At 48.2% G+C, this 124,773-nt stretch overlaps 1 protein-coding gene across 2 annotated transcripts; it reads right to left on the bottom strand.

The window, feature by feature from the left end:
• Nucleotides 1-11,655: 11,655 nt before the first annotated feature.
• CACNA1G (calcium voltage-gated channel subunit alpha1 G) lies at nt 11,656-109,453 on the bottom strand (the record flags this gene model as incomplete). 2 transcript variants are annotated; one of them, XM_082293824.1, is made up of 37 exons in its annotated part: nt 109,346-109,453; nt 108,718-108,851; nt 99,023-99,120; nt 96,884-97,043; nt 94,813-95,104; nt 94,218-94,310; nt 91,802-92,612; nt 89,964-90,328; nt 75,613-75,764; nt 74,898-75,083; nt 73,664-73,778; nt 72,815-72,970; nt 68,588-68,656; nt 65,730-65,823; nt 64,976-65,163; nt 64,400-64,846; nt 58,767-58,867; nt 57,496-57,619; nt 54,554-54,622; nt 53,493-53,677; nt 47,062-47,188; nt 44,272-44,397; nt 43,571-43,660; nt 42,801-42,993; nt 40,282-40,332; nt 34,303-34,454; nt 31,889-31,998; nt 30,698-30,831; nt 29,466-29,536; nt 29,114-29,192; nt 28,915-29,036; nt 28,329-28,673; nt 25,930-26,070; nt 22,678-22,812; nt 19,410-19,599; nt 16,170-16,339; nt 11,656-12,510 (listed from the first exon to the last, which is right to left on the bottom strand). In XM_082293824.1, exons 1-37 carry the CDS (start codon nt 109,436-109,438, stop codon nt 11,656-11,658), a joined length of 7,023 nt encoding a protein of 2,340 aa, XP_082149950.1. In that variant the 5' UTR covers nt 109,439-109,453. The 2 variants fall into 2 exon arrangements, with proteins under 2 accessions (XP_082149950.1, XP_082149951.1); XM_082293825.1 differs by lacking the exon at nt 40,282-40,332.
• Between the last annotated feature and the right edge of the window lie 15,320 nt (nt 109,454-124,773).

Genomic DNA, 124,773 nt, shown 5'->3' with positions numbered 1-124,773 from the left:
AACGGGGCCCTGAGCAGCTTGATCTATTGAGTGAAATCTCTGCCCATGGCAGAGGGTTGGAGTGACATGATTTTAAGGTCCTTTCCAAGCAAAATCATTCTATGATTCAAGTGAAGGTTGTGCTGAGGAGTGCGCAGAGCTGGGCTGCCTGCTGGCTTTGGGCTTAACGTGTCCATCCATCCAGACCACTCAGGATAATGTTAACATCATGGAGAGGCTCCTTGTCTCCCCTTCAAAGTGCTGTGGAGTGTGATTTCCCCAGCAGGACTTAAGTGGGCATCATATCGCTTCTCCATCCACCTACAGCCTCTTTCTTGATTGCTTCTGCTGTAGACGTGATTAAACCCATGGCATGGATCCATTTTCAAAAGCCTTCAGTCAATATTTTTTTGTGATTATATGTAACTAATAGGTTTCATAGTGTAGCATGTTGGACACAATCTGGATTTCACCTCCCCGTGATGCAGAAGCACTGTTTGCTTTCCTCTTTATTAGGACTTCCATAGTATTACTGACCTTCCTACACCTGCTGTTTGTTCACCCACTTGCTGCAGCATCTGGTTCAATTAACATTATCTCACGCAAAGTAACCCTGCTGCCACAAATCAGTACTTTAGGGATCTGAGTTTCTTTCCTTCCTGTAACATGAGGAGTCCTCAGTTAGAAGGGTGTGGTCAAAAACGTTCACCAGAACAAAAAGGAGTAGAGTAGAATCATAAATCAGAGAATCACAGAAACATAAATCAGAGTATCAGAGAATCACAGAATGGTTTGAGTTGGAAGGGAACTTAAAGCTCATCTAGTTCCAACCCTCTGCCATGGGCAGGGATGCCACCCACTTGATCAGGTTGCTTAGGTCTCCTGGTCTTGAACGCTTCCAGGAATGGGGCATACACAGCTTCTCTGGGCAACCTGTTCCAGTGCCTCAGGGAAGAGCAGTGCTGCTGTGTCCCAAAAATATGTCATCCCTAACAAAAGTACTCTGCTAATCTTTTACGGGGACTGTTTCCCACCCAAAGTACTATCAGAGAAAGCCACGAGTACTGCTGAGAATTTACCTCAGACATTTACTATAACCTGGCTAAAGGTGTGCTGTTCTTATTAGTGCGGGAAGATAAGCTCTTGCCCAAGATAAGGTTCTCGGGTGATTGCCTACAAAATCTGAAATGTCAGACTGAGCCAGGCTAATCAACACAATCACGTTGCAACCCTCTGGAGGAAACACCAGAGAAGCCCTTGCCAACTGGTGAAGGAGATCTTCTAAGGACACAGTGGGTTGGCATTGCAAGCCTTACAATAAAACTTTTGTTCAGTGGAAATTGCACTGCAATAAAAGTTCTAAGAAAACTCAGGAATAGCTGGGAGTTAGTCCTTTATGGCTCTTTAAATCTCCGGCAACAACTTGTAAGAGCAGCTGCTTCAAGAGAAGTGCTGAGAATTTGATGTCTCCTGACACATGGACGTGCTCCACTGGGTTTCTTGCACCAAGGAGCAAGATTTGGTGCAGTTTGAGAATGTGCTCAAAATTAAGACCAGCTCTGACATTATGAGATGTCACAGATACAGAGGCATGTCACAAACAGCTACTGTAGGCTGTGTGTACAGGAGGGGAGAGGTTTATTTTATCAGTGTGCTGCACAGTCCAACTGACATGTGAATTAATTCCTGATTAAATTATTGACTTTGGTGATTCTATTGAACCTCATGTTTTTTCCACCATATCCATAGAGGAAGGTCCTGAATTAGGGTATTTGCCTTGGTCTCACAAGATTCTAAAGTAAGGAGCCCAAAATAATTCTGCCACTTCTTTCATGTTCCTAATTAATGGTGGACAGCTTCTGCTGTCATTCATGCCATTAAGGAGGGATGGTAGTGATGAGTGGGTGCCAGCTGGGGTGCTGGCTCCCCTTGCATCCCTCCTGAGCTTGAGGGTAGCCACTGGGCAGCCTGGACCTCACAGCAGACACTGTGACTTGCACTGGCTTTGCGCTGACTTCCATGTACTGTCTGGCAAAGCAGACAAGCAGAGAGGGAAAAATCAAAGGCAGGAATGAAGGAAGTAACTTCTCAGACAGACAAGATGGAGGAGGAAGCTTAAAAGCTCCTGGGAAGGGCCATGGTAAAGGATTCTACTGAAACTGGTGCAAAGCAGAGCCTGAAGCACTATCATGGGCAGCTCACTTTTGTCCTGCTTCCTTTTAATGATGGGAACAGAGATGGAGGTACCCAGAATGTGTCATTACTCCTGTGATGCTCCCCCAAATGCAGGCTGGCTCTGCAGGAAAATGAAATGGCACCTTTTGGTGCAAATGTCAGGGAGTCATGAACTCCCCTTCTCTCTCCAGGGAGTGGCAACATCTGATCTGGATCCGTTCAGCAATAAGGGACTTTTCACCTGCTAACACTTCGAGCGGGTCAAGCCACAGCAATCAGGAAGCACCTCCAGGCACAACCGGGCCGTGCAGCAGAGCCTGGATATCAACTGGAACGACTGACTGGGGCAGGACAGGAGGTAACGTGAGGGAGAAGCTGTTTGTGTAAGCACGGTGCCAGGTATGAGGCAGGCTGCTTTCCATGTCACACCTCATGCTAATTCTCAAAGCATTAACAGCAGGATGAAGTGTGGCTGACTCCTGAAGAGATCTGTATAAAGAAGCACATTCAGAGCTGAGGGCTGGGGATGGCTTGAGCATGTGCAGCTCTGGAAGTTGCAGTTTTAGGGTTAGTTTACTATAAATATCACCTTCTTTCTCTGCTTGGAACAGCAGAGGCTCAGCTTCCTTTCCAAGACTCACAGAGGTGTCATATTTTACGGATGGTAAGAAGAGGAGCCTGCCAAAGAGGGAGCATTTACAGCAAGGCCCCATACATTTACTTCATAAAAAAAGGGGGACAGCTTGTTTTAACATGCATAAGATGGGAACTTGTAACAAACTCTGCTTAAAGTTAACACTGAATGAGGAGCAGCAGACTTGGTCTTTCTTCTCAATGCTGTTGCAAATACGTCCATCTCCCTTCTTGCAGGAAAGAATTTAATTTCCTCATTTCTGGAACATGCAATGAGCAGTTCAGAAGTCCCATGATAAAACAGATGAGGGAGGGGGCTGGGAATTTGCAGCCCCAGGTTTTACTCACTGCACTGCTTTTAGGCACATACCAGCTACATGGCTTTGTAGGAGTGGAAGGCAAGATTCCCTGACTGGAAGTAAAGAGGTGGGGGCAGTTCCCTGGAAAGCCAGCACAGGGAACTTGGGTCCACACTGCATTTGGCCTGGAGCTGCACTGTAAGGCCAGTCATGCTGCAGGCTGAGGTGGGGGTCACATAGTTCATCAAGTCTCTATGAAAGGAGAAAATGGTGTTTGTATGACTCCTCCAGGACACCATGTGTAATACCAACCTCCCCTGCTCCATGAGTGCTCCTGCACTTCATACTGAGAGCAATGAGCAGGAGAAGAATCTAGACATGCTAAGAGCTGCCAAGATCACCCCAAAGTGATCCTGAAGCTGCTACAGCTGTGAGCAGCTGAACTTTAAATGCACTGGGTGTCTCTCTTACCTGTTAGATAATTCCACAGACATGCTCTCAGGTGCCTACAGAGGTTAGCAGAAGCCATGGCAGGTGTAACACAGCCTGGCTTGTGGGTGGCTTTGCTGCAGGTGGAGCTCAGAGTGATGGACAAACAGCCACGGACAAACAGCACATGGCACTTGAGCCTTCTGGAGCAAAGATCCAAACTATCCTACTTCAGCCCCTGACACAATTGTCACAGCTTATCCTCTCCCACCCCCCAACTCCTCGGCCACCGTGCAAACCCCTCCTACTTTTAATGGGCTCAAGCTGTTTGGGATATCCCCACAAAACAGGCACAAAGTGGTTGCATAAATACAAACACCTGGTCCTGCTTTGTTTGAACAAACGTGGAGTTGTCACCAGTCCTTGGCCACACTGAGCTGGTGGCACGTGGCAGAGCAGTTCTGTGCTGCCTTTGCAGGTGTCAGCATGGTACATGCTGTCCACTTCAGTGTATATTCTTTGTAGAATGACTCCTATGCTCACTTCTTCCTGGTTTCCCCCGAAACAGCTGGATTCTGCTTTATTTTTTCACAAAATAACTGTTAGCACAGTAAGTAATTAAGTGGTTTAGTCATTCTTTCCCAGCTGGAGCTGCCGGGGTCTTTGGCTGCCTTATTTATAGTATTAAATAGATATGGAAAGATAATCTATTCAGGACCTCTGAAAGCTTGCCAATTATGGCATCCAGGGACTCAAGCAATAATAGAAAACACTAGAGGATGCTGCAGGATTATAGTAGTGCGTTGTACACGTAACTAAGGCATTGAATACAACATGTAAAAACCAACTTAAGGTCCAATCACCCTCAATCGTGAAAATGCCAGCGAGGCTCTCGCTGGTGACCACACCAAAGCAAACAGGAACAGCAGGTTTCGGGGACCTCAGGTGCAGCCTAAGCTCGTGCTCACGGATCTCCCAGCGGAACTTCCCACTTCGTGGCATTGCCATCTAGTGACAGGCACCCAGCCTGCGCCCGGCGAACCCGCAGCCGCTGTGCGATGGCACAGGACCCGGCTGATCCTCCTCCTCCTCCTCCCTGCCCGCTGGGCCGAGCAGAGGCGAAACAACGCTCTGGAGCTCACAGGCTGTGCATGGACCGGAGCTGCTGTGAGCGCACAGCCCCGCAGGGGACCTGCGCCGTGCTGTACATGTGCTTAAAAGGATGTGCAGGGACAAGCACTCCTCTCGGGTGCTGCCACAGCCTCTGAGATGCCAGAGAGCCCCAGGATTGTCCCTGCATGGGTCGTTGTCTCCCTGGGTTTTGCACAAGCATGCAATGCCAGTGGGTGTGAGGGGCATGGTGGCTTTGAGCCGCTCCCACAGCACCAAGCACACAGCTCTGCTGCAGGGGGAGAAATCCTTCCTTCTCCTCCTCCCATAATTGGGATTTTTATAAATTCAGTGATTGAAAATCCCCTCAGAATTAGAAACTATTTGGCCGAGAAGGTTAAATCTGGCTTGTGTGAGCAATAGTGTGGCCAGCAGGACCACGGCTGTGACCCTGTACTGAGTGCTGGCTACACCTCGAATTCTGGGGTCCGTTTTGGGCCCCTCGCTATGTGAAAGATATTGAGGGGCGGGAGGGTGTCCAGAGTAGGGAACGGAGCTGGGGAAAGCTCTGGAGCACAGGTCTGATGAGGAGCAGCTGAGAGAGCTGTGGGAGCTCAGCCTGGAGAAAAGGAGGTTCAGGAGGAACATTTTCACTCTCTACAGCTCCCTGACAAGAGGGTGCAGCCAGGTGGGGGTTAGTCCCCTCTCCTGGTAACAAGCAAAAGAACGAGAGAAAATGGCCTCAACTTGTGCCAGGGAGGTTTAGACTGGATCTTAGCTAAGGCATCGTCGCTGAAAGGGTGCTAAGGCATGGAACAGGAAAAGTGGTGGAGTCACCATCCCTGGAGGCATCTGAAAGACACGTAGATGTGGCACCTGGGGACATGGTTTAGTGGTGGGGTTGGCAGTGCCAGGTTAAGTTGGTGATGTTAGAGGGCTTTTCCAACCGGAAGGGTTCTGTGATGCCAAACACAGACACGCCGATCCTGCGCTGTGTCTGCAGCGTCGAGCCGGGAATACAGCACCTGACGGGCGGCAGAAGGTCCTGCTGAGCCTTCTCCCGGGTAACAGGGGGCCCCAGCCCCGGGAATGGGGGATCCCAGCCCCGGGAAGGGGGGCAGCTCACCCGACCCCTCGCCCCACGCCCACTAGGTGGGAGCAGAACTCCGCACTCGGAGCGCGCCCGGCGCTGCCGCCGTGCCCGTGGGACACCGCCGGCATCGGACCCTCGCCCACCTCCGGGCAGTGGGGCTTGGTCCCCCCAAAACTTCCCTGGCCTTAACCCTTTAATCTGCAGGATCCTCACTGCTGTCAGCTGGTCACAGCGGGTCTTACACGGTGCTGGTGGTGATAAAGGGAGCCATCTCTTTAAATTGCCTTTTCCTACCTTATTTTTGGGGGATTCTAGTGCAGGTCGCATCTAAGATGTGTTTCTGTGTCTCAGTTTGTATCTCTGGAACACCTGAAATACAGAAGGTACAAACAGGCCTTTTCCTATTTATCATCTTGAAGGGCTTAGCAGAGCTCTGGCTGAGGGATGTGGTGTGGCCACAGTAGGACACTGCTCTGCTGAAGCAGGACATGGTCACCTGTCTGAACTAAGAAATAAATCAAATTCAAAGTGCTGCTTCCCTAGGCATGGCTACCGCTACATAGACAGCAAGCCGGTTCCATGTGGCATCCCAATTACTGAACAAATGGAACAACAACATGCCATACCCACGCTCAGGAAACTGAGAGCACATCCACAAACAGCCAGCCTGGGTTGGAGCCTTTGGAAAACCACAGCAAAACTCAGCAGGAGAGCTTAATACAGGAACACTCACAAAACAGAGAAGAGAAACAAGGCCTCTCCCAAGCTGCTCTGAAATCCACTGCTGGAAAGGGATTTGCTGTTGCCCGTAAGGAACTGAACTCACCTGAAAGCAGAGAGGTGTGAAGTGCTTGAGCCTGTGGGAAGCTCTGCTGCCTTGGCCCAGCCCAGCTTACATTAATGCCCTGTGGATCCTCCAGCCTTGGAGGGCTGGGAAGGCATTTCAGTGGTTCCAGCTGGTGGGGTTGGCCCCACAGCCTGGACAACACAGACATGTCACAGAGCTCACCTGAGGTCCCATGGATTTGCACGGGATTTTGAACAGATCCACATTTCCCCTCTGTTTAAAGACTAGTATCCTTCCTGCTGTTTTCTACTGAGAGATGACTTTATCAAAACATCCTCTAGACAACAAAACTGGTATGAGTGTCAATTTAGAGTCCCTCCTGCTGCAGAGCAATCAGATCATTCCAGGCAGTGAGGAGCAGGGCTGCAGAGTGCCAGTGCCTGGTTCCTCCCTGCAGTGGCTGCTCCCCAGGGGAGAGGAGATTTCATGTTAGGAGCTACACAGGTCATTCACTAAAACCCCCTGAAGAGCCTTTTAACAAGGCCCTGCAGTGACAGGACAAAAGGGGGAATGGCTTCAAACAGAAGGAGGGCAGGTTTAGTTTAGACAGCAGGGAGAAATTCTTCCCTGTGAGGGTGGGGAGGCCCTGGCACAGGGTGCCCAGAGAAGCTGTGGCTGCCCCATCCCTGCAAGTGTCCAAGGCCAGGTTGGACAGGGCTTGGAGCAACCTGGGACAGTGGAAGGTGTCCCTGCCCATGGCAGGGGGGTGGAACTGGATGAACTTTAAGGTCTCTCCCAATCCAAACCATTCTATGATTCTATGAAATGTTTCTCATGGTACTTAAGCAGTACCTGAGCTCCAAGCCCCTGCTGCCTTTCAGCCCCTAGGCAGTGCCATCCCCACCAGCTCCTGCTTTGCAAGGAGTTAAATGACAGCAGGAGTTGCTGCTGGATTTCACATCCCAAAGATGTGAATGAGTGGAAAAGTCCAGCATCTTCCTCTTCACAGACAGATCAGATCTGCCCCTTCTCCTCAGTCCTTTCTCCCTGTTGGCTGCAGCTCTCTCCGCTGCAGTCCTGACATCCTCAAGCCTTGCACAGAGCTGTTCTTGCCAGGGCAGAGGGATCCACAAGGGCACAGCCAATGGTCTCGCTGGTCACTCTGCACACCCTGGGTAGTGTCCAGTGTCCAGCTTTGCTTGTGGTCACATCAAATTGCTCCACAAAGGGCTGGCATTTCCCAATCTTCCTTCCAGCCTCCTGGCTGCCCCTGCTATCTGATACCTTCTCCAACTGTTCGCAATTAAAACATGACCAAAGACTTGACTGCCTGGAGTGATATAGATTATCATCAGCAACAACAACAAAAAAAGGGAAATGCACAGTTGTTTTTCTTTTCAAAAGCTTTTAATAGGACACATTTGGTTTTGTCATTTGTAAAGATTTACACTCATTTTTTGTCTTCTTTTTTTTTTTTTTTTTTTAAAAAGGAACATTTTAATTCAATTTTCCCCATGAGTACCACCTTTTGTTGCCCTGACCAAAAGACCTCGTTTTGGCCTATATACCTGATACAGTATAACAATATATTAACTATTAAATACAAAGTTCTATCATATATACTAGGTTGTTACGGACATTGCAATGGTACTGTGCCTACTCTAGTCACCTCGTGTAATAGTGTACATGGGTTATTATAGCCAAAGGGGCAGAAAAGGAGAGACTGGGGCATAGCCTCATTTACAGTGGTAATGCTTTTGTTTTCTTGGTTTTTTTCTTGTTTTTTTTATTTTCTCCTTGAACACACCTAGTGCTGAGTGCGATCCACAGAAGTCAAAACCAGTATTTTCTTTGCCCTCCTCCAAAATATCTACAGTACAAACCTGTAACCAAGTAATGAAAAATCACTTCTATGTGCGAGGGGCTGCAAGAATGGAATTTACATTTTTCCAGACACGTCTGCAATCTCTTTTCCCCCATTGTGTCAGACTGACAATAACAAAATATCCTCCTCCCACCTGCATACAGTAAATCCACAGTAGTAAAGTGCTGGTGTGCTTGAATGAGCTGGAGAGCCATGTGACTACTTCACCAAGGACAGGGGCTGAGCTCTGGGGGGAGGTGTTTGATGTGGGTACAGTTCTTGGACAGTAATAGCACTGCAATATCGTGGAACTTGAGCTTAGCTGCTGACTCCTGAACACAACCTGGATGCAGGCTATGAAACTACGCTCTACGTGTTGTAATACAGCAGGCCTGGTTCCAGGTTTATGAAAAGAAACTTGTAGATAAGAGCTGCTTCTGTTGCCAAGATGCTACGCAGACTTTTAACAATTTCTCTATAGATTTCTACAAAAATATAAAAAATTCTATCAACATAACCATTCTACAGAATTCCTGTGGATTTTGTACATTTTGTTTAAAAAAGTCAAATTCTATAAAACCCCCCCGAAGGTATTTAAAATGATTTGAGTATTATTGCACACACTGCAGTACATTTGTATTTGTCTTTCAAAAGGGCATCTAGAAAAATCCTATCTGGTTTAGAAAACAATCTATTTTACATGGATTTCTTTTCCTGAATGCATCATCATAGAGTATCTTTTATTGGCTACTCTTTACTGAATATTCATGTATGATGTAAACTTTTTGTGACTTCCACAAACCTTGTCAGTAGGCAAAACCCCAAGCATTAAAATAGAACAGCCTTTAGGCTTTCTGTTACATTTGGAGTTGAGCATTTGGATTAACATCACATCACTGTTTTGTGCCATGATTTCAAGCTAAAATGTTCAGTGGGTTTTTTGTAAGGAAGGATCTATAGAGTAGTATCATCATGTGAACACGATCCTAATCATTAAGGAACCAGGGATGGCAATTTTAGTGGCCTAGCTAGTTTCCCAAACCATTTAGCACATGTGAAAGGAAAAGCTAGGGATCATTACGAGTGTAAAACCAAAAAGGGATTAAGAATATTTCTCAGGCTTAATGCACTGTAATTTTATTATTTCCTTAAATATGATCTGGGGGAAGAACTGATGAAAGGTTTGTTTGAAATCATTGCTTTAGACAGGCTTAACTCTGGATTTGGGCTGGCATATCAAAGAGAGTGGGTTCTGTATGGGCCTGTGGTGAAGAGGGGAAAAATGTCCCAGCCAAGAATTAATCTAACTGCAGTAAATAGTACAGAATGTTAATCCTCCTACTTCAAATCCACTGATTGCCTGACTTCCTGCTGAAAGCCCTACATTTCTCCTGGACATGTAAATCAGTAGGGATTGATTATGGAGTAAATGTCCTCAAGTGAAAATAAAGGGGCTTAGGACCTCACATAGGCTGTGGGGTGCAAACAGCATCTTCTCCTTGTGTGTACACTCCAAGCTAATGCAGATACACGTGGTGGAAGTAGCCTAATCTGTGAATGGATAAAAGGCTGTACATCAGCATGTTGTAGTGATTTGAAAAGATCAGTAGTTCTCAAAAAGTTACAAACTCACGACTGACAGAATTAGCACAAATCCTCCTCCTCCCTGTGCTGGTTCAGAGGCACCATTCGTGGACTTGGTTTTAAACCTGTGACTGTTGGCACACTTCAAAGCATGCCTGCAGTCTAATTTAGCCTACATCTTAATGTGATTTCATGGAAGTGGAGTGGAGTTAATGTCTGGCTTCCATCAGTCATGTGAGGAGGGGAGGTGTCGAATGGGGCCATCCTCTCATGGTTTTCAGGCTGTGCTGTCCAGTTTTACAGATTGCTTTTGGCAGTGGGCATTAGCACAGGAGTAAACAGGTAATTTCTGAGATGACTAATGTTACAAAGTAAGACATGAATTCTGGGTTTATCTACTTTATATCATCATGTTGCTGCTTAAGGCTATTGATAGATTGGAAATAAAATTGCGGTTGGGGTCATGTAAATTAACTCTAGCAGTGATAGCAAAATACCTGGCTGTTTTACTGAAAATCAGCAGTCATTTCAGTACCTGCAGACTTTCTTCCATGTAATCTGTAAAATAACTTGCAGAAGTGCCTTGATTCTGTAGAACATAAGCATATGATTTTAATTTTCAAGAATTATTTAAATATGATCAACCTCCAGGCATTTTAGGCAAGAGTTTAACTTTAGGCATGTGCTTAAGCCCACTGCTGTGCCATGTCTGCCCCGAATTCACCCACTGCAAGTCCTAAACTTGACCTCACTGTCCTTTCCACAGAGTGCAGAGAGGAGGAGCTCCACTGCAAACAGAGGGACGAGGGAGGTGTAAAACTCAGCAAAATAAATAGTCCATCCTGGAGACACTGGAAAAACATCTTGGAAGTGACCACAGGCCTTTGTTGCCTGTTTCCTAGGCACATATGAAAATTAACCATGGACGTGACTTTGTGAGTTGCCAGTGGATGATCTACAACATCCTTTCATAATCCAGTATCTTGTACTGTTAAATGGCTCTGCCTTCACCGTCCTCAGACATCTATCAGCATGTTGGACCTTCCTGGGTCTGAGCACTTGCTTTCACACTCTGAATGTCAATTTTATGCAAGATTGGAATATTCTGTTAAAAAATTGCCACTGCGCTTCTGTACTACGCAAACAATCATTTTCCCAGAATATCATTGAAGTCCAAGGGGAAAAATAAATTACATTAAATAATCCTTATTTACTGCTGACTGTGGGATACATTTCTTCTGTAATGCACTAATCGGCTACATTTTGTGCTTTGCAAAACAAAATGAAACCCAAACAAAACAAAACAAAAAAAAGAGAAGGGATTAAATATATATATTTTTTAGGTTAAAATATTCATAAAAACCAACTTTATCTCAGAAATATTCTGAGATACATAAAATAGAAGAAAATTAAATGAGTCTTTAGTCACAAAATGTACTACATCCCGCAATGCTAGATTCAATTAATTTAATAAAATATAATATACATATAGATTCTGCACATTGTATTGCTTTTACCTAAGCAGAACATATGCTTAAGTAAGCGTGATATAGGTTAACCACTCTTTTAACCAGCTGGTTCTTAAATCTTTCTTTGGAAATTTTTTACCCAGTGCCATTTTGGAGTACAGAGTTTTTTTTAATTTTTTTTTTTCTCTATTACATGAAGGGAAGAAAACATTTGGCACCAACAGAAAAGTAACTCAGGGGTCCATTTCCGTTTGATCAAAGGAAAAGCTAGGAAGTGTCAACAAGTCTTTCTTTGGGGTAGGAGATGTTGACATACTGTCTGGAAGCAGAGAATCCCCTATATCCATTGAATCCTTGGACTCACAGGATGGAGCACGCCTCCTCAAGCAAACATCTCCACTGGCAGGTGAGATGCTGTGAGGTCCCCTAGGTACCAAACTCTGCCCGTCAGGTGGATCTATAGATATACAGGGAGGGCTCAGTTTCTTCTTCTGCCGCGTTCCTTGCAAGCCTTCCATTTCACTGACCACCTGACTTATAAAGCCAGAGGAGCTGGACGTGGAATGGTGCTGAGGGCTGTTTTCCATGGAACAAATCTCTATTGAATGTCTCCTTTGATCATCTAACCAAGAGGGCGGTTTTTTTAGCAGACCCTGGGTGTCTACACTGTGGTATTTCTTCAGGTCCTTCAGTGTCACGTTGCCGGTATTGCCCACGTTCCTCTTAGGAGTGAGAGGCTGACCCTCTGAACAGGCACTCGAGGCTGTGCAAGTTTCTGAAGTGAAAGGCTCCGAGGAGCTGTTTATTTCAGATACTTCTTGGTCCATTGAGTCTTCAGGGGTCTCCTGATATGAGTCTGCACAAGCACAGGATGCTGGTGCCTGCTTTGAAATATTATACTGATTGTGGGAATGCTGCTGCGTATGGACACTCGCCCGACTCCAGGCAGCCAACTCATTCGCTTCTGAGGGCGTCAGAGCCACTGGTGACTCCTCCTTGGGCACAGTGGGGACATTTGGGTCAGAGAGCTCACTCACCTCGGTGTGGAGATTCTCCTTGCTATCCAGAGAGTCATTCCTTATAGCCATCTGTATTGGAGCGCAGAGGGGTTGGGGAGGAGAGGAGTTGCCAGGTGAGAGAGACAGACCAAACAAAGGTTAGTACAGGCAAGGCACAGCATTTACAGGACACTCAGCTCTGCTGAGATCCCTCAGCACAGACCCACTGACTCCTGTAACAACCTGTGTTGTGGGTTCTACCACTTCCCATCGTCAAGGACCTGTGCGCCTGTCCCTGTGTGGCATCCCTTCACTCTTCCTAAATGGTTGACCTTTAGCTTTCTCCTCGAAGTATGGAGAGCTGCAAAACCAGAATGCCCCCACCCAAACTTAGTCATGTTCTTGTTATGCAAAGGATGAAGGTCTACAGCAAAGCCTTCAATAATTTCGGCAACCCAGGTGTGAGCAGGAAAGAAAGATGTGCAAGTGAGCCTGTGCATTCCCTTCTCCAGCTCAGGTGATGCTGAGGGCCTGGAACAGGATCCCCAGAGGCAGCAACACCAGAGCAACCCTGCTGTGTGCCAGTATCAAGGCAACAGCCTGTCCCTGGCTTTGGTCCCCTGGCTGGAGCCGCGACTCTGCACCATCTTACGGCAGGAGCTGGAAATGCTGGAGTCCAAAGCTGGACTAATAATAAACTGTAATTATTTCAATTCATTCTGATGCTTAAGTTCAGGCTTCCTAAGGCACATTTTGCCTTGGCTGTCTGGAGCCTTATGCAGTATCAGTGCCTGCTGGCAGAGGGAACGTTGGGCATGTTTTGAAGGCTTTGCCTTTTCACTGCACTGCGTTCCTTGTCAAAAGGCTTTATAAATCAGCCATGTTAACTGGCCCTTAAAGGCTGAGTCTCTGTTTGAGAAGACTCTTAAATGATCTTAAAGATAAAAATCTTCACAGGAAAATTTGGAGGAAATGCATACAGCTGGTCCCAGTCCTTTAGAAAAGTGTAAGGAGATGAAATGATGAAATTCCTCATGCTAAGGAATACTTTTGTGACAAATCACCCCAAAATGATCATACACTTTATATAAATATTGTCCCGCAAGGATCATTTGAGCCAAATGATCTCTATTCAGCACAGCTCTCGTCAGCTGCAGTGAGTCCATGTGTGCACAGAAACACCAGAGTCTATTGCAGCATCTGCACATTGCTCTCCCGTTGTCAACGGGGACAGCTCAGAGAATATTTAATATGGCAAACAATTTAATCCAGTGCTGGTGAATCCTTTCTAGTTAAAATTTCACAGCATAACACTGGCAACTAATCAGTCAGGAGTGAAGTTATGCTGGTCTCCTCAGCACCAGTAGTTTTAGTGAGTGTTTGGGAGAAGAAATCATGTTCATATCCTGAAAAGAGACACAGACCACACGGAAGTCGAATACAGAAGCAAAAAGTAATTGTTGTCATTACTTTTGCTTGCACACCAACCTGTGTTGCACACCACGACAGTATTAGTCACCACCAGCTCTTTCTTTGCCTATGATACAGGCATCTGTGGTTGTTGTTAGTAGTAACTGTACAAATGTTTTACTGGTTTGTTTGAAAATAAAAGCACCCTCTGCCATCCCAGAGGGGTGTACACCTGTAGCAGCCACAGCTTGGTGTGGGCTACACCTTGGATACACAGTCCTGGAACTACAGAATCAATATAGGTTTAATTTCAGGTAGAATTCCTCTGGAGAAAAGCCTTTGTGCCATGCACTGCCGAGGAGCCCAATCCTCAGCAGGAATGTTCTCCCAAAGCATCCGATCCACTCGTCTTCCTCTGCGAGTGCATTGCTAATTGTCAAACATTCCGGAGTCTAAACTGGACGTTACTGTGGGGGCTGTGCTCGCTCTCCAGCAGTCTGGAGGGAAAGGGAGGTTAAACACACATGTTTTAATGCTCAGGGAAAGTGCAAGGACCAGGTATGTGGTGGACAAGGTTTATCTATTATAGATTCAGGAGAGGAGAGGGAAGGGAAAGAACAGAAAAGAAAAAGAAAAGAAAACAAATCAGAATTGCATGCAGTATATGTAATGATAAGGAGAAATGGGTACTGGAAACAAAACTGCTTTGCCAGTTTGGGCTATTTGATGTGCTAGTGAGAAATTAGTGGTAGCAATAAAAAGGAGCAAAGCAGAAAGCACCTGAGCAAGCAGAAGTGCTGGGGCTGTAAAGGGAATTTTGCCTCTTAAAGGACCAAGTTTCCCAGTGTCTGGCCATCTAGACTGCAATTAACAGTAACAGAGACATCACCAGAACAACCTCACTCTCCCATCAGCCAGCCTGGGAGCTCCTTGTTGCTCAGGAGCCTGCCCAAGGCTGGGTTTGCCCACGGACTGTGTCTGCTCACTGCCACAAAGCTCTTTGCTCTCTGTCACTCCAAGAGCATGTTCATGTCACTGCATGAGCAGGGAGAGGGAGGGAGGGCAATAAATTGACTTAAACGTATGAAAGGGTCTAGAAAAAGAAGCCGTCAAAGATATGAACAAAATTAGACTGGAGAAGATGGCTAACATGGTAATTTATTCTGGCTAGATTGCTTCAAAAGGATGGGTCTGTTATTCATTAGAAAGCAAGAGAGAGTGGCTATGAACTGGAATCATGACATCAATTAGTTTCCCCATTAGTGGTGATTGGGGTAGCTGGCCAGCCCTGTGTGAATGAATACATGCAAGGAATTTCTTATGTCAATTTAGTATTACAGACTAATGTAATTGTTAACCTTGGTACTTCACATCCATTTTTAGAGCTTAATGAGTCAACTGTCTAATTTGTCAATGTTGATTAAAAGATGAAAGAAATGGGAATACTTTCATTCAAAAGCAAAGAAATTGCTTCTGAAAAAATAGAACTGATCCCCTTTGTGTATGTAAAATCAGGCATGGAAATACTGAAGAAAGCAGAGTTTTTGAATCAGATGTGCTTCTGGTCCTGGTCCAGCTGCACAATCATTGAAATATGCTTAAAAATGTGAGAGTGAAGCACAAGTTTAAGTATTTTACTAAAAAAAGATAAGTCTAAACTTATGTTTCCAATCAACCAGACTGGAATCTTTGATTAGATCTCTTAGATCTTTGATTGAATCAGGATTTAAATCAATGCCAGTCAAAAACCAGAGATAAAACCAGTTTCAAAATAAAATGTGTTCTGCTTTGCATATACTAAAACTTTTTAGAGCTCACAGCTGATGGAAAAAGATTTTAGTTTTCAATTCTCACTGTAAAACCAGTATGCTTCCCATGACGGTCTTGCATACGAGATAACCAATTTCCATGAAACACTTCTCCTCTTTTGGGAAACCAGAGGAGTCAGAGGAGGGGTGGCCTGGGATGGAGCCTGCAATCCCTGTGTCCTTTCAAGCACCGAAAAAATCACAGCAGTTAAGAATTAGTTCCTCAACCCCAACGAGCCCCTAGGGAGCATTTGGCTGCATTTATGAGGAGGATTAAAAAAAATAAAGTGCTAACAATGTGGAGAACATTTAGGCATGTTGCCAAAGGACATGATACTCATCACGCACATTCTTTGGAGACTCCTGGATGGCTTTCAGATCAAAAACCATCAACCTTTTTGTTATTTCTGTAGGAGAATTACAGTTCTCTGGAGGTTTCTCTGTGAATCCCTCCTTGAATTTAAAGCATGGTTAACCAGGAAATGCATCAATATAAAAGCTCAGCAGATTTATGATCATAACTCTGCTTACCTGTCTGCGGAGCAGCCTTTCAGCAGAAGGCGAGTGCACCTGCTGGGAGACCTGGGGCTTGCTCTCTCCCACCAAATGGTCGTGAGCTCTTACATGGTGGAAATGGTCCTTTGGGATTTGCAGGAGAGAGCTGGTGTCTGCTGGCTGCGACTGCACTGACGCCTTTGAACCTTGCGAGGGGGAGAAGAGGCAGAGATGGGACATGTTCATCCAAGAGTTGTGTCCCAACCTCAGTGACCTCCCAGGGAAAACTGCTGTGCTGCACCTTGGATCATACAGGCACAGAAAAACCACTGAATTCAACAACTGGCTCTCCACAACTGGGAAAAAACTCCCATCTACTAATAAATTACTCCAGCATTGTCTATTATTTCATTTTTCTTGGCATTTTCCCCTGATACAACTGGGACTAGCTCCTGTTGAGAACAGAAGACTAGGAACTACAAGTTCATCTGAACTGGCAATTCCTGCATCCCTGCTTTTGGGCCAATAACTTTGCAGGCAGCCTCACCTCTAAGCACCGCAAGCATCTGACTTTGAAAGGCTCTAGAAGGTGTCTCCATGCCTGAGCCTGCACAGAGACCAACTGGTGGGAGCTCCAAACCAGCAGGCACATGGAAATGGAAATGAAGCGAAAGGGAACAGCACCTGGCAGCTCTCAAGGCTGGTTTTACAAAGCCTCCCAGGAGAAGGAAACACATACTCTCCAGCCTCTTCCTGACCCTTTGTGGTTGCTGGCTACTTCTTCTAAAAGGTTTGAAACTCTGCGTGCTCCCCCCACACACAGGCTCAACGTTTTTCAAAACAATTCATTTAACCTGGACTGCATCCCAGAGAATCTCATTTGTCCTGGAATCTTTCCCAGAACAACAGCCCCATTACTAAGGAGTATTCAAACAAATACCTCCTGCAAGCGCCAGTGTTTCTGACAACAAAACCTTCTCAGCTTGAAATATTATGGCTTGGTTGTGGTGATTTATTAGAGGCGCCTGGCACCTCTTGCTGTCTTCACTGCACTCTATAATATTACAAACTGTAAACAGGTGGGGTGACGTCCTCCACCCTGAAAAGCAGTGACATTGTAGGTGGAAGAGGACAGTGATATGTCAGAATTTGGGCATCTTACCCACCTCCCAGCACTCTGGCCTGCTTAAGATGATTGGAATTTCACCAGCAGGAGAAAAACACAAGAGGTTTAATTGCCTAATGTGGTTATAAGACATCGGCTTTACCTCTCCAAAGTACTTCTGCTACACCTCAGTGGAACTGTTTTTCCTGCGGATTTATGAGGATGCAATGCCTGTCCCCAGAAAGCCAGGGCTGTCAGATAGGACTACTCAGCTTCTCCAAACGGAAACTGGGAAGTGAAGTCTTGAAAAAGAAGGGACTCAGAAATTACCCAGTCCCTTGCTGACATAGTTTTTGTTCAAGACAGTGCAAATACATCCCAATTAAGGGTCAACAATGAAGCACTGGAAATTCTCACTGTAGCAAACATGATTCTTTTTTGTCATCAGGAATTTCTTGACTGTTACAGAGACCCATAAATTCTGGCTCAACTGAAGCTAATGGGAGATTTGCTATTGATTTCAATGGGATTTTAACTGCACCATTAGCATTATGTGCAAACAGGTTCTTCAAATCACCACTCTTGACCTTGAAAATTGTGTATTGTGGCAGAGATTTCTCACAACACCACATTCATCTTCCTCCCTTGTACCCACATCTTTTTTTATTTGCTTCTGTTCAACAGTCACTATTCATCCCAATTCTTATTACTATGCAAATTTCAACATCTTATTTCTAATCTGTTCAAATCTCCTACCATTCTGAACAGTGCTGAAATTATGTTCTGCTTAGAGGCTTTCAAATGGCAATGCTTGTAAAAACTTCCCTGTCTTATTGGTGACAAATGTCTAAAATGATGGCATGTACAGACGAATTAAAGGTGGCTCCATTCACTTCCCAGCCCCAGATAACACCTGGCAGGCAGAGGAACTGGGGACACAGGGACAAGCCCTGGGAGGCAGCTGCAAGGGCAGGGACAGAGGTGCAGGCAGGGAGAGCCCTCCCTGTACCTAAGAATATCTCTGAATTTAGCTCCAAGATATATATCCCAACCATGCACACTGGGAAGAACAATTCCACACTCTCTCATTCTCCTGTTCATCTCACACTGAGACATCTCTCAGTTCAGCACATTTATGTTCATTTTACAGGCATTTAGAGACACCATCTTCCCATCTTTCATAGATGTTCCCAGACAGATCTTCTGAAACCTGCCAGAACAGGTACTGCTGCAAAAAACAGACAGGAGGAAATATTTCTCTACTGGGATTTCTCCCCTGGGGCCTGGTGGGATGGATAGAGCACAGGCTGTAGGGACTGTAACCTTAGGGAACCAGGGAGGGGGACAATCAGAGCTGAGCCAGGCCACTGTGACATTGCCAAAAGATTATGACGAAAGGAGTTATCTTAAACAGGGCTCTGTAAATTGTGGAGGGGCTTTGCAAATTGTGGAGGGGCTTTTCAGAGCCATTCCACAGGTCTAGATACACAGCTGGAAACCAGTGGCAATTTTCCCCCTCCTACTGAAGAGCTTGGTGTCCTGGGTTGCAGTGTATTCCATTACCATCCTCAGGAGCTGTTGAAATCAGGTGGGGCAGTGTTTCCTTGCCTCCTCCCCCCAGACTATCTTTCTGTTCATGGCCCATCATTGTCCTGCCGCATGACTCCCAGATAACTCCCTCCGGACCATCTTCTGTTAATGAGCCTAATCAACACTTGGCCTCATGACTCATTACCCCATTGTGAGATGCTCCACCCAGAGGGAGGAACCAAGCATCCCATCGTGGATATAATCTGAGACTCTGAACACCAGAGACAGACTTTCCACTGGATTTCCAGAGGACAGGAGCTACACAGCCACCACTGGACCTTCTGAGGAAGAGCAGACCCTTTTCTACAGGATCAGCGCTTCAGAGGACTGCAGCCACCATTCTAGCAGACTGCTACCACCACCCTGACTAACAGGGTGCCACGTTGTATCCTGACTCTGTCAGTTTAACGCAGTGTTATCCGCCTTTATTTTTTTTCTCCCCCCTCCTTTTATTTCCTTATTAAATTGTTATTCTTACTTGGTGTCTCCCACTAGTTTGTTTTCAAACTATTACACTTGGAAAACCACAACTCTCGCTCTATTGGAAAATCCTACTCTTGTCCCAGCTGAGAGAGGTGTACCTGACTGGGACTTGTGATGTGCCGGCTTCCTGTCGCCCAGGGAGGCAGGGCAGGGGCTGGAGTAGGGAGGCTGGAACATGTAGCTGTCGTTCGGCAAGGAGTGCGTGCGTCCCACTGAGGGCTTCCTCACGCTCAGCAGGTCCTTGCTGGGGGACAGGGTCAGCGTGTCGTCCTTGGAGTGGAGATCAGCCTGAGGGGAAGAAAAATGTGAGGAAGGCAGGAGTGGAAGGATAGGAAAGAGGAGAAGTGCCCAGAAACGCGAGCGACAGCCATTGCAACCAGGATGGCACGATGGGCATGCACAGGGTGCACGAATGGATCTACCAGGGAGCCATCCCCCTCCGTCGGGGTTGTCAATAAACTCTCACACAATGGACCACAGAAACAGAGGAAGCCACACCATAGGAATAAACCATGACTATTTCAAGGATATGCAAAGAAGGCATCATGCCTCAAGGCCAGCAAAGGTCACATGCTTGGCAGAACTTTGACCCTCTGCTCCCTAGGTGCCCTCATCAGCAAGGCAGGCTTTTGCAAAGGTGAGTAGTTTCCTCCTCTGACAATGAAAGAAAGAAAACCAAACAAAAAACCCCAACCCAAATGCAAAAACTAGTTTATCAAAAATATTTTCTGTTCTGGCTCACAGCACAATTTTATTGGATTTTCTTCTCACAAAATGAATAGCTAAACCCACTTTATTGAAAAGGATATCTAAAGCTCTACTGCTTCGGGGTGAAAGTCATTCTGTAATTAGAAGGGATCTAATGCAAGCGAGGGCTATTGTATATAGGTTCACTGTGGAATTTTTACAGCCAAAGAGACTCTTGGAATGGGCAGCCCCAGAGGCAATATTGAGTGGATTCAGGTCTGATTTCATAAGAAAATATTTCCATCCCAGAAATGTTCTTGGGTGTTATTGTCTTGGAGAGTATTAGCAAAAACTGAAGCAAAGTCATCTTCCCACTGTATTTCTAATGAAACAATTATTTAATCATTAAAATGTCCCACATGAAATACACAGGAATAAGTTTGTGCCACTGTAGTCTAATACAGTATTTGGCTGATCATTTTTGGAAAACTTCAGGTCTTATTTTCTGACAAATTTTCCCTTCACTCAGTGCATTACAGGTTTTCTGGAATCAACCCAGATTTTTTTTTAATCCCAATTTTATCCTTCAATCGTAAAAACGAAATTTCACTGTGGCATTCATTTGCACAAGAAACATGATGAGATTAAAAGGAATTTGCAAAAATGAAAAAAAAATGAGGAAAAAAGAAGAAAAGACAGGGAAGAGGAAAAAAAAAGAAGACCACTGTTGCAAAGTTAATGAACAAAACAGGTCTGCACTGCCACGCAGCATTTGTTTCAGTCCTTGGGGAACTGCTGATTTGGATAGAGCTTAGATACAGCCTAGATAAGGGAGACTGCAGTCTCCTGATACAGCCTGGGGAAGCAGAGCAGAACCGGTGCTGGTAAAGCCGAGAGTTTGGATTTGGGAACCTCTCTGTCCTTCCCTGCCTTCCCCTTCTACCCAGTTCATGCTGTGTAGCCATCACACTACTGAGCTTAAAGCAGAAAAGGTGCCCTGAAACCTGAGATCTCAAACTCAGACCCATTTGGATCTGAACACGAGAATTTGGATTCGAGATCCCATCCAAATCCAACCTTCAGTGAACCTTTCGGTTCATTGACAGGATCCAATACCACAGAGGGCTCGTTTCCACTTTTGGATCATCTTGGCGGAAATCTCATGAGTGAAATTCATGAAAACCATTGAAAATGGCTGCAAAATGATCTTCCCAGGCCAGTCCACAGAGCAGTGGGAGCACATGATTTTTTGGTTCAGTGGTACTTTTGAAAAACATGTTGTTTTGGCTTGACTGAAAATCAAATCCAAGTTTTCCTTGAACAACAACAACAACAACAACAACAACAACAAAAAAAAAAAAAAAAAAAGAAAGAAAGAAAAAATCCCAATCCAAATCTATTTTGAGTAAAACAAAATATTGGGAGATATTTTTCAACTAAAGCCACATCTAAATGAAGTGTAAAAACATTGCATTTAGAAGAGATTTCAATGAAAACTTGCAGTTTTTCAGGAGTTTGGGCAACTGTTGTGACCAAACACTTTTTTGGTAGTGATAAAAATTCACAAAATCCTTTGTTCAACACAGTTTTGCTTTTTTTGGAGAGGGGAGACAAACCATCTTTCCTGGCTATACCCTTGAGACTTTGCAATGCTGTCAAACAAGGTTGTCTAATCTGATTCCAAACTAGGAGGGTTTCTCCTCTGTCCAACTCTCCATACTAATTTTGAAACAAAAGGCCTCGTACAAGAAGTTAAATGGAGTTTACAAAATCTTTTGCACAGGATGCCATGAAGCATGATGGGAAATATTGTCACGGTTTAAGAGATGTTTCTCGAATAAGTGCTAATTAGGATGACAGTCAGCTAATATGGCAGAAAATTTATGAACAACACAAACATCCAAAGGCAGGTACATGAACAACAACAAAGAAAACAAGAATGATCTAAAAATGTTGGGGAAGGAGTTATGTCTGTTGTACAGCAGAAAAAAAGCACTTGACTGCTACACAGCTAAAAATGTCTAATGTTTCAAAGAGGACATGGTTAAGGCAGGGTTCAAAATACTGGTTATGTCGGTCAAAATGACACTGAATAGTCAAAAAAAATTTTTTTCCAGCGTGGTGACTGCTAGAAAGAATTTTGCAAAACAAGTATCATCTCAGAGAGATCCCCATTTGTTATTTGTAAAGTAAACAGTCTGGCACCAATCATGCAAAAAGCCTTGTGGTGCCTGTGTTCGTAATGACAAAAATCCACTCCAAACCGAGGGCTTGGGCCTGACCCCTCAGCAGAGGACACGAGCCATTAGCTCATGGGTGTCTCTTCACACAGCGTCACTGATTTGTTTCAGATGGGGAGGAAATGTCAGCCTTGACACTTTCCAAAGCTTTTTTTTTACTACCTATTTCACTTGTAGAAAATACATTATTTTTATACATAAGACACCACAAGAAAAATTGAAATAACCACTCATTCCTCACAAGGAGCCAAGGTTGTGGACACAAGAGTGACAAAACCCAGGACCTAATGGCATTAAGGACAGTGTCCTGTTCAGGGAAGAGGTTGGTGCTATTTGGGAAGGGGCTGGAACTGGAAATGCCATTAGGCAGGTGCAGAGAGGTGGGAGCAGTATTTAGAACCCTGTAAACATCAGACTACACAGCGACCAGTGTATGTACATTGCTTTCCAGAGCACTAAGTAAGTGTGTGTTAATGTCATCAGGAAAAGAGTCATCCGTCAGAGCTAAGGACCAGGACTTTTCAGAGAGAATATCTGACGTCAGAGACAGAGCCTCCATCTCAGCTAGAGGGATCTAAAGGGAGAGATGATTAAACATAAGAAACCAGGACACAAATCTTTTGGAAAAGAAAATTAACAAAAGGAAAAAAAAAGTATCATAATCTAAATACTTCCAGACACTAAAGCAATATCACTGCAGTGGGAGAAGCTACATCATGCACATCATTACTGGGGACAGAACATTAAAGAAATTAAATATAACAAAGAAATTAAAAAAGGAGTGGGACATTCATACTCCAGTGCTTACCAGGGACCTGGGAGGGGGTTTAAAACCATACACTAATGCTAGCATTGTATTTTGCTGTTCTCCTGTCTACATGAAGAAGCAAAAGTAATACTACTTTCATACTAGAGAGATTTATCCTCTTGGCTGTGATCAAATACAAGAGGCTTCAAGATCTAATTTCTCTGAAGTTGTTCCCCCCCCAGTAACCATGCTGGTTTCTAAGCTAAACTTGTTGAGTCTGCAAAGATTCCCCAAAAACAAAACCATTTTTTCTGATGGGGTATGGAGTGTGCCTTTCCCTGTGCCCCAGGGAGGCTGCAGGGATGCCCTCCCTTAAGAGGCAGGTGGGACCATAATTCACTTCCTCATGTCTAAAAGGGCACAGGGAGAAACTTAAAGCTTGATTTTGGTCAGCAAACACCTTCCTAGTGCTTTCAGCTCATTTTGGCTGGCTAAAGAGCCTCCAGTGACACCAGTATCTGCCCTACTAAAGCAGCCAACTGCATTTTTCAGCCCCCAAATGCCCCTCAGGCCTGGCCTCAGCCGCCTCCTCTGGCACTGAGAAATCCTGAGCTGGGAATCGGCTCTACACAGCCACACTCATTCTGTTTTCATGCATCTTGCACAAATGGATCCCCACTGAAGGCATTCAAACAATCAATAAATGTCTTTATCAAATCATTGATGAAGCTCTCTCCCTAGATACAGAGGTCTTTTTATAAGAAATGTGAAAATGCCACTTCAGATTTTAGAGGAAAAAGAGGGGGGAAAGGGACTGCAGCATCTCCCCCAGAGCAACAGCTCTGCTGCCAGGCACTGTAAGAGGGGGTGTCTGCTCTGCAGCAGGCCCAGTTCTTCCCAAATCCCCTCCCTGGAAACAGTGCTCATGGCACCAGGAATGGCATTTCATCAGGTGACCTCCAGACTTGGCTCACGCTCGCAGGGGCTGCCTGCTCTGGGCAAGTCCCAGGTGCTTCCTTTTAATTTCTCACTGTGCATTTCTTTTGCCGTCCTCTGTGCTTGAAAAGTCTTTCAGCAGCAATAAATCTTCCAAGAGAAAATACAGAGGCCCAGATCTCTTGCATTGAAGTTGTCAAAGGACTGGCTTTTCTCACTCTTAGAAATGGCAGCCGTGGGGTGGAACAAATCCAGCGATGAGTGAGCCTGGAGAGGCTCAAAATTCAGCTGAGATAAGTAAGAGGGTCAGGCTCCTCTCATCTAACCTTGGCTTTGATATCTCCTCTAGCACAGTCATCCGCTGGCAACAGATGAGAGAGATGATTTGGAGCCCCTGATTTCGTATAAGGCTCCCCAAAAAGGCATCACTGCAGAGGCTGCCAGCCTGAGGACAGGAATCCCTAAGAGGGACCCACCAACCGGAGCCAGGAAAAAGCTGTGCAGGGGCGTGGTGGACACCAGCAGCTCCTGCCCGCTGGAGCTGCCCTGCTGGGAGCTGCTATTAATCAGGTTGCTTTCAGGAAGTCCCAGCACTGCTCTAAATTCCTGACTTGCCTGAGAACATGACAAATGGTGTGAACAGAAAAGCCAAAATGTAAACAAAACATCACCCCCCTTCAGCCTTCCCAAACCCGAAATTGAGTTTGAAGCTGTCAAAACATTTTGTTGGAAACATCCAACTGATTTAGACCAGTTTTAATTATGGGGGGGGGGAAGCTTAAATTTTACAAGAAAAAGCCATTGCAAATTGGAATGCTATATTTTTTCATTACAGAAATGTCAAAACAAACCCATTTTTTTGCTGCAGCAGCACTTTCTGGTGAAAAATGTTGTGACAAAAAATTTTCAACCAGCTCTCACTGAGTTTCCTACTGACCCTCTGCCTTCCCTGCCAAAGCTACTGTCTCTATTCCTCTGGCAATTATTAGAGGCAACCACTTCCTATAGGTTAATAGACTCTGGGATGCAATATGGAGCAATCAGAGGGAGACATGTTATCCTGCTATATAAAGACCGGCAGTAGGATTTCATCTTACCTAAGCTTGTTCCTTTCCTCAAATGAACCATTGAAAGTTGGGTAATTTAGAGTGTCAGTGAGCTCATAAATAAGCACACTGATTTAACAAGAAAACTTCTGCTATTTTTAGCCAGAAAGGGGGGAAAAATAGATCAAGAAATACGGAATTTTCTCAATTCCAATTGCAGGAAAAAATAGGTGTGCTTGAATTATTATTATGGTCACTGCTGTGTTTTAGGGAAAATATTTGCTCTAAAGAATAACGCACTTTAAAAAGTAGGTATTTTATTCTAGGAAGTAAATGAGCTAATTTTAAACAAGCACTGCCTGCTTGAGAAAGCACTGGAGCACACAGTTACTTTTGTGCATCATTAAGGGCTGCCTCCCCTCCTAAATTCACTAGATCAGAGATGAGGATCTAGTTTACAGTGACCCATTTGCAAGAAGCCGCTTTAGGAAAACTCTTCAAAACTGGATTTTCATGCAGTACAAGTAGGTACAGAACACAAAGATCATTTGATGATCCCCAGCAGCTCAGGCTCTGCTCTGGGAAAACCTCACACTGTGCTGCAACGCTCTGCAGACATGCCCTGACACAGACTGCTGTGGAGCCCAGCTTAGGAGTAGGAAGCCAAATACAAGAACCCCACTGAAGGATGGAGATGGAATTTTGTGCATTTCTCCTCCAACACCCATGAACTGTAAATCCCAATGAAAAACTCCTTAGTGTGTTCATGAGGGAAACTCCGAGCCTGTTCTCTTCCTCTTGCATTGATACACAACATCATCAGCTCCCACAGAAAAAACCAAACTGACTTATGCTTCAAAATCCCTGGGACTGCATTACATAAAGAACTTTAACTTGCTATTAAAGGTCTCAGTCAAATTGAGTTTGGATGGAGACTTTGCAGGAAATTAGGAATATTAACCTGGTTCTCAGAGTTGTAATATTCGGGAGCTGGGAGGGCATAATGATGGCACACAGAGCCTGACAGGTTGTCCATCAGCTTCAGCTCTCCTTCCAGAGATTCCTGGATCAGCAGTGATATGGTATCAAACAAGTGCCTTTCCTAGGAGGGATGGTGTGTAGCATGCAGAGAGAGAGAGCAAGCCAAAAAGAGAGGAGGAAAAACGTGAGGGACAGAGACAAAGAGAAAAAAAGGACAGCATATCAAACCCAATGAACAAAATGAGGGGGAAAAAAAAAATAGAAGGGGGGGAAAAAGGTGGAAACGTTCAGGGAGAACAGCAGTATCAGGAACAATGGGACAGGAGAAGAGGAGAGAGAACAGTGCAGTAATATCACGGTGAGCAGAGACAGCTTTCCCAGACATTACGAGAGACGGGGCGACGGCGGCTGCCCCGGGACCGTGGCTGCTCCCGCCCGGGGCCCTCCTCGGGGACAATCTCCCTCTCAGCAAACACGGCCGGTCACTCCTGGGGGCTGAGCAGCATCTTCCCATCGGTGCTGTCAACTTCTACAGGACACTACTCGCTGCAAGGCTTCTGCACACACAGTGCACGCTTTTGAGCTGCAGGACCTAATACTTGACACCTAAATCCATATCCAGAGGGCACAGAAATTAAAATAACCTGACTGGAGAGAAGCTGAGCATCCTGTCCATGGAAGCTGCAGCTGAATAGGATGGACATGTGTCAGGTCACTAATTCATGTGCCAGACATGGGCTGAGGTGCCCCCAGTGTTCTGGCCAATGTCAAACCAGCTGGCCACAGCACTGGGGTTGTACAGAGCAGGGTCTGGCTTTTGCAGGCAGCAGGGGAATGATTTCAGGGTGCACCTTCCATGTAGGGAATGCCCCGTGCATACAATGAGATGAGGACCGGCGCTACAGTCAAACAGCACACGGTGCAGAAATCCCAGGAAAGAGGCAAGCAAAAGAGCATGCTGTCCTTGCAAGGTCGTGTCCTGGGAATTGTATTCCTCTGCTATCATGCTCAAGCATCAGATTTGTCCTGAAGATTTTGGCTGGGAAAATAAATAGTCAGAATAAGATCTCCTGGAGGTTTTTGAGGTTTCTGTTTGAGGGAAAGAGAAAGAAACACACTCTGGAGTTCACGACTGGAATAAACCCTTTCCCAGGCCACCTCCAGAGAGGGCAGGTTTAACAGACTACAGAGTGAGGGTATCATTCCAACTGATTTGCAGTTTTGCCATTTCTCTTTTTTACCAGTGTCAGTCCTGGTGCAGGACAACAGGGATGACGACAGTTTGCCAGTACTCTGCTCAACACATACAACAGTTGGGATGTGTTGTTTCTTCCTAGAGGACGTAGTAAATCTGGATTTCCCCATAGTGCCCTGAACTCCTTTTTCCTGAGCCAAAGAGCAGCTTTGGACTCCATCTCAGACATCAGAGACTCTAATGGCACCAGAAATTTCCAGTAGCTTAGGAACTGAAATGAAGCTTAAGCAGGGATTTACTCTCTTTCACCCTTGGACTAAAGATCATAAATGAGTTTTTCATGCATTAGAATACTCATTAGTCCACCCCAGGCTGAGGCCAAGATATGCTGTTGTGAAATCATGATGTAATAAAAGTTAATGAGGTCTGTGTAGAGTTTAACCCAATTTGCAATCAGCTAAGACTAAAAAAGGCTGTATTTATTAAGTAATTTCAGTTCAGTGACCTCCCAAAGAACTTGTCTGGGGCTTGACCTCGTGTTTCATTCCTCAAACTGAATCTTCATCCAAAAACTGTGCTTTAGGGAGATGCGGTGCAGCTCGTAGCAGCTCCCACATTACAGCCATGCTCCTGCTGGTGGGAGTTCTGCCACTAGCTCTGGTGAGCTCAGGTTTGAGTCTCCTCTGGATTATTCTATTGTTAAAAGAATCTTTTCTTACAAGCCTGACTGCGGGGATGGATTTTAAATTGAGGTTACATAAAACAAATTTAATACTGAAGCAAAGATTAGCCAAGTTTTATTCCTCTTTTATGTTGTGGTTCATGGTCTGTATTAGAAAAGCAAACACATTACACTCATGATTTTGCTATCACAAAGGTCCAGTCAAAACTCTGAATTAGAGTAAATTTGGAGCTAGCTCTGAACTCTGTGGCTTGAGTTGACCTCCAGAGTAAATTGCAAAACTCTCTACCTCCAAACAGATGCATCAAGGTGGTCTGGAGACCTGCCTGGGGTCTCTTCCCTGCAGCATTGGCTCCCAAACCATGCAAGAGTCAGCAGCAGACAGCGGGGAATACAAGCCCAGGACACCTGGTACACGCCTCTTTCATTACCAACTCGTGCAAGTCTTCCCCCAACAAAAATGCAGGTCAAGCCCTCCTCACCCTCCAACCAAGATTCTCACCATATGATAAGCTAGTGAGAGCTGAGAATCCACCTTGATTTGCATGGGATTGGTAAATCTGCGGGGGCTCTCGGGTCTCTCTCCACCAGTGGTGCCTCTCCATGCAAAGATGTCCGAGGGGCTGTGCTGGCCAGGGCTGATGGTCTTCATCTCCATCTCTAGTTCTGCTTCGAGCTCTGCCTCCTCCTTTGCCTCCTTGTTGCTCTCCTCCAAGTGCTTCATGAGCACCGCGATCACCACGTTCACCAGGACAAACTGGGCTGTCAGCACAAAGGAGACGAAGTAGATGGGGGAGATGACGGTGTTGTAACAGGTGGACTCCTGGTCACAGTCACGCAGCGTGTCCTGGAAACGGGGGAATGATCACAGAATCAACCAGGTTGGAAAAGACCTTGGAGATCCTCAAGTCCAACCTATGACCAACTTATCAACTGAACCATGGCACTAAGAATGGAGGGATGTGAAGAGATTCCAGCATGAACTTCAGTCTGCAACGGGTTCTCCTTTCATGAAGAAAACTGAGAAGATTTGGCAAATTTCACATCTAGAACAGCAATACACTTGCTGACAAAACCTTAACATTTACCTTCATTATCCCGTTCCAGTTGTCTCCTGTGGATACTCGGAAGAGAGTCAGGAAGGCCATACCAAAGTTCCTGAACGTGGCATGCCGTCCCAGCCCCTCGCAGGGGTGTGTGTCATCACACTCTGTGGGACCAAGCACAGCTGTGAGACCCCCACTCCCACACCATTCCCACCCCTCCCACCGGCACAAGAAGACTCACCGAGGTCTCCAAACAGCTCCACTCCAAGAGCTGCAAATATGAAAAACAACAACATGAAGAGAAGACCCAGATTCCCCACCTGAAAAGAGAAAAAGAAATGGGGGGGAAAAAACACAACAAAAGAACATTCATTGATTTTTTTGTTCCAGACCTGTTCCTTGCTGCATTCTTTAATCCAAAACTTAAATGGCTTCGGGGCAAAAATGACCTCAATGTGAGGACTGTATCTCAGTGCTTCGGGAGGGAAATGTGATTCTCTAATGACAGCAAAGATAAAATGATTAGCATTCCTCTGCAATAGGAAATGAGCTGTGGGCCAGAGGAGCTCTGGTTCGATACGGCAGTGGGTTACCTGCGGCAGCGCTTGCATCACGGTGTCCAGGAGGGCCCTCATCCCCACAGCCATCTTCAGCAACTTCAGCACTGCAGAAGACATGTTTGCAGTATGGTAACGGCAGCGTTAGCACAGAGGCACAAACTCAGTCCCTCTCCCAGGAGCACAGATTATAGGAAGAGAAATGTGAAATCATGTCAAGTGTTCTCCATTAGCTGCTACAGTCCCTGGCCTTTTTACATCGCTCCTCGTTGCCTGGATACTATCAAAATTCTGTGAATAGCAGCATCACCTACCCTGAGACTTGGAGAAAGTGTTATCACTCTGCCTGGCTCTTCCTTCCCCACTTTATCTGTGTTGGACTCATCTCCTTCCTCTGGTTATCATGAGAAGTTCCTTTCCCAGCCCTGGGGCTACTTTCCCACTTCCATAGGCTACCCACTTTCATACATGATTCACTGAGGAATGATTTACACATCTCTTCCAGACGGTTGCATTTCCAATTGGAAGCTGCATGTATTTTTAATTCTGAAAGGGATCCAATGCACAGAAAACCCACTTTTTCCCTCTCTTGAGACACAGCAGCATTTAATTTCTCCTCCTGCTCCTTCTCTGCTTAGATGAGGTCTGTAATCAAAACAATTATTCCTCAGAGCACAATACCCTTCAGGAGGGCCTGGCAGTACTTCATTAAGGGCCTGAGCACTCACATTTTACATCTTCATCATTTGGCCCTGACACCCCCCTGTTCTGAAAAATCAGGCCCCGAGGAAACTGGCTCCCTGACTTGTCTGAGGGGACAGATGGATACAGAGTGACGAGGCATGCTTTGTCACCAAGTGGTGTGATGTAAAGCCTCATAGGAATTTAAATTTATTAGATGCTCATCTTTTAAAGCCAACATACTTGAGCTTGTGTTCTCTAATCCCTGTTAAGAGATGACTTTGATTTGACTGGAGCAATTTTCCCAGGTGCATCTGTGGGAGTTACTGCCATAGCTACTTCTCCTTGATTTCTAAGCTCTCAGCCTTCAAGTCCTCTTAAGGCAGAAACACACGGTCAGTTGGCTCAGCTTTTTGGCTCCTTGCAAGTATTTTCCCCATTGTTCTTTTATTTGTTTACAGCCTGTTGATGCCAGAACTATGCACATCATGATGGGGATGTGCCCCAGGACTGTTTCCCAATGCTTAACTCTCCTGGTGCAGACTGTGTGCCTCAAACATGAGTCAGTTCTGCTTTATCCCTCTCACCTCGAGCGATTCTGAGAACCCTCATGATCCGGATAATCGTGGGGTTAATTGGTAGTGAAGCGTTCACCTCGATCTCTTCCAAAGTGATGCCCATGATAGACAGCAGCACGATTGCCAGATCTAATTGGTTCCATCTGGAGACAACACAAAGTGAAGTTCAGCATCTACTAAGAAGCTGGCAAGGGGAAGCAGCTTGTTTCACACGAATTCCAGTCATTTCAATGGTTTGAGCACTCAAATGAATCTGCAGTATTTTTCTGAGGGTATTATACAAAAGCAGTGATGTTATGAAATCATTATAACTAATGCATCTCATTAGAAAATCAGCCAATTCCAAAGATATCCTTGACTGAGGGGAAAGAGGAACAAAAGCTGGGCAGTTTTCTACCCAAAGGCTGCAAACCTCAGGAGAGACACTGTGATGTCTGTCCAGCCACTTCTAGACATGACACTCATGGACCTCAATGTGAGACCTGCCCCAGAGAGAACAGGACCCCCATGTCCAGTCCTTGCAAAAAAATTGTGTTGGGTGAAGGAAAGACCCCAAGGATTTGTACCAGGCTGTAGAGAGAGTGGTAACTCCAGCATGGACACACAAAATATGGGGACAGGGATAGAACCATCCACTGGAAGCTGAAGGGCTCATGTGAAGGCCTGCTTAGTGCCCTGTTCTTGGTATTAACATTGAAGAAGGCAAAAATGGGAGAAAGAACCACTAAGGACATAAAATTTGTGTTTGTGAGGTAAGAGAGTGAAAATCTAGATAAAGACACAATGTCATCCACTGCTCCTCATCTGCATAAAAGAGAGGTCCCTTCTTTCTTTCATGTTCACTCAGGGCTAGATTCTTTCTCTTGACATAAATTTGGTCACTTCAGCAGGTTCTCTTCATTATGTGGACATGCAACTGGTGTGAGAAGAGAACTGGCTGCTTGGTGTGAGATCTATCCCTGTTTCATCTGTTCCCAAGGGCCAAAACGGTGCGATCCCATTCCTTGGCATGCACAATCCATTCTCCAGCTCACATCCCAAGCCTCCACCTACCCAGCATTCAACCAGTCACACCAAAAAGCCTTCATACATATCAGACTCACAGCATGGGGCAGAGCATGGGCATTCAGGACATGGAATGTGGGCAGCTCTCTGCAGAGCCTGCTGCTGGCCCCGTGGCCACAATGGAGCTTTTGTTACCTGTCTTGGAAGAAGCGGCGAAACCCAAAGGCAATAAGCTTGAAAACAGATTCCAGGACAAAGATAACAGTGAAGATGTAATTGCAAATCTTCAGGGCTTCGTCAAGAACCTGGGATGTGGACACAGGATGGGGGTTAGATGTTAGCACTGCAGAGGGGCTTTGCTGCCTCCAAACCTGACTCTTGTGTCATCACTTACCCGTTACAGTTAAAAGTCTTAAAACATGGGCTCTCTCTGATGAAAAATGTCCCAGGGAGTCAGGGAGTGCACTTGCTGCCTGGTGATAAAATCCCAGGAGGGGCTGACACAGGCCCAAGGCACAACTCACCCCCCTAGCAGCAGCACAGCCCCAGCTGGGATTGCTGGGGTGAGCAGAAAGAGCTGCTGCATTTGCTGGTCTCAGCAGCACAAGACCTCTTGTGCTTTCATCAGAGAGCTGAATTTCATCCCACTTGTTCGTTTGTGCAAGTGCTGGCCAAATGGCTCCTTGCTGACAGCCTCCCATTACTCCTCACCTTGAGCTTTTGGCAAGGAGCAGAACAGAGGGATGGCATGCCAGGAGAAGCAAGTGCCTTGTATTTTCCTCTGCCCCCCTTCCCTCTGCAGAAGTCTGGTATTTAATCCAAGTGCATCCTGGCCGGGACAACTCTTGCACAGTCAGGCATTGAGCTACATCAGAGGTGATTTCATCCCCAAAAGCTGATGAAGGAACACTGTGGCAGCAGCATCCTTCCTGGCCTCTTAAGTAATGTGGATTGAATTTCTCCCTGCTGGTGTAGAGGATGGTAATAACAATGTCCAGGGCACTGTTAGGGAACAGGGGAGATGTTCCCACAGACCAAAACCAACATTTGCTGATCCCTGAGGGGGAGAAATCACAGCAGAAGGAGTTTAACTCATGCACTCATGCCTTTGTGCTACAGTTTAACTTCAAGCATCCATGGACAAAAATCACCTCATCTGACTGAGAAGCACAAGCCCAGCTGCCAAAGGAAGCCAAAGCTTTGAGCAAGCCTCCCTGCCATACTGCAGGGCACTGGGGCTCTGCAGCAAATGAGCACATTTAGCTGGCTGAAGCAGCTCTTTACTCAAACCACCTCTCTGCACACTGCAGCATTCCCACCTCTCCAGGAGCTGCAGCATCTCCATCTGGGGTCTCATCGCCAGTGCGTCCTGGTATATCCCACAACCAACCCCTTTCAGCACCAAGAAATCACCAGTTTGGATATAAATCTTTTTGGTACATTTAGTCTTCAAATATTTTCAGGATCCCAGCCATCCATCACCCAGACCAGAGGGATTTCCAGGCCCTGATTCTGCAGGACTCAAGCATGTGTATGACTCTGACCGTGCTGTCATCCCAGCACAGCCCAAGCTTGGACTTACTACCCAGATGCTGCATACCAGAGGCTTAGAGACAAAATGTTATTTTCCTAAAGAAAATGAAAAACAAAAGCCTGCCCAACATTCTTATAATGCAAGAGAAAATGCAGCTGCAAAGCGACTGCGGTAAGATGCACACTCTAGAGCGACTCCAGCCCAGGCTCCTTCGCCAGCAGCCTTTTTCATCACCAAATGACTGAATCATGCAATCAGCCTTCCAGGGTATTTAAAGGTGACCTGGACAGAAAAAATAAATTGGGCTTGTTCCCTTTCACTTTTGGCTTATGATAGACTGGAGAATATCCCCCCCTGCCTCCACCCCCTGTTGTTTGCATGTTTTAGTTGTTTGGGTGTTTTTTTATATTAAGTATTCAAGTCCTGTCTAATTTTAAAGAATATTTCCTCCTATTGTGTGTTGTATTTATTCATTCTGAAAGTGGCTAATAAAAATAAGTACAAGTTATATGGCAAAGGCAGCTATTTCCATTTCATTCTTATGCACAAAAGACTTGACATCCCAGGACAGGCTGTTTTCATTTTCACAGTATGAAAAAGACCCAGGAGGTTAAGTGCAACATATTAAAATGCACTTTAAAGACCAGCATGGAATCCAATTCCTGTAAAAATTGGGTCCTATGGGGATTTAGAAGAAACTTTGCAAAAAGACCCCAATTCACAAAATCTTCTTTTTCCTTTTTCTCTTTTTTTTTTTTTTTTTTTTGGGGGGGGGGGGGGGGGTGGGGTGGGTGTGAAACATAATTAAAATGGAAGATATCAACGATGACCTAATCAAGCAAAGCAAGCAAACCTGCTCCCAGCCTCATTTTCAAAGCAGTGAGTTTGCACTTAACTAGAAGGAAGAGCTGCAATGGGATCCATGTACCAAAAGCCCTGGGTTGAGCTGGGAGCCAGTTGTAGGATGGCTACACTCCACTGACAGAGGTGGAGGTCTGACAGCAAACCTGGCCTTAACCCTGCCCAGCACAGCTCTGCATGTCCCCCTGCCTGTTCCCTGCAGCTGTCCCAGTACCTTTGGCTGCTGGTAGTGCTCCATGGCCATGGTGATGACGTTGAGGCCGATGACGCCGGTGATGAACAGATCCAGGTAGTGGCTGGTGCACATCTGGTGAATCAGGAGGCGGAAACGGGAGTAATCCGAGTAGTAGGGCTTACACTGAGCTTCTGCAGCGGGGAGGAGGAGAGCAAGAGGCAAATCAAGGGATTTCTCTGTGTCTTTCTCAAGCCAACGCACCCTCACTCTCCAACTCCAGGGATGATAAATTCTAGACCAATCACAGCAACATGCTGTCTTTTTTATTTCCTTTTTTCCTTGCTGGCATGTTACCATTTTTAATACACAGCAGGGCTCCCGTCATCTTACATCCAGTAAACATCTTCAGTGGGACATGCTCTATACTCAGCCTTGTGGCATCAGGGATGAGGTGAGCTGGGACTAGTGTGCTGCTAAAGATAATTTTTCTCTGTAGGGAAATTTAAGTTGAATTTAAATTAAAACAACAAGTTTTGTTCCTGCTGATCTTAAAAGTCCCCAAAGCATCTGAAAACCCAATTAATGGTCAGATGCTGGGGACAGATTTTACTAACAATTGCCTAAAAACACAGGCCATTGAGTTTGTGATAGTCTTTGAAAGAGAAAGAGTTCAGGCATATTAGGGTCTTTGCAATAAACTGGAGAGAGAACAGAATTCAACACTTTGGCTGTCAGAAAAATGGTCCATAAAAATACCGAGGAAAACAGATCAATGAGCCTTAGTGATCAGAAGATAATGATCCTCCATTTAGACAAGATTATCAAAGCCTAGATTTCACTGTCCAGCTCAGTCCCATGTTCAGCTGCCTCGGGGATGACACGTGGCCTTTAGACCCTGAATGTTCCTAGAGATAAACTCATTTACTCACCTAATCTCTAATGAGGAAATGCCAAGGCTGAGTATATAATTCAGTACAATTTTCCAGGAGGCATTATAATGCAGATTGAAGTGGAAAGGGCTGTCTTGAAGATGTCAGAGTATAATATTACCCTCATAATTAGATGATCAACTGGTTATGAAAATTATTGAGCTGTAAGAATTGCATGGTTGATATTTAGTGCTCCAGAGCAAATGTACAGTTTGACACATTAGTCCAAGAAAAAAGTTGGGCAAGAATGATGCCAGGAAGCACAGGTTTGGGTTGCTCTAGGGGAAGACTAATTTTAGAAGATTATATTTTGCCTGGAAATAGAGTTCACTTTGTCAATAGCCAATGACATTGCAATCAAACCCATAGATTTGATGGTTTCATGTGCTCCCTGCTTCATAACAGGATCCTGAAAAATCAGTTTTGTTTTTTTCCATGGAGACAGACTTTTCCCTTCCAGCTCAGGGACCAAAGGGAAAAAACAGTCAGCAGTTTTATTCTGTAGGGGTTTGGAAGGCCCAAAATTCTGCTTCAATGTCATCAAATGAAAGGCGGTATTAATATTCACTTTCTGATCAGCAGTGGGCTTTAGGTGATCTGCACCTGAGTGCTAAAGCACAGTATTGATGAAAAGGTCTATACAATTAATTTTCATGCTGAATCTATTGAGTGCTTATGAAAAAAAGCAGACTAGTAGTTGCTGACTCACTCAGAAGACTTTGTCAGATATCTCAGAATCTGCATAAATCTCCATAAAGTCAAGATATCTCGATCACATTATGCTAAATTATGAGTAGCAAATTAACTAAAATGTTTGAATACAATTAGGTTAGGAATAGGACCTATTTTTATGAACCAACTTATCATCTCGGAAAGAAACACCATCCTAATTGGATCACTTACGTCTTCTACAGTTATGTATAATTCACATTCAAAAAGAAAAATGTCAATGTTTCTACCTTTTCCTGCAATGGATTTACTTATGAATAATTACACTGGCATTCAATTTTTTTTCTCAGCTTTGACTGACAGGTAATTCCAAATCCTACAGAATAGCACCGATGCTGTTAGAACAGAGAGGGGATTTAGAGAGAGGTTGTAAATGTTCCCTGTGCAGGGCTCCTGCACCTGGATTAGCCAGTGCATGACCTTATAAGCAGGGTTGCTAATTGTTCAGATATCTGCAAAGGCTTTTCCCCTCTGCACCTGCCTCTCCCAAACCTCCTGTTCACCCTTCCCAGCACCCAGGTTTCCACAGCCAAACCTCTCTGGATGCTGCTCTCACAGATGCCCTTGCAGCCTTCGAAAATTCCCAGTGATAAATGTTCCATCCTTCCCCATTAACTTTTTTAAGAGGGGATTTGGCAACCCATGCTTACAAATCATGCCATCACTCACTTCCCCAGTGTCCCCATGCCGGCCATGCATCTTGGTGCCATACGGATGCTCCCATGGGATGACTCCACACAGGCTAACGTGCTGCCTGAGGGCTAGGGATAAATCCCCACTGTGTCTAGGTGGGCAGGGAACTTTCTGAACAGATAAACTGGTTTTTACCATTGTGACAATACCATTTCTTTAACTCGACCCCGCAGAGTTCTGCAGAGAATTTGGGGATAGCTCCGGTATAATTCCCCCTGTGCAAAGCCCGTGCCCCCTACGACACAGTGCCATTTGTAATTATTGCAATAAAGAGCTTAACAATACCAACATCTTGGGAAATACAGACATCTGTTAAACTCCGGGTGGTGAACTTCACAACTAACACAACACCACATTACTGTACTGTTACAATACACTGTGTCAAGAACAACAAGAGCTCTGGGTTAGTCTTGGTTATTACTGGAAAGGTTAATGTGGCTTCCAGGCACACATGGTGTTAAAGAAAGGAGGAGGAGAGCAAACCAACAAAGAAGAATTGGCAGAATGGGAAAAGATGAGGAAATACAGCAAAAGCCCACTACGAGACATCAGGCTGGTAAACAGGGTGTAAATCAAGCTGCTTCACCTGGGCTGGAGGCCAAGACAGAGGGAGAAGTGGGTCAAATCTAGAGATCATTACACAGGATAAACATGGCTCAGACAGTGGATCCTGAGAAATCTCCTCCTAACCCAGGTAAGAAAGGGATGTTGCAGCCAGCTGGGAGGTGGTGTGACCAAGTCCCACCTGCTCCTTCATCCTGGGTGATGGTGGTCCAAGAGGACCGACTGTGCTGGCAAGGGAAGCAGTGCCTGGACCAGGGTGCACTTGGCTTTAGCTCATCATTTCTATGGGCTCTCAACTCAGGTTGTATCCCAAGCTTGACTACTCAACTGTAGGCATTAAGCTGTAGGATTATAACTGATCCCCTTGACAAGGGCTGGGAACTTGCCACTGTTCTCTCCTGTTTGATTGGAAGGAAATGACCATTGCTGTTGCAGGATAAACATTTCCCATTCCTAATCCCTGTCTACCTTTTCCCAGGCCAGATGCCCTTGGGGTTCAGTGATCCCAGACTGGGTTTGGGGCACTAAACCCTGTACTGCATTTGTCTGATGGCTGTGGGACATCACCTGTGAAACAACACCAATGCCCAACAGAGCAGCACTGGGACACCCCTCTTTTTGCTGGGCAGTGCCACTCCCAGCTCCCAGAGTCTCCCAGGGCTCAGCCAGCCTCTGCCAGCACAGCAGGGAGTGGGACTGGTGCCACATTCTTCCCATTAACTGCATTTTTTAGGGGGGAATCAGGTTGGGCATGCAGCCCAAATATCTCTGAGGAGCATCTGCCTCTGAATATAGCCCTGTCAAGAGAGAAATTGCCACTTTCCCCGAGGTGACTTCAAGCTGGAGGTGCGTGGGCATGGGAAATTGGAATTCACAAGAGTGGGACAATTCCATTACTGTCTCCTTCCGCTTCTCCCTTCTCCTATAATAAGGGAATTAACTCCTTTGCAGGTTTGAGTATATCTGGAGGACAGCAGCAAACTCAGTGAGCAATGAGCCCATGACGCAGCTGGATTTACAAACTGTATCAAGAATATTATTAGGTTAAAAAGTAGTTTGCACTGAAGGAACCTGTTTTATTTAAACACAGAGTTTTACTTGGCTTTTATTGTACTGAATGGATTTATTTAAAAAAAAAATAAAGTGAAATGGAAAATGATAAATTATTTCCACTGCGAAGATTCCAGTTGTGATAGAATGTAGACTTGGAGAAGAAAAAGAAAAGAAAAAAATAAAATAATAAAATATCTCACTAAGCACCAGGCAGAAGCACACGCACGCACACCCACACACCCACACACAATTCTACCTTGTCTTCATAGAAAGAGAAAAGAAGCCCTCTGAAAGTGCAGGGATGTGGGCGAGCTTTGGGTCACAACTCCAGATTCCTCACTGAACCACAGAAGGTTCGTCTACAGCACCCGGGACTGATTCCCTAAATTCCCAACAGTCAGGTTCAGAAATAAAACCTTTCTATTTTCTCATGTCGGTGCCTGAAGAGCAGCATGGCACATTCACTACCACTGGATCCAAAGAAAAGACAACAAAAGGGAACACAAAGCACAGACCTGACAATTGTACACGTTTTAAGGGCAAACGCTAAGAGACTTTCTGAGCCTGCACGGGATAACGGAGGGGTTTGGAATGACTTCAGTGCCTCAAAAATAACATAAAATAAGACAGCCTTGATGCAACTCTGTAGGACCAGGAGAGGAGTCACAATGAAGCAAAAAGAAGAAAAAATAACCAGATCACCAAACCCAGTGAGAGCCCCTCCCTCACGCTGCCCCCATTTCACAGGAGAGGCCAGGAGGCCCAGCAAGAGCAGCAAGGAAGACAGCAAAGAAATATAAATATCAGGAATGGCAATGGGAAGGAGATTCAGGATTTATTAAAGCATGTTGTGATAACTTCCAACAAGGCCTTAGAAATATAAGGTAGAACCTCTGTCTCCTTGAGTTATCTCTGCAGTGAAAGCCAATTTTTATTTAATCAAAACTCCCTGCAATCTAAGAGAGATGGATGGAGCCCTGCTCCCACTCAAGCAGTGGGGGCCTGTGCACAGGTGAGAGTTTTAATGGCACAATTTTCGTACTGTATTATTTTTGTCAAAAAATTACAGCTCTATTTGTTTCTATGTTGGTGCCTCTTTAATTATTCAGGCTAATATCCTTAAGTTATGAATTAAACAAAATGCTTGCCAGATCAAAGCTTCTCCTAAAAATAAAAAGAGCAAGGGACAGATTTGCATCCCTGAGCTTCATCCTGAGAAAGAGGGCTGGGAAAGGGAGGTGTGAGCAAGCTGTGGGTTGAAAGGGACAGCTCGGACCCCATTAATGTTGAGTCCAGCTGGTCCATGCCCACCAGGACCTGGAAAGGCTTTGAGGTGGTATTTTTATTTCTTTTAATTTACAAGATGCTTCATGGATTGAGCAACTCTTAATCAAATCAATTGAGCAGCTCTTAATTCAAACAGAATTTACATGCTGGGCAGCACAATGACTAAACCCCATGTCCACAGCGGGGGTTGGCGTGGGCTTGAGCTCCCTGTTGAAGCACTGAGGCTGTGCCCTATACTGGATTTTACCCTGCTGAAAAAATTACTCCCTGGAGCACAGTGTTTGTGGAGCAATAATAAAGGGCTGAAGAAATAATGAAATATCCTCCCTAAGCCTTCCAAAGACACACTTGCAAATTATTCAGACCCCTAAGCTGGTGGTTGGAAAGCTAAAGTCAACAGTACAGGACCTATTTCACAGTCCAGTCTTAATTCTCTTAAGAAAAAAAAAGCTAAAACAACCAAAAAAAAGGAGAAAAAAAAAAAAGCCATGAAAAGTCTGACAGTGTCTTAATGAAAACCAGAGGGGAAAAAAAAATACTGAAAAACGTAAGATGATCGAGGAGTAAATTAAGGGTTTGCAAGTGTCAGTGCTGAGGCAGGTCTGCAGACCTGCAGCTCAGGATGAGATGCGTGTGCCATGAAGGAAGCAAACGAGCTTTGCACCACACACACGGTTTAGTGGGATGCCTCAGGCGCCGTGGCCAGCCGTTAGTGACACAGCACTGCCATTCAGGGGGACGAGACGTGCCAGCTTCCCAGTACCTTGCTCTGCACTGGCTGAGCTCTCCATTAATACATCATCCAGCATTAGATCTAAAAGAACGAAACGGCATTAATCACCCGGCAGGACACATGGCAAGACTCCCCAGCCCCTTCGCAGGTCCCTGTGGCTCTCAGGCTCTCCGTGGCCTCTATCAGGAGTGTTTCCTTGTGGGATCCTGGTGCCTCATGGAGGGTGGGCTCAGGAACGCGTGAAAAAGGAAGGGCTCTTGTGCTTCTCCCACAGGCACAGGTGGAAGCCCAAGAGATCTCCAAGAACCCCCTCAGTTGATGATGAAGAAGACGACGCTGCTGAAGGACAACCTGGGACAGCGACACCTCGCAACGACCACTCCTGCACCTGCCCACAGCTCGGATCTCACACGCTTCCCTGGTTTTCAGACACCTGACTGGATAAATGCATTGAAAGAGTCTACAACCAAAAACGACCGTGCCACCAGTCAGATTTCCGTGTCTGTCTGTATCTGACATCCCTAAGTTGGTTTGGGCATCTGGGGTCAGTCAGGAAGCCCAGCTGAAAGGAACCCCCATGCAGTTGCTGGCACAATCCCAGCCTTAGTCTTGGTTTCATCTGCAAGTTCCCACTGTGCAGAACAAAGTTAAGCAATGACATCTGTTGCCTCCGAGGGCAAAGCTGGACATGGTCAATTAAAACCAATGTTTCGCTGAGCGTGGATTGGGAAAACTGTTCTGAAGCAATTTGGAGGACTTCATACTTTGCTCTTGAAAGGTTTTTATGGCGATTGAATACTCAGCAATATTTGATCCTCAGTAAAATAGCTGTTTATTGCCTCTTTAATTAGGCATTTCATAGCACTGAATGAATAACTGTATCTCCAAGGATGGTTTGTGATTCCTTCCCGCTGGGAAATTGCCCAGACTTACATCTTTTCTTCATCTAGTTCCTCTAGCATTATAAATAAGGTAATTAATAATAACTAAACAACTATTTTTCTTCTATAGAAATGTCTGCATTCCAAAACTGCAACTTTAAATAGCGATCTTTCTATCCAGCCTTTAAAATCCTTTTCTAACTCATCAGCCTGAAACTGTGCTTGGGAACTTGGACTAAGCAAAAGAGCTTTCTAGGCATTTTCTTGAGGGGGAAAAAATACCCAAAAAAACCCAACAACCAAAAAAGACTCTTTCCATCTGTATCCCACTTAACTGAGAACAGTCTAACGTGTCCTCCAGCGCTCTTGAGGGAAGCCTCCATCTTTCCACTGGCCAGTGAGGGAGCCAGGCTCTCGGCATAAACCCAAGTTTGATGTCCAGAGGCTGGTGTGACACATCCTAGTGGTTACAAAACCTGTGAAGCTCATGGGACTGAAAGATGTGACCAAAGGAAATGGTTGGGTAAGTGCTGAACTGAGAGAGGCCGAGGCAGTGCTGTGGTAACGTGGTTCCATGATTAAGCCTGTTACAGCTATTAAACACCTCTTAGGCTATTAAAAAATAAAACAGACTTAATATCACCAGCTTTGGAAACAAGCATCTGATCAGACAGCCTCTTAAACAGTCCTGAAGTCTGTCAAAGAGAGAAGTGAAAGAGGACAGGGAGAGAGCAGCAGGCGGACTGACCAGGGAGGGAAAGTGCGAGGCCATGGACAGGAAGGGCAATGGAGAAGGTTCAGTCAGAAGAGAGAGCATGCAAGAAGAAGAGCACCTCCGACCTGTGGCCTCTGGCTAACTTATTTCTGACTTATTCAACTACATTAAAATGAAAAGAGACTAAGAGACAAACGTCAGGTTGGAGACTTTGGGCAGAGTGGGGTCTTTCCTCGTTTCACCTGTAGGGCCTCCTCTAGGCAGGGCTGCATGCTTGCACATCCATTTGGGAGCTGGGTTCAATTTATACCAGCACTATTTTGTCTAGTTAGTTACTCTCCTTGTCTGGTTTTCTTTTTTTCCTTCTAATCTGTATTTCTCAAGCAAATGCATTGATATGTTTCTCTAAGGACTTTTAAAGCATTACTACAATGAGATGGCTCCATTATTTTATTACATTCTTGAATAGCTGTGGTGCTACTGTGCCAATAAATAAACCTACTTGATAAATGGGACAGGTAACATCACTGTGGCATTACAAGACTGTAATAAACCAAATAGTGAATCTGGTTATCAGCAGCAGTGCTCATGACTCAGATTTATGATGCCATCCAGCACTGCTGATCTTTGCAATTGTCACTATTTGTGTAACATTGAGCTCTGCTATCCAAGAAGCTCCAGGTCTGATTATTATTATTTTTTAATTTAAATAACCTCCAATGGAAAGGTCATTGCAAATCATGCAGCCATTAAAAAGGCTTCCTTGGCTCCTTGCTCAGCCTAAAATGACACTATTTCCTTCATGCAAATTTTATAGCTGGACATGCTTTTGGGAGAAGAATTATCACCAGACACGAGGCAGGGAGGGGAGGGAGGAGGGGATTGTGTGGAAGGTCAAGCAGGACTCAGAAAGATGTGGAAAGACTACCGACCAGCCATCTGTTTCTCCTTACTCCTTCTCTTTTTCTCCAGCCTGCGGAGCCTCTTCTCCTCCCGCCTCTTGGCTTCTTCCTCCTCCTGGTGCTGCCGACACTTGTGGAAATTCTCCACCACCACCCCCACAAACATGTTGAGGACGAAGAAGGCCACGATCAGCAAGAAGGAAATGAAGTAGAGGAGCATCCATGGGTTGTAGTTCATGACTGGCTGCAAAGTGGAGGAAGGCAAATTTCAACTGAACCTCAAAAAAAAAGAATGGGAGCAAATTGATACATCTGTGCCATTCACAGAACTCATGGCCCTTTCAGGGAGCTCAGGCTGCCCTGCTCTTCCTGAAAATTAGAGCTTTCTGAGACATTTTAACTGAATGCTCCTAAAATGTGTGTTGAGGACAGAAGCACCACCTCTTTTGTGCCAAAATGACAGCAGCATCCTTTGCAGCTACTGTAAGTCCCTCACTGAAAACCTCTACCTACACAAAGCACTTCTTTTCTCCTGAAATGACCAAACTGCTCAAAAAGTCAAACCATCCTTTGATAGGTGCACTTCTCCTAATGCAAGTTACACCAGTCATGTTGCAAAATCTGTAGGGAAAATTTTGAGTACAAATCCAGACTTTTTGCTGAACTCCTCATCACATCCCACGACTTGGATTAAATGCCACCCTGGATCCTAACCCCATAACGCCATTTGACTGTGGAAGCCCACAGTACTTTGCAAAACAAGAGCTAAAATGTGTTGACCTTTGACAAGTCATTTGTTACAGCTCTGCTGCAGCTTGTACCTGCTGGTCGACTCCCACAGCATCCAAGCCATCATACATGATATCCACCCACCCGTCCTTGGAGGCCAGGACAAAGAGAGACATCAGGGCCTAGAAATGCATGGAAAAAAAGTTAGGTACAGTTGCACTAAAGCTCTTTTACTTGTAACATCTTACTCCTCTGCGCCCTTTCCTGCCTGAGGAATGTCATTACCTGTCTGATAATGGGACACTTTGATGATCAAGATTTCTCTTGGCAGCAAAACTTATCAATGCCAATGCCCGGCTCAGCAATGAGCAGTAATTCGGAAACCACAGTGCTGAAGACAAAAGTGGCTTCATTTCCTCCCTCCGGGTCTCTACTGCTCCCAACTAATTAGTTCTTACCACACTGCTAAAATAAGTCTGCGTTGCAGAGATGGCTGAAAATGTCCGGCTCTATTAGACAAGCCCTTCTGCAAGATATATTTGGTTTGTTATGTAGCAGTGAAGCAATTAAGTGCTCCACGAAGCCACATGTGCTTGTTCTGTTCCAAAAAGAAGTGTATGCCTGGTTGGAAACACTGCCTTTGGGATTTACAGAGACAGAATGCTGTGTATGTGAACTGAATATTTACTGCAGCTGGCAGTGCCCTGTAAGAAAATCCCGTGGGATAATAATGCACAGGTTTTAAGTCAAGGAGGTAAAGGAGCAAAGAAGCAGATTACCGTTCTATTAATACCTGGCCGAGATTATCAAAATTATACTTGTGCCGGACCCATTTGTAGCTTGCTTCTGTACAATCCGATTTATTTGTGATGTTTCTGGTGTCCTCCCCCTGACAGACAAAAAACTTGCCTTTGAAAAGCTGCAAAACACGCAAAGAAGAGAGGAAGTGTCAGGGTTCAGTCTACACAGGTGATGGGCATTTCTCCAGGGTTCTCTGCACAGCCCACACCAAGCAGAGCTGTTGAGGGACTGACCTCATTCATGAAGGTTATTAAGAGTGAGCAACCTGTATAATATGCACCTAATGAGCAAATGCATGATTTCACATCGTTTAGGGCACCCACCTCATGCAATAAGCTGTCTGGTTCAGTGATCTGAGATTTGTCTAAAGGCCTTTGCTCCTGGGTTGTCAGCTCAAGTGTAACCCCAGCCAATAGCCCAGACTAGCTAATGGCTTCTTACCACACGTGGAACAACTCTGGTGACTCTCAGCCCAGTTAACCACAAATGAAGTGTAACAGGGGCCCTCTGTCAGCAGAGAAAAGGCAGCAGCAAAGAGGCCCAGTGATGGACTAATCTCTGCTCATAGAGGTCACAAGGGGACACTTCAGAGGGGAGATGAGCCCCTGGGAGTGACGTTCGTGTTGAATCAAGACTGCTGTCAGTCCTGCTTTGCTCTCTGATCCTGGGTGCTGTGCCCCAGCAGTCTGTGCAGGGTCACTGAAAATATTCCCCATGCACAGCTTAAGGAGCCAAGCCCAGCTGGCTCTATGATCCTGAGCTTATTTTCTTTGTTTTAAGTCAGGGGAGATGCAACTCCTGGAGAGTCAGCTCCTGATTTATACTTGCATGAGGAACAGGAGCCTCCACGTGCTTAATTCTAGACCTGGTGCTTCCCACACATGGAACAGAGAGTGTCAGGGGATGATTACTGCTTCAGACAGGGTGATTGATGCTAGCAGGATGGATGGTATCAAAGCCCAGGAGACAGCCAACAAATCTAGCTTTATTGGCTGACAGAAGCTGTTGACATTACTGTTGAGAAGGGGGGGGAAAAGGCAACCTGCTCTCCAGGCTCCTTAAAACACCACCTGGGTATACAGAGAAGAGACACCGATGGGGTTTGATCTGTTGTTCTAGACAAATATCAGTAGAAATAACAGTGAACAAGATAAACCCACACATTACTCCATGGGTTTCCTTCAGAAATCAACAGCAGGAAGATGGTCTCTAGGCATGCAAAATTAATCACTGCTCAACACAATCATAGAATTTTTGGATGCAAGAAGTATTCCCTGATCTTTCCGTGGAGAAACACTATCTGTGGTAATGCAGACTGGGGAGATACAGTCTTCACAGAGAAAAGTTTTAATTAAGCAGGAGGGTAAATAACTGGGTTTAGTACACTGTCTGTAAATATAACTTGTCCGGGAGCTAATGCCACACATGTGGTAGCAGTAACAGGGCTCTTGGCAGGGGTTGGAAATACAAAGCCCAATTTGCAAAAACACTGATCCCTGTCAGTGCTTCATGGTTTGGCACTTGTGGAAGGAAAAGACCCAGTGTTTCCTACAAGACTTGCTTTATCCACCTCCTTCTTGTATCATATTAATGACTATTCACACGTGGGCAGCTCTACAACCAAAACAGTTTTGCTAAGAGGACACGCTGTTAGAAACTTCGATGTCTGGATTTTAATAGCATTAAAAACCTCTAGTTTGATCCCCAGCTTATATTTAAATGGAAAAATTAACTGTAACTTTGAGAGATCATCTTTTTATAGAAAATAGCTCCAGCCTCATCTTACACCTAATTAGACGTAAATATTAACTGAGAATTTTGCATCCTAAATACAGGATCAGTCTTGCTTGTATCTACCACTGAACCACATCAATAGTCATGACAATTTAATGTAAGGCTGCAAGTCACCAGGGAAAGTATTGCAATTAGCAGGGATGAAATTCAAAGAGCATACTGCAAGTTTTGTTGTCTGGCATAAATTTTCCCATGTCTGAGTGTTAGATTGTTTTATGGGATATGCTTAGTTTTATGAATCCGTTTAATATAATGGATGGATGTTGTTATGCTGTAATGCTAAACCAATCTAGCTTCTGAGGTGGTTATGGATGGCATGATTTTCTTTCCTGTTTATTTTCAATGCTGTATTTATTATTTAAGCAGTATGTTAGAGTAAAATATTATATAAGACACCTTTCCAAAACAAAGCCAAATAGAGTTGCTTTCCAAAAGATGGCTGTGACAGATCAGATAAACTTCAGAAAGAAGTAAGTGTTATGTCAGAATATTTATATGAAGCAATCTCTTCTTCCCAGGTAATGAGAAACCAAGTGCATTGGAAATTGCCACTTTTCCCCTGGGTTCCTGCACTCCTGGGACTGAGGATATTGCCAGCAGAGCCAGCAGGAAACAGACTCAGAAATCTTTGTTTCTGCAAGCTCTCAGTTACACAAACTGTCAGAATCTGAATGAATCTCCAGGTCAAGGTCTCTCTGGAGTTTACGAGCCAATGATTTCAGCTTTGAGTTTCTATTTCCCCATCAGTTTGTAACTAGAAAAAAGGCGGAGGGGAGATCATAGACTCACGGAATGGGTTGGATTGAAAGGGACCTTTATAGGCCACCTAGTCCAACTCCCTGCAGTGAGCAGGGACACCCCATCCATCCTGACATCAGTTCAAGTTCAGAAAGGCTTACACTGTGCCGTGCGTACAGATACCCAGACATGGGGAAATTTGGGGCTTGTTACACTTTCAGGTTAAGTGCTGAGGCTTACGAGGACTCACCTGAACTCCCAAGATCCCAAAGATTATGAAAAAGGCACAGCAGATGACCACAATGTTCCCAATGGGCTTCAAGGATGACATGAGAGTCTCCACCACCAGCTTCAGTCCTTGGGCTCGACTAATGACTCTGTAGGGGCAAGTAAGCACAAAAGCTGTTAGTCCGGTTCCTGCCCGGTTTTGCCTCCTACCAAGATAGAGGACATGAAGAACATAGCATTAGAAAATTTTTTGGATTGAAAAGTGGCTCAAAAATCATGATGGAAAAAGCACTTCTGGAAGACTGACCTGTGAAGTTATGGAGGTCTTGGAGGGAAGGGTCTGTGCCTAATACACACAACTTTGCATAAATAAAGAGGAGGAAGAGAAAACATACAAGGAGCCAGGCCAGAAAAATCAGCTGCTTTGCTTGGGCCATCCACAGACACAGACCTTCATGCCTGTAGCCTGTTCAGGACTGCAAAGAGAGGGCCTCCCACTGTCCCTTCCTATACAGATTTAGGCAAGACACCTGATGAAATGGAGCTGCCACTCTTACACATCTGCCTGCATATCATGCCAGCAATTACAGAATCATAGAATGGTTTGGGTTGGAAGGGACCTTTAAAGGTCATCTAATCCAACCCCCTGCAATGAGCAGGAACATCTACTAGATCAGGCTGCTCAGAGCCCCTGATATTTCCAGGGATGGGGCATCTATCACATCTCTGGGCAACCTGTGCCAGTTTTCACCACTCCTTATCTTTAAAAATAACCTGTAGTGTCCTTATAGTGCTGCTATATACAGAGAACTGAGCTACCCCTCAGACCATCACAATTTCTGTTTTATACCCACTGTACAGCCTCAGTTCTAAACCAGTGCTGTCCTCCAGGTAGAACTTCACTGGCAGGACCAGAAGCATCTAACCTAATTTCTGTAGCTCCTGTCTGTCTGGTATCACACAGAATTTCATAACAGAAGATTAGATCATATCAGAAAGTTGAAGAAGAATAATGTGGACTTCATGACTGAAGAAAAAAAAGAAAAGAAGTAGAAACTATACTATACTCTCAAGGTTAATGTTGCAAGGAAAGGACAAGTCTTGTGTGATTTAGAGAAGCCATCTCACCATGCTGGGAAAGATGAACGAGGTATTCAGCCTCACTGACCTGAAGGTAGGGACCAAGAAAGGCATCTGAAGAGGTTACATGCCTCCCTCCTCCTGATGCCAACTGGAATTAAGCATTTCACTAGCACTGTAAATCAGTTTGTACTGATGCCATAGAAACTGTGTTTGCACAAGTCAGAAGCAATTAAATGCTGTGAAAGTCAGAGGAGGGGAGTGCCTGTGCCTTTCTGGGTGCTGCTGGTGACTCCTTTGAACACTTGGCTCTTGAATGTGCCCCAAACTTCCCCACCTTCTAGTTTCTGCCTGGGTCTCTCTTTCACCACGGGAGTGCTCTCACCACCTCTCCCATTTCTCCCCAAGTCTGCCTCCACCACCTGAAGCACTGTTGCAGCTTTGCTGCCTGGACAGGCTCCAAGTTCTCCTCCTCTCCCTCTCCCGGGCATGGTGCTCCCAGCAGAGGTCCCCATGGACACATCCACACTCCCACCATGCATGGCCTCAGCTGGGACCACAGCCAACCTGCACCCTCCCTCTCCTGCCCCAGAGCCTGCAGGTTGAGTGACCTGCAGTGCTCAACGCACGGCCAGCAGCTCTTACCAAAACTGTTGGCTTTAAACCATATCCTGAGAAGCTAAAGCTGATTTCCTTTTTTTCCTGGTTAAATATTTACTCAAAATGTCAAGGGTAACTCATCAGTTATCACTTTCAGAAAGAAACAGATGGTGGTATTTTTATCCACTCTCTTACCAGTGAAACACAAAGAGCAGATGCTACTATTCCTCACGCTGGACATTTCTGCCAGGTAGGTGCTGTGGCTCCCTATTTCAGACACCACAGCTTTCCTGATGCTCAGATCTGGGTGTTTTAGGGAAGGAGCTGGAGGGTGAGATGGCTGAGGGAGCAGAAGGCTGCACACCCCATGAGCAGTGTGGGGACTGGTCAGTGTGGGCTGCCAAAGCTGCCCAGAGGGATTAGCCCAGGCTGGAGACCTCACTGCTGCTGTCACGGGGCTGAGAGCTGAGCCCAAGCCAGCAAACAGGGGCTGGAGAGCAGCTCAGTGTGCCTGACTCAATGAGCCAGGTAATGCAGCCTAACAGGCTGTGTCTGAGTGCACAAAGCGAGCCTTGGGCTGGACAGACTGAGGCTGAACATCTCTTCCAGCTCCTCAGATGGACTAAAGAGCTCCACACCCCTCACATCCCTCACACAGTCCTGGGTGAAATGCTACACCTGCCAAACTACAGGTGGGAGACTGAGGCACGGAAGGAGGGCAAGCCACGTTCTCAGAAGTAGGAAGGCAACCCAATTCCAATTATTTCAATGTAAGTTAGGTCCTTTGGTGCCTTTAGGGATCCTGCCTTTAGGGATCCTGACTTTAGGGGTCATGGACTTCTGTCCATTGTCATGCAGGATGGAACCAAAGTCAAGTCTTCTAAAATGAAGTCTATGGTCTGAACTATTGGAGCATCCTTAAATTTTGGGGAACAAGGAAGGAATTTAGTCTCCAGAGTTTAAAGTTGATAATTTTCTCCAACAGTTATTAAGAAATGCTGTTCTAGAAATAATAAAGTGATTTCCCCTGTAAGGTACTATTTGGTATCCAGCTGAGAGGGAAAATAGGAGGTTACTTGTCTGACTTTGCAAAGTCGTGTGTGTTGAGAAAAAAAGGGCTGAAAAACTGCAGTGTTTGGCTCCTTCAAGTGTTTTGATCAACCAGGGAATTCCTCAAATTAGAATGCATTAGGGTAAAAGCTGCCACAGTTTAGCTCCATGCCAGTGCTGTTTTCAGCACTACAGGGAGAAAAGACTTTGAAAAAATTGTGAAAAATAATAGTTCTTACTAATGGAAACCTTCAGACCTTGGAGCTGCCTCAGACTAAGGGCCTTATCCAACACTGAGGCAAGTCTGTGCGAAGATTCCTGATATTCTCCAGAGTCTGACAATTCTCTTAAGGTGTCAATGAAATTCTCAGCTTTTCCAGATTATTAGTATCACCTCCAATATGTCAACATACAGCATCCCCACACCTCATCAGTATTGCCAAGGTCCTGCTGCTACCAGGCTTGTAAAATCTTATTATCCGACCGACACCCCTGCAATTTATGGCTGAAGGATGTGGCAGATTTGGAGCCCTGCAGTTGTGCAAGAACAGGAGACTTGACGAGCTTCCATTCAGCACAATTCCAGTCTGCATTAGACATATAACAAACATGGAAATTTAAATGAGACATTCTTTCTTCTTTTTTTTAGTGTGAAGAAATGTTAATCCCTCTAATTCCACCTGGTTCTTCTGGTCTGAGCTTTCCCAACGCTGTTAAACCTCTGGTGTGAGATGCTCCAAACCCACTGCCAACCTCATCCCAGTTGGATTCATTACCAACATTAAGCCTTCCTGATGAGAGCTCTCAGAAGAAGTATTAGTACTTAGATGAAGCAACAGATCAACATTAATGAAGATCTTCCTCCACAAATTAAAAAAAAATTAGCAAAGGTGATGATAGATATGATAGATAGAAGAGAGTTATGAAATTACTATTAGACCATGATAGTATAAAAGTGAATAATTTATCTGTGTGCTTTAGAAGTCAAAGCCCGGGCTCTGCAGAGAGTAAAACAGCCCTGAAGTCCACCCACATTAAATGTGAATACATTTTCAATTTTGATTTCTGTTGTATCTGACTCTACAACACTTGATACCAACAACAGCAGGTTGAATGCATTAGGAAGGAATGTTACTTTATAAGCAATCCCTTTACTGGCTGAAACATCAGAGGATCATGGAAGCATCTTTAAATGTCACTCCTTTGTGGATTTATTTTTGGAATTCTGGTCATAAAGCTGGGCTTGAATCTTCATGGATTCAATTTGGAGGCTGATAATCAATCACGCAATCACAACCCTGTGACTGGCATACAGGTCAGGTTTTTTAATGCCTGGGCAGAAGGCAGAAGCGTGGGGGGGTTGGTGTGCTCCATAAAGCAATGGGGTGGTTTCTACAGGAGCAAATCAGAGACAGAATGAGGGAGATCTTTTGCAAGAATCCCCCTTCCAGGCTGTCCAGTGGGAAAGGCAACACAGAGATGACGAGGGTTGTCTCTGCTCTTGAACTGAGCGTGACACACGCAGCTGTGGCTTGGCTTCTCACTGAGGGTGACCTCCTGCAGCCCTGTCCTGGAGTGTCCCCAGAAAGGGAGGACAGAAGGGGTCAGGTTTGCTCCTCTGTGGTGGGAGTGGTGCATTTGCTTTGGTCTCTGCCTTACACCTTCCTGGAAAAGAAAAACTGGCTCAGCCTCCATGGGAGACTTCACCCAGGCACGGGAACTGGAGCCACGGTGCGCAAAGACCTCAGCTCACCTGTCCCAGCTGTCACCCCGCGTCGATGCAGCTGCACATCCCCGGCTGTGCAGCGAGGATGTGATCCCTGAGCCACACGCCGAGCCTGCGGCAAAGGCAGCGCGGGCAGCTGTGGGCAGAGGCTGCTCAGGGCAGCCCAGATGTGCAGCACGGAGGCAGATGGGCTTCCACAGGCAGAGATTTATGACTTACTGAAAAGCCCCCAGTTTGATGGCTGCTTTTTCGTTTCCTACAAATCTAATTATGGAAGAACAGAACTGATTCTGAACATATTTAGGGAATGGGCTTGTTGCTGTCTTTTTTTTACGTTTCCTTTGTAGTAGAGAGCTGCATGTTGGCTGAAAACATTCACATACTCTCTTGAGAAAACAAATCAAATACCAACAGGAATGCAATAGCAATGGAAGAGCCTACTCCCTCACATGCTTCAGATGGCAGGTCTTCCTCCAGCCTGCAGTTACTGAGTTGGTTATAACCCATAGCTGCAGATTATTCATGCACATAGGTGACTAGAGAGAAAGGCTCCAGTTAAAAAAGACCCAGACAGCCCCACAGATCTACAAAGAAGTATACAGGGCTTTGACCAGGTCAGACAGGTGACTCCAGCAGAGATCAGCACAACCCAAATGTCTCCCTTTAAATCTGATTTAACCATGGAACATCAAAAGAGAAACTTCCATTCCATAGTTCAGAGAAGAGAAATCAATCCTTCTTTTACCCTGAGCCATCTAGGTTATTTTATAGGTTTTCTTAACATGGGTCAAAAATCAGCAGAAACAGAGGACCAGAGCAAATCTACCCAACCAAAAACTGGGCAGAAACTACCCCAGAAACTGCAGCTGACATGAGATACCAGGGGCCACACAAAGAGAGAAGAGTCTGAATTGGAGTCACATAGGAATACAGTCTACTTACATGGGGAGCGAGCTGAACTACCCCAGTGGTGCCAGCTGTCCAGAGAAAAATGATTAAAAGCAGCTCACATCCTAAAACTCACCAGGCACAACACACATATACAGACCAACTGAACAGAATGTCCTTTATAGCTGTTGAGAATATTTGAAAGAGATATGTATAGGGATGGCCATTGTTATTTAGAGTTATTCACACAGGGGTAGTAAAACAACATCTTCTATCAGAAGCAGGGCCCCATTTTTCTGTTCTGAAAGAGAAAAATCTTGACTCAAAGCAAACCTTTTTATGGAGGAAGCAGCAGTAAGATATGGCAGGCACACAAAGATGCTTTGAGCATGAAGGTTTATTAGCTGCTGCATAACAGGAGCAGCAACAATGGTATTAAAGAGGAACTGCATTTAGCATGAAGAGAAACCTTTGTGCCTTGGGGTACAGGTCACAAACAGATGCCTGTTTAGAAGAGGTTGGTCCTTGGGCAGGTTCTTACCAGAGTGGATACTGCCTGCTGGCAGAGTTGGGGGGCCAAGTTGGCAGGACAATTGTTTTCATCTTGTCTGGGTCATTTTCAAAGTAAATGTCTCTCTAAAACTAATGGGGAGCTGGGGAAAAAAGCTTCTTTGCGTTCTAGGTTAAGCAACAGTTGAGTCTCTGCTTCCTTAAAAAATGATCTGCTACCTGCTACTAATTTCCTTCTTTGTTATGAAAGCCGCTGACTGCCTGAAGGAAAGGGGGAGAAGAAGCTGTTAAGCTGCACTTTACACAGAGCAAATGAGAACACAAATAGCAGGGGATGTGTGTTTTAATGAGCAAAAGAGGCATTGATCAGTTTCCTATTGCACTTGGGGCTGGTCCTAAAACACAGCGAGGGCCCAGAGCTCTTGCAGCTCAGAGGACCCGCGGACGGGCATTGTCTGCAGAGCTGCGGGAGGCTGGGATGGCAGCGGTGACAGGCGCTGTGCCCTTGTCTCGTCTGCCCCTTCCCTTGCATGAATGCTCAGCCCTACCTTTGGCATGTACATCCTACATCCCTTAGATCTTCCCCTGCCTCTACTTACCTCAAGGGCCGCAGCGTCCTCAGCAGCCTCAGAACCCGCAGCATCCCCAGGATTTTCGTGCCGCTGTCTGACACCATCGAGACCAGGATGTCGATGACGGAGATGAGCACCAGCACCCCATCCAGCACGTTCCAGCTGCTCTTCAAGTAGGCTTTCTCCCCAAAACACAAGCCTAGTGCCACCACCTGCCCGGACACCAAGTTGCAACAAATCATGACTAACATCCGACGTGTTTGCTGCAGTTAGCAACCTGCTGAGAACGCGTTATTTACAGACACCAGTCTGGGAGTCCATTTGCTTCCCAGTATAGAAGCCTCATTAGACAAACCAGCAAAGTGTTCTACTGAAAGAATTATTAAAATACCACTGCAGAAACATCCCAGGTTGTCCCTTACAGCTGATGTACTTTTAATGCAGATAAACCTACCTGCACAAAACTGTTCCTAACACGTTTACCTCTAGCATAAAAAAAATTCAATCATATTTTATTCCTATGGACTGCAAGAGAGAAGGTGCAGAGTGGCTGACCAAAAGCAATCATGTACAAGCTTTGCAGATAAAGAAACTAGAAAAACTTTCCAAAGAAAGAGCAGTTCTTCAGCGAGATGATTATGAATTACACAGGAGAGATTTACAGCCATGGGTTTCTGAGCCTCCTGCCTCAAATCCAGCAAAGTTTTTCAACGTGCTTAAGTCTCTCCGTCCTCAGGAAAGCACACAGCAGCTTAGGTTGTTGAGGACAACTAGTTGTTGAAGACAATGGGACTTACATGCATGGTTGAAGTTAAGCATGTGCTCAAGAGCTTTGCTGAATAGGGCACGATTGCTGAATTCAAGGATCCCATTGCTCCTATAATGGTGTAAATCAAGAGCAGCTTCAGTGAAATTGTTCTTATGTAAAACGTGCTCAGAATAAGGCATGTGGTGGGCATCTGAGTATGATTCAGAAGAGGAAAATATACACCTCACTCGCAGCTGGCAGACCTAAGGGGTTTGTGAGTCCACCGCAATAAAAAACAACTAATATAATACAGGCACACTTATCCTCCACCTGCATTTACCTTAACTGTCATCTCAGCCAGGAAGATGACTGTAAAGATGTAGTTGGAGAGTGTTAGGAAAATCCGTTCCTATGAAAAAGAAAATGAGAGACAATGTTTTATAGCCTGCTCTCTGCAGCTGTGCATCCCCCCATGCATATTTGGGTGGTTGATAACTGTTCTCCAGATTCTGTGCTGAAACAAGCCTTGGAGTGTTTGCTCGCAAAGAGGAGAAAATCCAAATATTTAGACAATAACACTGCATGGCTCAGCCCTGCCAGTAGCCGGCTCTGTGTCAGCACCATGGACAGGGGCAGCCGCCGGCACCTGCCCCACAAACCCTCCCACTTGCCTCCAAATCCTTCCTCATTTCCCCCAAACCGCCCTCCCCCCGCAGAGCGGAAACAGGGAGATGTGCCCTCCTTGAAACGTGCTTGACAAATCTCTACCTGCCCCTCACCTGCAGACATCACTGCATCGTGTAAATATCACTGAGCTCCCACTTCTCCCAGAAATTAAGTCAATATTAGAGTGACAGAGCTGTGAGGCAGGAGGACCCGTGGGATGCTGAAGTGCAGCAGGCATGAGTTATCACAGCTCCAGCGAAGCCAGCAAAGCTCTGGGGGTTTATGCCAGCTGAGACCTGCCCCCAAAAGGTCGATTCTGTTGCCCAAAGCCACGGGCTAAACCTGGCACAAAGCCCAACAGCCTCATTTCCCAGTCCCCTGCACTATCCACCAGACCGTGCCCTCCTCAGTGCCTCCACTCAGCAAGAGCAGCCAGTGATTACAGATGAGCCCATGGACTGGTTCCCTATCTATAGTTAGCAGAAACCTTTCTTTTTAGTGATGATTATTAAATAAATTACACTTTTCCCTAATCCCTTGACAGCTTTTGATTCCCTGCACTGAGAAATGGACAGCAGAAGGCAGAGGCTGTAGGAACGATGATGCGTGTGCACGTACGTATGAGCACATACAATTGGCCCCAGTCCTGCTTTTAACAATTCTGGATTTATTTCTGCCTCTCCCTACAGAGCAGTCCCATAAGAGATGCAGATCTCTCGCTCAAAATGAGATGCAATTTAAACAAGACAAAACACCTTGGCAACTCTCTCGCTTGCCAGATCATGATTTACTGGAAGTGACTCAGGAACCACACAGTAGCTTGTTTCCATACCGGGTCCATAATTAATTAGGTCCTAGACCTGTAGTGTGATTGCATGAGATGCGATAGGAAACATCTCCGTTGTTAGCTGACTGCCACACAAAAGGCTGCTGTAGGGGGGCAGGCACTGGGCAGGAGGGAGGGGATAGGGACCTGCTTGTGCAGCTGGAGATAAAACAGCAATAGCACAGAGGTGAGACTGAGGATATTGCATTCCTGCCTGGCAAGCATGTGGCTATTTTGAAGGATAATCTCCCCAGCCCATGTCGTGCACTCTGCAGTGGGGAGCACATGCTGGCTCGCAACAGCAGCCCCTGTTCTGATAAGCCAGCTGAAACTGGGACAGGGACAGAGAACTCGCTTGAAGCAGATAGAAAATCCGCAGCTCAGGGAAGCAAAGAACAATTATTTTAAACAACTCAACCTAAACTAACTCCCTCGGTTTCCAGATGAGAGCTCCATCGGCACATGCACTCCTCCTGGCTCCCCTGCCCCAGTGCCCAGCATTCCTCTTCTCTGCAGCTCCCAGGCCATGGTCTAGCTCCCTTGGTTATAGCCTGATGGTGACAAACCTCACACCACTCCCTGCCTCCTTTTCTCTTAGCACTCTCCCAATGCCAGGGGACACCACAGCTCCTCCTCTCCTGTATGAAATACTGGGTTTGTGTGCTACAGCTCTTTGCTGTGGACTCCTCCAACTCACACGTGTCACCCCATTCCCCTTCATCTCTGTGTAACTGCAGCTCCTTTCAGAGCCAGTCTTGGGGAGTGGTAACTCTCAGAGGACATAGCAAGGGGCTCAGAGGAAGCATTTAGGATTTTAAAGGGAGGTTCTCAGGGTGCCCCATTTAGAGATAAGCAGGGTGATCTCCTCCTGCTAGATCAGCTGGCAGGGAGCCCTGTTCTTCTTGCAGCTGCGAGTTGGTGCATGGCTGCATGGGAACTGAAAAAAAAAATGGATTTAGGGGAAGGACTGCTGGGCAAACTGTTACAGTAAGGAGGACTACTAGGGAACGCTTAAAATAGGCACAGAGCAGCCTAGACTCCAGTTTTAAGGTCTTACATTGAAAAGCCACAAAAATGAACAGCCTGACACGCCTACATCAACAAAACAGGATTCTATACGATTGTGATATGAGCAGTCTTGGGTGATAAATCAGCAAGAGCCCAGCGCATCTCAGCCCCAATCTATGCCAAAATAAAAGAGCAATAGGATGATTCTGCCCCTCTGATTGCTGGGTGCTGGTGCTGTGAGGGTCTAGTTTGAGGAATCCTGACACAGCATATGAGAACAAAGTGATTCTGAGAACTGGCATTGCAGTGCCTGCATCAATTCAGGTTTTCTGGTGTCACAACAAAGCTGATACACAAAGGGGAGAGAAGAGTATGAAATGAACAGTTTCCCCCATTCCGTTTGCACCACACATACGTGCCTGTGGGGAACAGATGGAAGAAGTGAACATTGTGTTGAGAGAGGAAAAGTGTTTGAAGGTTTCTCAGAGAAGGAAACTGAGACAGATGTCATGCTATGTCATGTGTTAAAACCTTGATTGTACTTCCAGAAATGGGATATTGGATATATTGCAGGCCACGATCTCTGCTCTTGTGCTTTGAAAGGAGACAGGGTAGGGGCCAGGAGAGTTGCTGCACCTAATTCAAAGGATACTCAGGGGGTGTTGGCACCTTCCCATTTTAAAAAGAGAAAGAAAACAAGACTGAGTGCACAGCAGTGGAGTCCAAGCCATGGGTGTTTGCTCCACAAGGAGCACAGGAAAACCTTAACCTCAGAAACTCACAGCGCTGTGAGGCTCAATTTTGGGTCGTTCCATGGCAATGGTAATGCAGTTCAGGAAAATGATCACCAAGACGACGTGATCAAACATCTTGTGAGTGATGATTTTATTGCACATCAGACGGAATCTGTCGAGAGAGGAAAAAAAAGAGAGTAGACACAGACTAGCTATTAATGCTCGACTGGCTGGGGAGACACGCGGCAGCTCGACACATAGCAGGAGAATCGAGCACTCTGCTTGCAAAGCAGATGAGCTCCAATCTCCCAATCCCCTCCCAGGCAGAGCCACACACTGAGGGCAGATTGGGGTATGAACAGAAAGGGACCTGAGCTACGGAACTGAGCCACAAATTTCAAGCCCTTGGAATGCTTGTAGCAGATTTTGGTCACTTGGGATGGGGCAGCTGCTTCCACGACTCGGACACATGGCCGGGTTTGGATCTGCCCCCCTACCTGGTTCCTGGTGCTCAGGTTTAGCTTAAATAAAGGACAAAACACTCCCACTGAGCCCATAAGGGCTGAGCACACACGGAATAAAGGGATAGAAGCTATTTATTGTGACAGATGGCTGTACACTGACCCAGGATTTATAATACCGTATTACATTTCCCAAAGTCTGTTTCTGAAAATCTCTCTAATCTTTGTATGAATGAACCTGAATGCTGTCCAGGGCCCTCGCTCCAACACGGGAAACCCTCGGGCGCGTGGGTGCGCGTCCGGAGGAACGCGTCGAACAGCACGGAGCTCAGCTGGCTCCACAAGGCCAGGCTCTGGGAAGGGCAGAGCCAGGGGCCTTCAACAAGGAGAGGGTGTTCTCTGAGAGAAAGGGAAGGGAGAGGACAGAGAAGTTCAGTTGAGAGGCAGGCTGAGGAGGTCAGGGAGTCCTTTGCTGTGCTGGAAGTGTGCAGCGGGGCAATTCAGATTTTTCTGCTTGATGCTGCACCTCTCCCCCTTGCTCCAAGTTCATCACACTCCATCAAATGAAAAACTTTCAGAGCACTGGCGTCACTGCCAAAGTAAATGAGGAACCTGATGAAGCTGCAGCCGTGTCCTGGGCTATGGGTCTTCATTGGACACTCCTGTGCTCTCTGCAGCCAGCAGCTGTTTGCTATTTGACCCTGATGTCATGCTGGGGCAGGGAAAGGGCTGGGAGTTGTGTGGACTGACACACAGAGACCCATCTGGGATAAACAGGCAGGTGAGCCATTGTAACAAGGGCATGCATCGTTACCATCCATCCTATCACATCGCCACTGCCCGAGTGCCCTGCCTTACCTGGAGTGAGGGGCAAAGATGTAGATGGACCAGGAGTCCCTCTCTTTGCAGCAGGTGGGGAGCCGTGCCCGTACCCAGGCCTTCATGCGGTCCCTTTTGCTCTGGGGGGAAAATGTACAGAGAGGGAGGAAAACACAGAACTGTTAAAACAACGAACCCCCAAAACTTCCACGTGAAGGACTTGGGGCAGCTTTTCACTAAACACTTGTCTTCAAGTGCTCAGTGAAGCTGAAATAAAGTAATGTCCCCAAAAAAGACCCGGCTGGGCAGCGGAAGGAGCTCTGGCAGCCAGATGAGGGCTGTGCCAGCCCTGTGAGCTCACAGGGCTTGGTCTTGCTTCTTTCTCTGCACAGTAACTGCATCTGGCACACAGTTATCCAAGAGGACAAACATGATAAATAAAACCCTTGCCCAAAGGAATGGTAACCCACTCAGTCCCTCCAAATACTCATCAGATGCTTGCCTGAATTTTCTAAGGTATTTTGGGGAATTTTTGTGGGGTATTTATGTTTGGTTTTTTTAAAACAATATGGAATGTTTATGTCAGAAGTTATAAAGGGAGCAGAGGGAGAGATTCCTGCTGCTTGCTGGGCCAAGCCCCGTGTCCATGCACCACTGGAAAGATGAAGAAAACATTTGAGGCCCAGGTTTTGGTCCAGGAGCACAACGGTGATCGTCTGCCCCTCATGCAGCATGAACAGATTAGATGGGAGATTATAAAGCCAGAAGAGAACACTGTGGTCAGCCTGACCTGCATGAACATGGGCCATCCGATTCCTGCAAATTAATTCCTACTTGAAACCACAGCACATCCTCAGCCACGCATACTTGTGTTACAGACTGTCTGCAAGGTCATTTCAGGTCAGGAGGGCAGACTGCAAAAGCCTGAGCCAACAAATGAACCAAAGACATCCAGAATTGGATGCTGAGGGGATGCCTCATCCTGGCTGCAACAGCTTCTGACTTAAGTTTATCACTTTCCCATCCACAGACCTCCAAAGGAAAGTCAAGATCTTTAATCCCACTGGCAAAGCAGTGTTAGCACCCTGTGCATGGACAACCATTAAAAGCCAGGCCAACATCTTACCCACCACACCAGGGCTTCCCCAGCCCTTCCACATCGAAGCACCAGAAGATAAATGCACAGACTGGTGTGTGCTCTGTCACCAGAGTGATTTGCAGATAAATAAAAACCAATTCTTGCTCTTTCATCACCCTTATTTCTCTGCTACCACCTGGGCTTGGATGGGCGGACCTGGAAATGTGACCGTGTGAGCTCTTTGAAGCTTCTTCTTGAGATTTCAGGGCCGTGAGGACACAGAGGGGTGTGAAGGAATCACCCTCACACCCCAGGAGCACCTGTGTTCCAGGACTGAGGCACTTTTATTTATTTCATCTTGGAAAGAGGGAGGAAGGATTCATTTTGAGGCAAACTGTTAGCACTTGGAGTACTCTGGACTGTAAAAATGGGATTTGTTAGGGTAATTGAGTGAAGTGGAGGAAGTGCTTTTTCCTTCTATATACACCCAGCCTGGAATCTCACTAGTGATGGGGAATAACTGGTGTAGGCTTGTTTTAATGAAAGCCCTTGGTGACAACCTGAACCCTTCAGAAAATGAAAATCACCTTGGGCAAATAAGAAGAAAACTTTGAATAACAAAAAGAAAAGTTAGAGCTTTCTACCCTGCTCCTTCAGCCATCCATCCTTCCCTCAACTTCTACACACACAGACCATGCACCACACACCAGTGGAGTTTTGGTTGACTTGGATGTTCTCACATCCCTTTTCCAGCTTCAGGCAAGGAGTCAGAACTGCTCCCTTCTCTCTAAACTGTATTTAATAGAGCATGCATCCTTGGGGTTGTGTTATCCCTTCAAGCAGCCTGGTTAGTCTAATTATCCATAGATTTAACAAAGGTAAATAAATGGATAAAAATTGGGTGTCTGCTCAAAGCTGTGGTGAGAGCAGTGATTGCTACCCCAGCCTCTGGACATGGAGTAATAGCTACGACTCAGTCCAGTTCATTTTGTGAGCTGGAAGGTTTCCAGAAGTATCTATTATTCAAAGCAGTTCTGGTATTTATCAAGGGGATTTGTAGTGAATGGTAATGCGTCAGCAGCACAGAATGCTTCTTTATATTCCTTTTGTCCAATCTTAATGCCAAAGATATTTTGGGGTTTAGCTAATTGTTGCAGCTTGCAGTTCATGGGCTAAATCAGATAACAAAGGCAAAAAGTGATCTTCCATCATGTCTCTCTATTCAGTGGGTTACAGTAAGGGTGAGCACCAGGGCTCGGCTGGGGCTTCAGCCCAGCTGCTCTGAGCAGGGCCAAGTACATCCCCAGAAACCTAAACTCAGAGGAATTACTCCGTATTTCCACCAGCAGAACAGCACAGTTCAGTTAATTCGTGCCAAATGTAAGGTATTTGTGAAATAAACCCCGACTGTTTCCAGCCTCAGCCCCATCCAAGGCTTTCCCAGCGAGGTCCAGGCAGGCTCCGAGCGCTGACAATGGGGCTGATTGCTGTTCAAGCCTGCATTATGTTCAAAGTGAGACGTCAATTATGTGGCTTAAATCACATCTATTTCTTCATAAACCACACCTGGACAGGATGAATAAAGATGTGGGGGGAGAAGAAAACTACTCTTCAATTCAGTTGCCAGTGACTTGGACAAAATCTCCCTGGGTAAGCCCATCCAAACCCCTCACCAGAGGCAGCAGGAGCCAGGACACGGGAAGATGCTGGGTGCTAACAGGCAGCAGTGGGAATGGAGCCCCTCAATCCCGCAGCAATGAGAGCTGCTGATAAACAGCTAGTTTTTCTTTTTTTTTTTTTTAGGAATTTCAGATATTAATGCACTTCTGAGGGTAGGATGAAAGGCAGTTGGCAATAAAAGATGACTGATGCACTCCTCAGAGTAAGGGAAAGGCTCAGATTTATAAAAGATTTATTATAAGGATGGGGGAACTGCTGAAAAACGCTCTGTGAGCGGCAGAGGACCTCCAGGCAAGCTGGAAGCTGCACAGAGGCGCTTGGGACCTGATTATTTAATTTTAATATGCAACAGGGACAGGCTGAGAGGGTTTGGGAGTGGCTGGACCGCACGCCACAGAGAAAAAGTGGAATAGGCAAAGGGAAAGGAGCTGCAATAGCAAAATGCAGTGAGGTTTTGGGGAGGAGGGGACACATCGATTGCATATTCAATATTTCCCTTACTTTCTGCTCTGAGCACTCAGCAATTTGGGTAGAAAGCACCTAAGAGGGTCTAAAATCCAGCAGCTGGAAACAACAAAGACCTGGCAGCAGATTCCTGATCCCGATCACAGCCACGTGAACCCAAGAAGGCTGTGGCTCACTCTCTCTGTGAGAGACTCCTTGTCTGCCATGACGCAACAAAGAACAGATTTCAGCACCCTGGTTTCCTGCTTCTGGGGAGAGAAGCTGTCAGGGGCCTGATTCTGGCCCCTTGGAGGGATGGGAATTCAGAATAAACTCATTGAAAGCAGCAGAGCAGCACTAATATAGGGGGAGCCTGGGAAATCCTGATGAAGCCTTTGCTCTTCCTTAATTTCTGCACAGAGACAATCAAATCCAGGCAGCAAGGGGGGATGCAAAGCTTTGATGCAGAAGGGCATATTTAGGATTACTTTGATCTGAGTAACAGTCAAGTTCTTCTCTTCTTTTGTTGATGGGGAGTTTTGTATTTCATTTTTTCCATTTAAAATGCCATTTTTTTTCCTCCCTGACTTTGTCACGGCTAATTTAGGAGCAAAGTTTCCCCCCAGATGTCAGGAGGGAATCCCAAAGGGAAGCTCTGCAACCTGGGGGTTCATTTTGCTAATCTAAGCAATATTTTCTGATCCATCTGGTTTAGTGATTTGCAGTGAAGACTTATTTCAGAGCATGAGGAAAGGCACCAGTCATCTGCAAGTGTCCCAGTTGTGGCTATCCCATGGGCTGGGACACAATTTATTTCCCCTATTCTGTCAATTCTTGCTCTTTTCATTTGCTTCTGACCATTCCATGGGAGGGTGTTGATGTGATCACACCCTCCATGGCCAGACCTCAGTACACAGAGGATGATGTTCAGTTTATGCTAAAAGCAGATAATAAAAATTAAAAATCTTGTTCAACAGTTCATTGTCAGCACTGGCAGGGGGCTGGAAGAGGAGGGACACATCCCATCACACCACACCCAGCACAAGGGGGACTGCTGGCTTTTGATCCTGGGGGGGGAAAAAGAAAGGGACCAGTGGGATGATTGGACCAGGTGAGCTGGAAAAGCAGCAGATGCTGGAGCATGAGAAAAAAATCCCTAGCTAGCAATAAAGAGCATGGTCTCTTGAACAGTTTTAATAGTGGGGTTTTTTTCCAAAAATAATTACTGCTCCTTTTCTTACAAATTCAATTTATTTTATGGAAGTTAAAAAGCAGGTTATGACAATCAGTAAAAATCCCAGGCTGAGGATCCATGCTGGAGATGTAATGGGATAATGGCTTTTTGCAAAGGCGGTCACAGCTGAGTGACTCCATTCTGCCAGCACTAACTCTCCTTCTCCTCCCGTAAGGAACAGAGGACTCGGGAGCCAACGCTGCCTCTCACTTCCCTTCATATCATCCCAATTCCATTTTCATTCAATAAACTCCGTGCAAAAGAGTAAAATCACATCTACAGTCTGCAGCTTTCCTGTTCTCAGAACAGCCCTGCTACCATCACATGTCTCTGCCCAAACCCTACCCGCTCCCCCAACAGAAACAGAGTCACCCCTGGGGATGACACATCAGACCATCACATTTTTAAATCTGGGAACAAGGTATAATCAAACAAAGAGGTAACCTGGGAAGAGCAGGCAACACTCCAAAACTGGCCCCAATGGACACGTGACAGCCGGAACTGCGGCACCCTTGTACCCAACTCAAGCCCCACTCTGCCAGTCACACAAACAACTTTGGAAAAGCAGCCAGATTCCCTTTTTTCCCCCTTAAGATACAAACGTCCACATGAAAAAAGGATCAGGAACCCTCATCCCTTCCCTGCACTTGCAGTCTTTTCAGCTAATATTTCCTAAATGCCACTTTTTGGACCTGTGAAAGAGACACTCATCGGTGAAATGCCTCTTCAGATGGAAATTAATGCAGAGCCTCTGAAATTACCACCATCTCCATGGGACTAATGCTGCCATGGGAATGGGGGACCAAGCCTTGCCCTTTCATTGTCTATAGAAATTTTCTGCTGCTGGTGTGGGGGCAGAAAACTGAATAACAGACAGAAAGCAGGGAAAGTTACTTGTTTTGCTTTAAAAAAAAAAAAAAAAGGAAAAATGAACACAGAAAAGCATGTGCATTAAATAGATAGCCTTCACTCTGCATGATTTAGTGGAACCTGGGCAGTTCTGCCCTGATGTCTCCATCATGAGCCATCTGATACTGCCCTGTAACACTTAATAGGACACCAACCCCATTTCTGAGAGCATCCACTGCCCAGAAACCTTCTGGGTGACTCTGGTCTGGTCTGGCGGTGATGGTAAGACCTAATCCCTTTTGCACCCACTTGTGCACTCCTGAGACGGGGACAAGCTTTGCTTTGACAAGTCAAAAAGCCCAAAATGAGCACGTGGCACTTCCTTACCATGTTGCCTTCATCATCGCCATCATCACCATCCTGGTGGGGCTCATCCAGGTGGAGCTGGTGCAGCAGCAGACCCGGAGAGGTCCTCCCATTGCAGTCCTGGTGCTCAGAGGCAGAGGTTCTGGTGCTGTGCATGCTGCTGGTCCGGTACAGGGAAGGCACCTGCAGGGTATCCTGGAGGTCAAAGGACCCTTTTGTTTCCAGCGACTCCATGCGGTGAGGCAAAGAGCCATTGAAGCTGCCGGCCCGGCTCGAGTGCTCCTCATCCGAGCTGTCCCCTTCCTCGGAGCTCTCCTTCCCCTCCCCGGACAGGAGGGACCTGCGCTCGCCGCTCTGCCCCCGGCGCTTGAGGCTGGGGGCCCGGCCGATGCTGTTCCAGCTGGAGCGGCGGCTGTTCCAGGAGCTGCTGGCACGCCAGGGACTGTGCGGGGAGCTGCGGGTGCTGGGCTGCGGGAAGGACAGGGACAGGGAGCGCATCAGCCCCGTGTCACCCGCCCCAGGCCGGCGGGGGCGGCTGGATGGACGGACAGCCCCACGGACGCACTGAACATCCGCAGGAGGAGGTGATGCGAGTACCGGGGACTTGAGCTCGTAGGCAGCCGCGGGGTCCATGGAGACGCCGCTGGCCCGGCGGGACTCGTGGCCCTGAGCCGCGTCCCCGAACACGGCGCTCTTGGGCATGGGCATGGGCGTGGCGGCCGTGTGGATGATGAGCGGCGGGGTCAGGCTCTTCTTCAGCTCCGGGTGGTCGCTCAGGGCCATCACTGGAAGACACAAGCGGGTTTTAGGTGTCACACCTCAAGGGGGAACACTTACAGCCTGCTCGTGGGGAGGCAAAGCTGCTGCACAGGAAGGGCTCTGCTCTGAGCATCAGGGGGATGTGGGCCAAAAAACCCTTCTGGAGAATTGGGTCGTTCAGCCCAGCAGGGGGATGTCAAACAGGAATGGGATCAGGTGTCAAAGGGATCAGTGTCAGCGGTAGAGGAGAGCACACCCAAAATGTCGCCTGCTGCCCCTCAACCTCCAATCAAACACCCACCAGCTCCAACCCTGGGAACTTCCTGCCCGCTCCCTCCATCCTCTTTCTCCAAACTCCTCCAGCGGAGGAGGAGACCAGACCTCTGGCTTGGTGGGGAAATTACAGTTCGAATGCAATCATGTCTCTCCCTGCCTGCATCCCACAATCCCACCCCGAGCGTGCTGCAAAGTCAAGCATGACACACGGGGACCCTACAGCATTTCCTCTAGGAGGGATTTTTCCTTTCGGACACACTGTTTGCACTGTTTTCCTTTCTGTGGAAGGGCCTGTCCTCCCGGGGTTATTACTCACAGGCTGGATTTGACAAGTTTTTCTTAAGTCCTCCCTCCTCTTCCAGGCTGCGGGGGAAGAGATCCCCCTCGGAATCGGACTTGGAAGCATCACCCTGGAGCAAAACAGAAGGCTTCAGCAAGGAGGCTGAGAGGCCACAGTGCATGGACAGCCCTCTGCAAAAATGGATTCCCGTGTCCAACACCACACCTACGGATCCACTGAACTGGGTACCACGATGCAACATCACCTTCCACAGAATGACGCATGCACAGGTTTATACCACAGACTAATTAACCTCCTCCCAGGAAGACGGATTGCCTCTGGCTCCAAACACGGTCCCAGAAAGGGATCAGGAGAAAAACCAAACTATTGCTTAATTTGTGCTGCTGGAATTGCATATGTGGCAGATGTTAGGGAAGGACAGATATCAATGAGCAATTTGAGGACAAAAGATGATCCTACTAAATCTCTCTGAATTTACACACCTAAAACTCCCTGGGTGTGGCTCTTCCTAGTGATGCTTTGATGGAGCAATCCAGGGTTTGGAAAGGGCACAACAGACCCCGAATTTCCAACGTGACAAATGTGCACGTGTCCATGGACGCCCCATCAGCACAGAGAGGATCCAGGTGGCAGTACCCAACACCGGCTGCCACAAGGGGCCCTTTCCCTCCCAGCTGCCACACACAAGAGGAGCGGGAGTTTTGGGGATTTATGCTGGATCATTTGGGGGGTTTAAATTCTGCTGTATCATTTCAAACGTCGGTGGTTGAGCGAGACCTGCCTGCTCTGACAGGTGCCCATCCTCAGGCAGAGGAAGATGATGTTGACCATTGCTCTCAACGTGGTGCCTGGGCTCTTGCTCAGTCTTGTGGCACAGACCCTGATTCTGTCCATTGGCACTGCAGAAAGGCACTTAGGGTGTGGTATAGTCAGGATACACCTAAGAGGGGCAGAGGTGCTCGCCAGAACGATCGATACCCATCCAAAAAGAGGAGGATTCATGGCTGAAACCACTGCTCTGGCAAAGGGCACCAAGCCCTGTCACAATGGAGGAGAGGTGGGAAGGGGGGGAAGATGCTGGGATGGGAGAAGCCAAGCAGACCCTCACTTTAGCAGTGAGAGCCCAGGAGCCCCAGAAAACCCCACCAAGGCTAAGCTGCATCCCCAGGAGCCCTGGCCAGCACTGCTGAGGTTTGGTGCTCGGGTACCTGTTGATTGTAAAATCTCAGAAGGACCCAGCATGGGACAGGAGGAAGAGATGAATCCAACATAGGTCAGTGCCCTGCACCCCATTGTTAAGCAAGACCCCAGAGGGATGAGCCCCAATACTCTTCCCCTATTTAGTGTGGGGTCACTAAACTGTTAAAGGTATTTTTTCCAGGCACACTGGACACTCTGAGATATTTTCAAGGCAAAAGAGAGTGTGACGTGAAGTGTTGGCTCAAAATTTCCTCTCCTGAGGATCCAGGACTTCTGTGCTTTTCAGGGAAGCTCCTCCTGCAGGACACAGTCTGAGAAGGTCAGGAATGCACCTTGCAAGGGGGAGCAGTAAAGTCAGGCTGGCCTGAGCTTTGCTGGAGTCAGATCCAGTCTCTGTGTGAACAGGGGCTCCAGCTGGCTCCAGGTATGCTCCCCACGGAGGCTCCCAGCTCAGCCTGTCATCAGGCCTGCCAGGAATTACTCATTCTCCCTAATGGGTTTTTAAAAAGAAATAAATAATGGGAAGAATTTGACGTGATTTGTATTCCTGGAGTGCTCTTCGACAGTCCTAAGGAAAGTTTTAAAGTGGCACAGTGAGACATGTGCCGAGAGGGAAAATCAGAGCTATGTGGGGACTTCCCACCCCCTTCCCCAGCACCAAACCCCACGTCTGGAGGGCAGTGAGCATCCCCTCCCAAACACCACGTGCCAGACTCAGGACGGTGCAGGCAAACATCTCGCAGCCGGCGCTGCTGCCCGTTACCTGTTCTTGCACTCCCAGTTTGCCTTTCTGGATAGAAAAGGGGTTATGAGAGAACAGGGAGTTAAAATCCTTTTGGGAAACGAGTGGATGTCAGGCTGGACCAGGCAGTACAACGGCTAAACCAGCCTGTACCAAAAGGGACTGACACACTGGGATACGAGGGGAAAGGGCTTTTGGGCTGAGGGAAAAGCCAGGCTTCTTGGAAAGGACAGAAAGGGAAGGGAGTGGTGAAGAGAGAGATGAGGTTGGCAGAAGGGTGAGGTTTTGGGGTGTGCTGTGCTTCGGAGATCCACGGCTTCCTCAGAGCTGAACGGAACCATTTCACATCCTGTAACGTGGCATCCCGCTGGCAATCCCAGCATTCCCACCGGCCTTCCTGGGACACGCCACAGTGCAGCTGCTGCCATCCTACCCCGTCCTGCAGAGCACAGGGCTCCCACACACACGTCAACACACACACACCTATCAAAACAGGTTTGATTCCAGGTCCCTTCACTCCTGGGCATCCTCCCCCGCCTGTGTGAGGGAGCCTTGGCAGGCGTGCCCAGCAATCAGCATCACCATCCACATCCCCAGGATGTGACTGTGCCATGTGGCAGCCCCTTGGGGAGCCTTCCCCAGGGCAGGCATCCAGACAGGGGTCAGCGAGAGCTGTTGGCTGGAGCCACATCAGCCACTTTGATGCACCCACCTTAATTTACCTGACTCGCTCAAAGAAGGAAGGGACTTAAAATCAGGGCTGACTTGACAATGAGGGTGACAAAAAGGAAAGAAAAACCAAAAAACCACTTCCAAAATACCCAAATAAACCCCAAAAGAATGACAGCTACTACGATGAGAACAGCACCACGGTGTGTGACCAGGCACCACGAGAGACAAGCACGGTGGCGGTGGGATGTGCTGTACGTACCCCCGACGAGTCGACAGGCAGCTGAATACAGCTTAACTGCCCACTCGCTTCTTCTCGCTTGGAGATCTCCTGAAGGAGAAACGGGGGCAGGGAGGGGGGAGGAAGGGGAAGGTGGGGTTCAATTTTCACAGTTTCAACAGCAGGACTGAGTGGGGAATCAAAAAACACACAAGAAGAGGGAGGGAAGGAGAGGGGAAGGGGGAGGAGGGCAGTGTGTGGCCACGATGGAGAGCCAGGCACTGGATCCGTTCTGCTCAGCACAGGGAGAGAGTGGGTAGAGAGAAGCCCTTTGAAGAGACCAGCCTTACACCCTTTAAATTAAGTGTTTCGAACAGAGCTTGCTTCAGCTCCTAAGTGATAATTGTGCTAATGAAACACCAGCTAATAATTGAAAACATGACTTTTTTTTTTTTTTTTTTTTTGCAGCTGTATAATAGCATCTTTATTTATTACGCCTTCATTAAGCAGCAATGGAGGCTTTTAATGAATGTTTGATTAACACAATATCAGTGCTCTTGCAGGTGAAATACCTAATTTCAGGAGAGACACAGTCCCTCCTCAGCCCTGTTGGTGGAGACACCCATTTAAATCAGCAGTTTAAACCAGGGGTCTGCAGCCAGAGGGGCACAGCCCCATCCTGAGAAATTCTGCCACCCCCAGGACCCCAACATCATTTCACAGCACCAGAAGTCAGCCTTTCCCTTCCCACTTGGAAACCACACATAATTTTTCACCTTGCTGTGTTTCCCCTTGCTCGAGTGGCTCTCCCCATATTCCTCAGCACTTTCCAGCAGTGTGGTGGTGCCTGGTCCTGTCCCACGGGGTGGGAGGAGGTTCCATGCTGCAGCAGGAGGGCACAGATTGTCCCACCAGCTGAATTTATTGCCTACAGGGCAATGGATCTTTCCTCTGGTTGCTAAATGGTTACAAAACTCATCCCAGCCTAGGCTGGGATGAAGAGGTTAAGGATTTGCCAGCAATGTGATGGACACTTAGCTTAAAGTCTTTGCTTGTAACAGAGAGAGACATGGAAAAGCCATTGAAAGGGAAAAGATGGAAACTTTTCCTTTCGCAAGGAAAATCCCACTGAAGCCAATAGGAATGCAATAGGCAAGGGATGCAAGAAGAACACCATCCAAAATCTCCCCTGCAGGAGGAGGGGCTGTTCCCCCTGGTGAAAGCCCAGAAGTTGAACATCTGTATTTCCCCAAGGAAGCAGGTAATGTCCTGCAGAGAAAAGGATGGAGAGGCTGGAGGACCTGGGGTGCCAGGGAGGGAGCGGGGTGCAAAGGAGGGGGAGGATCAAACCCACGAGTGAGGACAGGTGGGGACAACAGGACACAAACTGGGAGGATTACCAGTGCAAGAATACGCCTTGGTGATAATACTATTAGGAATTCCCTTGGGAGAGGAGCTTTATGCCTGACTAAGGGGAGTAATTCCTTTCTTCAGGGAGAAGTCTCCAAGGCAGGGACCTGAGTGGTCAGGCAGCAATTTCCACTTAGCAGCTTGATCAAACGGAGTCCTCTGCTCACCTTCTCCTCACCAACACCAGGGTCCAGTTCAATCAGGGAACGTGCAGTCAAAAAGAACCACGTGGTAAAAAAGTCCTGCCTGTGCCTCTTGCATGAGAGAAGCTGGTTACCAAATTAAAGGCAAAAATGGGGGGAAAAAAAACCCACCTCAATCCTGCAAAATATATTGCTCTGTATTTAAAGTTTGGAAAAGGCCCTTTTAGTTTTTCAGCTGCTTATAGTCATCTGCTGCCTGGCAACTGGGGCTGCAAAGCCATGCACTAAAATTAACGAGGTGCTTGTGGATTGAGGAAAGGCACTCAAGGACCAGGGAGATAAAGGCAGCAGCCCCAGGATTGTGTTTCAGCCCAGAAATCTGAAGGAGAATGGAAAAAAAACCCCAACAAACTCAACTCAGAAGAGTCAAGTGCAGTCACGGGTGGGAGACACCGGGGTTTGTTTACAGTGAGAGATGATCTCTCTATTAATTCTGCTTAGGAGAGGATCCTCTCTGTGCTGGCTTGCAAAAACCAGAACGTGATCTGTTCGCAAAGCTACACCAGCAAAGCTGAATAAACATAAACCAGCAAGGCCAGACCTGGGGCCCGACCTCCAGAGACGTTTGCTCCCTGCCTGCTGCAGGAAACCTGGATTGAGCCGAGGGATCTCTTGGAGTCATTGCACTTCACTGGAAGAATGTAGAGGACTCAGAATAACGAGGATGTGGAAGGAAGATTATTATAAAAAAGCTATCATCAGTGCCTGAGATATAAAATAGCAGTGTAATCAGAGTCACAAATTATAGAAGTTTGGTGTGAGTTTGTTAAAATTGCCATTGCTGGGCAGGAGTGGCAAACCAGCTCTTCAGGGGCTGCTCTGGTTCCTGGTCCCTGTGCCCACCTCAATACTGGCATGAGCATCACTGGCTTCAGGCTGTCCCAGTGCTGTCCAAAATCAGAGGTTCCTGCCTGATTTACACAGCCCTAAAAGCATATTTCAGCTCACACAGATATCCTGGAGCTGGCTCAGACCAGCCCAGCACTGCCCTGGCAGAGGAGAGGTGGGGGCAGTGGATGCAGCAGCCTGGCTGCAGCAAATAGCCAAGAGCAAATTTCAGGAGTGCTGCAGGCACTTCCCTGACTCGAGGGTAGCCATACTCTCAAGGACATCATTACTGGAATAAAACCACAACACATTAAGGCAGGACATGACTTTACAGGCAGTTGCACCATGGCACAGCTGGCCACAAGGCAAGGGATAATTTGCTGCCCAGGAAGAGGCATGCTGCAGTGGTAGAGCAGGAGCATGCTCCCCCATGGGAAAGCAGGCTGAGCCAAGGGGCAGAGGAGTCAGCCTCCCTCGAGGGCCAGGGGCTGGCAAAGGGGCTGCTGCATTTAAAGGCTGTATCCTTTTCTCTGCACAGTGGGTGCACCAGGTGTGCATCTCCTGTGCTGGTGACCTTCAAAGATCAATTTGCCAGATTGAACAAAGGTTGGGTTTCGAAGCTGTCACCAGGAGCAGACAAGGAGCTTTGTACCTCTTCTCACTCAGGCACGGGAACATTTTTGCTATTTGAGAGAACTGGGCAAGGGAACATTTTGCTCTTCTAGAGAACCCAGCAGTGATTGTCTCTTTGGCTGAATGGTGGGGGGCATTTACAGACAGAAACAGCTACAACAGTAACAATTAAAAAAGAAAAGCACCAGCACGGAGACAGACGATATAAAAAAAAATTTCTTCTTGCTATGTCCTGGTATGACTCCATTAACTTAACTCCAGACTTCAAAAATAGTAATGATCTGTTTGTAGGGTGGCAGGATATTATAATACACATACAACAAATCCTAAATAATATTTATTCACCCCAGAATGCTTATAAAAATCAGAGATAGAGTGTAGAAGCACAGCCCATACAAGCAGACCCCAGTGAGGAGTTTTAGGTTATATTTACATCTCCAACCAACCACCCGGGCAGGGTGTAAGGGTCCCTTCCCCTTATGGGGGTTCTTCAACAGCTGAAAAGTTTTTTGCAGGGAGAAGGTGGGCATCACAGGTCCCCCACTCTGAGGGGGACTAGGTGACATGCACACCCACTCCAAGCTGGACAGTTGGATTAGCAGTAGGATGGAAAAAAAGGTTGAGCTCAAGCCTATGTGCCCCTCAAAGCCTCCAGAAACCCAGGATGTCTCATGGAAGCTCCCATTGCGAGGGAGCAGATGGCAGAGACCAGAAATCATATACTTTAAAATATGCAGAGCATTGCAGGGCTGGAAACTGGAAGAGCTCCATGAACGCATACCATGAAAAAAGATAATCGTGTCACTAATCTCTTACCAGCCTGTGTAAGTTTTCAGGAGGGGCCTTTAATCTGGATGACAAACACGGGGAAAACTGTTTCAAAGAGACTGTCATAGCAGCAATCCCATCCGCAGTGCCTGACTCACCCCTCAATTCCCACTCCTGCATTAATGCTAACAATGCTTTTCATTTAAGCCCTTCATTTAGAGGGTTTGCTGTATTAAATTGCACCATGGCTACAGAAATGAAAAAAGAAGAAAAAAAAAACCATAAAAAGAAGACCTAATAGTTTACCCCACTTTTTCCCCATACCACTTCTGTCAAGGTATTGCTGTCCACCTCAGAAATCAGATTCCAGGATCTGGAGGCCCTGAAACTTGAGAAGAAAGCAAAGGCATGAGCATGAGGACATTACCTCTGTCTGGAAACCCTCTACCAGGATGGCCACCAGCAGATTAAAGAGAACGTAATTCCCAAACGTCATGAGAGCGATGAAGTAGAGAGCAGCCCAGGATGAGGTGGAGGCCATGCCATTGTAAAGGACCTTGTTCCAGTCTTCCTGGGTCAAAATCTGCAGAGGAAGGGTATCAGGACTGTGGAGATGCTGGAGGATAGCATGCTGGGTATCCACGCTCTGGATAGGCCAGACAAGCTTTTAGGGTATCCACTGTAGCTGTAACCACAAGAGGATAAATCCCTTCTGAGCCACAGAAGACCAGAGGACCAGAGTGACTGTGATTCCTAACCACCAGCAAGGACCCTGTGCAAAGTGCCCTGACCATCCCCCATGTCCAGGGACAGCCATAAGGGAGGGTAACATCACACTGGTCAGACCTTTCCTTTGGTCAGTCAAAATGACTAAAAGTCCTCCACAGATCCCAGAGTTACAGGGCCCAGAGCTGCTAGAAAAAAAAACCCTGCACGTATCAGCTATAAACCAGATTCCATTATTTGTCGAAATACCACTGCAAATGGTCCTGATCTCCTCCTTTCCAACCTTTCCCTCTACATTTACTTTCACCCACCCAGTCCATCTTGTGTGCAAACACAAGAGCCTCCTGCCTTGACAGCCCCCCTCCTCACCAGGATTCTGATTTGGTCTGGAAAACAGTCTGAAAGCCCCCATAAACCTGCACTTGTGGTTCTGGGTTATCTCCTTTCCATGGCACAGAGCTTCACTAAGCTCCGTCAGATGCGTTGGGAAACAACCCCAGTCTTTGCAGTCCCAAAATGCCCATCAACTGTGGCATTTTCCATTTTGTACCTGGAAAACAGTGACGATGGCCCAGAGCAAGGAGTCAAAGTTCTTCCTGTCGGGCAGAGTGTCACCATCCCGCTCCGAAGCAAACTTACAGCCAAAGAGGTGCATCCCCAGGATGCTGCAAATGACAGGAAGCAGGGGCTCAACAATGGAACCACCACACAAATCAGTAATCACACAGCAGGGTGACCGTCTCCTGATTTCACCTGGGTAATTCCTTTTTATGTTTTTTTTTAAAAAGATGGATCCTTTGTTTGCTGAAAAACATGCCTTGAGATCACGCAAACCAGTTGTGAATTTAGGTCAAATCTGTCAAGGAATTTCAACCAAAAAGTATGTCTGCTCCTTATTTTTCTTCTGCTTCATTTTTTGTTAGTCAAAACATTGTCTTTCAACATTTTCTAAACAAAATGTTTTGACTTTCTGTTTTGCAATGACACATTTTCAGCAAAATATGCTTCAATTGAATTAGGAAGACAAAAAGGGTTTCTGTGAAATGCCTGAGTAAGACATATCAGGGGACTCAAAACAGCTTTTTCAATTTTGACAGGAGAACAGAATACCTTTCATTACGGATAGATACTAAAGGAATAATCTGCTTTTCCCTGCTCTCTGCCAGTAACCTGAATAATCAAATTATTTACAGCTCTACTGAGCACCACAGCTGCAAATGGCAGTTTTGGAGTCTCATTGGAAGAAGGGACATTATCCCCTGGAAGAGACTGGCTCTCTTCAGCCTTCCCAGTGCCTGCATTGCTCAAACACCACAGTTGGCTGTAGAAGGAGAAAGGTTCCTCTCAAAATCTAGACCAAAATCTAAAAATACAGGGCTACGCCAACCCTGTTTCTAACATTTCTACTTGTCTGAAGATGAGGCCATGAAAAAGCACAAGCACTGCCACGTCTGACATTTTTTTAGGAACATCATCCTCTCCTTGGCAATATTTTTAGTACCAGGCTTTCTGATAGTTGGTAAGTAACAGGATTGCTGTCTTGGGGTGATGTCAAGGAATCATCCAGCCTGAAAGATTTTCTTTGTAAACCATTTTGCAAAGACAAACGTCTCATTGGGCCAACTGAGAGAATTTAGGGCAGCAAACCACAGCCAGCAATGCTGTTCCTGGGACCATTCAGCTCAGCCGTGTCTTGGTATGGACTCTGTCATCTCCTCATCCCACCACAGCATCCCACCTAAAAACTCAGAGCAACCTCAGGACAGGGAATTGGAAATGCTCACCTAAAGATGAAGATGAAGAGCATCAGCAACATACAGAAGGTGGCCACGTTGTCCATGGTCTTCATGAGGACGACAAGCTGGCGTTGCAGGGCTGGCATGAAGCGGACCAGCTTCAACACCCGCATGAGACGAAAGGTGCGCAGGACCGAGAGCCCCCCGCCCTGCTGGCCCACGATCTCCCACACGCTGAGGACAAAAAAGGTCAATGCAAGGTGACAGGACAAAGCCTTGTGCAAAGGCCCGGAGGAGAGAAAGTGAAGGGAAGGTGAAATGCAGAGAGGAGAGAGATAGAAAGTGGGCAGAGATGTGCTGCCAATGCCTGTGGTGATCTGGACTCTGTCCAGGCTTGCAAAGAGCAGAGCCCCACTTGAGTGTCAAAAATACGCCTGGAAATCAGTGACTGCAGCTGCAGGGGCAATTATAGCTTTTGCATGTGCCAAAAAACCAGAGATACTTAATCAGGGACTGGTTGTGCCATTTGGATCCCAGGCTGTCCCAGGACATCGGGACTGATAGCTTTCTGCTTGGGCCTCTCTCTAAAATGACCATAAAATCATCCCAAGATATGTATTAGCAATCATGTCTAAGTGCATTAATTACAGAGGGAAGTGTAAAGTGTCACAGGAAGGTATTTATGCCAACTCTCCATTACTTTCTGTTTAATTAAACAGCTAAATGAGGAGAAACACACATAAAGAAAGCTCAAGGTTTGTACCTAATCACCACAATGATCCCATCAAAGATGTTGTATGGATTCTTAATGTAGCCAAAAGGACCATAAACAAGGACTTTCAGCAGCATCTCCAGGGCAAAGAGACTTGTGAAGACGATGTTGCTGATCTCCAGGGCATTGGTAAGTTCCTCTGGCTGGGGAAAGAAGAGAAGGAAATTGAGGAAACAAACAGCACAGCTCCATATCCAAAAATCACATGTGGAAACACAACAAACCCCAATACTGCAAGTGTGAGAATACTGATGCTAATGATGTGGTGAGAAAATGGCAATAGCTCACTCAAAGCCCAGGAGATGGAAGGAAAATACTATCAGCGTGTTTAAGGTTTAGAAGTCCATTGTAAATTCAGCAGGTAAATCCAGACATGGACTTCACGTTAATCAGAGCTTTAGTACCACCTCAGGAGGTTTAGGCAGAAGTGGCATGTACTGAGGCTTAATGCTCCTGACATCCCCCACACTGATTCTCCTTATGCAGAAGGGAAAGTCAGGCCATTTCTCACGTAAATATCCCTTTAGGGCCTGTCTTTTTATTTAGTAGCTCATCAAAAGATTTGAGCTAAGATTTTTCAAAAGCAGAGATCTGAGGTGATATAACCAGGATGGCTCAAAAAAAAAAAAATCTCATTACTCAAAAAAAATCTCATTATCAGGAGGCCCCAAACCTGCAACAGAGGAAGGACCTGATCCTGGCATTCCAAACTGGCAATCTGAAAACAGAGGTATGAAAAAACCCCAAAAACTTAACAAACACACTCCTGGTAATCTCAGACCTAAATTAATACCTTTTATGTTTTTTTAGCACGTTGCACAGAGGGTTCCCAACAATGCCTGCAGATGCCCAGCGCCGCGCTTTTCCCGATGGGTGGGCGGGCATTATCGGAAAACATATGGCAGAAGACAAAACCCGCTGGTGTAGTCTGTGTAGGACCAGTCAGTGGCAAAGACAGGATCCACATATCAGATCCCTTCTCCCCGTTCAACCCCAACACATGGCCGTGGCTGCACCTTTCTGCTGCAAGGCTTCATTTGAATCAGGAGCTGACGCTGCGCTGGCAGACGGCGGTGGCGTGGGGCAGTGGGCTGGCACAGCTCACCTCACACCTCACACACAGCAGCTGTGAGGCTCCCCTGGGGCAGTTTGGCACTGGCTGGTCTAAATCCCCACTTGTGGCTTTAGATGCCTGGACCATAACCATGATGGGTTATGGCCAGGTGTGCACGTTCACAGCAGCCACGCTATGAGCAGAAGACAATGCGCCACACATGCAGTTGACTGCACCTTCCACTTACATGAAACACATTCATGACTGGCCAAAAACTTCCTGTGACAGACCAGGAGCTGCCACACCACAGCACAGGCTGTAGGGTTTGACTTGAGGTCACCCAACCCTGACACCATGAGAGCAGAGAGCTCAGGGACAGGGTCAACACTTGCTCATCTGTGCCTCAGAGCCCCAAAAAACTACGGTGACCAAAGGGTTCATAGATACATGCTGGGAAAAAACCCACATAAATCCATGCAGGCATTTGAATCTTTGTTTCCAAGGGTTAAACTACTCAGGCCCAGCCTTTGCAGCTCAAGTTCCTCCAACCCAGCTTGAGGGTAGATGGGGACCCAAATTGGTGTGGTGTTACCTCAGCACAGTAGTGAATCCCTGAGGACTTGCACAGATATTGGAAGGAGCTTGTGATGACACAGGATAGCAAAGGGGAAAACAGCAGCATTTAAAAGAAAATGTAATAAAAAAGGAAAAAAAAAAGGTGTTGAACACAACTTATACCTCAAATATCCTTGCTGAAAAACAGATCCCTTGGCTAGAGCTTGCCAAACACGCCATGCACACAGCCCAAATCACCTGCTCACTGATCTACAGCTAAAATACAAATGCTGCGGCTCCTGATATTAAATTCGGCTGTGGTTTAATGCCGTAATACCTATGGGAACACTCAGACACAGGGTAATAAATAGGCCAAGAACTTATATGTCAAGTTGTACCTCAGGACAATTTGCAAGAGCTGCAATTCTACATTACTCACAAAAAAATGCCAACTCATTCATGAGTGCCCCAGCGCCGAGGCAGGCTGTGCTGTTATCAGTACCGCAGTGATACGGCTGGAAAGGAGACGTGGTCCTGGAAGCTTTCCTTCTCATCCATCAGCACCACTAACCTGGACTCTGAAGGCTGATTTCCACCCTCTGTTCCCCCTCTGCAATGGTGCTGTCAAATCTAACTGGCCCTGCAGGCACAACCCAGTTAAACCCCTCGCCCAGCATCTCCCGCAGCCACAACATCCCTTCCTCGTGGGGGCTGACATGGAAAACCCAACAGCACTGGAAGGTTTGACATGTTAATAGCATGGATTCATGAAACTTTGGACTTCATGGGTACTTTCTGGTCAGAGATGTTTTTGGAACGTGCAAATCCAGATGGGAGGTGCTGGCAGGGCATAGCTGGGTGATGTGGGGAGGCAGAGGGGGAGCAGCACTTACACAGAAACTCTCCCAGGACCCCCCGGCACACACTGGAGGAGCCATGATCCCTCTGGCCCATGAAATTTCCCTCCCAGACCACCCAGCTCAGGAGATATCCAACACCCAAATAGCCCTGGCACTGGCTTGGGAATGCTATGGGACACAGCAGTGACAAATCTCTCTGCCTCCCACTGCTTCACCCCAAAAAAGCTGCCTGCCCCCCCACTCCTCCTCCACACACTCCTTTTCACTTCCCTTGCACGAAACAGGTTTTATTAGCTGAGACACTGAGCAGACATAATAAAAATGAAGAGTGGGAACTCCTGAACCAGAGGTGAGAATTAATATCCAAAAATCTAAGATTAATGGCCAAACTGGGTTGAAATAGAAAGGGAAGGCTTCCCTTTCATGCATCCAGGAGAAGAGAAGAGTCTCCAGAGCAGCCTGGAGCTCTGCTGGGGTGGGCAAGCTGAGCATCTACTGGAAGCACACCCCACTCTGACCTGGCTGAAATCAGCTGAGTTATTTTCCTTTGGGAAACTATACATCCCTAAACAGTTGAGATGGGGCGATGCAAATTACTTGGGGGATTTCACAGCCATCTGTGGAGCAGGGCAGCCCCCCAAGACCCTCAGTCCCACTCAGGGGTCCCCAGGGCAGCTCATGAGTCCCCTGTAGCAGCTCAGCATCCCTTTCAAGGGACACAGAGCTGAAGCTGGTCCATGGGGCACCCCTGCCATGAGCACCACTGGGATTTATTTGTACCAAGAGAGGGGGGCTGTTATCATGATCCTGCCCCGGGGAATCCCAGCCAGGCAGTGGGGATTCAGACCCTTCTGAGAATGCCAGATATGGGATTTTCATTCAGCCACAGATGTATATAGATAATAAGATTATTTATAAGATGCTTCTACTCTAGAGAAATCACAAATATGTCTGAGACCTCTTTCCTGAGACATCATTACAGTACAGCAGGAACATGATTTTCTCTCCCATGGGAATTGAAATTATCATCCCATCCCAAACAGGAATTCAGAGTTTCAGACTTGGCAAACTAAAACATTGCACAAAGTCTTGGAGGTTCTACCCTCTATTTCAGTCCCCATTCCTTTATCCCTTGTGCTCTGTACTGTAAATCAACCAAAATTGAAAAACATAAATAAAAGTCAGCTTGAAGAAGAACATGGAACTTTTTGTTCCCCAACTGTCCAAATGGACATTTTAAACACCTCAGACAACATATTCCAATAAAGTTGGGGGTTTTTTTGAGGCCAGTTCACTGAAACTGCTCCTTTCCCATGAACAGCTTCAAATGTGATAAACTGCCATTTTCTGACAATAACTGTCTCATCAAAACGCTATCGACCAGCTCTAGACATGATGTACCTGAGAGAGTCACTGACTCCTGGCACACAACCAGCTCCATGGATCCTCACTGGGCTGTGAGGAAAAGAGCTGGCAAAAAAATCACTCAGATTTTCTCTCTGAGGGCCACAACACAGCACCTGGGGGAAGTAACATCCTTCCTTTGACTAAATGATATATTGTGGGGAAAAAAAAACCCTCCAGGATCACCCTAAAAAAAGGACATTTTTCAGGAAGCAGAACTTGAGGTGCAGAGCCTGGGGTTTCTATCCAGCACAAAGCCTCTACCCACCACCCCCATTACAGCACAGCTGCCACAGCCTCAGCTTCTCCATTAAAAGAAGAGTCTGCTAATTCTCTCATCAGTAGCAGCAGTGCCTAATTAAAAGGAAAGCATCCTATGATTAAACGAGCAACACCCAGAAAGAGCGAGATCCAAGCATAATTCAGCTGTGGTACAAAACGCCAGCTCTGCCAACAAGCCCTCAGTAAATACCGAATTTTGTTTCCAGGACATCTCGCCTTGCTGGACACACAGACGTGTTGTCCTGGATAAATCATTCCCTGTTAGCCTTCTGTTTGTGTAGTGTCGATTTGTTGATGTACCAAACAGCACATTGACAAGTTGTGGCAGCACATGGAATCGGAGCAGACAGGGCAGTGTCGCTCAGAAAACACCGCGCGGCATCGGGGGCGGAGGGAGGATGCGAGCCCTGGGCACACACCCAGACCTGACCCTGCCTGGCAGCCAGGAGGGCATGCTCTCTGCACCCTGCCTGGAGGATTCAGGCAGGGCCGTCTGGCACCAAGCAGGGCACTGCCAGGGGGGACAGGAGGAGGCAAGAGAAGGTGTCCCCAGAGTGCCTCAAGAGGTGTCTCAAAGGTGGACCAGCACCTTGCCCTTTTTTGGCATTCAGAAATGGGCTGTAATGCATTTCTTTATTTTTTTCACCCTATTTTTAAAGCTGAGTAGAAGCTCATGAGCAAGATTTCTGATGGCAGAAGGAACATGCTCCATTTCTATGTGGGCACATGCCACTTCTCCCTACACACAGGGCCCCAAGGTGTCTGCTGAGCAAGCGAGGCTGCGGGCACTGCGTAGGGAAGAAGGTGAGGACAGGAGCTGGGGCCATGAAAACTGCAAGCCCTGGGGCCTGTGTTCCCCAATTTCTGAAAAACAAGCCCTGCTGCTGGATGAAGTGCAACCAAGTGCCCCGGCAGGCAGTGCCCAGAGCTTTCAAGGCTTCCAGCTCCTGCCTTCCTCCAGCTGAGACCCATGTAGGGCACAGACTCTTCATCATCATCATCAGACCTGCACCCAGTGCCATGGGCACAGATCCCACACCCCCCTTGCCCAGACAATGAGCTCTGGGATGCAGCCAAGCCTGGTCTTGCCCAGCCCCTGCCCCTGGGACACCAACACAAAAGAGCAGAAGTACCCCAGTGTCTTTCCTCTCTATCTTTCTAACAATAAAACAGAAAAGCCCCACAGCACAGAAGGAGGGATGGGACAACCAGCCAGGAGGCAGATCCCTCCTGATCCCAAGAGACATCTTTGGGATATCACTCTGCTTCCGTGAGCAGATCCAGAAGACCGTGAAAACTTCTAACCCATTCAAACTGCTGCAAGAATAAAACCTTTCTGAAATCATTACCATGGCAACTAGGAAAAATAACACAGAAAGAAAATAGCGACCTCAGCTATTTCACAGGAAACACCAACAATGTTTTACTGACTCATCACTTGCAGATTCCTAATATCTATACATAAGAAAAAAATCAAATGGGTCACACAAAGATAGGATTTTCAACTTGACACTGCTCTGTTAAGATCCTCTCCACCCTCCACGTGGGTGCAGACACACACCAGGTCCACCTCAAAACAGGAGCCAGACCACAAGTCCTGGGGCAAAATGCAAGAAATTCTAACGAACAGAAGCAGCCCTTAATTAACAAAATGAGGTGCTCTTTCTTTGCCCTCTCCCATGCTCAGTTCCCCATCACTGATAGCTGATGGCTGTGTCCTCACTCAACCCACAAGCCTTCTCCATGCACTGCCCTCATCACATCCACGTTAATCCCCCTGTATCAGTGCACCCACCGAGCCATGACCATCCAAAATACCACTTTGGTTCCCTTCAGAAAATACAGCTCCTGTTAGCCCCAGAGCTGCTTGCGACTTTATAAATAGAAACTCAATCCACGCATATTTTCAGCAGTGACATTCATTGTCTTTGGGGCTCCTTAAAAGGTATCAGGCTTTAACTATAGTCCTGGGTCCAGCACTGCAAACCTGAGCCATGCTTAATCAGGGTCTGATAGGCTTCCTCTACTCGTCCTTTGCCAAATTGCTTAAAGAAAACAATTCAGAAAGTAGCAGGATTGCAGCAGGTTTGCTCTGCTCCTCCTGGGGCTGGAGACATGGAAAAGGGCAGCGTGCTCGCTGCTCAGTGGGCTGGAGGAGGACTGCTGGGATGTTCAGGATTTATAGGCATTTATTATAAGGAAATGACTTTGACAGACAAGTGAACAAGTCCAGTTACATCCCTTCACTGCATGGGAAAGAAGGATTTTCTTACAGGCTGAATAGAGGCTGAATATTTCATGCCACGGCAAGTAATGCTGTAAGAAAGGGAGGAAAGCAGCTTTCATTTCAGAGAAATCAGAGCTGTCTGCACAGGAGGGATTCCCCTTCCACCACCTCTGCTAATCTCCTTGTCTTCCACCCAGCCTTCCCCATTCCAATCAACAAATGTCCCTTCCATCCCCACATCCGCAGGGATGTGGAAGGAAGGAACTGAGTCCTGTGGACACGGCACCTCCTGGTGCAAGACCTTCCTCTCCAGCACATCTTTGTTGTGTAACCATGGCAAACAACTGAATTCCCTGGCCCCCATTGCCCGTGGGCACCTCCTGTCTACCTTGAGAGTGGGGTGCAAATGAAGGGACGAGCCCCAAATTAGATGGAGAATTTCATCAACCCACCCTGAAGGGACCTGCCACAAACCATCGCTGCCCAGACCCGTAAACAGACCACACCCCTCATCACCAACTCCTGCAGCTGGGTTCTCTTTATCACTCTCACGAGGCACAGATATTCTTGCCTGAACTCCTTATCTCTCTCTGCTTGAGATTTCTGGATTAATATTATCCCAGAAAATGCAAGAAAAACATGAACTAGCTCATCCCTCTGCCCAGGTTTCGAAGGAGCTTAAGCTGAACAAAAGCTGCATTTCCACTTGGTCATACCTTGTAAGTACTTGAGATTTAAAACCCTCTATTTATGGTTAATCTAAACCAAGTTTGAAACTTATCTCCCCATTAGTACTTGAGAAGGGACCAGGGGGAGGGAGGGAATAAAAAGAGGGAAAGAAAACGCTGTCACTGTAGGGCTCCTGCACAGTTCTGCTGAACCTGGGTTTCTGGTGCTGGTAACACTATCTCTAATGCTGACAGACATCCATGGGGGAAAAGCCGCTCGTTCCCTAACATCAGCAAAAAACCAATTATAACAAAGAGCTGAAATCCAGCAGAGATGAGGGAAAAAGCACTCGGCTCCTGCCCCTGCTCCTGCTGGGGGCTGAGCAGGGTGGGAATGGGCTCTGTGAGGACACGAGTAGCAGCAGGGCAGAGTCGTGGGTGCTGACAGCATTGGGACAAACCTCCACCAGGAGAACCGGGGAAAAATATGGACTGATCCCTGGGAAAACACCAACAACCAGAAGTGCTTACAGATGAAAGCATTTGCTGGTGCAAGCTGAGGGTGCTCCAGATGCTCTAGCTGAATTTCCTGGCTCCCACCCAAGGGGAACAACCACAATAATCAAAGAAGGAACAGAGTGAAATGCCTGGCTATCTGCAGAGAGCAGCGATTTTTCATCCATGCAGGGATGAAGCGAGTTTTGAAAGCGCACATCATTTTCGCATTTCACCAAGCCAGAGTCTCTTCTCAACGCTGCCTGAGCAGAGATAACATGAGGGTATGGATAGCAACTGAAACAACAGCTGTAATGATAGGATCTAAGACAGCCTGAGTATTTCCAGCCTCTGAACTAAATTAACAGGAAAGGATTGACACTTACAATTCCCCAACCAGGGAGCTGAAGAAAACTTTGGTAGGTGTCAAGGAATCTATATAGGCTCATCCTTAAAGCATGCAGAGAACTGATTTATCTGATAAAAATAAATACCCTTTCCAGCTGCATGAAATCTCATTTAATTTTCAAGTAATTCAGTCTCCAGAACCAGGGTAAAGTCTGCTTTGTAGGCACAGCCTATTTTTTAATGACTAAGAGGACCATGGCACCACTGTATTTTTTACCCCTGGAAGAGCTTCACGAGTGAGTCAATTAAAACACGGGAGCTCCTACAAGACCTCATAAACCCTTTAAATCCCCAAGAAGCAGAAGAACCCCATAAGGTCCATAAAAAGAATTACCCTCAATAACAAATAGAGAGCTGGTTTTGAAGTCAGTGATCCCAGCGATTAACAGGTCCGATGACTTCCATTAGTGTTGACTCCTCCAGTCTCCAACAACAAGCTATTAATAAGAGTAATTTCTGCATAAGCAGGAGCTAATTGAATACAGCACGTGCAAACCTATAGGGCACCTCATTTTCCTGCCACGGGAGTGCCCCTTGCAGCTGGAGTGCCGAGGAATTAAGCTGACAGTAGCTCCAAGCTCTACGTTGGGCAAAGCCACCAAGGCACTGAGGGAGGGAAAAGCCTCACTGAGCTGCCAAGGCTTTGATTGCTTGGCTAAGAGCAGCTGGCACAGGACTGGAGAGATGTGTAATGGAGTTAAATAGAGACGCGGGATGTGCGCCCGAGTGGAAGTGGAGATACCTCTAGGAAGAGAAGACACTGCATGAATGTGGGGCCTTGGGAGCTCCTGGGAAGAGCCCAGGGCGGATGGAGGTTTTCCAAGGAAAGGCTGTCTCATTGATTCGGGGATGCACACACCTGTGTAAGTGCCCTTCTGAAACAAAGCCTAAGGAATCAGACTCACACGGGAAGCATCAAATCAGAAATGTCACCACAAAGCTGGGCTGTACCATTCAGCTGGAGTGAGACAGCCGGGGTGCAGGGTTAAGGGGTACAGCAGCAGTTTGCATCAGTGTGTGATGCAGAGAGCCCCTGGTGCAGCACCAGCTGCTGCCTGGATGTGGGACAGGTCTTTGAGTGCCTGCACTCACAGGAAACAACTCAGAAGATGTGCAAAAGATACCAAAAATCTTTTACAAAACAAAAGGATTCCCTTCCTTCCTGACCTGGAGACCTGACACAAATCCATATGCATCAAAGAAGCCAACATATGAGTGTCCTGGACTGACCTGGCATGGAGTCACAGAGGCTGGAAGGGACACGGTGTTGTCCACGGCTGTGCTATGCAGCCAGGCAAGGGTGAGCAGCCAACTGATCCCCAGATCTCCCACAGCCTCCTCAGGAGGTGAATGGGCACTGGGCAAGATCTCATTTTAGCACACAGGGATGGTCAAAGGAGCAGCCTCCACATGCCTGACAAATCTGCAGCTGCCATCCACCAGCAGCAGAATGTTCAACTGGGCTTGAAACTGGTGGGGACTGGGATGCTCTTGACCACCAAGTCCTGGGAGCAAAGTACCTCTCATCCCAAAGACGCCCTTATCTTTTGAGTCAGTGCTCATACAGGGATCCAGACCTACTCTCTCCAGAGCTTTGGACACACAAGCACCCCGAGACCTGCACCAGCCTGCCACATCCCCACTGCCCAGTTCCCTTACACCATTTCTCCGTGGAACAATCCACTTTTCCTCCTACATGGAGAAATCAATCAGTGGGTGTCATGACAGCTAATAATTTCCAGTCACCTTCTTCCCTGCACATTGAATTCAGGCAGAAGCAGAAGTACATAAATACCATTTAGGTGACTATTATTAATGCTTGAACCTGCAGCCTAATGGTTGCTCCACGCTGGCAGGTTTTCTAACCCTTCACCTCCCCTCTCCATCATCCTGGATACCTAAAAATTTCATGTTCTGTGATGCTGATTAAGACAACCCTCATGTTCTCGAGCCTTGACTGTTTACATAAATAGACACTTTAATGCATTTTGCCAGCAAGGTTTCCTTTGACTCCTTGGGACAGATGGTTGATATTTCCGTGCTGCAGCAGCTATTAGATCGTAATGTTACCAGTGACAACTCTACATCATCTGTACCGTTCTCTCTCCCCTGCAGCAGGATGCACCAGGAATTCAGCTTGAGATACTGCCATGGTCTTAGGCTGCTCCTGTCTCCTGCAGAAGGAGTTTGCCCACCTTTGCTTAGGGCACTGTGGCTTTGTGGATCCTTACAACACCCTGCAGGTAGCTGGGGGTCCTCCACTGGCTGTACTCATGCTGGGGGGATGTCAGGCATCGCCTCATCCCACTTCCCTAAAGAACTGCCTCCCATGGATAGATAATGAGCTTTTCTCCTTAGGTGCTGTCCCAGAGAGTCATTCACCCTTGTCACCTCTCCAATTTGCTCTTAAAAATTAACTGAAGGTTCCCCGCAGGTCTGAACACATTTTTTTCTTCTTTCTTTCAGAGACACCAGGGTTTTAGATCAACCTAGATCCAAGTCCACACAAGATCCAGGCAGGGATTTGAACCCACTGCAGCTTTGGGGAGGCCAGTGAAGGACTCTCCAGTCTCTTTCTTGTTATGTTAACAATGGCAAAACACCGCAGAGACGGCGGCTGAAATTCAAGTGCTATTTAAACAAATGAATATGTAGGGTATAGTTCATACAATGCGAGTTCAGACAAGGAAACTCAGAACAGCCAGGAAGCTCAATATGAACCAGATTTTAAAAACAAAAACAAAACCCCAAAGCCCTTCCTCAAGGAAGCCCTTGCCGAATTCTTTCCCCTGCTGAGGAGTCCAACATCACGCCTCGTACTAAAGCCTTTGCTTTTCACTCCAAGAAAGGACTTGGAGGAAAAAAAGGAAAATAAAAGCAGCACATTATGGAACAGAGCCTGGCTTACAGCCAGGGCTGGGGGGGAAGCAGCACAGAAACCCTCTGGTTTAGCAGCACATTTTACTCCTGCTCTATGGCAGAACAATCTTTTGCAAAGCCCCAGCTGTTTGAACCCGCAGTGCTGCAGAGGCTCAGCTTCCCTAAGGCAAATCAGTCAATTGGTTCAACAGTGTATTTAAAATCCCCCCGAGTCTACCTTTAAATCACCTTTATATTCCTCTATCCAAAGCTAATAGTTTCTACCTGCATTTTGCTTCATCTCTGTAGAAAAACAAGCTATTTAGCAGCCACGTTAATAATCCGTGGCAATCTGGTTGTCATTTCCCTGACAGAGAATTTCACACCGCTGCCCAGCAGCCGCGATGTGGCGAGTGCTGCGAGCACCTCACACTGCTCTGCCTCCCTCCCACTGCACCTAGAGCCAGAGAAGAGCAGGAGTTGGATCTGGATGGGTGGGGTGGGGAGGAAACACAGAATTACACCCGGTCAGGTGTACCTACAGCTCAGGCACATGCAGGAACCACGTGGAAACAACCTGGTGTTGAGTGAGAAAGTCAGTCAGCTCATGCCAGAAGGAGCTAAGAGGAAATCCAGCTCTGGAAGCCCCAGCCATGTGACGGTAAAATGTGTGTTGAAAATTTACTATGGAAGGTGGCCTGTGGAAAAGAGCTTTGGGTGGAAGAGGAGCTTCATCTAGCAGCCCTGGCCATGGGTGCTCAGTCTGGCCAGGCTGACTGATGAGTGAGTGCAAATAAACAGCAGGAGGTTGGGGCCAGCGTTTCCAACACACTCCCAACTGCCACTCATCTTTATGTGCCTTCAGAGAACCACTGTCATCTTAAATATCCCAACCTGGCCTACTCTGGTTGCTGAGTCTGTTAAGCAAGGGACTGAAAGACTGTTTCGGGTCTCTCTAGGCTGCCTGTCCCAAGGTGGGATGTCAGGGATGTCAAACCTCCAGAGGGGCAAACTTTTCTCCCTGGTTATTATGAGGATCCTCATAATCTTACGAGGACCTTGAAGACCAGGATGCTCTGGTACCAGAGCTGCTGAATCCCAGCCAGTATTGCTGGGGACAGATGGGTGGACAGAAGCCTCTTCCTTCTCGAGTAACCTCCAGCCCGTCCTTCCTCTCAGAGAGGAGCAGTCCCTCTGCCAAGGGCTGCTAAACAACACAAGGTTTTGACATGACACCTTAAAATAGGCCCTTAAAATATTTACCCTAATATAGCCCACTGTGCCCAGGGCAGCATGTGGAAAGCCCAAGAGGTAAATATTGTCTAAATAAGCAGAGAGCTTAATATAGAAAGTCATGGAGTCAAGTACTCTTCAAGCGCCCTCATGTCTTTGCAAACATCAGTCAGTAAAGATAAATTTGACATGGTTGATCACTCACACTTTTAGGTAAGGCTCTTCTAAAAGAAAAAAAATCACGTTTCAGTGTTTATAATCTCTGCAGGAAGGCCCAGTCCAGCATTTTGCCCCTCTAATTCCTGTTCTCATAACTGTCAGATTATGAAATTGCCAACTCTAAGCCTTCTGAGGTTACAAAGAAACACCTCTCTGTTCTCTGCCGCCACTTCAAGCAGATGAACTAATAAAAACAAGCTCTGCTATTCCCTCCAAATGCCTGGGAGAAAGGAATCTGGAACAGTAGTGGCTTCAAAATACCATTAAAGAAAGCAACCACCCACCGTGTCTGGAGTCCCCCCACGCTTATCAGCTTCCTTCACCCTTGTTACCCGAAAACCACACAAAAATCTGCCTCTTGTCATCCAGATGTTTGCTGGGACTCACCACTGGCCAGGGCAGAAACCAGAAACCCCCTGCCCTACTTCTCCCAAAGCAAAGAATTGAGGAGTCGTGTTGCACCTAGAGTGTTTGATGATGGGAGCTTGCTCAGCCACCCATCCCCAGTGGGGTGGTCCCCCCAGGTGGGAGTCCACACCAGCATCTCCCAAAGATGCCCCTGGTAAAGGGGAATGAGCTTTGACAATCTGCCCCTTGGGCAGTCACAGCAAAGAGATCAAGGATCTGTTTCCACCCTCCAGCCAAGGGAGGAATAAAAGTGTTTATTGGTTTCTGTGAACCACCTCCTCCCAGCTTCTTCCGAGATGATCTTCCCAAGATTATTAAATAAAGGTGGAACCACTCAAGCAGAGCTCCCACCAAGGGCAGCAAATGAAGGTGAAACCAGCAGGACTTTGGAGTGCGCCACTGTTTAATGTGTACTGAAAACAACAGCCAGCCAGACTGTGTCAGGGCCTCAGGGGAAGGTGCTGGCTGGAAGGGACACATTGAGCACAGCCACGTCTCCCCGGCACTCGGTCACTGAGGCATTAATGCCACAGGATGACAGGGGAACTGGGAGTCAATCTGCAGCCAGCACCGCTTCCACCGGGAGCTGGGGGAGAAACACCTCTGCATGCAACCATGAGCAACTCAGCAAACATGAAACATGCCAGGAGGGGAGAAAAGTGGAGTCACGACTTGAGATGCAACGAGCTCCCAGCCAAGGCTGGTGCTGGCGCAGGGGTGGCTGTGTCTTTCTGGGAGCACAGAGCTCTGGCATCCCAGAAGAAGCAACATGCTGGGAGCCCTCAAGAATGGGAGGGGTCTATAACAAGGTTTTGCAGCATCTCTGCGTCCCCACTAATAAACTCTTCACCCCAAAGGAAGCATGCACCTGCAGCCCCAAGGCACATTGTGCTTGAGGCAGGATCAAAGGCACCACGCCAGGCGGGCCCCAGCAGCAGCCACAAAACCCACGTGAGGCCAGAGCATGCAAAGCCTCTTTGAAAGCAGAGTTCTTGTCATCCTCATGGAGATGTTTCAAGAGGAACGTGGCAACTCCTTTTCTTAATGACTATATATAGGGAAAGCTCTGCTAGGTGACAAGTGGTGAGAGGCTGGAGGAGAGGCAGCCTCTTGCCTGCAAGGACTCAGATAATCGAGCGGAGGAATAGCCAGTGATGAGTCTATTTTGGACTCATCATGCTGCTACTGGAGCGTTCACTGAGGAGGCAAAGCCATTTGTTACCTCCTCTCCAGAGAGTGCAAATTCAATAGAGTTCCTTGCCTGCAGCTGCACCGACCCCAGAGCCCGCAGAGCCCACAGCTGCCGGCAGCACCCCAAGCACTGCCAGGCTCACACTGCCTGGTGGCAAAGGGCTGCTTCCCCTCCTTGGTCCCCTCACCACAGACCCCAGCACTGCCTGGTGCTGCCCAGGGGGCAGTGGTCTCAGCATGGTGCTGACCATCCCTGGCAGGACTGGGATGCAGGAGCTTGCATAGCCAGGTACCAGCCAAGGTGATTGCTGCAACCTGGAAACAGGCTCAGAGGAAAAAGCCTGCCTTGTTTCACCCTGGGACCCTTCCCAGAGCATTCCGATGCCTCTCACCCCAAATCATCCCGCCAGCAGCTGGATTCGGACCCATAAATCCACCCGCAACCCCTCTGCACCAGGAGCTGCCAGGACAGCACTCACCTGCTCGTGGTACTCGATCCCCATGCTGAGCGTGTTAATGAGAATGGCCACCATGATCCCACGGCCGAAATATTTGCTGTCGACGATCTTCCGGAAGGTCTCACACACCATGTGCCAGAAGGCCAGCACCCGGCTGGCTCTCCTGGCCCGGGCTCTGCCCCGCTGTGGGTCCCGCTGGTCACTGTAGTGGGCATCCTGTGTGAACTCATAGACCCCCTCGCTGTCTGAGTCAGCCGTCTCGTTGTCCGACAGCTCGGCCTCGCCCGCCAGTGCTGTGAGGCAGTAAGGGCAGCTCTCGGGGGTGCAGGAGCCACCATCCAGCTTGGTGCAGGGGCTGGAGATCTTGCAAGAGCTTTGGCAGGGACCTGAAATGCCAGCAGGACAGGGAAAGGGCAGCTCGTCAGCTGGGACAGGGGGCTGCAGGAAGCAACCCCCAGTCCCTGTTAGCGCCAAGCCTTTGCCCCTGACACGACAGGCATTTCCTTATCAGAAAAGGGCTCCTGCTGGGTTAAAACCCTGGCTCTTCTCTCTTCTTATGAAGCTCTCTTTGTTGCCCCCAGACAGACACCACCCCAGCTGTGGACCCTGAGCACACCTCATTACATCTCCAGCCATGACAGGAAGGAGGAAGCAATTGGTTGCCCCGGTCCTGGCAGGCTCCCGGCTGTCATTATTGGGAGCACTGTTAGCAGCCTTCTTTCCTGCTCCCTCTGCTGATGCTCCAAAACCACCAGCTTCCCTCTCCACGCATTGCCCTCAATGGCAGCTGCCAGGTGTCTCCTGGGTGAAATACCAGCAGGATATTCCCCAAAATTCCCACCAGCTGGCTGCAAGGAGAGGCAACGCGTGTGCCTGACTCCTGCATGGCAGCACTCAGCAGTGAGAATGCAAACCCTGTGCTAAACCAACTCAGAGCCCAGGTCTGTGTTTTTAGTCTCTGGGCTGGGGGCAGGATTTGGTCTCTTCCCTGCACAGCTCCTGGCTGGAAAGGTCAATGCCACTGCAGTGGGGTGGAAAAGGCAGTGACTGCCTGGGAAAGCTTGGCCGAAACACTTATTGGAGGCTGAGTGTTTGGACTACACTGGCCTGAACTCCCAAATCTCAGGATGTGGAGGGGGAAAGAGCATCTTGCAGTGAAAATATGAAACCCTTGATCCAATAAAGATGCATTCAGTGTCTGACTCTTACAGGCTTCCTGAGCAAATCACAGATTTTTAATACTCAGCATCTGTGATTGCCCTTGAGCACTCACACAAAGCAGACACTCAATCTCCCTGAGCCTTGTGTCCCGTGGGAGCAGAGCTACACGGTGCTCAGGGGTGCGATAGGACTCAGATCTGGAAGGTGTCCATCTACAATCTCTAGCTGATTTTGGGAGTACAGGATTTGGGAAGTGTTCCCTGTAAATGGTTTGGGGGTGGGGGAAAATCACAGAATTTTGTCCTAACATTTAATCTAAACCCACCCTCTGCAAAGTTTAAAGCCATTCCCCCCTTCCTATCACTACATGTCCTTGTCAAAGTCCCTCTCCAGTTCTCTTGTACTTGTCTAATCTACAAGATGGGGATTGCAAAGAAAATGGATTCACTGAAAATCCTCATATCCCTTGGATTATTGCAGGTATGAAGTCTGGGAGGTTGAAACCTCTCTCCTAAATTTGGCTATAAGAGGCATTAGGTAGGTTGGAAGATTCCTGTTCATCTCACCTGGAAAGCCATCACCTTTCTCTGTAACATGGACTGAAAAGAACCCTGTAAAAATTCAGAGAGAGAAAAAAATTAGGACAAAAATTGTATGTCTGGAGAGCAGCCCCAGATGCAGAACCAGCCCCGGCTCACCCGTGCTCTGTGTCTCTAGCAGCTTGTGCATGGTGCTGTACGGCCCGGGCGGGATGTTGAGGCTCGTCAAGGTGCTGCTCCCAGCACCCACCGCCGCCTCCCCCAGGTTCTTCTCTTTCAGCATCTCATGGGAGGTGCTGGAGTGCACTGTGGGGTACACCTTGCTGCCCACGATGTTCTTGGGGATCCCCTCTGGGCTTGGCAAGCCGAGGCTTGGCTGTGTCAGGGACGACCGGCAGCACACCGGCTCGAAGTGGCAGTCGGCATGGTAGATACTGTGCACAGACTCGGTGTTGCTGGGAGAGGCACTGGGGGCCCCCAGGGAGTTGGGTGCCGAGGGAGGGAGCATCAGCCGGTTGGTCCCGTTGTGCAGTGAGCTGGTCTCCACATCGCTGATCTCCGGGCTGGCACGGGGTGCCCGCAGGTTCCCATTGCCCAGGTGGTAGTGGTGGTGGTGGTGGTGATGGTGGTGGATGAGGTGGTGCACGGAGGATCTCTTCCTGCTCCGGCGCTTCCTGGCGTGCCGCTCGGCTCCTGCCTTGCTCGTGGGGCTGCTGAGGAAGCCCATCCTCACGCCTGCCGCCCTGTAGGCCTTCACCAGCTGCTTGCTGCCTTTCCGGGCAATGTAAACCAGGTACTTGAGGAGCTCGTCGTAGCAGCTGCCTGGCTCTGAGAAGCTGGCGAGGGTGCTGGCGTTGGACAGGTAGCGCACACGCTGCTCCTTCATCAGCTGGCTCTCGCGCTGCTTCGTCTCGGAGAACTGTGTCGCTATCACCACCAGGCACAGGTTGATCATGAAGAAGGAGCCCACCTAAGGGGACAGGGGACATCAGCCACCTCAGTGTGGCTGTGGCACCCCACAGATCTGTAGGGCACAAAGAGTGGGGGACAAACCCCAGCCAACCCCACTCCCTGCGTCACCCAGCGGGGACCACTGGCTGGGCTGACTCACCCCCCCAAGCTCCCACTCCAGGGACTCCCACGCCAGCCCTTCGTGGAGGACGTCAGAGATCAAAGATGAGAGAAGATTATTTTGACAAAAACTCTTGCTCTTTTAGGATGGTGTTTTTCTCCCTCCACAGACAGCAGTTGTAATTATCACAATTAGTGGCATTACGATGAATGCACTGAGCCTTCCTGATAGGAGTGTTTTTCTCTGCCAATGTGTGGGCAGCTTGCGAGCAGATCCCTTTCCCCTGCTAACGGAATTTGCGGGTGACTGTTACGCAAGGGCATCAGCAGCCTGTACCCACAGCCTGGAGATTTTCTTTCCAGCCAGGGTTTCATGAGGTTCTGCCTTCTGTAGAGCCCAGCCTGGATCACAGGGAATTACTGACGTGCTAACGGACTATCACACACTGCTAACGTTACTCGCATGGCATCTGGAAAAGTACTGCTTGCTCTTCCTCTTCATCATCTTGGGGAGGCTGAGAGCAAGGGTTTGTTTCTCTCTTGAGGAAGCTAATAGAAGAAAACAGCATCATGGACTAAACAACCATCTACGTTCTCATCAGGGTTTGAGTCCTGGTTTGACGAGGAGCAGAAATCCCCACAATGACCTAACTGACAACGTGCAGCTATTTTTCTGGACTTAGATCACTTATGTAGCAAGAAAAGGACTCATCTCACTTAGCTGCATCTGAGTGAGGCACCTAATGATCCTTCAGAGTCAAGAGAGAAATAGGCGCATCAAGTCTGCAATGCATCTAATTTATTTTGGATGTCTACCTTCAGAGGAGATGAATCACCCCGTTAAAGCACCTATTTTTCTCCCTTGACGATAAAGGGAGTCTAGACAACGAGCTCAGCCAGTCACTGTAGACAATTCTGGTTGCATAGATGAAGCCCATCATGAAGCCCACCCCACAGAAACTCTTTGTTGGCTCCTTTGTGGGTGGTCTCGGATGATGCTGTGAAATGTGGGTGGGCTGTGGGCAGTAATCTCTCCCCTCCTTTCTTAATGTGCTCTCTTAAGTTTGGGACTGTTTTCCTGAAACATCCCCACTGCACCAAGGACCCAGCAGATGGGTTCTTCAATGTGGGGGAATTTTTGGGCAGCCTCTTCCCTTTCTGGCACTCAAAAACAGACCAGGTGACATTTGCCTACTTTAAAACTTAAATTCAAGATGGCAAGCAAGACAGAGAAGCTTGGAGCACAAGGAGAGAAGTAGTAGAAGCAGCACCAACAACAGAAGCGTATCTACCACCGCTTGAGCACATCTTTCTTTCCTTCCTCATGTTTGCAGCAAAATGCAGCTGCAGCACAATTCTGTAGGGAAGCTGCGTTTCTCCCAGCAGGCTGGTTGCTACTTCAGCTTTTATATTCACTGCATCCTCTGCCCTGTTCCTCTGGGTGACTCCACTCTGCTCTCTCCAGAGGCCAGGAGGACCCCCCTGCTCCCCTAAGGCCACTCACAATGATCAGGAGGATGAAGTAGATGAAGTTGTAGAAGGAGTGTGCATCCATGACAAAGTACATGATGTCCACCCAGCCTTCCAGCGTGATGACCTGGTGGAGACAGGAAGGGCAAACAAACTCCTCAAGGCTCAGTTACAACAAAGTGCACAGGCAATGTTTCTTCTGGCTGGGTCATGTCTGACACCCCATAGTTGGTCTTGGTGCAGTACAAGATGCTGAGGAGCCAAATCCTGCTCCTCCCAATGCCAACAGCCACATCACCAGCTGCCCAGCCTGCATCCAGCCCCTTTCCAGCTGGACTTAAGGGCCACTAGTGCATTTTGCAGAGAGAAGAGCAGTCTGTAGGCTCTGCCCCGCATGAGCATCATCTGACTGCACGCCCACAGGGTTTTGTCCATGCATGTGAGGTGGAGACGTTCTCAAAACAGGCATCATATTGTATCCCTAACACTTTGAGCACCTGTGCACTACTATATAAGTGCTCACTAGTACAAAACAGCCCCCAGGAGTGCAATTAAACAGCCCCTGGGAACATGTTGGGGGCAGGACCTGCTGTTTGCCCACCTCGTGACAGTTGGCACACGGGGCTCACCTGAAAGATCGCGATCCAGGCGTAGCCAATGTTATCGAAGTTGATGGCTCCCTTGAAGGGGTTGTGCTCCCCAGCAGAGCAGTTGGTGTAGTACTGGTTCCAGTTCACACAAGATGTGTTGGTGGTGTCATTATAGGAATAATAATCCAGGGTGCACTCCAGACCCTCTTCCCTCCGCGTTGGGATACTCCGGCAGTAGCGCATCCCGTTCTCCCGGGGCTGGGAGCAGATGAAGGGGTTTTCATCTTCGTTCTCTGTCTGGTAGTACCGCTCCAAATCCACCGTGTAGGGGCTGAAAGAGTCCAGACAGGGCTGGGGTTTGCACACCAATTGCAGGCAATCTGGCAAGGAGCTGTAACAGCACAGCTTTTCTGCATCTTGAAGCTATTTTTTAGAGAAGGAATCCCCCTGGACTTTCTGCAGCCCCACAGGGTGAGCTGATGTCCCTAGCTGGTTTTGAGAAACTGAGGCAGTGCACTTGACCCCTTGGCAATCCTTCTGATGGCATTATTACAAGTTACTCCATCTGGAAGCACTCTGGCTTTGACTTTAGGAGACTAAGAGAAGGATTCAGTGTGACAGGGCTTTTCTGAAATGTCTTTGCTGCAGTAAGATGGAAATCAGTTAGTTTAAGCTCCTGTATCTCCTGTCCTTCTGGAGATGCTGAGAATTGTTTAGGGAGACTCTATGTACAAGGACCTCCCAAGATTCCTAAAAACCAGAGACAGGGCCTTCATATGCATCTCACCATGTCAGTTCAGCCCACAGATAAGCTCTAAATTCCCTCTGAGGGTGGCCTTACCACAGCAAACCAGGCAAAAATACTCTTCAGGGAGATGAAACAACCCATGGCCAGCCAGAAACTGGCTCCTTGCTCTGAACACACTATCTCCTTAATGCTGCCAGGACTCCCACTAAAGCTTGCAAAGATATTTTTAAGCCTAGTTCAGCCTGGTTAATTCCTGCAGAATTGCCTGTAATACCCTTCAAAGCCTATCTAAACCCCTGGAATTCTGGCTCAATTAAACAGCACCCAAACCTGTGGCTCTATTGGATTTTCTCGGTGGTGAAACTGTCCCCCTGCTCGGCTGACATTTACTGAACAGGGACGTGTCCTGGTAATGGCACTTCCAGCCACCCTTCGAGGGCATGACCTACAAGAGGGGTGGGAGTTGATCAGGAGGTGGGTGGGAGATGTTGGAAGGTGCCTCATGCCAGCCTGGCCACAGCAGCAGCAGCAACATGGTCCTGCTGTGTGCAGGAAAGAGGCTTTGGGCTTGTAGGATTCCTCCATCCAGGTGTGAATCCAGCCAGATCCACCCTGGGGAGTCAGCAATCCACTGAAAGGTGTCAGGGGTGGCAGAACTTGGCAGAGCCATCAGGGGTTTGCAGTCACCTGCCTTTCTCCAAGCATTTGAAGGGATGGAAGTGGTTGAAAAAAGCAGGTAGGTAGAACAGGCATGGAAACTCTGGAAGAGGCGGTCAGCTATCAGGTACTTCAACCACTGTCCAAACAGTGCTACGTCAGGCCAGAAAACTGATCACAACAGTCTTTTTGGCCTTAAAAATTCAGGGATCTGTGAAAATTAACACTTTGGGATAGAGACTGTCTCTTGCTCTGAGGCTGAAAAGTATCTAGCATCAAAAATGCACGGAAGCTCCCTCAGCATTTCCGGGGGTTTAGGTGGGACTACAAAAGTCATGGCAATAAACAGCACCAGCCACTGAAGGAGATTCAGACCTGAGCGTCTCCACACAGAAAAGGTCACACATTAATGATATGCTGAATTTAGAAAGCCTGAATTCCCATTCTCAGAGGGTTTCTTGGAGGCTTTTATCAATCAGAGAGGTTCCCAAGTGCCAGCTGAGGGTTAAGGACAGCCTGCAAATGCAAATGGCAAATTGTCACAGCTCGCTCTGCTCCTGCTGTGTGTGCCCAAGCAGGAGTGATGGTGGCATTTACGAGCAGGGAGCATTTACAGAAGAGAAGGGGGCTTTTTTACAGAGGAGATCCTGAAGGGACAGCCTCCCTCAAGCTGGGGAGACACTGGTGCTGCCCACACAGACTCACATGCTGAAGTTCTCAGGGAGGAAGCAGCGGTTCCTGAGCAAACCTGCCCACAGCTGGACTCCCACAATGCCAAAGATGAAGAAGACAAAGAAGCAGAGGAGGAGGACGTTCCCCAGCATGGGCAGCGTGTCCAAAAGCAGCGTCACCAGGATGCGCATACCTGAGGCAAAGAGGAAAACCTCACGTTGAATCTTCTTGTTCCACCTCTGTCCTCCTGACCTTTTCCTTTCCACTGATACTTTTCCTACTATATTTCCTTCTATTCTTTTCCTTCCATCCTCATCACCCACATGTGGCTTGTGAACACTCACAGCTTCCCATCCCCTTTGGCTTCCCCCCAAAGCCCCTGGAACACTCGCCTTCATTCGTGCCTTGCTACTGGACACCAGACCTACCTTCCCTGCTCAAGTCCTCTTCTCCAAAGTTTTCTAGCAATTATGTTTCCTTTCTTCCCTCAGATTAAATTCTGACATTCTCCTTCGCTCAGTCGTATTTTTTCTCCACTCAGTATATTTCAAAATTCCCTTCCTTCCCTATTTCCCCTCATCTACCCTAAATGCCCTCACTTCTTTAATATACAGGACTCTCTCTGGCAGTTAATTCTCACAAGTTCAGGAACAGCCAGTTCTGTAACAAAGACAAATTGATGGTGACTTCAACTTGACATTTACACACAAAAAAATGATTTAATCTGACATCCGTGTAATATTCTGCTCATCTCTCACTCTCCTTCTTTCCCCATGTTCTACATTCTCTCACTTGCTTATATTGACTTTTATCTCAAGAAAGCGTTACTGTTGCACCCTTTACTTTGATATTCAGGAAGACTTTTTTCTCTTATCCTGATGCTGTCACCTCCTCTCTCAGGGTTTTTCTTCTACTCCATTACTGGGGAACAACCACCTTGCATCAGCTCCTAATTAACCAAAATTACTTTCTGTGGTTATTGCATTGATCATCATACAAAGCTCATTTTTTATTTTTCCCACCTTGCATTTCTATCCCACTGTAACTACGTTGCAGAGAAGACAAGATAAATTACCCAGTATTTCAAAACACATTAAGTGAATTACATCCCCAGTTAGACAGTGGTGGATAAATTCAGCTATCCACCAGTTCAGCAGCGGGGATAAAAAAAACCCCATTGCAAACAGGATTCTGAAGCTTCTGTAATGATTGAAACATCAGCAGCAAAGCCAGATTAAGTTCAAGAGTCAGGAGCAGGAAAATAAATAGATCCCAGGCACTTCCAGCATCAGCAGAGAGAACTGAAGCTGATTAGTTCTCATCAAGGCATTGGGCCAGTTCAGATAGGGGCGTGCAGACTCAGATTTAATTTGGCTAAAACAGTACTGGATTTGATGAGCAGGATTGTAGGACCAGGAGAAGGATGCTTCTGGTGCAGTTGTACTTAACATACCTGATCCCTACAGCTCCGAGAGGGACGGTGCTCGGTGTCTCTCATGGAGCACTGGGGTTTGCCCAGCACGGGGCAGTGGGAGGGTTTGTGATGGCCAGTGTCATCTGTGGCTGGGCTGCCATGCACCAGCAGGCAATGCCACCCACTGCTGCTTCAGGCAGGGCTGAGACCCTTGTCCATGACGTGAGAAACCAGGACTGGAGAGCCACTGCCCATCCCACCCAGGTCTGCTTTGGAGATGTTGGGGCTGTATGGTATGTATTTGGGCTGTATGGACCAGCTCTGGGGTCCTCAGCACTTCCCAGGGGACTATCTCCATGCACAACAAGACTTCCTCACCCCAGTTTCTCCAGGGGAGGATGGAGTATGTCAGGGAGGGTGGGAGCAGCATGGCTCAGACCCCTCTGCCTGTACTGCCTGGCAAAGGCTGTTGGCTCAGTCAATCCCTATCACCTGCAGCCCTTTAGTAGCCTCCTCAGGCCCTCTTCAGATGAGAAAGGAAGGTGTCTGAAGACAGTCTTGGATACCTTATTGACTCCTCTCTGATGCCACAGGTGTCAAAAAGAGCCCAGATAGTGGTGGTAGCACCCAGCACTGCCAGGCTTGGGCAAACATTTGAGCTGTGATGTAAGATCAAAGCATCTGGGTTTGCCATTCCATCTTTGGGGCGTGGATCCAGAGAGCTGGCCCCAACAGGGAGGAATTAGGATCTGACTTACTGGGGACCCTGTTAATGGCCCTGAGTGGCCGCAGGACTCGGACGGTGCGGACGGCTGAGAAGCTGACGTTCTGCAGGTCCAGGGAATACTCCAGCATCCTGAGAAAGACACAAAACCACTGAGGAGTGTCACGGATCCGGTGGAGAAATGTTAGATTATCAAACGTTATAAAGCAAACATTAAATGCCAACCGCTCACAGAGGGACTTGTTACTGCGTCTCTCCCATCAGGAAAGTTTGCCAGAGGAATTAATTAAGGGTTGTTTGCGTATCAGGATAAAGTCAATGAGGAGGAATGTGATACACCAGCTCACACAGCCACAGATCTCTCTCTCATCTGCTTTGGGCCTCTTTTTGCACAGGGCCAGGCAGAAGCTTCTGAAAATCCCTGCACGCTCCAGAGGGGAAATTTCCAGGCACAGCCCTGTTTTTAACAATTTTACAGATACTGTAATGAATCCCAGTTTGTTGTGCTGAGCACCACCACAGTCCTGAAAGGAAGAACACCTCCTGGTGCAGACCCCTCAGTGGGCCACAGAAGATGAGCAGCACAGGACACTGAGCTCTGCTACCTCTGCCCAGCAGAGACCCTTGGCAGGTGGGAACAAAACTGGTGACACTTGCAGATTAAAAATGGGGCAAACATGGACCAAGGAACCTCCCAGTGCTCCCACTGTCTGGTAGAGTCTGCTCAGGACACGGAGCAGTAACATCCACAGGACTTAGTCTTAGGATGCACCTGGATGGCTGCAAGTCCCTGGGGTGCCCCAGCACCTCTGACTCTTCTCATGGCACCTTTGCTCAAGCACAACAGAGTCCTCAGTCACAACACCTCCAGGACTTTGCTCTCTGGCTGTGGGAAGATCCAAGAGTTCTGCCCAGAATATTCTCGAAGAGGCAGAGCCAGGCAAAGTCAAGGGACACAACCCTGAGGCTCCCCACGCAGTCGGGCTCCCACTGCCACAGGCAGCCACAGGATATTAATCTCTTCCGAAAATTATCAAGTTCCATCTCCAAACAAGCTGGGAGGTTCCCTCCCTCCAACTCTGATGGCTAGAAGCCTAACTTCCAGCCTGGATGTATTCAGGACAAGCTCATTTACATCTGTTCTTATGGCAGCACTGTCGTTTAAGTAGCTTCTCGAGCTGTTATTTGTCTCTGATGTTTACCTACCCATGTATTTACAGAGGACAAATCACATCTCCTCTCAGCCTTGATTTTGCAAAGTCAAACAAATCAAGTTCTTCCAGCCCCATCTCACACACAGGCTCTCTGCTTCACAGTCACAACCTTCCTCCACACTTGCCCTGGTCTGAATTAATCTCACCTGATTAGGCATCAAGTTTCTGGAGGAAGTTTTGGTCGCTCTTTGCACAAAGGCATCAGTGCTGTCCCTTCCCTCCCTGCTGGAAATCCCACAGGATCCACCAGTGCCGTGTTGGGTTTGCCATGGCTGCAGCACACTGGAGGCTTCTGCTCTTGCTGCTATCAGCCAAACCCACTCCTCTCCCTCCTGTCCTCCAGCAGGTGAGGGGCACCCAGGGGGGAGAAGACTCCCCTTCCAGCCCCCAAATAAACAACTCTATGTTCAGTGCAGTGAGGCTTTATCTGATAGGCTCTAACGAGAATGATCATGATGATCAAACTATAACTAAGATGAAAATAACCTCAACATATTCCTCTCTGTTTAGCTGACCCCCACAGCAATGGGACAGTCCCAGGAGATGGAGGTTGGACAGGCACATATGGATACTACAAATTTGTTCTCAGCCTCTGACCAGAAAGGAAGGCAGTGTGTTCACAAAATCCCACCTACCCTGGGGGTAGAAAACCAGCCCCTTCCTCAGTGCACAGGACTCCCTGCACTGGGCAAGCTTTGGCTAAGGTGAGGAGAGGGGCAGTGGATTCCCTGGCTGTCATGGCTGTCAAGTTTCACTCGCTGTTCAAAAAGATTTCTGTATGGTTAGCAATATTCAGGTTAAAAGCCCATACCAAACACACAGCTTTTCTTTCATCCATTATTAAAACAGAGGCTGCCAGCAAAATTCAGAGCAGCACACGGTTACTTGCACCAAGACAAATCATTTTCTGATTAATGACAGCTCCAGACGCACTTCCAGAGATGTGAGTGCTTGTAAGCTGCAAAGGACGTGCTGTAAAATGCATTTTGATTTAATTCATTAAAGAACAATTATAATGCCAAATTTAAAGGAACAAGCCAAACAACAACCCAGAAGCTTGAGCAAACACTTGAACACCAAGGCCAAGAGCAAGAAGGTGGTCTCCTGCCCCTGTTGCTGGACACGGCTACCAGAACTGGTGTTACAGCACTGCCAAGCTCAGCCCCAGCCCCAGACTACAGGGTCCACACCTTGCTGGTAACCAACAGCTCAAGTGCCTTGAGAGAACCCAGTATTGGAGAAAAAAATGTCAGTAGAGTTCACTCACTAAAGAGCAAGTCCAGTGAGAACACCACCAGTCCCCAGCTCTAAGGTCACTTCCCAAGGCAAGGGGAAGCACGGGAAGAATCAATCTGCATCCCTGGCAAGGGAAGATACCCAGGGAGAGCAAATGTCAGGATGTCACCAGCTGGTGAGGTGACAGGTACATTTACCAGCATATATAGCATTTATGCATTGGAAATCTGCAGTGTAAAAGGCTCTTGATGAAGCTTCAATTCAAATGTCATCTCTGCTCAGAGGGGAAGGCGCGATGCCTGTCAGCGCTGCCGCCACCGACCTGGTGCCCAGCCAAGTTAAAGGCTCAGAGAGAAACTCAGCATTAAATAGGATGGATTCACAGCTCGTCAGAGTGATCAGCAACCCCCGATCGCTGGAGTTATTCAGAAGGAAAGCGGAAATATTTAGGACTTTCTAAGAATAAAAGTGGAGCATCTGCAAAGCCAGACGTACAACGGGCTGGTGGTGGGATGCAGAGAGGGAGCTGATGCAAACCTTTGGCAAACGCTTCTCCAAGCAGGAAAACTCCCAAGGCTCAGCTGACAGGCAAAAGGGATGGCTCAGGATGGACCAGGCAGGTGAAATTCATTCCTATTCTGCCTGGAGACAGTGAGTTGGAGCATGCTGGGGTTTCTCTCATGTAAAACCCAAAGCACTGGGAAGGATTTCCTGAGTGCAATGCCAGGCAGCAACTCTGAGGTAAACGGCTTTCAAAAGCGATGCTCAGGGCATCACAGGAAGGGTTCAAGGGGCTCTGCTTACCCAGAGAGCCTCTAACAGAGCACAGAAATTCCAGCAAAGCCCTTCTCACACCTAGCCAGCACCGCTTCTCAGACACCCTGCTCTCAGCCCTGACTCTGCTCCAATCCCCGGGATCACTCCTGCTCAGGGAGTAGAAGATGTTGTGAAAACCCAGCAGAGCCACACAGAGAGTTTCTGCTGAGGGCGCTTTCCAAGGAAAGCTTGAACTCTCCCCTTTCACAGCTGGGTGCTGGGGATGCTGCACAGCCAGGGGATGTGACCAAGGTCACACGAGGAGCCAGTGGCAAAGCAGCAGTGGCTGCAGGCAGGGCCACTCCCGAGAGCTGCCCACCCCCTGCACACTCAGAGCCCTGCACTGCCGGGGAGAGATAGGCTGAGATTTATTCAGCGTTAAAAAGCTTCCAAAACTGGGCATATAGACACCCTTTATCTACAAAGCACAGCCATCAGTGGGTGATGTTAAGCCATCAGTGCTGGAAAAGACAAGGAGAAATTATTTAGGCGGCGCTGTATCTTCAGAAAGCTGGAATGAAATTTCCCCCTGGCTCTCGCCAGCTTGCTTGTGCTCTGCTTTCACTCAGGGGCTGCGTTTGGAGCCTTGCGAGTCTCACCGCGTTCGTGGGTGTTGCTTAATTTTAAAAATACTCATTTCAATCAAGCTGAACAGAAGAAAAAGAATAGCACACAGAGAGCATGAACCCTGCAGCCTGCTGGATCCAGCTGCACCATGTGTCCCAGCCAGGACACTTGACTAATGAGGCTTTTGAAGCAGCAGCAAGTTCAGCTGAAGAACTGAAAGAAACTAAAGAATTACCTTTTTAAAAGTCCTAAAACTTAAAAAAAACCCCAGGCTTTTCACAGGTGGATTTGAGTCAGCTCAGCTGCGAGGGAGACTGCTGAGGGCTTTCTTTTACCCAGCAGGTTTCTGTGAGTCAGGGATGCAGCTCGTTCGGGATGCTCTGCTCCAAAGGCTGTGGGAAGGCAGCACGGAGCACAGAGCATCCACAGCCATGGATTTCATCAGTGCCCCGGTCTTGGCTACCCTTTATCCACCCAAAAGTAACTTAAAACATTAAATTGCACAGCTCAGCCCCAGATACCGAATTTCTGGAGGTTCGTGATGATGAGTGTTGGCTTGATGTTGTTCTGGCACTTCTGCTCAGAGCAGAAAGCACCTAATTTGGGATTAGTCAGGACATGGTATGGCCACAGAGAAGGCTCCTAGTTTCCAGGACACTCACATCCACCCTGGAAAGCCCAGGAAAGGGCCAGGCTCCTGGGAGCAGGTTTGGTGCAGCTTTCCCTGCTGCCCAGAGGGGCTGTGGCTGCGGCAGTGGCTGCACATTGGGTAATTGCGTGTGCAAATCAGCCTCTTACACGGGCAATTACCCCCCTGTGCTCGCTCGGGGTGCCCAGGCAGCACAGAGGGCACTGCTGCCACGTCCCCATGCGCTGTTCCTCAGATCAGAGGGCTCAACAGAGGCAGAGGGGATGAAAAAGCAACATTCATCCTGCCCCCCTGTTAGTTTTGTTTTTAAGGGATGAAGAGAGTAATATATGGGGGAAGAACAGCCTTTGCAGTGGGAGGCTGCAGCAGGGGCTCCTGTGGGCAGTCCCACACCAGCTCTTCCTTCCCTGTGTCTGAACGAGGGGGCTGAAACAGCCCCTTGATCAGCTTTGTACAGATAAAATGCCCTTCAGAGGAGCCCTGCCTGCCTGTGGAGCGATCTGGCGCTGCGGGGTGAAGGCCACATGCTGGAACTTCACCCAGAGCACTCAGCAGGAATCTTGCTCTGGCTGCTGCAGCCATGGGATCACAGCTCCCCACAGGGACCCATCTGGCACCATAGCCCTCATTCCAATTTCTGAGCTAAAGAGCTTTTCAGACCCCATCCAGGTTTAGATGGAGCAGGGATGGAGTGGGGGCTGCGGCATCCCTTTCTCTCCTGTCACCTATGAACACAACAGGGCTTCCTGCAGCCTATTTCATCCCTGAAATTCAGCACTCAAAACCAGGAGGGAGAAAGACATCCTTAAAGGTTGTTTATGAAGGCTTCAGTGGAGCTCACTGTTTAATACAGCCTTCAACAGAGGGAGAAAAAAAATATAACAAACATTAGAAATGTTCAGGAAGCAAAGAGAGAAAGAAGTGGTGTCTGTTCCTGAATAAAGCAGGCTGCCAACCACCTCCAGCCCCAGCTCCTCTTCAGTCGTAAGCGAAATATTCCAGAAGTGTTTAACTTTCCTACAAAGTCTTTGAAGAGGCTCGTTACCATTACAATGAGCAAAGCACAAACAGGACTCCTCAGTCTTGGCCAAACAACTGACTGAGCCCCGAGTAACCACAGACCCACACAGCTCCAACAGGGGATGATGCACAGCCCTGCTCAGTGGGGAGCAGAACGTGGGCACAGGAAGGCAGAGAGGAACCCCGTGAGCTCTTACAGCTCCAAATTATCCCCTGGTGTAAAGCTTTCTCATGGGAAAGCAATAAACCATTAGGGATTTTTGTTATTTTGAGGTTAGAATTATAGAATAGAACCATGAAATCTCCTGAGCTGGAAGGGAACCACAAAGATCAAATCCTAGCTCCTGGCCCTGCACAGGGTAACTCCAAAATCACACCATGGGGTTTTTTGATGAGGATGGCTTCAAGCCTATTTCAATCTACACGGATGCAGAGGTCCATGGAAGTCCTTATCTGAACAAAGCCGGAACAAGCTGTTGTCCTGCAAGCTGCTGGGGCTGCAGCAACGTGTGGGGCTAGGGCTGGCTTCAGCTGAGCAGAAGGGAGATCTCAGTCCGTGGCTACCCTCTTCCCATGGACTGAGCAGAGGAGATGTCCCTGTGCCCTGCTGGGAAGACAGTGGATGCTGGGTCCTACAGTGGCCAGGGAGACACCAAGCCAGGGCACATCTCCATCCCACAGCTCTGGCTCATCAGCGCAAGCCTCAGTCAGCATTAAACAGAAACCACTTCTGCATATTTTGGGATGTAAACAAGCATCCATCCTCAATACATCTGTGTCTTATGCTGGGAGAGGTCAAAATTATATCGAGTCATATTTAGAGGGCAAGAGCTGCTTGCAATGCCTGTTAACCTTGAGAGTGTTCTCTCACAAGCAAACTCCCCAAATCCCCTCCTCTAAAAATAATGCAACATAATTATGCCATTCATCACTTTTTTTCCATCCCCTTTTTCCCCACACAACTCCATAACCTGCAGCCAAAGCCGTGTTTGCCTGAGCAGGCTTTTGATAGTGCGGCACTATTCTCATCTCCGGCAAGTTTTACTGTAATTACAGAGATGTGTTGCAGACATTACACACTCTACAATTAGCACTAACTGCATTACATTGTCACAAAGAAGTCATTTACTCTCCATGAGTTCGTGAGATTGGTCTGGACAGTTTAACAGAGCTGAGAAGCACTTAATGGCATCCCACAGAAGCGGCCAGCAGGAGCAAGGACAGCATCCAAGAGGCTCTCCCAGCCCTTCAAGAGGCAGATTTGGGGCAAAAATGCACAAAAAAGGCTTCTCCACAATGATAACCTCTGTCAGGTCTAGAAAGTTCTCAAAGAATGGGCAGGATAAAATGCCACAAGTTTGGTTTTTTTGCGGGGAGGGAGGCGGTGTGGGTTGAAGCCTGTTCTAAATTGGGGGCGGCTGGGAAGGATTTCTACGGATGCTGTGCCTGTGGGAGTGTGCAGCCCCAGTATGACATGCTTTCCCCACCTGATGCCCCACAGACATAGTTTGCTGCTTCTCCTCTCCCCTCTCATCACTTTCTGCAGCCCATGGGAAGAGAAGTGGCAGGGAAAGCAGGAGAGCAGGAGCTCGGGGTCCTGCTGGGTACTGGGGAGCTCACACTCTGCTGCTGCTTTCTTCCGTCCGTGTCTTGCACATAAAAGGCAGAGAAAAAATGTGAAGACAAAACCAAAGTTGCTGCATTGTGGTCACCTGGACCACATGGAAACCTCAGCCTCCTCCCCTGTCATTTCGCTGGGGAGCCTGGTTGAGGCCCTTATGTGAGACCTCCATAAAAACGTGACTCGCTTTATCTGGTGTCTAAGCAAACCCAGCTGGGTTGTCAGGATTGCCCTGGCACATCCTCTCCAGGGCCCCAGTTTGGCTCTGGCCTCTTTCCTGACACCTGCTCAGGTGCAGAATTCCTCCACGCAGAGTTCAGCTCCTCCCTTGCTCCTGTGTTCTGCTGTGAGCACCACGGGCTGGGAGCTCATTGGGGTAATTTGCCCTGTCTGGGAACCAAAGAGCTGCACTAAGGGCTACCTAAAGAACTTCCCTCTGGCTGGCTGGGATTTGACCCTGCAGCTCTTTTATCCCTTATCCCTTACGGTGTTTTTTACCTATATCTTAGATCTACTGAGGGCTTGAGTCCCTTACTTTTTCTCTGCTACAGCAGTGGCCCATTCCTGCTGCCCCTTTGGCTTTCCCTGGCACTCAGCAGGCCCTCCAGGATTGAAGCAATGCTCTGAGTAGGATGCAGCACTTCAGGATGGATGGGCTAGGGTTGGAGGAGAGCACAAGGGCGCAAAAGGGAGCAGAGAAGGCCAGTGCTGGGGGAGGAGAGGCTGTTTTATATTTAAATCCAGTTCGATCCTTTGCCAGCCAAATTGATTTTGATGGGACCCAGATGGGAACAGTTCATGCACGTGGAGGGAAGAGCCATCACTTAGTGAGAGGCAAAGCTGACCTGGCAGAAGGCACGAGAGGGTCAGGCTGCCATGCTGCAAAAAATCTCTGCAGCAAAAAAACGTCTCTGCATATCAGGGGTGGGGGAGCAGCTGCTGCAGGGCGGGGATCTGTGGCTCTGCCCAGGAAGGAGATGACCCTCACACACCAAACACCTGGCTGGGTGCAGTAGGTGAGCAGAGATTTCTTCGCTTAAGCAAAGAGAAGTGATATTTTGGCATAGGAATAAGGATGGTCCCTGCTGGTGTCCCTCTAGAGGGAGGTCCCATCATGGTGGAGTCCCCACAGAAGCACATCAGGGATAAGTCTGGCTCCAAAGGCTTTGCAAGTTCAACAGGCAAAGGCAGGACCAGGCTGGGAGGGGAAGGTGGCAGCACCCCAGGAACAGCCCAGCATCTGTGACCATGCTTCCCCAGATGGGATGTCCGGCCTTGCTTGGGTTGGGCTCTTCATCACAAATAATTCCAGTAAAAGACATAATAAACCAAAAGAAATAAAGGTGGCTTAGCAAGCTCCAGCCCTTGGATGTGCTGCTGGCCCTGCTACAACCCTCCCAGACCTGACTGGACCTGTGGTCCCCTCTTGTCCAACGTCCTGTCACTGCTGTCCCTAACATTCTTCAGACATTTCAGGAGGAAACCTTGAGCATTCTCCTAAACCGAGGAGCCAGAGGCTGGTGGGGCTGGTAAGCAGGAGATTGTGGCCTCCTGCAGAAGACAGGTTTATGGGGAAAATTATAGCTCCTGGGTCTGAAGCTCACTGCATCTTTCACCTCTGCAGCAATGAATTTTTCAAGCTAAGGATGCACTGGGAGACCTGGCACCTCTGTTTTACTTCTTCCAGCTGACTGCCAGAGGAATGGGCCATGTCCCTGTGAGGCCAGCAATGGACCAAAAGCAAAACTCACCAAGGTGTTGCCCCTTCTCGGGCCACATCAAACCCATGCCAGGTCTGGGAGGGGCCTTTGCTTCTTTCCAAGAAAAGAAAAGCTGGGAGGGGCCTCTGCTTCTTTCCAAGAAAATCTAGTAAATTCGATCCCTAGCTCTATCAAAAGAGGAAAAAACCCACTGTTTTCCCAAAGGTCTTGGGGCTCTTGAGGCAGGGAGGGGAGGCGAGGGCCAGCAAGAGATTCGTGTGTCAAAGAAACTCAGCTCGCTGGCCGCTGGCCAAGGACTTTTCATGTGGATTTCCAGCCTCTGCCAGGAGACTCTCGGGTGCTGGAAGAGCCTTTAACTCAAACCAGGTGCCTCTGAAAGGAAAACACTCAGAAAGGCAAACGTGGTTGCTTTCCCTCAAGAAAAAAAATAGGTATATATATAATGAGGGTAATCGTGAGCATTTCAGTGGAGATCCTTCCTGGCACAGCCTTCTGTGCTCCCAGCCGCCCACTCCAGCCATGGAAACTGAAACCTTTGGTGGGCTGGAGGGAGGAGAGCCAAGCCCAGCGCCCAGCAAGGAGCCCCAGGGCACAGGCTGGTCCAAATCCACCACAAACAACTTTTGTCACCCTGCCCTGCTCTCTCCGTGAGCTGAGCATCAGCTCTCCCTCAAGCTACTGAGAGCACCAGAGGGGCAGCTGCAGCTCAGGAGTGATCCCTGCTGGGAAGCTGAGATGGACAACACCAACAGCACCGACACCCAGCCGGCCCCAGCCTTCACTGCTGCAAACCAGCTGCTCCCCCAAATCCAGTGCTTGCCAAGCAGAGCCTTAAATAACAACAGAGAGACTCGGGAAGAAGAGGAGCTGCCTCCCCAGACTTACCCTGCAATGACGATGAAGAAGTCCAGGCGGTTCCACGTGTCTCCCAGGTAGCATTTCTTCCCAAAAATGCCCAGCGCGATCATTTTGACAATCATTTCCACAGCAAAGAAGGCAAAGATGAAGTCGTCAAAGCTCTGCAAAAGAAAGGAAGGGAAGAGGGATGCTCCTGCACACTTGCACAAGGGAGGGAATTAGAAGACCTGAGTCCAGCAAGGTCTCCTCTTGCACCACTGAAAGCTAAATCCCTGGGAAGAAGCTGTGCTGAGACCAGCCCTCTCTCTTCTCAGCCCAGATGGCCCAACAGCACCCACAGTGCCAGGATAACGGGACAAGCATATTTTGGCCTCTGCTTTCACTGTCTGCTAGACGGTTGGCCTTCCCAAGCACTCCAAGAAAGGCTTGGCTAGGCTGGGGCTGGCACAGCCTGGCAGGGGTTTTGCCTGACAGCACTGTGTGTTCTCATCCCAGCACCAAAACCAGCATTTTCCAGGCGCTGACAGGACAGACAATGCAGGCAGGACCTGCCATCCTGGGACACAATGCAACCATGGCTGGACCCAGCTCAGTCCTTCCCTCTCCACATCAACCTGAGGCTGCTCTTGAGCTTCCAGCAGCTCCGGGGCCGTACCTGGAGGATCCTGCAGCGTGGTGAGTCGCAGGCGATGTCCTCGCAGGGGTGGAACATGCCCAGTGTCACGCAGTTGAGCAGGATCACCAGCATGCTGACCCTCTCAAACCACCTGCACACACCCGTCAAGGAGGCAATGGACCCAGAGGTGTATCCACGAGAAGCCACTGCTGAATTGGAAAGGTTTCCATGGCCTTTAAGGCCAGGAGCAGACCAGCTTCCCCACGTTAGGCGCTATCTGGGTTTGCATGTTTAGATACCTGCACGTGTTCTCCCCGTGCTGCCATCAGTGGCTACAGCTGATGTGAAAACCATTCTAAAATGGAAGTTGCATGGCAAGAGTGCTGAGTGCTTATGTGATGGATTAAAACATTAAATTAAATGAGCGATATCAACTTTTAGAAAAAAACTAAAAAACCCCACACCATTAATTTCCTCTCCTGGCGTTTTACAGAAAAGCACTTTAACAACATTACAATTTCTATTAACCATGTCACAGCTTATCCCAGGGGCGTTTCCCTGAAGCCACTGCTTGAACTTTCATTCCCACTCCAAATTAAGACTGCCAAAACCATTAATGAACTGCCTAAAAGCCTTTAAGTGAGGGCCAGCAGAGCCCATTCCCTACCCTGCCTCCTGCCTCTCAGAGCAATTTTTAAAGAGTTGAGCTGCTGGGACAGACGTTGGATGCACTTTTGGGGCAGAATAAAGTGTGCTGCTGCAGCACATCCCCATAGGGATGGTTCAAACCTGGTACCCAATTCCTGCATCCTTCTGGGGGCATTTCCAGGCTGCCTGGAGCACAGAGATGGGAAATGGCAGACGCTGGTTCAATGTGGTGCTGGGGTTATCTTCCAGCCTAGCATGAGAAACACCCTCTCGATTGCCAGAACCCACAGGCAGCAGGGCCGTGCTCCTGCCTGGGTGCCAGCAGCAGCTTCGATGCTCCAGGAAAATAAGCGTGGCCCCTGTCAGACGAGAGTTTTCACTGCAACACGGCAGCGGGTGGTGTTGGGGAGCTCGTGCTGTAGCGTTATCTGCCTGGGGAAGCGGAAGGTGAGGATGAATCAGCAGGTGCCTCCCTACCGGGCACGCGGGGCTGGGGCTGGCAGTTCCCACCACCCATCCTGGGCAAATTCCTGGAAAACCACATGGGGCTGAGTCACAGTTTGGTTGTCGGCAATCTGGATCTTTTAATCGGGAGAAATGTTTACAGGATATCAGGATAGACATTCCAACTGTCAAGTTGGGGCTATGGGCTGGAATATTTAGCCAAAATATAGTCCGTGGAGGGCAGACAGAGGAGGGGGCAGCTCCTGTAGGGAATCCCCAACTTGAAGGGCTGGGAAGATCCCCCAGCAGAACCAGCCATGTCCAGGGCTCTGCCAGCAAGAAACTGCAAAGCCCTTGGGAACATAAAGAATTAAAGAAAACACCCTGTAGGATCCCAAAAGGGTGACAGAAGGAATGTGACCTGCATGCACTGTGCAAGATATGCAGCAGGGAAGTGAGGAGGTCCCAGGGCAGCCAGGTTGGTTGGGTCAAAACCTGCAGAGACAGATGGACACCTCCCCAGCCAGGCAAAGATCCATTCAAATTCTTCTGTGGCAGTGGACAAGAGCCTTCACTGGACGTGGATCTCCTCCACACACTCCATCCCAGCTGGGGATGCTTTTGCCCCAGTGGGCAGCTAGAGACTGCAAACTCCTGGGCAAGCAGAGAAGGGCACACAACCATGGTGGGCACCAGCTTGGAGCCACTCTGATCTCATCTCCTCCCTGTCCAAGACCCAGCACAGCCCCAACACTGGCCCAGGGCAGCTGAGCAGAGCCAAGCCCACCACAGCCCCATGTCCAGCACAGAGGGACGAGCAAGGGCTGAAATAGAAGAGCCCAGGATGGCACCAAAGACACCCTCCCTGTCCTTCCCTGGCACACCACAGTCTGCAAAGCCTCAGGTGCCCCTCAATACTCATTATAGTGCTGGCACTGGCACCGGTGACTGATTGCAAGGGGAGGGAAGCCGGGAGACTGCAACCCCCCAAGATGCCACAGCCTGCCACACATAGGGCACCGGCTGTGGCCAGCAGGGAGATTGGGGAACCAGCACCACATCCGTACCCCTAAGAGGGTCCCCGTGGTGCAGCCAGCAGCCCCCACCTGCCCAAAGACACGCTGCCCCGGGCCAGTGCCCCATCTTGGCACAGCCAGGGCCTCCCCCAGGCTGCCCACCGTGCCAATGGTGAAGATCCTCCCATCCTATCCTGTCCCCCCCCCTCAGGGCTGCCCTCCCCACACCCCAACTCCTCTTGCAGGAACAAACATCTGCAGGCAGGAAAACAGCCTGGAGAGGGAGGGGGACCCAGGGCGCGGGAGGGGTGTTTATTTGCTGACGGCAGAGGTTTTTTTTCCCAAATTTAACTGCAGACCCACTTATCAGCACATCACTCCCTGGAGCACATACATTTCAGTCCAATATAACACTTCACCCTGATTAAATATTCCCGGGACAGGCACCCCAGCAGTGCTGAGGGCAGTATGTTAATGTGCAGCTGATAGATCAGAAGGTTGGGGGGGTGTTATTATTTTTTTTTTTCCCCTCTTTTTTTTTTTTTCCAGCTGAATGAAACTTCAAGCTCTTTCTTCTGCTAATGGGATTTTCAGAGACACACAAAGTGCTGCTGGCTATGGCTTTGTACTGACCCTCCTTTGAGCCGAGAGGCTGACAAAGGGAAACTCTTCAATTAGCAAAAGCAGAAGGTGCCTTTTTGAATGCTTCTCATTGCTGCAGTGCAGGCAGGGAAGGGGCAAAGGGGCTTTGGGGAAGCACCAGAGACAGTGTTGGTCCCTGGCCAGCAGTTCAGGTGAGGAGGAGAATACTTGAAAGGAGGGGCAGAGGTGGCACTGCCACCACCCCAGTGTCAAGCTGAGCCCACAGCCCTCACTGCATGAGATAAACATTTGCTGGGAGCAGAGCTGGCCCTCAGGGTCCTGCCCCCTCCTCACGCCAAGCAGCGCTGATATTTAAAAGAAAAAGGATTAATAATGGGGTTAATGCCCACACAACAGGTGATCACCCCATGCACCCCACCCCATGGGTGTCAGAAAGTTACCACTTTTCAGGGTCACTTGCTCATCCCAGCTTATTCTTAAAAATCCACATTTTTACCATCAATGTGCTCAAGGCAGGCAGCCAAAATCCTCACAGATTCTTTTCAACTAAAAAAAAAATCTGTTTCCACCACACAGAAGATTGCAGTAACACTTCTGTTGTAACCTGACTCTTAAAATTCATAAGATAAAGAGAACAAAAGAATAAAAGAAGGAAAATGTCCAGAAGTCACTCACTTGTTCCTAAAGGAGCCCTTTCACAGAGCAAGAGCCCTCAGCCCCTTCCCACCACCGGCGCTCCCAGTGCCACCTGCCCGTGCTCCACAGCACCTGACCTTCCGTAATTAAGAGGCAAGAGCCTCAGATTCAATTAGCCAGCACTACCCAGCCTAATATAATTAAAAGAGAAAGATATTGCATTACACTCACTATGATTTGGTTGCAGGAGTTTGGATCAAATTCACCGGCAAGTGAATTAAATCGGGAGCTGCTGCCCGAGGGCAGCGGTCACCAGGTGAGATGCTCTGCCCAGCTGCATCCCGGGCTCTCTCCGAGGAGCTGGAGCACTTGCACTGCTCCTGGTCGGCTCTTTGGCTCGAGGGTGGGGTGAGCAGGCACCTCTGCACCCCAGAGATGGGGGTTTGTTTCCCTGGATGTGCCACTGACCGAGCCGAGTACGGCGGGCAGCGTTTGGAGATGCTCTGCAGGGACACACACTCTTCCATGGGATTAATATTTACTCCTTCCCTTGATGCTTTGCTATTCCCAGGTAGCTCCCACCATTCCCTCTCTCTCCTTCCCTGACCCCTCCTCGCACTCTCTGGCGAAGCAGCAGCTCCAAGGAAACGTGCTGCCCATCCTGCCATTGCTGGGAGCTGGGGTGGGACAGGGTGGGACAGCACATGTGGCACACCCGCCCGGCAAGCACATGGGAGCAGGGCTCGGGAGGCAGCCCTGCAGCACCAGGGGCTGCAGGTTTGGACCACACAATGAAACTCAACCACAGGAATGCATCAAACCCCCTGGATCCGGCCAGGTGACACAGGGCTCTGTCTGCTGCCTGTTTTTTAGGGCAAGGAGTAGTTGTTCAGACCCAGAGATCACATCCAGGACCAAGTCCCCCATCAGCACCCACAGCCATCACTTCTGTGCCAGGAGAAGCCTTCACTCACTGGGACAGCGGCTGGGATTTGACAAATGTGTGGAAAGCGCTGGCAAGGCCTGGAAATTTTTGTGCAAATGTGATGTGAAAATTGGGTTGAAATGACAGCCTTCCCCTGCAGTGTCACCAAGTCCCACCAGCTTAGGAGTGACACCGGGATAAGCTGCAGACGTTAATGAGAGTGGAGTTTTAGGCTTCATTCATATCATCAATTCCAGAAATAGCCCCTTTGACAGGAGCATAATGGCACTTCCAGGGCCTGGCCTTTGGGGGGGTGGGAGGAGGCAGGGACTAAAATCCTAAAACATTAATTTAGGCTGTTTGCAAGGGAAGTTAAAAGTTCTCAGAATTAATCTGCCTCACAGATGGAAATAATAACCCCTTCCCAGCTTTGCCTCTGACTGCACCAGGCCAACAGGAAAAGGCTCTTCATGTCATACCCAGATAAAGGTTACAGGATTCCCATCACAATCCTGGACATTTAATTAGATTTTTTTTTCCCTACCATATTCCTTTGAAAGCAAGACCGGCCTCTGTATTTCATTTTCTGCATTTGCAGGAAGCATTTCCACCTCCGTGGATGCAGCAATGCTAGAGGTGCTCTCAAAGTATCTCCACCCAGTGAATCCACTTCCCCAAGCTGCAGCCGAGCCCTGGCAGGGATCTGCCCCCAGTGTCACTGTAACATGGTCTCTGCTCCACAGCTTTGCCCTCCCAGATGCTTTTCCAGGCCTGGTCCCTCCCATCCCTCCGAGGGACACAAGCACAGGATGAAGCAGGGAAGATGCTGCAGGTTTACAGCCCTTCCTGCAGCGTCACAGCACCCCAGCAGCAGCAGCAGACCTGCTTTTCCCTGGCAGGATGGAAAAGCCGCTGCAGGCACAGCAGCCCCGGCACGCTCACGGCACACGTGTGATGGAGCACTTGCCTCCTGCCCTGCGTTCCGCAGGGATTTGTGCCAGGAGAGTCCCATCGCCAGGGCATTCCTGGAAAGCAAAGCTGAGAGGCTCCTCCGGTGGGGCTGCACAAAGGGGTTTAAAAATTCAAGCACTGCTCAGAGAGTGTTTCCATTTCCACTGCGTCTGCCCTATCCTGGGTCACTGCAGCTGGCAGGCTGAGGACACACTGCCAGGAGCTGGCATGACCCCACTGAGCCTGGCATATCCCCATCCACAAGCTCTGAGCCGGGAAAAAGCCAGGCAGGAGCATCCCTGTCTCGTCACTGCTCTGCAGCTCTTCAAAACCGCTTCTCTCCCAGCGCAGACAGACCCAGGAGGTTCTTTTAATTCATGCAGCTTCACAATTAAACCTGGGAAACCAAAACAGGGCAATTATTCATGGCAGTGTTTTTGGAAATGTCATCTCTAATTCATTTTGGCTTGCAGATGTTCAAAGGGATGCACCGCTGGCTGCTTCCCTCTGCCAGGAAAGGCAGGACCACGGAGTCCCCAATGGCCCAGTAACACATAACAGGGATTGTAAAGCCTGAAAGTGGAGGAAAAGAGGGATTTCAGGGAGCAATCATCTTATCATCCTTCTCCCAAGGACTTAGAATCAGCACTGTCAGCTGCAGGCGGAGATGCTTTCCTCTGCCTGTGAGATGCAGCCACCTCTGAAGGGAGAGGTAGGATTTGATCAGCAGTGTGGAAGAGCCCTGTTCAGCCACCCAGGTGATGAGGCAAAGAATGATGCTGTATTTAGAGGGGATGAAGAGTGACCAAAAAGGTTGTTTGGTCAAAAAAAAAGAATTTAAACCCTGTTGAGGTTGTTATTTGTCTTACTGTTTCGGAATTGTTTCCTCATAACCTTTTAGGTTTGTACTTGAAGGGTTTTTTTCCCAGCAACCAAAAGGGTTTAAAATCTTATTGCTTAAAGAGAGAAAAAAAAAGAAGATAAAAAAATCCTGCAAGCTGAGTGGCTTGCATAATCTCCAAACTTCAGGAGCTGGAGCTTTTAAGAAAAGCCCTACATATCGCTTGCAATTAACTCCTGAGCTGGGAGGGCTCAGCTGCTGGCAGCCCGGCCCTGGGACCAGCATCTGCAAGGATGGGTGCTTTAATAAAATAAATATAATATAAAATAATATAATATAAAGTAATAAAATGTCAAGCAAAAGCACTTTAGGCTGATTTTTTTTTTTTGGCTTCTCATCCCAGTCCTCCTCTCCTCCTTGTGCTTGTTTCAGCAACAAGGGCAGTGACCAAAAGAAATGAACCTGTGCAAGGGTCAGTGAGTGCCCCCCAGCCCTGGTCCAGCAAGATGGGTCAGGTGGGAGCCCCATGGAGCTCACCAGCTCTTTCACCAGCCAATGCCATGTGCTGGGACCCCAGCTCCCACTGCTCTGCCTCTCTTGGAGGGAAGAGCAGAAGAGAAGAAGGTGAAGCCTCACTCACCCAAGCCGAGCTCTGCAGAAGCTTCAACTTCCCCCAAACTCCTTCTCCCAACAGCTTGGCACCTTCAGCCAGGTGGCCCAGGGACAGGCTCTCCTCCCATTCACCCCACCAGAGCGGGGCTGCAGAGGTGGGAGTGTGTCCCCATCCTCTTCCCAGACCTGTCTCTCCCAGCTCCCGGCTCAGCCTCCGCACCAGGCATCACCTCTCGTGACAGAGCCAGGGGATGGGCTCCCTCCCAGCAGCTTCACACGTGGCATTAACAAAGATGTTGTCCTGAACAGTAAAATCCTTCCTAATGGCCAGCTCTTCCACAGGGAGACCGGGGCTACCAGTTAAAATACTCTCAATATGCCAAAGCCATTGCTGAGGCTCAGTAACTTATTTAAGACCTTTTCTCCCACCACACCTTATAAAGTGCACAGTGGATGGACACTAAACCCCCAAATATTTATATTTAAACTCACTCACTGTAAGCTGTCCCTTAATAACACCTGCCCCTAAAGCTCAGCAGTGCCAGTTGCTCTTCAGGACACATCCATGGCACCCAGCAGTGCCACCCCTCACAATGCACAGCCCCAGCCACGCTCCAGGACGGAGGAACACCCACGGAAACCCAGGGAAATGCTGCAGCACGGGCAGATGCATCTTCCCCTGCTGCTCACACCTCGTGCAGAGCTGCCAGAGGCACCTCTTCCTCACTAAGGGGCTCCGGATATTTGGGATACTATTAAGTTTCTGCCATCCCTGATTCTGCTTGCTGCTACACACAAGACAAAAACTGTTATGCAAGGCTGCCTAAACAAGTTGCAGTGAAATCTTTGTAACATCCTACACCGACACATAGTTGGGATATGTCACATATTTGTCTTATTTTGTTCCTTCTTTGTCCTTTTTTTAGTCTCCTTCTACTTTTTCCCCCTTGGAAGTACGCTGGTTCCCATGGAAACAGTGATGTTATGGGTATGGACAGAGCTCCAGTGACGTCCACAAGTTCAGTATAAAAGCAGATTTATGTAACAGTTGGCAAAATGAAGGAATTGAAGGGATGGCTCTGCATGGCCACACGTGTGGCATCAGGACTGCCGTGCCAAGGAGGTTGTGCTGGTCAGGCAAGTTCACACTGGAGTGGGAAAGAATGACAGGACAGGGAGGAGGAGTTCCCAGACTCACGGGAAGATGGATGAGGATAAAACTAGTCCTAAGCATGTATACCTACATAAATTTTTTATCTATGTTTATTTATTTATATTTTAATATTGATGTATTTCCTTGAAGAGCATCTCTCACCCTCTGCTGCTGGAGCAGAGGGTAGATGAGATGCAGGGTACTGACCCTGGGAACAGAAGCTCTCCTGCCTGCGCTCACTGGGAGCTGCAGGAGCACAGCCTGGTCCTTGCTGCTGCCCCAGCCCCAGGATGGAGGCAGTAGCTGACAGTGCCTGGCTCCTTGGCCAGGGAAGGAGATCCCCTGTGAGCCAGACTTGCCTGAAGTGGGAAGGGGAGCATCGTCAGGAGGCTCCTGCAGGCTTCAAAGCCTGAGCAAATCAGGCACATTTCCTCTTTTTTGCAAACCTGTGATTTAAATCCCTTCCTAGGGCAGCGCACAGATGGAGGGGATGTCTCTCCTCCTCCTCCTCCTCCTCCGCCATCAGTCCCCAAGGAAGAAGCCCGAACAGCTTCCAAAATGAGGCATTGCCATGCCCGGAGACGTGCCACCTTGAACCCCCGCTTCCCGCAGAGGCTTGGCTGGCAGGCACCACACTGCACGGAGCCAAAACCTCCAAAAATCAATGTATTAATAAAGCCAGGGAAGTGACAGGCTGATTACAGTCCCACTGCATCCCAGGGACATGCTGGGGAGAACAAGCCTGTGCTAATTGTCCTGGCAGCTCCTCTGCTTCCCTTATGATCCCTGACGAGCTCACTCTCTGCTCCCACCAACACTGGGTTAACCCTCCTTTGGCCAGGAAAACTCTGTGCCCATCCCTGCAAAGCCAAAATATTCCTTGTGGAGCCGAAATATTCCCTGTGAAGATCAGCACCCTGCCTGTCACAGGTGAAACAGGTTCTCTGCCTGCCTCCACAGACCTCTACCCTGGGGACCACTCTCTCCCATGCCAGCCACATCCTGCTGGAGGATGCAGCCCCCCGAGCCCCCCAAACTCCCATATGAGCTCAAACCCAATCCCAGCCTATTAAATAGACACAAGGCAAGTGCATGAAAGATTCATCCAGGGCAGGGAATGTCATCGGGAGTGCAGGAGATGGAAGAGTTCTGCAGGAGCATCACCACCTCTGCTGATTAATCCAGCACATCCCTAATCACCCAAACAAGTGGATGGCAGGATGGCACCGAGTGAGGATCACGAAACCTGGTGAACACAGGGAGAGACAGAAATTACAGCTGGTCTGCATGTTCCCTAGAGCAATCCCAGCTGGATCTTGGGTAGAGGGAGAGGGAATTCCTTCTGCTGACTGAGGGCCAGGGGAAAACTTGGAGGACGAGATGTTGGTGAGCAAGCTAAACAAACAACTCCATTTCCATCCCAGACACATGACCTGTTTCTACCCTGCCCCGGCCTTCCACTCAGCCCATTCCCATTCATCCACAGACACTGGGCAAGGGATGCTCACGGGCAGAATGTGAGAGACAGGGAAATGACAGCATGGGGCAGGAGCCCTGGAGGGAACCCTGCAGAGAGGCAGAGTGTGCACCCTAAAGCACAGCACAGCCCTCAGCAGCAGACCCCACACTGCCAGAGCCAGAGTCATCACCAAGATGTCCCAAAAGGCAAATGGGGGGGGGACATTCCACAGCACCTTCCATCCACTCTCTTTCACCAAGCAGGGAAACGTGTCCGCTGCACCGAGGCAAACACCTTCCAAGGCCCCTAGAGAAGCTCACGCTCTGGGGTTTGTCCTTTTTGCACTCTCCAAGTGGGCAGTGTGGGGCTTGGGGGAGGAAAAAGGGAGACAGGAGGAGAGGCAGAGTCCTGGCTGAGTGGCTCCAAGAGTAGCCAAAAGCAGCAGGCTCTTGGCCACATCTGCTGCAGCTGCGCCCTTCGTGTCCCCAGCACAGTATTTTGACTGCAAAAGGGTACAAGCTCAAAGTCCCTGAGGAAACCTGGCCAAGCCTCACAAAAAGCTCAGAGGACAAATCCAAGGACAAACCCAGGAATAATTTTAACCCTGTGGAAGAAGCCAGGGCAGAAGGGCCCCTTATCATCACTTCTGCAGGGTCCAAATGGCTGAAAGCAGAGTTGGGGGACACAGACCCCATGTCCCCACACCTTATCCTTTCCCCTTCACTGCTGCCCTGACCCAGGGACACTGGCCAGGGGCATCCCCAGGAATTTCAGAGGGCAATGCCTGACTTGCTGTGATTGGAAGGGTAGCTGAGGGAGAGCCTCCTTTGAGGAAACCCTTCCCTGGGAGCTGTGCCTGACCACGGGAGAAGCAAGCCCTTCCCACTTAAAGGTTGGCATTAGCCAATGCTGGGTACAACTTTCCACTGAGAGTGTTGCTGGAGAAATACAGCTTTGGGGCGACTCAAACCACCCACCAATTTTTGTGTATGTTTTCTTACCCGGCTGCAAGTTGAGGGAAAAAGAATATTAAAGAAATTATGTTTACAAAGTCTGAACATGATGATGATTTTCCAAATGGCTTGCTAAAGTGTTTCATTTAGAAACTGAGCCAATGTTTCCTTTCTAAAAAAAAAAAAATCAATGTAAAATACAATATTTTGTTGCAGGTTAAGTACTAATTAGACTGGAACCATCTTACACACTTTGGGTTTTGAAGTCTACGATCAATAAAAATAAGAAAAATAGCGGTTTTCAGTGAAAGCAACACAGAGCTTTCACAACGGGGATAAGTGGCAAAGAAGTCATTCTGCAGGTGGGGAAATAGAGGCCAAGGCTACCCCAGTCCACAATCCCTGCCCTTTTCCCTGCAAGGAAGAGGCTGCAGCCAGTCCGTGACTGCACTGGGAGACGCTGGTGCGCCTGACTCCATTTTTGAGGTGTCTACAAGGAACACTCCTCTGCGGGAATGGAAACATCCTGACACCACATCAAAATCCAGCAGTGACTAAAATCCATCCCTGGCTTATGTGGAACGACCGGGAGCAGGAAGCTGCTCTCCCCAGGGCTGAGCCACCGTGGGCAGCGGGAGCTGGAGCAGGCTGAGGGACTCAGCAGGGTTGGGTGTTTGGTCTAACTGAACCCTGCGGGCAAATCCATGGCAGGAGCTCATGGATTAGCATCTCGCTGGCAGAGGAGAAGGAGGGAGGTGGTAGAGGAAGGAAGAAGCAGGAAGATTAGGGTTGGGATGGTGCTCAGTATGGGAGCCAAGCTCTGCTGCGGCACTTGCATGGACACAGGAGGGGATGCCACCCCAAAACACCTCCCAGTCTCACACACCCACACAGCTGCAGCCAGGACAAACAGGGCAAGACCAGCTTAAAAGCAGAGCTCATCCCACATGCTCCAGCCCAAACCCTGGCCTGCACTCAGATTGATGTCCTATACCTGCCACACCCCACTGCCCAAAAACCAAAGGTAGACATGGAGGGAAGGAGTACAGCCCCAAGAAGCAGCAGGGGCTCCACTGCAGGGTTTGTGTGATGGATGGTAGATGAAATATCTCAAGTCTTAGAAAAGATGACAAAAGTGGCTATTTTGTAGAAGTTAAGATACATCCTATGGAATCTGCTTGCAGGGATGGTGCTGCCCCTGGTTTCTTCTCCCCAGGCAAGGGCAGTGGCCGGACAGGGGCACAGAGTCAGCCGTGTCCTCTACTCCTGTAATTCCCTGCCGGCAACCTGCTTGCTGCTAGTGGTAACCCAGTTTGTGCTCCGTGTGATCCTGGCATTCCCAGGGGAAACAGACCAGTCCTGCCTTCCCTTCAGGCAAGGAAAGCCAAGGAGGAGGAGGAGGCCTGGCTGGCAGCGGGGGCAGCTTCCCACCTTCCCAACAGGCAAGATGCAGGCAGCGCTCCAGAGCTTCCCGGGGGTTTGGGGCATCGCACCAGTTTGATGCTTTCAGCTTCATGACAGCGTGTTGACGTCTCCTTGCAAAGATGGGAAGTGGGAACAGACAGGGAGTGGGGTGAGCACAGGGCTGGCTGCCTGGGGTGGCAGGAAAGGGAACAAGATGGGACATGGCACCAGGGATGCTCATCCTGCTCCCAGCATTTGAAGATCCCTCTGGGTATCCCAAGGGGCTGCTACCACAGGGAGGGGGCTTTTCTTCCCAAGGATCAGGTAGACAAGCTTGCCAGGGTGCAGGGATATGCACTCATGTGGGGTAGCACCCACAGGGCTGAGGGGTGCAGGAGACTCTCAGGGAGAACCATTCCAGTGCTGCCACCCCGCAGTGGCACTGGCAGGGATCTGGCCAGCGCCCTCCCACTGGCATGACTCAAGTGGGAATTTATTAAACACAAAACACCCTATTTAATTAGTGTCAGGCTTCAACAGCAGCTGACAATAGCCAGGAAGTTCAGTGAGAGGATGGTACATCATCTGTAATGCCTTGAAGGGGCTCTGGCAGCAGCCAGGGACCTGCTCTGACCCCTACTGCTCCTCCTGTGCTGGCAGCACTGACAGTGTGGTGTCACAGAGTCGAACCTCTACAAAGGGAGAGCAGGGACTGAGCCACTGCCACCTCCTAGAGCCTGTCACCTGTGTCAAAACATGGCATTTAAAACGGATTTATTCCATTCGTTCATTCCTGCAGAATAAGCCCCAGAGCCTGCTGGATGCCCACTGTCCTGGGAGCTGCTTGGTGTTGGAGAGAAATCAGGCAGAGAGACCCTGGCAGCTGCAGAGGCTCCATTTCCACATCCCTTCCACAGCTCATCTTTACTGAGATAGCTGGGAACAAGGCTGGTTTGAGCACATTTGGGTGGAAATTGTCACTTTGGGGGTCTTTACCTTGCCATGAGCCCTGCCAAGGGGGACTGGGCACCTTCGGTGCAGATGCCCTGACCCTCACAATCATCAAGTGCTGGGCTGGGACAGAGGTGAGAAACATTCTTGGCACTCAGCCCCCAGTAAGAAGCAATTCATCCTTTCCTCTCCAAAACCTTTACTAGACCCTGCTCCTGCAGCTGGATCTGGCCCCACACACTGCATTGTCCTGGAACAGCCCCAGGCTGCTTTGGACAAGCCTCACTCAAGGCATTTGGTCACTTCAGGAACCTTAACCCAAATGATTTCTAATGCTTTGGATCTCCCAAAAAGCTTCATGAAAAATGTACCCAACTCCCCAGGTTCCCAATCTCCTGCACATCATCTGAGACTCCCTCACTTTGGCTTAGGAAAAGCAGCAAGGACAACCTTTGGTATTCCAAAATACCCTTGGAGCTGTTCAGTGCCAGCCCATTCAATCGTGTCCTCGCTGGGAGCCCAAGGCCAGCACCACTTGCTTTGGAGCTCAGTGGGGACCAACCCACAACCAGCTAAAAGCCACAAAGAGTCCTGATATTCAGGCACTCACAGCCCAGCACATAACTATGGGATCAAGGTGAAAAATTCTGCTCCAACCACCCACAAGGATTAGCAGGCAGGAGAGAGGAGACAGTACAAAGCCAGCCCTTTGGTTTGGCACACCAGAAACACAATGGGCATTCCTAAGTCCAGGTCTGGAGTCAAACCTCAGGCTTTTTTTTCCTTTTTTTTTGTATTTTTGCCCCCCTCTCTGCATGTGACTCATCCTGAGGCGGCATCTCCAGCCAGCACACAGCTCCTGATGAGCTGCTATTGATTTACTCCATTTGCGGACAAACTTATTGGGGAATAAGGGTGCCTTGTTCCTGCTCCAGGATCCACGTGTCCCTGCACATGGAGTTAATTAAGACAGAGCTCTGGGTGTAGGCAAGTCCTCCTCAAGCCCCAGAACCCACCAAGGGCACGCAGCCCACCATAACCCACCCCTGGCACCCTCCACGCCCCCGCCCCAGACTCTGGATGATGCTCAGCAGGTGTGACAGGAGTGTTGGGGTTGGGGTGACAGCCCCAGGGAAGGGCCCTGCAGCCCTGCCCTGCTCCCCCAGCCCAGACACAAACATGGGCTCTCCCAAAACCTTGCAAAGGGCAGCTCCTCCCAGCCAGCAGCGCACTCTGGCAGGAGGCTGTAATGGGAGCAAGGCGCTTTAAAATTTAATGTGGAACAAAAGAATTTCCACAAAATAAAAATTGCAGTTTCTCTTCCATTAATAAGATATTACAAGCCTCGCTAAAGAGGCTGCAGTCTCCAGCTCCTGCCCTTTGCTGTCCTGTCTCCCTTTCCATCACAGCCTCATCATCCACTCCTGCTCCCTGTACACTTCTCGCTCCCACTCTCTGTGGTGAAAACTCTCTGAAACAGCCAAGAAAGCTCAAACTTCCCCATCTCAGCCCATCGCCGGTACCTCTCTCCAATCCCGTGTGATTTCATCATCTGCCCTCTAATGCAAAATGGATGTTCTAACAAATAAACTGAAAAGCAACAAAGAAGCCGAAAATAAAGCCATCAAGCACGGGACCAATGTACGTTTGTCTCCTTTCTAATCCCATTATTGCTTTGAAACGAGCTCTAGATATTAGTGCTCCCTCATTAACAGCTGCTCTGGTTTCCCTCTGAACCCCAGAGACTGGACCCTAATGAATTTTGCAGCCAGAAAAAGTGTTTTTTAACCACAACAACAGCAACACGGACAGAAACTCAGATCACGGCATCTTGCAGCACCTAATATTTATCTTTTCTCTAAGCCTGCAAGGCGACAAGACATTTTGGCTGAGGAGAGGAGGTGCAGAAGAAGCATGTGCATGTATGGAGCTGAGTGGGACATGGATGCTTTCAGGCACAATCCACTTACACCTCATAAAATTCTCATTGCTTTTGCCTGGAACAAGCGCAGTGACCGCACCAGGCCGTACTAAAAGTGCCGGAATATTCTGCAGCGGGCGCCGGAATGCCGCTGTCCCGGCACAGCTCAGGTCCAGGGATGCTCAGGAGAGAAGCACATCCTTGCAACCTGGGGTATCAAATGCCTCATTTTATAGTGTAGGAGAGTTTGGGGGAGATTTTGATCTCCTCTGCGACACTGCAAAGTGCAGCCAAATCGATTCCCTCAGGACTCTGTCCTTCCTCGTGTCCCGGTACAGGGCAGCGCTCTCGGATGTCCCTACTCTTCTTACTGAGTGCTGAAGCTAGAGAAAAGCAGCCCTGGGGCTTCCCGGGGAGTATTTTCAAGCAGAATGGCCTGGGGGAGCCGCTGCAGCGCCCAGCCCCTTCCCTCAGCAGAAACGCCCTGTAGGTGCTGAGGGACCCTGCTGCAGTCAGGGGATGCGAGGTTTCCCTGCTGCGTCTCCATCTCTGCCAGCTGGGAGGGGACATGGAAGGGCTCAGCACTTCATTTCCCCACAAGCCCCCCGTACTGAGGGGCTGGGGCTCCCATCACTCCCCCAGCCATTCCCAGTCCTGTGCCTGCTCCAGCACTCCTGTCTTTGGCTGTGAACTGTTGCTCTGACTGAGCTCAAAATGCTCCGGGGACAGCAAGCACTGCCAGCAAATACATTAGTGAGAGCAAAGCAGCTGGGGGAAAGGAGATCAGCTCTGTGCATCTTGCCAGGCTGCTTTTCTCCTGCCTTCCCTCTCGGCAGCTGTAAATACGGAGAACTGAGCCTGATTAGAGGTTTCTCTCCCGATCAAGGGGACTTCTGTACGTCCTAATTCATTTTCCCCTGATCTGGTCTTTCCCATCCCATCTGTGTCAT

The sequence above is a fragment of the Coloeus monedula genome (assembly GCF_965178545.1).
Source record: "Coloeus monedula genome assembly, chromosome: 19".
Taxonomy (NCBI): Eukaryota; Metazoa; Chordata; class Aves; order Passeriformes; family Corvidae; genus Coloeus; species Coloeus monedula.
This window is presented reverse-complemented; position numbering and strand designations above follow the sequence as displayed.